This window comes from Schistocerca cancellata, chromosome 1, assembly GCF_023864275.1.
Source record: "Schistocerca cancellata isolate TAMUIC-IGC-003103 chromosome 1, iqSchCanc2.1, whole genome shotgun sequence".
NCBI classification, from domain to species: Eukaryota; Metazoa; Arthropoda; class Insecta; order Orthoptera; family Acrididae; genus Schistocerca; species Schistocerca cancellata.
Genome location: NC_064626.1, coordinates 179,958,665 through 180,102,843, shown reverse-complemented (window position 1 = coordinate 180,102,843; position 144,179 = coordinate 179,958,665). Strand labels below are relative to the sequence as shown.

General features: G+C 43.5%; 1 protein-coding gene across 1 annotated transcript; it reads right to left on the bottom strand.

The window, feature by feature from the left end:
• Positions 1-40,061: 40,061 nt before the first annotated feature.
• On the bottom strand, positions 40,062-113,162 carry LOC126161876 (glycoprotein 3-alpha-L-fucosyltransferase A-like). Its single transcript, XM_049918050.1, has 5 exons — positions 113,065-113,162; positions 90,510-90,660; positions 62,317-62,546; positions 54,778-55,006; positions 40,062-40,535 (listed from the first exon to the last, which is right to left on the bottom strand). The coding sequence occupies exons 1-5, from the start codon at positions 113,160-113,162 to the stop codon at positions 40,062-40,064; spliced, it is 1,182 nt and encodes a 393-aa protein (XP_049774007.1).
• Positions 113,163-144,179: the final 31,017 nt, after the last annotated feature.

The following is a 144,179-nucleotide window of genomic DNA, read 5'->3' as shown; positions in this document are numbered from 1 at the left end:
TCTGTCTATGACCTTTTTCGACCAATGGCATACAGCCTGGCTGACCAACATCGCTCGTTATATGAACGAGTGCAAACTTGGATCTATTCGTGGAACTTATCAAAAGACTTCCAGTTCTTCCGCCACGGAATTCATATGTTGCCCGAAGGATATGAGAAAATAGTGGCCAGCGATGTCCAGTACTTTGAACCCTAAATTTTTTGTAAGTTTTTCACAATAAAATTTCGAACCTGGAGTAAAAATGGCGGAAGAAAAGTTGTAGACTCGACAAGTAAGCGGAAATAAAATGTCGGTTGATTCTTCTAAGAATGTACGCGCTCGGAAATTTACAGTAAACCACACCGTGGTAGCATCTGCCACTGGAGTTGGTTAATCATCTCCATGACTCCTGGTTATTAAGCGAACCAGCAAGAAGACAAGTTGTTCTTCTTTGGATCCTTTATATTTCCTCTGTCGACCCTATCTGATAAGGTATCAGATTGGGAACGATATTCAAGCGCCGGTCGAACGGAGCCTATGTAAGTTAATCTTCTCCATGTGTGGACTATACTTCCTCAGGATTTTTCCAATGAATCTCCGTCTGGTATCTGACATTCCTGCTATTAATTTTATGTTGGCGTTCCATTTTAAATATTTCCATGTGCATACTCCAACAGTGAATGCCGCCAGTAATTATTCAACAGTCGTGTAATCATATAATAACAGCGATGGATTTTCACCTATTTATGTGCAACCCGTAACATTTGCTTATACTGTATTTAGGATCAAGTGCCAATTCCATTGGCGCTTGGTGCAGGAATTGGCAGCTGACTCTCAGTATGAACAAGTGTTTCGTGTGACACATAAATAGGTGCAGATCCATCCCTTTTAAGGTATGATTACACGGTTGTCGAACAATTATTGGAAGCAGCCACACCCGGGACTAGGCACACGAAGTTACTTAAATTGGAACGCCCAGATAAATCTAATCGCAGAAATATACAAGCGTTAAGGGTACAATTGCAGATACTGTGATAGTTGTTACCTTAATATGTACCCAGTTCAGCGTGTTAGTTGTTTTTTCTCTATGTCCAACAGTCTTCCTGCAAACACGTCACATAACTTACTGTCTGACGTTTTCTGCACCACTGCATCACTAAGTGGCCTATTCCCGTTGGTACAGACCAACCGTTTTGCATCCATATCTCCACACTTCAAAACCTGACCTGCTGCCCTGGGGTAAATAAGCATCAATTGCTTGTTTGTACTGGAGGTACATAATTATTAGTCTGCAAATGAAGTAAATAGTGATGAAATGTTGTTCAGTACTTCTTCCTCAGTCACCAATAAAAATATCTGTACTTATACCCCTATTTCCCTCTATAGCATATATAACAAATAACACAAAATCAATCTATTCGCTAGTACCTACTGTATGAAAGCCATCCCCAATCTTCTTGGTAAATACAAATTTAACGCAGCTAGAATTTGGGAAGTTTTGATGAACAGATACATTTACTTCCGCTGTACAGAAGGAAATGACATAACGGATATTGCCCTGTAATACACAGGATAATTCACGACATAACTGAACCAAATTATATTTTTATCATGATTTTTAATCAATGCACAGAGATAAGTAGAGAGATTATTCTTATTTCTTACCGAAGTTTTAACTTCAGATAAACGTGAGTTTAGGTGTTTCCCGCATGAACCCCCGTCTGTTATCCTACGATTTCTAAAGGCCATGGTATGCATGGTATGTTTCACTTCATCAGTTAAAAGGGAAGTACAAAAGTGTTCAGAGAAATTCATGAATACAGAAATACAAGTAACTTAGGAATGAAATAAATAGGAAGTGCAGGGAAGCTAAGGCAAAAAAGAAATGAATGTCGAAAGGACTGACTCAGAGTATACAAATGTCAAAACAGCCTTCAGCGACATTAAAAGCAAGGGAGGTGATATGAAGAGTGCAATGGAAATTCCACTGTTAAATGTAGAGCAGAGAGCGATTAGGTGGAAAGAGTACATTGAAGGGGGAAGACTTGTCTGAATGACGTGATAGAAGAAGAACCAGGAGTCGATATAGAAGAGACAGGGTATCCAGTATTAGAATCTAAAAGAGCTTTGGATGACTTAAGCTAGAATAAGGCAGAAAAGGGAATAGTAAAGTTTCACCGGAAATTTTAAAATCATTGGGAGGAAGTGGCAACAAAACGATTATTCACTTTGGTCTGTAGAATGTATCAGACTGATGAATACTATCTTACTTTCGAGAATACACCACTCACACAATTCCGAGAGACGACAAGTGCGAGAATTATCTCACAATCAGCTAAACAGCTCATGCATCCAAGTTACTCCGAAGAATAAAATACAGAAGAATGGAAAAGAAAAGTGAGGGTGTGTTATATGACGATCAGTTTGCTTTTGGAAAGGTCAAGGCACCAAAGAGGCAGTTCTGACGTTGCGGTTGATAATGGAAGCCAGACCGAAAAAAAATCAAGAGACGTTCATAGCATTTGTCGACCTGGAGAAAGCGTTCGACAATGAAAAATGGTGCAAGATGTTTATAATTCTGAGAAAAATATGGCTAAGCTACAGGGAAAGACGGGTAATATAAAAAATAAACAAGAGCCGAGAGGGAACAACAAGAGTGGAAGACCAAGAACAAAGATCCCGGATTAAAAAGGGTGTAAGACGGATGTAGGTTTTCGCCCCTGTTGTTCAGTATATACGTCGAAAAGGCAATGACGGAAATAAAAGAAAGATTCAAGGTGAAAAGATATCAATGTTAAAATTTGCTGATGACATTACTACCCTCAGTTAGAATGAAGAACAATTATGGGTTCAAAATGGTTCAAATGGCTCTGAGCACTATGGGACTCAACATCTTAGGTCATTAGTCCCCTAGAACTTAGAACTACTTAAACCTAACTAACCTAAGGACATCACACACACCCATGCCCGAGGCAGGATTCGAACCTGCGACCGTAGCAGTCCCGCGGTTACGGACTGCAGCGCCAGAACCGCTAGACCACCGCGGCCGGCAACAATTATGGGACCTGAACAGTCTAATGAGTACAGAATACGGATTGAGAGTAAACCTAAGAAAGACTAAAGCAATAAGAAGTAGCAGAAATAGCACATTATAGAACAGCGAGAAACTTGACATCAGGATTGGTGATCACGAAGTAAATGAAGCTAAGGAATTCTGCTAGCTATGCAGCCATGTAACCCACAACGGACGGAGTAAGAACAAAATAAAAAACAGACTAGCACTGGCAAAAAGGGCGTTCCTTTCCAAGAGACGTCTACTAGCATCAAACATAGATCCTAACATGAAAAAGAAATTTCTGATACTGTACGTTTGGAGCACAGAATTGTATGGTAGCGAACCTTGGACTGTGGAAAGACCGGAACGGAATAGAATCGAAGCATTTAAGCAACAAAAGAATGTTAAAAATTATGTAGACTGGTAAGGAATGAGAAGGATCTGGAGGATAGGCGAGGAAAGGAATTTATGGAAAACACTGCCAAGAAGAAGCTTCAGAATGGTAAGACATCTGTTAACACATCGCAGAATAACTTCTATGGTACTAGAGGGAGCTGTAGAGGATAAACATTGTAAAGGCAATACAATGGAATACATCCAGCAAATAATTGAAGATGTAGGTTGCAAGTTCGAATCTGAGATGAAGAGGTTGGCACAGGGAAGTCATGCGCGGCAGATCGCATCAAACCGGTCAGGAGACTGATAATAATAACAATAAGAAGAAGAAGAAGAAACCCATGATTTAACGCCAATTTCAAGCTCAAACTTAATATCCATGTTGTCAGATAAGGAGTGCTCCATCACCACATGCCGTTGTTTCACGTAACTTCCCAGTAAGATAGATCCAAAAGATATGTCAGTTCTTTCCTTCTTCCATCCCTGAAGATGGGTTCCTTACTCCTATTCAAGATATTTATGTTGCTCTCCAACAGACTTTCAAGTAGGTAAACACCTCTGCTACTGGTGTCGCTGATTCCCCACAAGAGTTGTCGGCGCTGGCATCGCAGCCTACCAGCAGTTGTTCATTCAGCTGCAAACAACTGTATACCAGTCTTCTTACTTCCTGTGAAGGAGGAGCACTGTCTTGGTATGGAAGGTAAGTTGAGGCCAGTACAATTTACCTCGTGCTCCCTTCCCCACGCTGTTTCATACTGATGGTCACTAAGACACTGGGACAGAAGTTCGCCATCAGGATCAATGGATTCCATCCTTACTGTAAAGGCAAGTTCTGAAGGTTTTTTAGATTTCCAGCGTAATTCAGCTTATCAACTATTACACTGAGGTCTGATATGTACCCTTTACATAAGTAGGGAGTCTGGATCAGGGCCTTTGCGGCCAAGGTAGCAGGCTTCCCACATTCCCTTTTCAACAAAAGAGTGACTGGTACGGACCTTCCGATGTCTTCAGATTAAAGCCTCGTTAAACGAATCGTCACAAACGAGCAGCCAATACTGACGTTATAGTGAACATTTGTCATTCCACTGTTGAACAAAACCTAACGTTGATATTAGCGTCCTTCAGTCACCATACTCGGTCCGTAAATAGCACCAATTTTTTTTATAACGAACGTTAACAGTTTGAATTTTTTCGCCAGCTAAAATCGTATTGGAGAACAAATTTCAAATTTGGCTGTATTGCTGTTTGAGTAATAAAATAACTCCGGACTGCTGAAGAAGAGAGGATATTAAATACAGACTGTCTTCAGCAGAAAATCGTTTCTGAAAAAGAGACATTAGTTAATATCGAATAGAAGCTTAAGTGTTAGGAATTCTTTTCTAAATACTTTTGTAAGGAGAGTTGGCTTGAATGAAGTGAGACTTGAACGATAAACAATTCAAACACGTAGAGTGTTGAAGCTTTCGAGATGAATATGGAAGATGAAGGGTAGACTGGATAACTAATGAGCAGGTACTGAATCGAATTGGGGAAGAAGAAAAAAGGTACGACTTAGCTGGAAGAAGGGGTCGGCTGAGTCATAAAAAAATCAGCAATCTGGAATTGGAGTGAAGCATACAGGTTCAAATCGATGTAAGTTGCAGTAGTTTGCAGAGATGACGAAGGATAGTAGCGTGGAGAACTTGAACACAACAGTCTTTGGACCAAAGACCACAACAACAACATGTAGAGGGTGCCCAAAGCATGGAGACACTGGACTTTGGGTTGATGACAGGCGCCGTTGACAGTCACTGTACAAGTAGACAGCTCTGTTGCAGTTAAGCGGGCTATGCTCTAACGCTAGACTACAACAACTGGTGAATATTCTTTTCATCCAGTACTGTGTCCTAGGAATGAAATAAACGTGAACATCTACTTACTGCAGTCAGACATAAACAATGGTGCAGAGCCATCACATTGGACGATCTATACAGGCAGGAAGGTCGCCAGGAGTGGTGAATCTTGGTACACATTGTTATTACTCGGCAAAGGAAACTGAAGACCTAGCCAGGGTGGAGCGCCATCGTGTTTACGTTCGAGCAATGCAACACGGCAGTGGGAGCGGGAACGTGAGGCCGGGGGGGAGGGGGCGATTAGTAAAAGCATGCACTCCAGTATTCTAGCAAGTAGAGCGCTTTCACATGGTACGTTTCTATGCACCAATGTCGTGCATAGCAAAACAAGTAAACGTGTATGAGACCTTTGTTTGATAATTCACATTACAAATATGTATGAATTCTGGCTTCATCTAAATAAACCACTGGCCGTTTTAAGTCTAGTGCTTTACATTTTCGTCATCTTGTTCGCTTTCCGAGGACGTTATCTCGCGAGCGAAGACTTGCCAGGAAGACCAACTTTACAGTGAGACAGCTGACACGTTAAGCTACATCATCGTTCAGTCCGTTTTCTGATCCCCATATGTGGCGCACACCCATCCTCAGTAAGAGTTTCTTTTCCCAGCCTGGAAGTCTAGGCCTGTGCTGATAGCGTGTGAAGTTACCGCAAAGTTGGCATTTCTTTCGATCGTTCATAATGTCCCCGACACTGCTGCCCAAAAACACATTTATCCGTAACGCCAATGGAATATTTATTGTGTACACTTTCCGCCTCAATTCCACTCACCTCAGCGCCGTGTTGCTCCTGGTTTAATTTGCCCTCCATCTACTTTCTCAGCGTGACCACTTTGTTCTGTCTCATGTTCCGTCTGCAGTATCATTTCTTTCTCTTTCTCATCGCCAATAAATACGACGACGTTAACAACCTCATTCCGCTCCTCCGCCTTCTTTGGAAAAGCCGTTTACAGAACGATGGTCCTCATAAAGGAACAGCTATTACCGATGATTTTTATTAAAAATTTAAGCAGTGGCTGGGTTCGAAACCAGGACCAGGACTTTTTGATCATTAGTCAAAGGCTCTCCTTCCTTCACCTTTAGTTGCCTTCTCGGCCTGGCTTCTGCGCCTGTCATTTCATGCTTCTTGTTAAGTAACAGCATTTTTTTCTTTTATCTTGATTGTTAAATCATAATACTCATAATTCTCCTGAAAGATGGGAGAAATTGATGGAAGTATCGACCTTTCTTTTATTCGGCAGCAACCTTTTTTATCAGTTGTAGCTTTCTATTATTTAAATTAACATGCTTCTTAATAGAAAATTAAACCTTCTACTTTCCCATAGTGCTTGCCCCGTCTAGTATTGAGTCTTCTTTTTCAGAACTTTGCAATTTTTAGCACTCCGTACCTCTGTCAATAAGAAAGGAATTCCTACAGAATCACCTTGTTGTTCGTTTGTTTGTCTGTCTGTCCGACTGTTAAAAGCCCCTTTTCTCAGGAGAGGGTAGACGTATCAAATTGACATTTATCTCATATACTAAAGTCGACGGTTCCTTGGTGGTGTAAGAAATTGAAGCTGCTAAGTAAATGCAGTCGAAAGTACGGTCAGTTGCCACGTACTTTGATACTGGCAAACTCACTCGTCAAACCTGTAATGTACTTCCAATTGACCTAGCACCATAAAATTTAGAGTGAAGCAAGGTTTCACAGTCCAGCTAAAGGAAAAAAATCCGAAAATCGTAAATTTGTAATTTCAGCACACGAAATTTGTTTTTTTCATTTGTTGTCCTACCGTCTGTCTGTCCGACTGTTAAGACCCCTTTTTTTTTTTTTAAGGAACGGATATACGTATCAAGTTGACTCATCAGAACCTATAGAGTACTTCCTGTTGGCCTAGAATGATGGCGATATGTTGCTCTGGGGTGCGATTTCGTATGACAGCAGGAGCACTCTCGGGGTTACCCCACGCATCCTGACAGAAGTTTGTTCGTCAGTGTGGTGATTCGAGCTGTTTTGCTGCCATTCATGAACAGCATTCCAGGGAGTAGTTCCCAACAGAATAACGCTCGCTCACGTACCACTGTTGTAACCCAACGTGCTCTACAGAGTGTCCACATGATGCCTTGGCTTGGTGGATCACCAGATCCGTCTTCCATTTAGCACATATGGGGCATCACCAGGCAGCAACTCCTGCGTCATCCACAACCCGTATTCACCGTCATAGTATTGACCGACCAAGTGCAACAGGCATGGAACTCCATCTCATAAACTGACGTCTGGAAGCCGTGCAACACACTGCATGTACGTTTGCGTGCTTGCATTTAACATTCTGGCGGTTACAGCGGTTATTAAGGTTCCAGAATTTCACATTTGCAATGGCTTATCTCCTGCTTACATTAACTTGTGATCTTGCAATGTTAATCACTTCAGTATGTTACCTAGACAAACATATTCCCAAAATTTCATTACTCTACATTATTTTTTTGGTGTTGCGATTTTTTTTTTTTTTTTTTTTTTGTCTTTGTATGGATGAGCAAGGACGCCTCTGTCTACAGGGTGATTATAATTAAAAAATGGTTCAAATGGCTCTAAGCACTATGGGACTTGACATCTGAGGTCATCAGTCCCCTAGGCTTAGAACTATTTAAACCTAACTAACCTAAGGACATCACGCACATCCATGCCCGAGGCAGGATTCGAATCTGCGACCGTAGCAGCAGCGCGGTTCCAGACTGAAGCGCCTGGAACCGCTCGGCCACAACGGCCGGTGATTATAATTAAAGTTAAGCTTTCAAAACGCTGTAGAAATAACACCACAGGTCAGAATTACGTCAAATTGCAACGGAATATTATCGGAGAACGGGGAAAACGTATGGCAGAATAAAAAAAATAGTGTGAAAATTGATCAACAGATGGCGCTATATGTGTCAGAATACGTAAATGAAAACACCTCTCATGCACACGACCCACTGAAGTTGGTATAAACACGCCAGGTACACGGCAATTCCTCCTTTCGCGTCTGCGATGTTCGCCATGATTGTCTCAATATAGGATCGCGCTCTGTATACAAGAATGATGACTGCGCACACGTCGCTCTGCAGAAGTTCCGGACGCTGATGGATTTGGAAAAAAGGCGTTGGTCCGATGGCTGTCGTGGGTCTGGGGAAAATGATTCGTAAATTCGAAAAGATGGGTTCTTTTGGTGTGCAACCTGGTAGAGGAAGGAAACGAATTGATTCGGCATCAGTGGAAGCAGTGGCCACAGCAATGCAGGAGGAGACGAGTGGTGGTGTGCAAACGTGTAGTGCACGGAGAATTGCCCGAACATTGGACATACCCGTGCGCATGGTGCGTAAAATCCTACGAAACGTCCTTCTTTGCTGTCAATTCAAAATTACCCTGTGTACGAGTTACTTCCTCCTGACCTGCCAGCAAGAAACACCTTTGCTTTAGAATTTCTTGCTCGCATGGAAGTGGACTATGTCTGGCCGTAGAAGATTTTGTGGACAGACGAAGCCCACTTCCATCTGACAGAATATGTCAATACACAGAATTGTTGAATATGGGCAACGGAAAATCCACACGCAAATCACCTAGTACCACCTCATCCTGAAATGGTCAAGGTGTGGTGCGGGATTACGGCATCATTTATCAAGGGGCCATATTTTTTCGAAGAGACAGGTGCTTCCGGTCCTGTTACTTGTATCGTAACTGGTAAGCGCTATGAGTGTCTTTTGGGCAACCACGTCATTCCAGATCTCCAACAGCGGGAATATGTGGATGGGATCATTTTTATGCAAGATGGCGTACCTCCGCACATTCCAAATCAATTAAGCAGCTGATGAAGCGCCATTTCCGGAATGTTAGAATTATCTGCCGCCATTTGCCTACAGCCTAGCCGTCCCGATCACCTGATCTTAATCCGTGTCACTTCTGGATGTGGGCTATCTCAAAGATGTTGTGTTCAGTGTTCCGATTGCAAACTTAGCTGCATTGAAGGCATGCATTGCGCAACACATTCTGAACGTGACCCCGGAAGTACTTCGATCAGTTGTGGAACATGCTGTTTCTCAATTTCAGCTTGTTACAGAAAACGGTGGTCAGCATACTGAACATGTTTTGCGCCAGTCACGCGGATATTAATAATCCGATTTGATTTTGATTGGTGCTTTTTATGCAGTTTTTGGCCTCAGGACAATTAAAAAGCGATTTTTCCCATCCGATGTGATATGACCTTGCCGTGGTGGATGGGCTTACGTAACTAACAGTACCACACCTGTACACTCACGCACACTGAGTAGTACAGTTTGTTTAACGTCAAACGTACACCTTAGGCATTGTTGTACTTGTTGTCGACCACTATTAAATCATGATGATTACTGCGCCATCTATTGCTACATTTTGTAGCTATTTATTTTTCTTCTGCCATACGTTTTCCACCGTCTCCGATAATATTCCGTTGCAATTTGACTTCATTCTGACAAGTAGTGTTATTTCTACAGCTGTTTTGAAAGTTTAACTTTATTTATAAACACCCTGTATTTTCAGTGCCGATGCACCATATCTTCTGAAACCCTAAGGGATATAGCGAGTGCTATAAGTAGTACGACTAATGACCGTAGGCGCTAATTGCGTGCGACAGGTTGGAGATCGGGGCCACCATGAAGTGTGTCCGGATGGCCGAGTCGGTTAAGGCAACACTTTTAGCGAAGTGGAACATTCCAATTCCAGTCCTGGTCTGACACAAATTTTCAACTTTCTCCATTGATTTATTTCTGTGCCCATAATCCAATTGAAATCGTGTTCCTCGTAATATTATACCCCCAAATATTGGCCGTTCCTTCTGGGGCACCTCCATCAAAAACAGCACCAATAGCAGAAACTCTGGGGCAATAATGAACATCGTAACAACACGCCCTGCCAGTTATGATGGCACTGAACACCTAAATTTATGCATTGGATCACATACCACATCATTCAGGTTTTATTTCTTTCGATATCTGTGACATAGCTAACTTACATAGTAGTTTCGACTTACTTAGTCCTATCAATAATCAATGCGGAAATCCACCACATCGTGTTCCCATATGTGGGGCTTCTAATCTGTAACATTCTGCGTGGTGTCCGTTGTTCTATATCGTGTCTCCCTACCACTTTCGCGCAACGATGCTCTGAGCGTGTTTTTTAGGGAATTGACTAGTTTGAACCTGGGACCAGTTGCTGGTAAGGAGACGTCAGACCACACATGACATGTAGAGTTCAGAAGAGTTCAGTGAGACTAGTGATGATACAACCAAATACTTAATGATTTCAGCGTTAGCTCCACTGCACTCCCTGTAAAAGAATCTTAATACTAACTAAATTTAGTGGAAGGGGTTCAAGGCTTTCCTATTTTTAGTTAGCTGGTAAAATAACGTCGAAAAAGCAGTTAAGTTTACCATTGGAAATTTTATTCTACTCATAAAACATTGTTTATAAATTGCACTATTGATAAAAGGAAATGTTTTAATATAGGATGGTAAAAACCAACTGCTTTCAACAAAAATGTGAACAAATATTCCCTGAATGGGTTTCCAAGTTCTACAATGGATCTAAGGATGACCTATGCCATATCACATCTATAATCTAGGTTTAAATTAAGTTTCACAAAAGAGAAAACTATTAAAATGGTCTACAGTGATCCCCAATTCTCTTTAATTACTAATCTAACTTGTCGTAAATTACAGTGGCTGATGTGGCTTCTCAATAACTATATAACAGAAAAATCATGGCGTTTCAGATTTTTATTTCAAGTGCAAATGTGAACACCATGAGCTTTAATTGATGATCGACACTAGTATTACGCAAAAAGGGGGTGTAACAGATGAGACTTCTGCAGTTCTGAGTGAAGCTTTATGCGCTGTTATGCGGCATTGCGTGCGTTCATTACCTTGTCGGTGTTCGTCAGGGAGCGGCTGTCAGCACAGCTCCGCTCACCTCGCCGTCTCGGAAGCAACTCTCTCCTAACTTCTCCTTACTACAATTTACTGACGTTGGTTTAAAAAAAACTATCTGGCTGTGTTTTCATCTGACCAATCAGGGTCTCAATGTTAACCTTAAGCTCCGCCTACAAAAATTCTGTCTATCCAATGAGAAACGTTATACTTTTCGTGGTGGGGCAATGTTTCTAAAGTTTGCAACGTAACAGAGACGCAGAAAAGTCTCACGCTAAAACTTGCAGCTGTTGTGATCCTTTTAGTGTTATCGTAAGATCTATACTGTTCTTCTGGAGGGCTCTATCTTTTAACATGGGCTGGGGGGTGGTCCTGACGTAACAGAGACGTGAAAAAGTCTCACACTATAACTTGCGGCTGGGGTGTGGCCCTTTTTGTGTTATCGTAAGATCTATACTGTTCTTCTGGAGGGCTCTAGCTTTTGACATGGGCTGGGGGTTGGTCCTAGCGGTTAGCTGGAGACCTGGGTGTCCGTCCCTTATCGTACAGCCTTCCAGCTTAACACGGTTCTGCTCTCGGCTTCTGTTCTCGTTTCTCCCTCGGAACTGCGTCTGTCTCACGGTGGGAACGTATGACATGCATTATAAACTTTTAAAAAGCTTTAAAAAATATCGTTAAGTAATTAATGTTTTATGTAAAATAATTTCTTTGACAGATGTATTATCTATTTTTTTATCTTGACGAATTAGTGTGGGAAGTTATTGATGTGTGTGATTGGCGGGAAGTTATTGTACTGTGTGTGTCATGCCGTCTTCTGAGTTTTAGACACATTTGAACGTTGATATAGTGATGTCTCGTAATGAAGAGTACTAAACGCTCTATGTGAAGGATGAAGGGCTTGCAAAAAGTTGTTTCAACGTACATATTTTAAACCAAAACCTTTATATCTTCCTGCAAGCACAAATAGCACTAATAGTTCTGAGCCAACAGTCTCGTCCAAACACATCGAATGAAGACAATAGTTAAGTACTGAAACTTACTGACTTAATTTGCATCATAATGTGTGATACCTGCGAATGAATAATTCAGGCTTTGCTCGTATTTGTTTATTGTGACAGAAGACATCACGCAGACAGATGCAAGGAAATAATATGTGAGAGTTGTTATAAAATTAAGTATTGGATACGAGCATAAAGATTAGTGACTGAAATGAGAATAAAGAATAGAAGTTTTTTTCCTTTTTCAAAGGCGAGAAGGGGGAGGAAATTTAAGTATCCTTAACAGTCAACGAGGTCATAGGAAATGAAAATGGAAAATTATGTACTAATAAACGAGGATGGTCCTTCTTGAAGAAATCTTCATGTCATTTATAAATTCTGAGATGCCGCAGTAAACGTAGACCACCAGGGTAAGGGCGTATTGCGAGAGTTGGTGTCCCCCCCTCCCTCCCGCCTCTCCCTTCCCCCAACCCCCTAACCCAAATCCAAATACAAGCCAAGTTTTTCCGCCGTTTCTTCAAGTCCATCCATGAAATAACGCTCATATCGTGGTCAACAAACTTCGTGTTTGGCAGCACAATGTGTGCCAGCATTTACAGAAATGAAGAACTGCTTTGAATTTTCACAGATTTATGTTTTTGAATTGTCGTTAATAACAAATAACTTTTCCAGGTTTCCGGAAGCGAGTGTCTGTTTGACATAATAGTTTTATACCTCTCTTATAAAATACGGATATAACGCGTTGTACGCAGGTCTACTTTACAAACGTGTGTATCGTATTTTGTGTTGTTTGAATATTGTACTAAGGTAGGTCAATTTATGACCACATTTTTCGTATTAATAAAGCTTTTACTGTGACTGTTTTTTACCTCTGTTAAAACAAGCTCTTTAATAGCTCATGAAAGTGTTTACTTATCCATTAATTAGTGTTCTGTTTATCAATGTTCGACATGAGGCAGATACAAGCGAGGAAGCGAAACCGACAAATGCCGTAATAACATCTAAGCGCCCCAACAACGCGCGAAGACAATGTTTATTTGTAGTTTCTGTTCGTTGGCAAATATGCATTCCGTCAAATTGTGCAGCAGATATTTAGTGCAATAGCTACTTATGTTTTCGGCTACAGGATTGTTATATCTCGCTAGTTTGATGATTACTGCGAAGCTGTTCTTGTCGAACTATGCTATGGTGTCAGTCGAATTTGTTACTGGGATTTTTTCCATTGAAAAAGATTAACGTTGAATTTGATCACTGGTATTTTTCGTGTAATTCTTGGAAAATTTGGAAATTTGTGATAAGGTCTTATGGGACCAAACTACTGAGGTCATCGGTCCCTAAGCTTACGCACTACTTAATCTAAATTGAACTATCTTACGCTAAGGACGACGCACACACCCATGCCCGAGGGGAGACTCGAACCACCGACGGGGGAGAATCGCGCGGACCGTGACAAGGTGCCTCAGGTCGCGCGGCTACCCCACGCGGCACCGTGTACGAGGTGCATTGAAGTTCTAAGGCCTCCGATTTTTTTTCTAATTAACTACTCACCCGAAATCGATGAAACTAGCGTTACTTCTCGACGTAATCGCCCTGCAGATGTACACATTTTTCACAACGCTGACGCCACGATTCCATGGCAGCGGCGAAGGCTTCTTTAGGAGTCTGTTTTGACCACTGGAAAATCGCTGAGGCAATAGCAGCATGGCTGGTGAATGTGCGGCCACGGAGAGTGTCTTTCATTGTTGGAAAAAGCCAAAAGTCACTAGGAGCCAGGTCAAGTGAGTAGGGAGCATGAGGAATCACTTCAAAGTTGTTATTACGAAGAAACTGTTGCGTAACGTTAGCTCGGTGTGCGGGTGCGTTCTCTTGGTGAAACAGCACACGCGCAGCCCTTCCCGGACGTTTTTGTTGCAGTGCAGGAAGGAATTTGTTCTTCAAAACATTTTCGTGGGATGCACCTGTTACCGTAGTGCCCTTTGGAACGCAATGGGTAAGGATTACGCCCTCGCTGTCCCAGAACATGGACACCATCATTTTTTCAGCACTGGCGGTTACCCGAAATTTTTTTGGTGACGGTGAATCTGTGTGCTTCCATTGAGCTGACTGCCGCTTTGTTTCTGGATTGAAAAATGGCATCCACGCCTCATCCATTGTCACAACCAACGAAAAGAAAGTCCCATTCATGCTGTCGTTGCATGTCAACATTGCTTGGCAACATGCCACACGGGCAGCCGTGTGGTCGTCCGTCAGCATTCGTGGCACCCCCCTGGATGACACTTTTCGCATTTTCAGGTCGCCATGCAGGATTGTGTGCACAGAACCCACAGAAATGCCAACTCTGGAGGCGATCTGTCCAACAGTCATTCGGCGATCCCCCAAAACAATTCTCTCCACTTCCTCGATCATGTCGTCAGACTGGCTTGTGCGAGCCCGAGGTTTTTTCGGTTTGTTGTCAGACGATGTTCTGCCTTCATTAAACTGTCACACCCACGAACGCACTTTCGACACAACCATAACTCCATCACCACATGTCTCCTTCAACTGTCGATGAATTTCAATTGGTTTCACACCACGCAAATTCAGAAAACGAATGATTGCACGCTGTTCAAGTAAGGAAAACGTCGCCATTTTAAGTATTTAAAACAGTTCTCATTCTCGCCGCTGGCGGTAAAATTCCAGCTACCGTACGGTGCTGCCATCTCTGGGACGTATTGACAATGAACGCGGCCTCATTTTAAAACAATGCGCATCTTTCTATCTCTTTCCAGTCTGGAGAAAAACACTCGGAGGCCTTAGAACTTGAATGCACTTCGTAATTCTGACCAATGTTTTACGACAATCACTATTTGGTTGGTTTAAAAGAGAGGGGAAGGGAGCAAACTACGAGGTCATCAGTCCGTTGTTCCTAATAAAGCAATGCCATAAGTGTGAGAAGAAAACGGACGAGACATATAACACAAAACGGAAAGAAAGGAAAAAACACAAGAACGAAGAAAAGGCAACGAACACTAAAAGGCACAAAAGAAGAGAAGAAACAACAGAGAGACCCTAGAAACAGAATAGAGTAAATCACTGTTTATCATTTACATATACTAATTATACATTGCTATACCCCGCAAAATTGGTTATCATTCATTTTGTGTTTGGTCCATACGTGAGCAATAGGCCGATCATTTTACTGCCCCGAGTGACATCAAAATATGATTAAAACCTCTGGATATCCACGAGTGCGCAATTAGCGTGTCTTTCAGGTTCGTCAGTTGCCTCTAGTGTAGCCTTTCTCGAGATCTATTTTTCCGTTTAACTTATGTTTGCCTGTAGTATCACGAGTTATTTTAGAACTTCTGGCGCAGTTCTCTTTCAACAATCACAGTTCAGCTTTTCAATGTTCTCACATGACTCCAACTTAACTTTATAAAAACTTGACAAGATCAGGAATCGCACAAGTCGTTTTGCCACTGCCCTGGCTTTTGGACAGAGCTGACTATGTCCGTTTCACGTGGTTTTCTAGAGAAACCAAATTTCTGATACGATGCTCAAGCTAAGTTAGCGACCGAGATCACACAAACGACAAGGGACGTTCGTTAATCATTGTCTTCGCTCAGCTCTTGATAAGGTCAAGAAAAACTGAATGTAACCATTGATATCATAACAGATATATACCAAAATCTCTTCATAAACAAAGCCGTGATCAAATAGCCAAAAAGCAGAAGAAACACATTTTAAAAAAAGACAAGAAAGGTTGACATTAGCTGTTGCAGACGATCACCTAAAGCTCATTACGACTAACACAGCTGCAGAAAACTATGTCCTTCCCACAAAACCTAGGATGCTATCCTCAAAAATTCGCATCAAACGGAGAGTAGCCTTCTTCACTCATGATTCTTTTGTTGATGAAACGTCATGCATTTTCAGTAACAGAAAAATTACAGCTGTTATCTATTCAACCAGAAAGTTATTTTTGTCGGTTTTACCAGAAAATTAGTGGTGGTACCGATTTCCGAACAAAACAAAGCCTTGTTTGTGAAATCCTCTTGATGGAAATTACGCTAATAGTAAAAGCTAAAATTTCCCAGACAGCAAGAACGCTGAAATTCTTTTGCTTCTCACGTCACAGGCGAGATTAATACTGTGAAGGATTAGCTGTCAGCCTGTGGAGAAAAAACTTAGGCAGAGAACAGATGCCGAATGAATTACCGTGATGGACAGCGCAATTAACGCCGCGTGAACGGTGCTGCCATCTCGCGGACGGGCTGCCAGGCGAGGTCCTAACATCGATTTACAAGTGTGCCGCTTCCCGCCCGTTCCGCCCCCAAAACTTCAGCGTGGCATGAACACTCCTCGGCGATTCCTGCAATATATTACCAGCCCGTCAAAATGTAACACGAGTTCATTCACATACTGTATACAGTTCTTGCTCGAAAGCAAACTATATTCCTCTTTGGTTTTTGGTTTTTAAAGACATTTCGCAATTAAAGCTAAAATAGCTTGTTAAAACAAAATTTTATTGAAAAACTCAGCTTCGGTCTAGCTATCTTCATTTGTTACAGTACAAATGCCATTAGATTCCAAAAGCGTATTTGAAACATAGTGTCAGCGGACATAATGCGGCAAAACCAAAAATTCAAAACAAAAGCGCGGTACCCGCAAGCAGTACACACGCTTCATGTTCAAGAACATATCTTACATTCGTAGGATATAGACGTCATGACCGGTTGCATATCACCATCCATTCAGATAGAAATCTTAATACAAAAGTAAATCTAACATAACCAGAATGCAATCACAAGCAATCTTGCACAAATACTCTACCGAAAAAAAAAATTAATATACCCTCTCAGAGATTTCCAATTGACACAAGATTTATTGTTGCAGCAATACTTATGGAGTAATGAGATGATTACATTTACAGATCAATAGCACAAGCGGTTCCTGTGTATCAGGTATCGACCAATGCTGAAATATTCATATTAGTACGTGGTGTAGATTCCACGGTATAATTCAACAGAAGCCTCTGATACTGCGTGCTTGGGATGGTGGCCATTATTGGAGGCAAACTCTAAATTTCTCAAGGCCGCTTTTCTTGCCATTGTCAGTCTACATTTTATATCGTCACTTCTTCGGCCATCATCATTTATTTTGCTGTCCAAATAGCAAAACTCATCTACTATTTTAAGTGTCTCGTTTCCTAATCTAATTCTCTTAGCATCACCTGATTTAGTTCGACTACATTCCGTCATCCTCGTTTTGCTGTTGTTGATGTTCATCTTGTGTCCATCGTTCAAGACACTGTCCACTCCGAGCAATTGCTCCACCAAGTGCTTTGCCGTCTCTGACAGAATTACAATGTCATCAACAAACCTCAAAGTTTTTATTTCTTCTCCCTGAATTCTAATTCCTACTGCTTTACTGCTTTTTCAGTGTATAGACTGAAGAACATCGGGGATAGGCTACAATCCTGTTTCACTGCCTTCTCAATCACTGCTTCTCTTTCATGTCCCACAGTTCTTATAACTGCAGTCTTGTTCTGTACAACTTGAACACAGTCTTTCGCTCCCTGTATTTCGTGTCTCCTGCCTTCAAAATTTCAAAGAGTGTAGTCCTGTCAACACTTTCCAAAGCTTATCTAAATCTACAAATGCTATAAACGTATGTTTGCCTGTATTTAACCTATCTTCTGGGCTAAGTCGTAGGGTCAGTAACGTCTCGCACGTTCCCACATTTCTCTGGAACCCAGACTGATGTTCTGCTTATGCAGATTTTACCATTCCTCTATAAATAATTACTGTTTGTACTTTTCAGCCTTTAGTTATTAAACTGATAGTTCGATAATATTCACACCTATCAACACCTTCTTTCTTTGGAATTGGAATTCTTACATTCCTATTGAAGTCTGAAGCTATTTCTGGATTTCCAGCAATCAGTTGTATGTTTGTTTTACCAACTGTCACTTGACTAAGACACAAGTGACACTGGAAGATTTCAGATAAATTATACACACATCAATAAAAGTTTCGCATCACCTCGATTCCGAGAGTTCCGGAACCTGTACAGAAAATTAGAATAGAGATCAACATAAACATCATTTCCGACCTTTTTATTGCTCACGAAAACAACACATTGCATGTTGTACCACCATACAGCGAACCTATTCATCACGTGAATAAATAAAAAGACCTGATATGGAGATAGTAACTGTTCTCGAAAGAACAGATACCATTGATGACCGTGCAGCTTTTCTAGAATAAATGATAATTAATTGAAACCCTCAGCTGCCGACAGGTGTTGTTGACATACCTTGATGGGGACAGCTGAAAATGTGTGCCCCGACCGGGACTCGAACCCGGGATCTCCTGCTTACATGGCTTTCTTAAGTGGGCGCGAGTAACGAGTGGATGGACAAATTATCTATTAGGTACATTACGTATGTACACTGTGGGCAGTTGGAAATGTAGGTCCCACGGGAAGCGTGCAAACGATAAGTCCCTGCAGTCACGCTATTAATGTGTCCTCGGTGGCTCAGATAGATAGAGCGTCTGCCATGTAAGCAGGAGATCCCGGGTTCGAGTCCCAGTCGGGGCACACATTTTCAGCTGTCCCCATGAAGGTTTGTCGACAACACTTGTCGGTAGCTGAGGGTTTCAATTTATTATCATTTAAAAAGAGCTGAATTTCGCATCTTTGGCTGTTTTCTACGTCAAACTGAATGTATTTCGCCTGTCTCATCACACTGACGGAATAACAATCGCAACGCCAAAAAGTAGTTGTGCGACATAATAAACGTTGGTAGGCACGTTTCTACATCTGAAAGACGATGTCTATTCAAATTTCGTGCCATTCGCATAAGAATGGCTCTAGTAGCGCCATCATAAGGATGCAAAGCAGATTTCCTTTAAGTACATTCTGTAACGGTCGTGAGCGTTAGGTACCTTTGGGTATGGTGAGTTAATGTTAGTCAACAATGCCCTTTAGACCACAAAGGCACCATCAGCAACACCTCTCGGAGTTTGAACCAATTCATGTAATAGAATTACGTGAAGCTGGATATTCCTTCTACGATATTGTAGAAAGACTTAGCAGAAATGTAGGCACTGCACATCATAGCTAGCAGCGGTGGTCAAGAGAATGTAAGTTTGCAAGAAGATTGGGTTCCGGACGGCCACGTGGCAGTATCAAGAGGGAAGGCCGTCGTGTTCAGTGTGTGGTTCTGGCTCATGCTGCATGTGGAGCAGCAATTTGAGCACCAGTCGGCACCACAGTGACACAACGAATTGTTACAAATCGATTACTTAAAGGACAGCTCCGAGCCACATGACGAGCGTGCTTTACATTGACCCCAAACCACCGCCATCTGCGACTTCAGTTGTGCCAAGCGAGAGTTAACTGGAGGGCAGGATGGAGGTCTGTTGTGTTTTCTGATGAAATTTGCTTCTGCCTCGATGCCAGTGATGACCGTGTGTTGGTTAGAAGGAAACCAGCTGAGGGCCTGCAACCAATCTGTCTTCGTACTAGACATACTGCCGGCCGCTGTGGCCGAGCGATCCTAGGCGCTTCAGTCCGGAACCACGAGGCTGCTACAGTCGCAGGTTCGAATCCTGCCACGGGCATGGATGTGTGTGATGACCTTAGGTTAGTTAGGTTTAAGTAGTTCTAAGTCTAGGGGACTGATGACCTCAAATGTTAAGTCCCATTTGGACCATTTGAACTGACACCTGGAGTTATGGTCTGGGGTGAGCTCGTGTTTCACAAGAAACACTCTCGTGGTTATCCCACATTTCCTGACTTCAAATATGGACGTCATTCAGATAATTCGACCTGTTGGGCTCCCATTCACAAACGGCATTCCAGAGGGTGCTTTCCAACAGGATAACACTCTCCCACATGCCGCTCTTGTAACTCAACATACTCTACAGAGTGTCGACATGTTTTCTTGGCCTCCTCGATTACCAGACCTGTCTCCAGTCGAGCACGTATAGGACATCATCGGACAACAATTCCAGCGTTGTCCACAAACAGCATTAACTGTGTCTGTACTGCCCAACCAAGTGCAACAGGCATGGAAATCCCATCTCACAAATTGACGCTCTACACGTGTACGTCAGAATACATGCACGTTTGCTAGCATTCATTCAACATTCTGGAGGCTACACCAGTTATTAATGTACCAGCATTTCACATTTTCTATGTCTTATCTCGTGTTTACATTGTCCTGTGATCTTGCAATGTTAATACTTAAATATGTTACATAGGCAAATGTATTCGCAAAATTTCATTTCTCCACATTAATTATTTTTGTAAGTTGCGATTTCTTTCCCGTCAGTGAACCTTGTGCGCCAGGTGGAATAGTTTTGTCTTGGCTGATTCTCCCAACGGTGTCAGTAATGAAAAAATGGTGCCTACCCCAGGGACCTTGTTTGTAACCAGATTGAGGATTTATTGCTAGAATGGACGCAGCATTTTATCTTCGAGGGAAAGCCATCGACAGACATAGAAGTAAATCTATGCGCTCCCCAGATTAATGTATTGGGACCTTTGCAGTTCGTGTTGTACATTAATGACGCGTCAACAGTACTAACCTCAGACTGACTGAAAATGATGCGGTAGTCTATAATGAAGTACTATCTGAAAACACTGAACAAATATTCAGGTAGTCGTTGATAAGATTTCAAAGTGGTTCAAAGATTGGCAGTTTGTTTGAAATGCTCAGAAATATAAAGCTAAGCACTTCAAAAAACACAAAAATATGACGTGTTGTGACTACAGCATCAAAGAGACAACTGAAATCAGCAAACTCATACAAATACTTGGCTGTAACAATTTGTAGTGATGTAAAATGGAATGAACTCAAAGGCTCAGTCGTAACTAAAGTAGATGATACACCTCAGTTCATTCCTAAGATAATGGTGTAATTCAGTCAGTCTAGATAGGAAAATTCTTACAAAACACTCCTGCAATCCAATCCTAGAATATTGTTCAAGTGTATGGGACGTAGACCAACAAATAGGTTTACGAGTGGGAATGGAACGTTTACAAATAAGACCAGCACGATTAACAGGTATGTTGGATCAAGGGAGAGTGCCACGGAAATGCCTAAAATCCTGAATGGACAGAAACTTGAAGCCAGATGCCAACCATCCGGCGAAAATATACTTATAAAGATTCAAGAGGCAACACTAAGTTGAGAGTCAATGGGAATATTACAGCCTCCTACGTATGGTTCCCTCAGGGATGGCGAAGTCCAGGTTACACTGAACTACCCCACACACAGAGGCATTTCAAGTCATTTTTCTCGCGCCCTACAAGCGAAAGGAACGCGATGGCCAATGGTAAGTCCTATGTACCATGCAGTTCACAGTGGTTTGCGAAGTATGATCTAGACTGTGGTATCTGAGTTTCATATTTACAACTTCAGTGTACCAGCTTCATTCCATTACGATACAATGTAAACATGTTGCTCTCTGCGACCTATATCAAGACTATGTAGGAGTTGTGTCCAGACAGTAAGTTCCGGTCGGTCGCGAAATGGAAACGACTATGATAATCCGATAAAGCTTTGCACAGATGTGTTGGGCAGTGTCTCTAGTATGACCCTAGATAGCATCACGTCGCTCTTCTCATTTCTGGGCTCACAGTGAGAGCGTAAAGATGTCTAGAAAATAGTGTCTCCCGCCAAGTACGAAGACCTGGTGAGAAATTTCGCCTGAAGCTATGCAGCCAACATCACATAACTGTCGTGCGGTTTCTTCTTCAAGACAATTCTCAGGCGCATTCTGCAGGGGCAATGAAGATGCTGCTGCATCGTTTTCAATTGGAAATGTTTGATTACCCACAATACAGCCCGTAATTGACTCCCTCTGAGTCTGCTCACATCCGCTGACTATGAAGACATTTTGGCACAGAAAACGAGCTGTAAGCCAGCGTAGAGAATTGACGGAAAGCACTGGCGGCTGTCTTCTTAGATGAGGGTATGGGAAAGTTGGTACAACGCTACATCAAATGTCTAAGTCAGAACGGCGACTACGTAGAGAAGTAGCTGGAAGGTGTAGCTAACTGTTACAAATAAAACATTTCTGATTTTCACTGTGGTTTCCATTTCGCGATCAACCGGAACTTACTTTCTGGATAGCCCTCGCATATATTTTTTTACTCTTTTGGGCGATCAGTCATCTTCGTCTCTACGGAGACGAGGATAATGCTAGAGAGATAAGTTTGGTTTAATCGGTTCACTGAATTATGTGCTTTTCTGTCAAGCTCTGCCAGATGTAATTGATCGCCATTATATAATTATCCGAATAACATCTGACGAGAAAGATTGCATAGTGATACTTATCCAGTATTGTACATGAGTGCACGTCTGAAACTCCGATAATTTACGTTCCCAAAATAAAACAATGCAGTATAGTAATTAGATATGGCGCTACAAGCTTACGCTAAAAATTGCTCTGAAGCCGGCGTCGCCATGTTAGATGTCCCAAACCATTAGCAGGATACAGCTTCTTGTTCTTAATTTCTGTCGTGTGTACGCACCAGTTATTTTGGATATGAAATGTCACAGTGCTTTCGTGAATAACACAGCGTCAGAGCTTTTGTGGTCTTAAGTGCACATTTGATTCAGTAATAAGACACATTTCGAGTCGTTTTTGTTGTAAGTTTCGAATAACCAAGGATAGAAGTATGTGAAGCTTCAACGAGCTCACTTAAGAACAAAACATGGATTTTTTTTTACACTTTCGACTGTGCTCAGATTGATTAGTACGCTCGTAAATGACGCAATATGACATTTTTGATCAAAACTCTTGTAAGAGGCCCATGACTAAGGAATTTATTGCTAGCGCACTCTAGCAGATGCAATTTCGATGGATTGCTCACGCGCTGCCTGCGATAAGTAAGCTGCAATAGAATCGCAGACCAGAGAGCAGTGTCAGCTGCTGTAGGAGCAGTCGGGTGTTTGGAGTTGTTGGAGCCGGTCGTGGGGAGCAATGGCGGTGCCTGAGGGATGTAGTATAAGGTAAAAGCAGCCGCGCGCATATGTAATTTGTAACAACTGATTTTGTATTATTGTTATATCAAGTCGCATGTAAATGTTTTTTTAAAAAAGCTTTTAATAATAATCTTTCTTTTAAAAATAACTTTTGACAATGATTCATCTGAATTTAAAGATTTTACTAATTTCTCCAATCCATGGTCATCCCTATTATTGTAAAGAAAAATCAGTTGTTTCTTTTTATACATAACAAATCTAGTGGCCAGCATTGCACTGGGCTGTTCCAGTAAAAATTTCTTATAGTTATCCGGCGACTTCACTGAGGTAAGAATTTTCAGTTTATTCAGAATGATTTTTCAGGGCCATGACGCAGCATTGCTGACGTCAGATTTACCAGTTTAGGTTCATAGTCAGTTAATTATTGAAAGGTTATATATGAGTCACAGTTTTATTGAGAGATTAGTCACCATTATTATTCCGAGTATTCTGAGGTTACGGAAGTAAACTGTTACGAGCTTACACTGAATGTGAATGTTATAATTATTTTTTCTGTTGGGAGGTTACACTCTCCCACCAGAAGCTAGTGTTTGGGGTACCTAACATGGCGGATGTCTGTGACGTAATGACAACTCCCCTTATTAAACGAAATGCTTGTTTCATCAATTCTCTGTATGAACTAATCGACCCAGTTTTTATGTTCCTGCCCGCATCTCGTGGTCGTGCGGTAGCGTTCTCGCTTCCCACGCCCGGGTTCCCGGGTTCGATTCCCGGCGGGGTCAGGGATTTTCTCTGCCTCGTGATGGCTGGGTGTTGTGTGCTGTCCTTAGGTTAGTTAGGTTTAAGTAGTTCTAAGTTCTAGGGGACTTATGACCACAGCAGTTGAGTCCCATAGTGCTCAGAGCCATTTTTTTTTTTATGTTCCCATCTTATTATGTTACGTATTTCAAATTTCTCTCCACGCAAAGAAGCTACATGATAAACAAATGAAATATCCAGTATAGGCGCTAGGCGTTTCCTTTCATTAATTAATTCTTTTTGTGTGTGAAAAGATGTAGACTGATCTAGTCATCTGCTTTAGGCGCTACGAGCGATAATTTGAGATGTGGCCTCTACTCGAAAATAATTCTTAGCGATTCGTGTCAAATCGGTAATTTTCGAAGGCCAACACTGTGACAACAGGATACACCTTTTGTTTTTCGTGTCGTAATAATCATCGGCCAGTATAGCGCAGTGTTTCCCAAATTACACTGTGCTCCAGTAGCGACAGGAAGCATATCGGTCGCGAAGGAAAGAGACAATGCATACTGATGCGTCCAAATGACGGGACGCCACTGGCAGCGGTGCGTTTATACATGCGATCGGGGCTGATTTGCAACGAACCCCGTCCTTCTCGTACATTATTTATAAGGAAGGGGTAATCGCCGGACGGAGCTTATTATCTGTCAAAACTAACAAACAGGGAAGTTTATTGGGGCGGCTCGGAGACGGGCGGCTATTAGACAATGCTGGCCGCGCCGAGCTCGCCTATCGTTGCTTATTGACTTCCTGTCTTTATTAAAGATGCTATCACGGCGGTCGAGCCATCTGGTGTTGAAACGCCGCCCCCGCAGCTCGTCCTTAATTTTCCGGATCATTTCACCGGGCTCCAATTATGATTAGCGGCGTAGATGTGTATCTGGCCGGGCCTGCCGAGGGGCGACCCGCGCGCACCCTCGATAGCCTCGCCCGCCCCCGCAAACCCACCCCCAGGCCCGGCGCTTAGCCGCCCCCAGGGGACGCCGCGCTACTGCTCACATAAACGTGCGTACAAGGCCTCTCACTTAATCAGTGGTTTAGAAACGACCTGTTTTCATCAACAGCATTACTGTTTTTTATTTTGATTCCCTCCGCTTTCAAGTCCCTTTCGACCGGCTTGCAGCATTTTCACTCTTCCCTTTACTGTTAGTACCAAAGGTATTAGCGGATGTCAATAATCGCGGATATCTGCAGCACTCCTTACTGTGCAGGTAATGATTGAAGAGGTCAGCGGAAGAGAGTGGTGACCCACAAGAGTGCATCTTAAATCGCTGCTTGTTAGATTTTTTTTTTTTTAATTTATAGGCAAGAACATAAATACTAGTACAGCTCAGTGTTTCCCAAACAGTTGTTCCAGTAGCAAAAGCAAGCACATCAGTCTCGAAGGAAAGAGAGAATGCACACTGATGCGCATAAATGACGGGACGCCACCGGCAGCGATGGGTTTATACATGCGATCACGATGACAAAAGTCTTGAGGTACCTACTAATATCGTGTTGGATCTCTTTCTGCGCAGTGGATTGAGCCATGCGGTCTCTATAGCTGTCCATAATTGCGAATATGTCGCCAGTGGCCGGCCGTGGTGGCCGAGCGGTTCTAGGCACTTCAGTCCAGAACCGCGCGACTGCTACGGTCGCAAGTTCGAATCCTGCCTCGGGCATAGACGTGTGTGATGCCCTCAGGTTAGTTAGGTTTAAGTAGTTCTAAGTTCTAGGGGACTGATGACCTCAGATGTTAAGTCCCATGGTGCTCAGAACCATTTGAGCCATTTTTGTCGCCAGTGCAGGATTTTGTGCACCAATTGACTTCTCGGTTATGTCCCGTAAATGTTCGACGGGATTTATACCGAGTGATATAGGTGGACAAATCATGCATTGTCTAGAATGTTCTTCAAACAAGTCGCGAAGAATCGTGGCCCGGCGACATGGCGTGTCACCACCCTTAAAAATTCATCGTCGTCTGGGAACATGAACTTCATGAATGGCGGCTGCAAATGCTCTCCAAACAATCGAATATAACCAGGACACAGTCCATTTCATGTAAACATAGCCCACACCATTATGGACCCACCACCAGCTTGCACAGTGCCTTGTTGACAACGTACATCACTGTGTACAATTGACGGCTCCACAAATGCACTGCCCACTCATACATTGTGTACGCGATACTACCGCTGCAGGTTCAATTGGTTCAATTGGCTCTGAGCACTATGGGACTTAACATCTATGGTCATCAGTCCCCTAGAACTTAGAACTACTTAAACCTAACTAACCTAAGGACATCACACAACACCCAGTCATCACGAGGCAGAGATAATCCCTGACCCCGCCGGGAATCGAACCCGGGAACCCAGGCGCGGGAAGCGAGAACGCTACCGCACGACCACGAGCTGCGGACCCGCCGCAGGTATACATGCATTTCGATATCCCAAGACTTTTGTCACCTCAGTGTATTTTCAGTCGATGTTTGTTGTATTTTTTGTTAAATTTATAAATACAATAATAAAAAAAAAACAAATAATGTAGTAGACAGCTGTTTCTAGCAGTGCATTTAGAAAACATTTGCTATCAGGGCGTAATGTGTTTGTAAGCACTCCGTCTTCAGGCCACAAGTGGCCCATCGGGACCATCCGACCGCCGTGTCATCTTCAGACGAGGATAGAGATAGGAGGGGCGTGTGGTCAGCACAGCGCTCTCCCGGTCGTTATGATGGTTTTCTTTGACCGGAGCCGCTACTATTCGGTCACGTAGCTCTTCAATTGGCATCACGAGGCTGAGTGCACACCGAAAAATGGCAACAGCGCATGGCGGCCACACCTGACGGTGCTTAACTTCGGTGATCTCACGGGAACCGGTGTATCCACTGCGGCCAGGTCGTTGCCAGTGTGTTTGTAAACAAAACAGATAATGGGATCAGATTAATCATTACTAAATTGAGGATTGGCAGTTTCCTCTGCCGACCCATTCAGTTACGTGGTGGCTGAAAGTCAAAGAGCAGTACCTACATTACGATGTTCTTTTATTTACTTTTCAATTTTTCGTAATAATAATACACTGATGTGACAAAAGTCTGCCATACTTCCTAACATCGTGTCGGACCTTCTTTTGCCGGCGCAGTGCAGCAGTTCGACGTGACATGGACTCAACAAAGCGTTGAAAGTCCCCTGCAGAAATACTGAGTCATGCAGCCTCTATAGCCATCCATAATTCCTAAAGTGTTGCTAGTGCAGGATTTTGTGCGTGAGTTGACTTCTGGATCACGTCTTATAAATGTTCAATGGGATTTATATCTGGCGATCTGAGTGACCAAACCATTCGCTCGAAACGTCCAGAACTTTCTTAACTGCGATTGCGAACAACTGCGGCCTGGTGACATGACACGCCGTTGCTTGGGAACATGAAGTCCATGAATAGCTGCAAATGATCTCCAAGCAGCCGAACATATCCTAGACCCATTTCATTCCATGTAAACTCAGCCCACGCCATTACTGAGCCACCACCAGCTTTAACAAATTGCTTGTTGACAACTTGGATCCATGGTTTTGTGGGGTCGACACCACACTTGAACCCTATCAGCAGCTCTTACCATCTGAAATCGGTACTCGTCTGATCAGGCCACAGTTTTCCAGTCTTTTGCCGGCAGGAGTGGCCGAGCGGTTCTAGGCGCTACAGTCTGGTACCGCGCGACCGCTACGGTCGCAGGTTCGAATCCTGCCTCGGGCATGGGTGTGTGTGATGTGCTTAGGTTAGTTAGGTTTAAGTAGATCTAAGTTCTAGGGGACTGATGACCTCAGAAGTTAAGTCCCATAGTGCTAAGAGCCATTTGAACAATTTTCCAGTCTTTTAGGGTGCAACCGATATGGTCACGAGTCCAGAAGAGGCGCCGCAGGCGATGTGCTGTTGGCAAACGAACTCACGTCGGTCGAATGCCGGCATATCCCATTAACGTCAGAATCTGTTGCGCTGTCCTAACGAATACTTTCATCGTACGTCTCATACTGATGTCTGCGGTTGTTTCATGCAGTGTGACTTGTCTGTTAGCACTGACAACTATACGCAAAAGCCGTTGCTCTACGTCGTTACGTGAAGGCTATCAGCCGCTGCATTTTCTGTGATGTGTGGTGAGATGTAATGCCTATTTTCGGCGCACTCTTAACATTATTGATCTCGGAATATTGATATGATATTGCAGTGCCTGTATTATTCTGATTACGATGCAAATTTCCTTTGGACATGCATGCATGTCCAAAGGAACAGGCACTGCGGCGACTACAGCCGTTATTAAATACATTAAACATATTCGCAATTGCGATTGAGGACTACCATCAGCTGTACACCCGAACGGTACAGCAACTGGAACACCATGATTCTCAGCAACGTACTGAATTTGCTCTTCGGTTTCTGGCACAGATCGAAGTTGAGGACATGTGACCGGGCAATATTTTATGGCGTGACAAGGTACAGTTTACTCTATAAGGTACAGTGAATACACAAACCTGGGGTACTGTCAAACCGCGTGTTGTCCACGAAGAGCTATTACGTTCGCCATTTGTATGTGGTGTGGATTCACAAGCACCTTTGTTCTCGGTCTTCTTTGAAGAAAATGCATCCATAGGGCCTATCAGCTAAACCGTGTCGTCTGCACGTAATTGACACCTTCTTGTTCAGCATGTGATGCCTGCTTTCGAAGGGCGCAACTGGATCAACACCTCACTACGCTCGCCCAGTGAAATATCTGCTTAATGCAACCTTCCACAAACGTGGCCTGTAACACCACCTGATCTGAACCCATGTGGCTTTTGCCTCTGGGGATACCGAACAAGACATGTTCAGTCTCTACCTGATTTGAATGCCACTATACACGAAACACGTTGTTCAGATTCAACCTGAACAACTGCGAGCCACTGTTGATCAAGTCGTTTTAGTGATGCACCATCTCGTCGATGTCTCCGGTTCTCACACTGAACAATTTGTGTAAGCGGCGGTTAATGACCAAATCAACATTATGCCTTTCTGACTTGTCTGATAATTACGTAAGGAAACATTTCTATAGGTCTTTCTTCCATTCAAGCGCCAGATTTGCACCCGGTGGTAAAAACTGGAAATTATTTCTTTTCAAGCGTAAATCGGCTCCGCATTAACGGATCAGAATAACTACCAAATTAACCGACGACGCTTCAGGTGAATTTTGAAGATCAGCTATCGTGACCGCGTTTCAAATGATGACATGCAAGGAAGAACTGGTCCATAAGCCTGCATAAAATCGTCGCTGTTAGAAGATTAAAGGTTGCAGAGCATTTTCTACGTATGAAAGATGGAAGAATTCCCAAATCAGCTCTGCTTTGGAAAACAACAGACGGGTACAGAAGCAGAGCAAGACCTCGTAATACCTGGAAACGAAGTTTTTCAAAATGTTGCATGACTTGGGAGGAAGCTGAAAAACTGACCGCTGAGAGTGTGGTGGAGGGAACTTGTCATCGATACGCTACCTAGCCTTGGTGGAACTAGGTCTGACAAGGAAATATCACCAACTTGACCCCGTACTTCAAAGGAAAAAAGGATAGTTGGAGGATACCAGGCTTAGTAATCAATCCAAAGCGAAGAGTTGAGCCATGATTCTGATAGTATGGAGTTAAGACTGTCTGAAGGTACAGCTTTTAAATTTCGCGCGCACCGGTTGTTTGTTAGTGGCTCCGCCCCACTGACGCTCAATGCCAATGCCCGAGGGCGAAGTGCTGCACAGCAGCGTGAGTAAAAGTTTTGTGAAGTACTGTTGTGACATTGACAACATGCTTTGTTCATAATGTCGAAGAGTGCGGTTTCTAACGTATAGCTTGTGATAGAGATCTCTTTGCTTTGGATATTCTTATGCTGCGATTTACAAATGCATTGTCAATGAATGGAAATAATGAATGTCTCATTAAAAAAGTAACAAAGCTCTGTTTCATTATTAACGCCGCTATTGTGTGTTACTTTCTTTGGATTTTAAAGCTGACAGTGATAAAAAAGAAGTAGGCTACATTTACAGGAGATGCGTTGTTCTCCAAAGTGATTGGCATAGTTAAATTGTAAATCCAAAATAATTAACTTTAGTTCGTAATAATTATTCACTTGCTTAGGTCTATTAAATTTGCTTTTGAGGCATGTACACTACTGGCCATTAAAATTGCTACACCACGAAGATGGCGTGCTACAGACGCGAAATTTAACCCACAGGAAGAAGATGCTGTGATATGCAAATGATTAGCTTTTCAGAGCATTCACAAAAGGTTGGCGCCGGAGGCGACACCTACAACGTGCTGACATGAGGAAAGTTTCCAACCGATTTCTCATACACAAACAGCAGTTGACCGGCGTTGCTTGGTGAAACGTTGTTGTATGCCTCGTGTAAGGAGGAGAAGTGCGTACCATCACGTTTCCGACTTTGATAAAGGTCGGATTGTTGCGGTTTATCGTATCGCGACATTGCTGCTCGCGTTGGTCGAGATCCAACGCCTGTCAGCAAAATATGGAATCGGTGGGTTCAGGAGGGTAATACGGAGCGCCGTGCTGGATCCCAACGGCCTCGTATCACTAGCAGTCGAGATGACTGGCATCTTTCCCGCATGGCTGTAAAGGATCGTGCAGCCACGTCTCGATCCCTGAGTCAACACATGGGGACGTTTGCAAGACAACAATCATCTGCACGAACAGTTCGACGACGTTTGCAGCAGCATGGACTATCAGCTCGGAGACCATGGCTGCGGTTACCCTTGACGCTGCATCACAGACAGGAGCGCCTGCGATGGTGTACTCGACGACGAACCTGGGTGCACGAATGGCAAAACGTCATCCTTTCGGATGAATCCAGGTTCTGTTTACAGCATCATGATGGTCGCATCCGTGTTTGGCGACATCGCGGTGAACGCACATTGGAAGCGTGTATTCGACATCGCCATACTGGCGTATCACCCGGCGTCATGGTATGCGGTGCCATTGGCTGCAAGTCTCGGTCAGCTCTTGTTCGCATTGACGGCACTTTGAACAGTGGACGTTACATTTCAGATGTGTTACGACCCGTGGCTCTACCCTTCATTCGATCCCTGCGAAACCCTACATTTCAACAGGATAATGCACGACCGCATGTTGCAGGTCCTGTACGGGCCTTTCTGGATACAGAAAATGTTCGACTGCTGTTCTGGCCAGCACATTCTCCAGCTCTCTCGCCAATTGAAAACGTCTGGCCAATGGTGGCCGAGAAACTGGCTCGTCACAATACGCCAGTCACTACTCTTGATGAACCGTGGTATTTGAAGCTGCATGGGCCGCTGTACCTGTACACGCCATCCAAGCTCTGAATCAATGCCCAGGCGTAACAAGGCCGTTATTACGGCCAGAGGTGGTTGTTCTGGGTGATGACTTCTCAGGATCTGTGCACCCAAATTGCATGAAAATGTAATCACATGTCAGTTCTAGTATAATATATTTCTCCAATGACTCTGTAAAGAATGGTGTACCAGACAGCAATGTAACACGGCGTAAGAACTGTGCTCGTAAAAATATCATAATCGATCGATAGGAACTGGAGACGAATGTCACTTCTTGTCAGTCACAGTCGGTTTCATACCTGACAGAAGTTGCTGCTGTTAGTGAATGCAGATTCACTCAATAAGTTTGTGAGCGGACATTGCGAAGCGAACTGCATGCGATGGACACTTGGATTCGGATACTTCGCCAGAAGACTATTGGTCAGAGCCGCGCACGTCTTCATGGCCCCAAACAAGATATAATCACGGTTGCTGATGAAGCCGTTTAGTAGGGCCCAAGGAGTCGCGGCTTTCTCCATTTTGTAATCATACAAGGTGGGAAATATACTCACGGCTCAATGAGACGTTTCGTCCGCAATATGTTGAGGTTGTCTGTAGTTCCGGCCAAATGTGGTTCTGCGGTGTCTTGGAGAGACGTGTTTATCGTAATATGACAAGGGTCCACTCAGTGTGGTTAAGGTGAACATGAACCAGGTTGTTTACTGAAATGTTTCACAGCGACCAAGTATAAATCTTTCTTCTACGAGTACATCTTCACGACAAGCAGCTATGCTGTTGACACTGCGGTCTTCTAAAATTTCTACAACCGGAGGTTTAGTGCCTGGTTTGACAAAACCGCAGTCACTCTACAGCATCGCGACAAACCCGCTAAATCACCCGATCTTAATACAAAAGAAAACTCTGGCGTTATTTGGTGCAGCGGATGAAACGCAGCAGTTAGTATCTGCGCAATTTGGTGGCTCTACGGAATGGAAAGCGTCTTGAAAAGAAGACGCGAAATGAACATCAGCAAAAGCAAAATAACGATAATCGAATGTAGCTGAATTAAATCAGGTAATACTGAGGGAATTAGATTAGGAAACGAGACACTAAAATTAGTAGACGAGATCTGTTACTTGGGCAATATAATGACAGACGATGGCACCAAGCAGAGAGGATGTAAAATGTAGACTGGCAATGGCAATAAAGGCTTTTCTGAAGAACAGGAATTTGTTGAAATTGAATGTAGGTTTAAGTGTTAGGAAGTCTTTTCTAAAGGTTTTCGTAGCCTTGCATGGAGCTGAAACATGGACGATATACAGTTTAGTCAAGAATAGAAGTTTTGAAATGCTGTGCTACAGAAGAATGCTGAAGATTAGATGGGTAGATCGTGTAACTAATGAGGAGGTACTGAATAGAATTGGGGAAACAATAAATCTCAACTAAACTAAAGAAAAACTTGACTAGAAGAAGGGATCCTTTGATAGGACATATTCTGAGACATTAAGGCATCATCAACTTAGTACTGGAGGGAATTTGGGGGCGGGGGGGTAAAAATCGTAGAGAGAGACCAAGAAATGAATACAGTAAGGAGATTCAGAAGGATGTAGGTTCCAGTAGTTCAAATTCAAATGGCTCTGAGCACTATGGGACTTAACATCTATGGTCATCAGTCCCCTAGAACTTAGAACTACTTAAACCTAACTAACCTAATGACATCACACAACACCCAGCCATCACGAGGCAGAGAAAATCCCTGACCCCGCCGGGAATCGAACCCGGGAACCCGGGCGTGGGAAGCGAGAACGCTACCGCACGACCACGAGATGCGGTCGTTCCAGTAGTTATTCGGAGATGAAGAGACTTGCACAGTACAGAATAGCATGGAGAGCTCAATCTAACCAGTCTTTGGACAGAAGACCACAAGTACAACAAGGGGATGTAATTATCGATGTGTGACTGCAGTCGAATATGACGTTGTGGACTCTCTTCCTCGCCGAAATGGTACCATTAAGCCGTCTGCACACGGAACGTCCATCCAAACACTGAGCGTTGAGCGTGCCGAGTTTCTGATGTCACAGCGTGGAATAGCACGTTCGGGAGTCTTTCCGTACGTGCAGAGCAATGTGTAGCATATCAGATATCCCGAACGTGCGTTTGAACGTTGACTGATGAGATGGCAGAATGCCACCTACGTCACTTGCACGCCATCTCCCTTCTAGTGCATATGCACAATTGTGAGGCGCCATGTTGGCTTCCAGTTGAAGCCCATATGTATATATGCCGTTTCTGAGCACCAGAAAACTGTAGAGCTCTCGAAAACCCGCCATTAATCGTACGATTCGCGGCAATAAAATGGCGAGAAACGTCATATTCGTGGTAAAAGTATTATTGTAACTTATATATTGTGAGAGTATGCCATTTGAAAGAAACGGCATGTTGAGGATCCATTAAAAACACATTGTTCTTGGTTCAAATTGTTAAAATTAAATTTCAGTTAGTAAGGTAGCTACAAGTAAAGCTTTCAGGACGTAACAAGCTAGATGTGGTCACTAAACAGTCGTAGTCACTAGTGCGCATTGATTGGCGTCACATATTTCTGGCTAAGCTTTGAAATCTTGGTAGTTCGTGTCTCAATACATTCAATTTTTTTGTAGCCTTCATGTTTGCAATAGGTTCTGATACTTTCTTATTGGTTTAGTATAAATATATACTAAAATATTCGATGTCATATAAATGTAAGTACGCTTTTTTTGAGGAGGAGTTTGTTCGATTAGCTTAATTTGCAGGACACATTGCACTACGTGCAGTAGGAAAGTTTGCCTTTTTTTTTTTTTTTTCTTTTAACTTTTGTGATCGATTCTGCTACTGTGTAGGAACATTAACCAAGTAAGACTGACCTTACGGGGTTACTAAAATGTGAGAATGATGAAACAATTTTTATCGTATATGGAGAACTATTGTAAATTTGTATCGCACTATTTTTAATGGAAGTTTTATAGACCGATGTCCTTATTAACTGGACACGGTACTTTCCTTTTCGTCTGATAATATTTTCAGGATACTAAAGTTTATATTTATGTGTACTACAGACAGAACAACCTGACTAGTATATGGACAAGGAAGAAAAGTACATTTTAATAGAGATAATATAGGAATTTTGGGCCCGTCCATTTCGTAAAAGTGAGATTTACGAGCCAAATACAGCCGAGAACTGCCGCTGGAGCTCGTTGCGATTGCGCACCACGTTGAGACCCACGCACCGAAGCACAAGTCGCATCGTTCCTGAGCGTTCAGCAGCACGTTCAACTCGGCAGGCTCAACGTTGACGTTCAACAGCACAGTCCGTTTGCCGACGGCTTTAGCAACCAATCACTATTGGAAGATTCACGTCGCTGTAAGTTAGTGAGTAGTTTAGACGTTGCGTCACGCGACAGATGGTCTCAGAGAGTAAGAACGGTGCGATGAGTGGAGGCCTTACCGTGCTGGAACAAATACAGACCTCACCTGTGCGACTTGCGGCGAAGGAGTATAATTTCCATCATTCATATTTATTCTTTAAATATTAATACGCTTCTCCAGCTGTTCTTCCGACGTTATTTACACTGATAGCTTGTTAATAAGTTTTAATCCACACGTAAAAGACTAAAGACAGATTTAAATTAACTAGTATCGACATACTATGTTCATAAAAAGGAAAGTCCATTGTATTACATAATTAATTGAAATTTTTGTAAGCATATTCTTAGTTATTAACTGAACACTGACTTTCAAAACAACAATAGACTTTTCGTTATCAAATGGTTCAAATGGCTCTGAGCACTATGGGACTTAACATCTGAGGTCATCAGCCCCCTAGACCTTAGAACTACTTAAACTAACTAACCTAAGGACATCAAACACATCCACGCCCGAGGCAGGATTCGAACCTGCGACCGTAGCGTCGAGCGGTTCCAGACTGAAGCGCCTAGAGCCGTTCGGCCACAACGGCCTGCTTTTCGTTATCGATGTCCACAGTATTCCTATTACTCTGTCTACACAAAAATTGTATCTCCCTAGCTCGTGGTCTTTCAGTCCGACCCTTTTGTGTTCTTCTTCAAGGTATAGCCTAAAATATAATAAGGGAAGTCGTAGCTATTCAAAATCATGAAGCTGAAAGTTAGGGGCTTACTTCAGTTTTCATCGTAACGGCGGCAATGAGAACAAAGTTAATTCCATTGCACACTTCTAGCTTTCAACTGTTATCATGACTTTAATGAAAAGGGGCTAAGGTGTTAATCAGAACACTGGGAGGAGTTGTGGTCTAAATAACAATATATTTATTCATACTTAACATCACAAGACAAAAGAATGACTAATGAAATGTCACACACACATTTTTATTTGACAAACGCTTTCACCAATATGCGGCCTATGGTGAACAAAGTGATCAGCTGGCGATCATCACTCGACACTAACCAGAACTACTCACATTACCTGACTTCATACACGTGAATCCGTGGTATGGTCAAAAAACTACGCAACTATCAAGCATCTATACTCAACTATTCCATAGAGAAAAATATGGCTCCGAAGAGTAGGGTGCTGCGAAGCATATATTGGAGCCCTACGCCGTAGCAGCGATTACTTTACCCTCCTGCTGGTCAGGGCGCCACACCACGATGCGCTCAGCGACTTACGTCATGGACGGCAGCAATCTGTTATTAATGGAGCACGACCGAAAAATGCGTGTACGCGGTATCGCGTACGGCTAATTCGGACGTAGGTACTTCCCTATGAGCCTCTGAAACCCCGGTGGATTCCAGTGTGCAGGTGGACCCGTTTGCTGGTCTGCCAAACCAATTTGACTCCGTGGCATGACTATGCGTGGTGGAATATGTCAAATGTTTAGATGGCCGACTCAAAACAAATAAGTAAACCCACGCATCACTTGTTGTGTGCATGATGCTAGGAGCAGTACCTCTCATGGTTCAGATGGTGACTGGCACAGGCTCTGTGGCACACTAGTAAAGGACACAAGTCTCACCGTTTAGGTAAAGACCTGCAGTTCTTTACTAGCGAAGTGCCAGTGTAAGAGTGTCATCTTCTCTTTCTCTCCACTTTCCTCGCCAGCTCGGTAGCCTAGCACACTTGCATCTTAGACTACTCCCACTTTAGCCAAGCCAATCACGAGCTGGAGCACGGCACTCGAAGCAGGGAGACTGCCCCTTGCTCTGCACAAACAGATTTGACCAATCAGCGACTTCGGCCGGCCGGAGTGGCTTAGCGGTTCTAGGCGCTACAGTCTGGAACCGCGCGACCGCTACGGTCGCAGGTTCGAATCTTGCCTCGGGCATGGATGTGTGTGATGTCCTTAGGTTAGTTAGGTTTAAGTAGTTCTAAGTTCTAGGGGACTGCCGACCTTTGAAGTCAAGTCCCATAGTGCTCAGAGCCATCTGAACCATTTGAACCAATCAGCGACTTTAAAAATTAATTGAGCAAAAAAAGGAAAAAGATTCAACTTCACGGCCTCTTTCCCACACGTTTATGCTATGTCTTTTGCTAATAGTAGCATGACCTGGATGGAACCACAGCCCTCCATAAAAAAATCCTTATCTGCCCTGTTGCATCCATTTAGAGCTTTACAAACAACGGCCATAAACTCCCTAAAAGCCTCGTGCCTTCTCAAATATGTTTTGTAGCAGAGGTAAGACGTCTGGGCGCCACTGACATGTCCCATGGAAATTCGCCGAAACGCACAGACATCTCATCGGCTTCCTGCTTAACAAGGGCCCATACTCTGCTTTATTGCCATAGCAGCGGCGACTTCTCAGCGCTAGTCAGCCTACCTGGACGCGGCCGCCGACCGACCGGCAACATCCAACGTGTCTGCACAATGAGACCGAGGAACTCCGCAGTCCGCAACGTTTTCACCTAGGTTCTGCAAAAAAACTGTCCCCTCGGCCTTCAGGCGCCGTACACTTTTACTGCAGTCGTTTAAATCGGCACCCTCTTCTTTTGAACACAGCTAAACCTATCGCTATTCCTTCACTAGAGCACACAAGCAAGAGTATTAACTACTGCCGCGCAGGATTAGACGAGCGGTCTAAGGCGCTGCAGTTATGGACTGTGCGGCTGGTCCCGGCGGAGGTCCTAGTCCTCATTCGAGCATGGGTGTGTGTGTTTGTCCTTAGGATAATTTAGGTTAAGTAGTGTGTAAGCTTAGGAACTGATGACCTTAGCAGTTAAGTCCCATAAGATTTCACACACATTTGAACATTTTTTTGTTAATTACTGCCAGCCATTTCATCCTATGAATGAAGTCAGATCGTATCCATGTATAGCAACCAAGTAAGAAAAATCAACTTCCCTAAGAACATTACGAAGTATAATACCATATCAGAAGTGAGAGTGCTCTAGAATCTCTCGCCGTTTACACTTAGACAAAACTAAGCGAAAGAACCACGCCAATAAACAGTGTTTATACAGTCTCTGTTGGCCCCAATAACTTTGCTACTATGACATTTTGTTTTCCACTGCTGACAGCATCACCGACCTAGCAGTTGTAGCACTGAAGTTACTCGGTATGCATAAGTTATTGCAAATAAACGATTTGCAACATTTAAACATGGATGTGCCCAAAATGAGAACCGAGTGAGTTTGCGCAGTGGCTGCCACACTGGACTCGCATTGGGGCGGACGACGATTCAATCCTGCGTCCGGCCATCCTGATTTAGGTTTTCCATGATTTCCCTAAATCGCTCCAGGCAAATGCCGAGGCGGTGCCTTTGAAAGGGCACGGCCACTTCCTTCCGTGTTCTTCCCTAATCCGATGATACCGATGACCTCGCTGTCTGGTCTCCTTCCCCCAAAAAAAACAAGGCAACCCAACCGAAAATGAGAATTCACGGAATGTTGTTACTTTCTTCTGTCATTTCTATGTTATTGAAACATTTGTATATTACAGATATAATTATTTGAATTCTCAGGTCATTTGAAATGCATCCTTGATAAAGTGCATTGAAAAACAAATTTTGTGTTAATGATGACAAATTAACTTTTTCTATGTGGATGCCATGTATCATGTACAAAAACCTCTGATGCAAAATGTTTTACATTACAAAATCTGCAGTATAAATTCATCAAACCGCAATTGTAACTGTCAAAATTATGTGGAATTACCTAAAGAGCACATTTAAATGTATTGTTCTATAAAATAGTTGCGCTATCATTAGGAATCTCTACATTTCCGCTATTTTCTTTACACAAAGATTGCGTTTGTCTAACTCTGCGTCTTTCACTCTGACCCGTTAGCGTTCTCTTCCTAGGTATAGCCTAACACAAATATAATTTCCATACAATGAGGGAATTCGGATGTCGTAGTTGTTCAAATGAAGAAATGAAAAATTAGGAACTTGCTTCAAATTTTCTGGCAACAGTGGCAAATGACAACAAAGTTATTCTTTCAGAAAAGTAAGCGAAATAACGACGCCAGTGTACAACATTATTTACAGACTTCGATACTATGATTTTTGATTTCCACTGTTGTTGACGTCATCGAACTAGTAGTTGTCGCATTGTATCTGCTTGGCATGTGTGTGTTACTGCAAATGAACCATGTGAACATGAAATTCTCTAGAATGCATGTTCACCAAACGTTGTTACTTTCGTGTGTCATTTCTACCATAGCATCTGAGGTTGATCAACGCGTTTTTGATTTGCTCAATTTGTGATGTTCTTTGTCGTGATTGAAACGTTCAACTGTTCTGAATTTTTTTGATAATTTGTTTTTTTGCACGTTCAAACCGCATCTACAGATTTTCGCCCCGTTCAGATAATTCCTTCATAACGCGCCGTTGTTTTTTTTTATTGTCTTAGAGTGTATTACAAGTTTCCTAGGAGTGATTATTTCATGTCCAGTGCTCTTATTTTACAAATGCATATCACTCATGACTTCAGCAGTAACGACGGCAGGTATAAATAAGAAGAAAATACTTTTGTGTAGATTTATCACAACATATATTAAAATGAATAGTGATATTGCAAAATACTGATTTATGGTACATACATTGTTTCTCTTCGAACATGGCGCAGTATAAAAACTTATTGTGAGGATATACGTTGAGTACATCTGTTAGTGAAGAGGAGGTTTTTACATCATCTCAAGAATAGTTATAGAACAGTGAAATGCATTTTTCCTCATTTTTTAACAGTACGTAACAGCAGTTCGGGGGAAAGTTTCACAACAATCATCCACAAACAGTATGAGACATCATTATGAAATCAAAATGCAAGACGTAGTAATCAAGCCTCATTACCCCCTCGAAAAAATAAAGTTACTAAATTAATTTTTATACGTTTGCGAAGGTGCATGTCGGCAGGCGTACTACACATTAAAATCACCGGGCCACAGAAGCAACGCAGTGTGATGTTAGAGCAGGCAAAATAACACGACAAAAATGATAAAAGTGTCATATCGTGAGCTAATTCGTCTTCTGCAACAGCGGAAATGCTGCGGCGGTGTCAGGCGTGCACAGGCACCTAAAGGAAGCGTCTGGATTGGCCTGAGAAATCTGCAACATTTCCGCTGATGCAGGAAACGAATTACCGCACGATACGATATTTTATCGTTGTTTTGCGTCCTCTAGCGTCACACTACGGTACTTCCGTGGTGATGGGATTACATGTACAGATGCTGCAGAGATGTACCTGGAAACAAACAAAAAAAATCAGTTAAGTAATTTTATTTTTTCGGGATGATAATCAGAACTATATTCCTGTCACACTTCAGCCGTCCGTCCAGAGGCGTTCGGCGCAGGTGCCGGGCCCGTCCCACCACTCGTTTATGTCGGGGTACCACTTGGTGGGGTACTCGTCGTGCAGGAGCGCACACAGCCGGCAGAAGAAGTGCGTGTTGATGAACTCGCCGGTGCCCTTCCACGCGAAGTAGGCGTTGTACTGGTCGTCGTGGGCGTCCAGGAAGAGGAGGTAGCGGGCCAGCTCCTCCGGGGATCCGAAGTGCTCGGCCAGCAGGTAGGAGCCGCGCGGCGCGCTCAGCGCGTAGTCTGCCGGGCGCGCGCCCAGCGCCACGGGCAGCACCTGCCGCGACAGCCCGTTCACGAACAGCTTCTCCGTGATGTAGTCGCGGCAGTTGCAGTTCTCGAACGACAGGTAGAACTTGTAGTCCCTGTCCACCATCTCGGGGCACCTGGGGTCCTCCCTCGGACACTCCAGCTTGCCACACATCCCGTATATGTCAACCTGAAAATTTATTTCTCACATTGACGCCTAGTATCTGGGTAGCTTAACCCTGTCGTGGTCGATACTACACTGGTTACCACAAAAGCAATATGCCGTTTTGAGCGTTAGGACGTCTGTATCTCACATCTGTCTAATGCTAAAATGTGGTCTGGTGCTTTCGAAACTTGGAGAAAAATATAACGGACCACAGATGGATATACAGGGTGGTCTATTGATACTTACCGGGCCAAATATCTCACGAAATAAGCATCAAACGAAAAAACTACAAAGAACGAAACTTGTCTAGCTTGAAGGGGGAAACCAGATGGCGCTATGGTTGGCCCGCTAGATGGCGCTGCCGTAGGTCAAACGGATATCATCATCGTTTTTTTATAATAGGAACCCCCATTTTTAGTACATATTCGCGTAGTAAGTAAAGAAATATGAATGTTTTAGTTGGATCACTTTTTTCGCTTTGCGATAGATGGCGCTGTAATAGTCACAAACGTATAAGTACGTGGTATCACGTAACATTCCGTCAGTGCGGACGGTATTTGCTTCGTGATAAATTACTCGTGTTAAAATGGACCGTTTACCAACTGAGGAAAAGGTCGATATCGTGTTAATGTATGTGATCAAAATGCCCAACGGGTGTGTGCTATGTATGCTGCTCAGTTTCCTGGACGACATCATCCGAGTGTCCTGACCGTTCGCCGGATAGTTACGTTATTTAAGGAAACAGGAAGTGTTCAGCCACATGTGAAACGTCAACCACGACCTGCAACAAATGATGCCAAAGTAGGTGTTTTAGCTGCTGTCGCGGCTAACCCGCACATCAGTAGCAGACAAATTGCGAAAGAATCGGGAATCTCAAAAACGTCGGTGTTGAGAATGCTACATCAACATCAATTGCACCCGTACCATATTTCTATGCACAGGGAATTGCATGGCGACGACTTTGAACGTCGTGTACAGTTCTGCCACTGGGCTCAAGAGAAATTACGGTACGATGACAGATTTTTTGCACGCGTTCTATTTAGCGACGGAACGTCATTCACCAACAGCGGTAACGTAAACCGGCATAATATGCACTATGGGGTAACGGAGAATCCACGATGGCTGCGACAAGTCGAACATCAGCGAACTTGGCGGGTTAATGTATGGTGCGGCATTATGGGAGGAAGGATAATTGGCCCCCATTTTATCGATGGCAACCTAAATGGTGCAATGTATGCTGATTTCCTCCGTAATGTTCTACCGATGTTAATACAAGATGTTTCACTGCATGACAGAATGGCGATGTACTTCCAACATCATGGATGTCCGGCACATAGCTCGCGTGCGGTTGAAGCGGTATTGAATAGCAAATTTCATGACAGGTGGATTGGTCGTCGAAGCACCATACCACGGCCCGCACGTTCACCGCATCTGACGTCCCCAGATTTCTTTCTGTGGGGAAAGTTGAAGGATATTTGCTACCGTGATCCACCGACAACGCGTGACAACATGTGTCAGTGCATTGTCAATGCATGTGCGAACATTACGGAAGGCGAACTACTCGCTGTTGAGAGGAATGTCGTTACACGTATTGCCAAATGCATTGAGGTTGACGGACATTTAAAAAGGAAATCAACCAGATAATGACGCAACAATTAAAGAAGGAATTGAAGGTTTAGGTGATACTGTTTTGAAAACTATTGAAGAAAATATAGAAGCTGAAAAACAAATTATTCCTTATAATCAACATAATTTAGAAGAATTTAACAATATTCTAATAATTAAACAGTATGATAGTGATAAAATATACTATAAATTAAATGAATCAGAAATACATGATTTACTGAATAAATATGAAGAATTTAAAAACAGAAAAAATCAAAAGAGAAAGATGTTGAAAATATAAGTGAAAGAATGTTAAAACTCATCAATCATAGTGAACCTAGTATTTTTGTATTAAGACCAGTTGGTAATTTTAAATATATTAGTAAATATCCACTTGAATTCAATGGTGATAAATTAAAAATTGGTGAAAAATAATATGAAGGTACTGATGAATTAATGAATCTTTTAACTAAAATACAAATTGCTTTGGATGATTTAGCTAAGAATTGGATTCTCCTTACTTGCAAAATTCTGCCTGAATTTTATTTGACTCAATTGCTCTGTGTTCTGATAATAATCCAAATTAACATTAAATCAAGTAAAGGAATAAATATTATTATCTGACATAAATAAATGTGAAACTTATATCACTAGTTTTTCAGAAAGAAATCTTAATGATTCATTCAAAATGTTGATGAAAGGATAGTAAAAAAAAATATTCAGAAAAACCAATTGAATATATCCAGAATGAGATTTTCACTCTGCAGCGGAGTGTGCGCTGATATGAAACTTCCTGGCAGATTAAAACTGTGTGCCCGACCGAGACTCGAACTCAGGACCTTTGCCTTTCGCGGGCAAGTGCTCTACCAACTGAGCTACCGAAGCACGACTCACGCGCGGTACTCACAGCTTTACTTCTGCCAGTACCTCGTCTCCTACCTTCCAAACTTTACAGAAGCTCTCCTGCGGTTCGTTTCATATCAGCGCACACTCCGCTGCAGAGTGAAAATCTCATTCTGGAAACATCCCCCAGGCTGTGGCTAAGCCATGTCTCCGCAATATCCTTTCTTTCAGGAGTGCTAGTTCTGCAAGGTTCGCAGGAGAGCTTCTGTAAAGTTTGGAAGGTAGGAGACGAGGTACTGGCAGAAGTAAAGCTGTGAGTACCGCGCGTGAGTCGTGCTTCGGTAGCTCAGTTGGTAGAGCACTTGCCCGCGAAAGGCAAAGGTCCTGAGTTCGAGTTTCGGTCGGGCACACAGTTTTAATCTGCCAGGAAGTTTCAATTGAATATATTTCATGAATGATGTTGATTGGTTAATAGATACATTAACAGTAATCCATAGAGAAGAATTAGCTGAAAATAAAAATTATCATTATGAAAACTTAAAATGATGAAAATGTTTAGTATTAAATTTAATGATTATATAATTAACAATCTAAATGGAATTCCATATTTTATTGTCATTTTGAATAATTATCACCTACATTGTGGGAAAGTGAATATGGAAAAGGTTTAGTTAATGATGCAATTAATAATTTACCATTTGAAATGCGTGTACTTGGGCTACAATTGGTGTGGCTCTCGGACTAAAGTAAATGAAATATTAGCACTTGAAGATAAGGGAAAAAATCCATTAGATCAAAAATGTAAGGAAATGATATTTATAGATATAATAAAGAATTACAAAAAGACATAAAGCTGTTAAGAAAATTCAATTAGTTGCAAAAGGAAGAATGTATGTTTGAGATGCTTCAGTTGGTGAAAAATTAATAGCAACTGCAGTTAGAAGAATAATCTATGGAAAGCGAAAATTAGTACTTGGATGAAATGTTGATGAAAATGGATGGTATTATAAAAAATTCTTTCTTAATTTTTGATCAACATAACTGAATAACTTTAGTATTAATTGCACTAAACATCAAATTGGTAAAAAAAAAAACAAAATGAACTAAAGTTAAATTAAATAATGAACAATTGTACAGTATTGATACATTTTTAACAGTTGTATAAAAAGAAAAAAGATAAAAAACTGGTGGAAATTTGCATATTGTATTTGTTATTACTTTTTGAAAAAAAATTATTGAATATTTAATGAAGATAAAAGGAACAACACATGAAGGTGGATTTTTAACATTACTATTGATTACATTACCATATTGAGCCACTATTGGTTCACTTGCTGGTGGATCTGCAGCAATTGGAATGCAGTTATAATCAAGACAAAAGCCAATAAAGAATTAGAAGAACAAAAACGACATAATTTAGCAATGGGTATAAAGCAATTCGATGTAGAAAAAAATTCAAAGAAATACTTAAAATTTTAATAATACTTTATCTAATTTTGACATATAAGTATTAGTTAACAACTGAAAATTAAATGTTTTTGTGGCATTTTTATGATTGATGATTTTCCTCATAAATCAAAAATTTAGAATGTGAAATAATAAATTTAGATACATCTGATCATGTTGGTACTCCCTGGATTTGTTATTATAAAAATAAAAATACGAAGTTGGTTTTTGATTCATATTGGAGGAAATATTCCAAAAAACTACTAAATTATGAAGGAGAAATGGTTTATATTCTAACACTGAAAGGATACAAAAGTTTAACGAATTTATTTGCAATCATTTGCTTTTTATTTATTTTAAAACTATGATATATGAATCATAAGTTTAATGAAATTTTAAATCTAATAAATGAATATTTTTGGAAATGTGTTACATGCTAAACTCAATACCGATTTAGAAAAAATAAAAGATACTGAGATATTAGAAGCAAAAATTTATAATGAACTTGTTTCATAATTTGAAGATTTTCAATCAAAAACCACAGTTTTCAATCAAAAATTAAAAATACTCAATCAACAATAGATCCAAACTGAGGATGTGTCCAAAGAACACTCTCCTCCTTTTCCTTAAGTTGTCAGAAATTTCTTCTATCTTGGTATACCGTTCCTGGTTGGCTCGGTTTCAAAATTGACCATCTTCTGTTCTTGGAGGTCCTAATAGTCTACTGAGAATCTTGCATTCTATCAGTTCTAGCCTCTTGATCACTCTGGTTCTTGCTAAGTTGAGAGTTTCTGCTGCATATAGAGCTTCGGGGCTGGTTATAGTTTCGTAATGTTTCAATTTAGCATTCATTGAAATATTCTTCTTATTGTAAGTACTGATAGTTTATATGCTAAGTTCATTTTGTTCATTAATGCTCGCATTGCTTCTTTTTTGGTCAGTCTAATGTCTATATATTATCCAAGGTATTTGAATCACTCCACCTTCTGAATTTTACCTCCTTCTATTGACATCCATCTAGGAGCTGTCATGATATTTGTCATATATTGTGTCTGCTCAATAGAGATCTGAGCTTTAGCTACCTGTCTCTGTAGTTCTGTGGTTTGGTTAACTGCCTCTGCTAGTGATTTGGACAAGATCACAGTGTCATCTACGAATGCTACATAATCTACCTGTACTACTTTATTCTTACACCCCAGTTGTATTCCACCCAGTCCTTTCATTCCCTGTCGCCACTCTCTGATCACTATATCAAGGACACAGTTAACAGCAAAGGGGAGAGTCTATCTCCCTGTTTCACCCCAGTTTTAATCTTGAAGGCCTCCAACAGCTTTCCTCTTAACTTGACCTTGGATGTTGTGTTGCTTAGGGTCTGTTTAACCAGTTCACTGGATATTCCATACAAACTCATCTCCCCTAAATTTTGGAACAGTGTGTGTCTGTCTACAGAATCATAGGCTTTCTTGAAGTCTATGAATGTAAGAACAAACTTTTTGCTCCTCTGTTTTTGATAAGCGATTATCAGTTTTAGATTCAGGATCTATTCTAAGCACAATCTCTCCTTCCTGAAGCCTCCTTGGTACTCATCCGTTTGTGGATTTAGTTGTTCTTCCACTCTATATAGCAGCGCTTTCAAGAATACCTTATAGGTCACAGGTATTAAAGAAATTCCCCTGTAGTTCCCAGGTTCCATCTTATCACCTTTCTTGTGTATAAGATGTATTAGCGCCGATGTCCAACCTTCTGGAAGCAGCTCTTCTTCCCAGATTTTTCATATAATTTGTGTTCTATAATCACATTCTTGTTTGCATAGTTCTGCAATGATCCCGTCTTCCCCAGGTGCTTCGTTATTTTTCAAGGTTCTTGTAATGTTCTTTACCTCTTCTATAATTGGTGGTTCCAAGTTGGGGTTTGGTTCTTTCTCATTGTAATTGAATGTCTCCTGATGGTGTTTCACAATTCAGGAGGTCTTCAAAGTATTCCTCCAAAAACTGACTGTTTTCCATGTCTCCATACACTGTCTTTCCTCCTCTATTCTTACAGCTGACGTTTGGAGGATCATATCTACTGAAGTTGGTCTTGACTGTTCTATAGAAATTTCATATGTTGTTCTTCCAGAAGTCTTCTTCTCTTTGATTTACATATTCTTGCAAAATATATCCTCTTGAGATTTCTGAAAGTTGTAGCAGTGGTTTTCCTTACTTCTTGAATTTCTTTAGATTTCCTGGTGTTTTATGAGAGCACCAATCAACCCATCCTTTTTTATACTTTTTTATTGCTTTATTTCCTTCTACCTACCACCATGCATGTATCTTCCTCTTCTCCAGGCGAACTGTTTCCTTTGTACTGTCAATCAGTGCATATTTCAACTGTTCCAAACCTTGATAGTTCTTCTGATTCGAGCTCACCTTAAAATATTTACTAGTTCTAAGTTTCACTGATCATAGTTCGCAATACAGGTAGGGTTTTTAGTCTGATGGGCTATTGGTAGAAATTTTATTTTTATTTTGGATAGATAATAATCTGAGTCTAAATTTTCGCCCCTGAGGACTCTGACATTTTGTATTCCTTCTCTGCATGTCTTGATATCACAACTTGGTCAAGCTGAAACTCTCCTAGTAATGGATTGGGAGAAATCCATAATTTCTGTTGGAAGACGTTTAAATGCCGTTGATTCCATCATCAGGTCAAAGATCTTACAAATTTCGACTTGTCGTTCGCCATTCCAATTAGTCCTGTTGTGAGCTGGATGGTTAACCAATTATGTTTCTGATGTTTCTGAACATTCTCTCTTTCTGTAACGGAGCATTGAAGTCTCCAAGTAGTACGTTAACATTCTTAGTTGGAAAACTGGATATCTATTACAATCTTTTAATACTTTGGGAAATTCTGCTTTGAATTCCTTTCCCATGAAACAAAATCATACGTTAATCACTTAATAAATTTCATTCAATTTTTGTTATGCTGAACAAATAATCCCAAAATAAATATTTGGTATAAGATTTAATACAAGTATCTCTAAAATTTTCAGAAAACTTGCTGAAATTAGTCATTACAGTTATTATATTCATCTAAACTATAAATATCACATTTTTTCCAAACTGTTTTTGCACATTTATAATCTTCATCAAAAATATTTTCTTTATTAAGTCTCAAAATAAAAACATTCGTTTTTAGGTAATTGTGTTTCTTGCAATTCTTCTTCAGATTTTGTATGTTTGTATGGATAAATTACTTTTTTAATTGTTCCATCTACTTGTTCACCTTTAAAATGTTTTTCTGTTTTTCTAAATTGTTCTTATGTAAGGTTAAAAAAAATACACTCCTGGAAATTGAAATAAGAACACCGTGAATTCATTGTCCCACGAAGGTGAAACTTTATTGACACATTCCTGGGGTCAGATACATCACATGATCACATTGACAGAACCACAGGAACATAGACACAGGCAACAGAGCATGCACAATGTCGGCACTAGTACAGTGTATATCCACCTTTCGCAGCAATGCAGGCTGCTATTCTCCCATGGAGACGATCGTAGAGATGCTGGATGTAGTCCTGTGGAACGGCTTGCCATGTCATTTCCACCTGGCGCCTCAGTTGGACCAGCGTTCGTGCTGGACGTGCAGACCGCGTGAGACGACGCTTCATCCAGTCCCAAACATGCTCAATGGGGGACAGATCCAGAGATCTTGCTGGCCAGGGTAGTTGACTTACACCTTCTAGAGCACGTTGGGTGGCACGGGATACATGCGGACGTGCATTGTCCTGTTGGAACAGCAAGTTCCCTTGCCGGTCTAGGAATGGTAGAACGATGGGTTCGATGACGGTTTGGATGTACCGTGCACTATTCAGTGTCCCCTCGACGATCACCAGTGGTGTACGGCCAGTGTAGGAGATCGCTCCCCACACCATGATGCCGGGTGTTGGCCCTGTGTGCCTCGGTCGTATGCAGTCCTGATTGTGGCGCTCACCTGCACGGCGCCAAACACGCATACGACCATCATTGGCACCAAGGCAGAAGCGACTCTCATCGCTGAAGACGACACGTCTCCATTCGTCCCTCCATTCACGCCTGTCGGGACACCACTGGAGGCGGGCTGCACGATGTTGGGGCGTGAGCGGAAGACGGCCTAACGGTGTGCGGGACCGTAGCCCAGCTTCATGGAGACGGTTGCGAATGGTCCTCGCCGATACCCCAGGAGCAACAGTGTCCCTAATTTGCTGGGAAGTGGCGGTGCGGTCCCCTACGGCACTGCGTAGGATCCTACGGTCTTGGCGTGCATCCGTGCGTCGCTGCGGTCCGGTCCCAGGTCGACGGGCACGTGCACCTTCCGCCGACCACTGGCGACAACATCGATGTACTGTGGAGACCTCACGCCCCACGTGTTGAGCAATTCGGCGGTACGTCCACCCGGCCTCCCGCATGCCCACTATACGCCCTCGCTCAAAGTCCGTCAACTGCACATACGGTTCACGTCCACGCTGTCGCGGCCTGCTACCAGTGTTAAAGACTGCGATGGAGCTCCGTATGCCACGGCAAACTGGCTGACACTGACGGCGGCGGTGCACAAATGCTGCGCAGCTAGCGCCATTCGACGGCCAACACCGCGGTTCCTGGTGTGTCCGCTGTGCCGTGCGTGTGATCATTGCTTGTACAGCCCTCTCGCAGTGTCAAGTATGGTGGGTCTGACACACCGGTGTCAATGTGTTCTTTTTTCCATTTCCAGGAGTGTATATGAATTTTTAAAGTTATAAAGTCCTTTTTGAAACATCCGCCATAGTATATGTTATTCACAGCAGGTATAGCGCGGTATTATTTTACTGTGACAACCACATGAATGTATCCATAAATAATCATTTTACGATGATTCCTTGTTATATTTGGATGTTCAATGGCACTAGTGTACCACAGTGATTACCGGTGTTATTATTGTTCCTTTCCAAAGAAACATGGCTCATTTTGGCGACCAAATGTTAGGTGGAACATTAGGGCGAAATTTCCAGGAGTGTATGAATATTTCAAGCCATGAAATTAAATGAAATATTAATACATTTGAACCTCTTGTTCATTATTTCTAATAGAATCAGTATCTTTATAATCTATTGCTGATTCTTCAATAAGCAAATGAACATCGTTATTTGCTAAATTATGAATATAAATTGGAATAAAATAAGGATTTTGATACTTGAAATAACAATCTTCATGCGCCACTCCTCGATATTTTACCCTCCACGCTGCCCTCCAATACTAAATTGGTGATCCCTTGATGCCTCAGAACATGTTCTACCAACCGACCTCATCTTCTGGTCAAGTTGTGCCACAAACTTCTCTTCTCCCCAATCCTATTCAATACTTCCTCATTAGTTATGTGATCTACCCATCTAATCTTCAGCATTCTTCTGTAGCACCACATTTCGAAAGCTTCTATTCTCTTCTTGTCCAAACTATTTACCGTCCATGTTTCACTTCCATACATGGCTACACTCCATACAAATACTTTCAGAAATGACTTCCTCACACTCAAATCTATACTCGATGTTAACAAATTTCTCTTCTTCAGAAACGCTTTCCTTGCCATTGCCAGTCTACATTTTATATCCTCTCTACTTCGACCATCATCAGTTATTTTGCTCCCCAAATAGCAAAACTCCTTTACTACTTTAAGTGTCTCATTTCCTAATCTAATACCCTCAACATCACCCGACTTAATTCGACTACATTCCATTATCCTCGTTTTGCTTTTGTTGATGTTCATCTTATATCCTCCTTTCAAGACACCATCCATTCCGTTCAACTGCTCTTCCAAGTCCTTTGCTGTCTCTGACAGAATTACAATGTCATCGGCGAACCTCAAAGTTTTTTATTTCTTCTCCATGGATTTTAATACCTACTCCGAATTTTTCTTTTGTTTCCTTTACTGCTTGCTCAATATACAGATTGAATAACATCGGGGAGAGGCTACAACCCTGTCTTACTCCCTTCCCAACCACTGCTTCTCTTTCATGTCCCTCGACTCTTATAACTGCCATCTGGTTTCTGTACAAATTGTAAATAGCCTTTCGCTCCCTGTATTTTACCCCTGCCACCGTTAGAATTTGAAAGAGAGTATTCCAGTCAACATTGTCAAAAGCCTTCTCCAAGTCTACAAATGCTAGAAACGTAGGTTTGCCTTTCCTTAATCTTTCTTCTAAGATAAGTCGTAAGGTCAGTATTGCCTCACGTGTTCCCATTTTTCTACGGAATCCAAACTGATCTTCCCCAAGGTCGGCTTCTACTAGTTTTTCCATTCGTCTGTAAAGAATTCGTGTTAGTATTTTGCAGCTGTGGCTTATTAAACTGTTTGTTCGGTAATTTTCACATCTGTCAACACCCGCTTTCTTTGGGATTGGAATTATTATATTCTTCCTGAAGTCTGACGGTACCTCGCCTGTTTCATACATCTTGCCCACCAGATGGTAGAGTTTTGTCAGGACTGGCTCTCCCAAGGCCGTCAGTAGTTCTAATGGAATGTTGTCTACTCCGGGGGCCTTGTTTCGACTCAGGTCTTTCAGTGCTCTGTCAAACTCTTCACGCAGTATCGTATCTCCCATTTCATCTTCATCTACATCCTCTTCCATTTCCATAATATTGTCCTCATTTACATCACCCTTGTATAGACCCTCAATATACTCCTTCCACCTTTCTGCTTTCCCTTCTTTGCTTAGAACTGGGTTTCCATCTGAGCTCTTGATGTTCATGCAAGTGGTTCTCTTATCTCCAAAGGTCTCATTAATTTTCCTGTAGGCAGTATCTATCTTTCCTCTAGTGAGATAAGCCTCTACATCCTTACATTTGTCCTCTAGCCATCCCTGCTTAGCCATTTTGCACTTCCTGTCGATCTCATTTTTGAGACGTTTGTATTCCTTTTTGCCTGCTTCATTTACTGCATTTTTATATTTTCTCCTTTCATCAATTAAATTCAATATTTCTTCTGTTACCCAAGGATTTCTACTAGCCCTCGTCTTTTTACCTACTTGATCCTCTGCTGCCTTCACTACTTCATCCCTCAAAGCTACCCATTCTTCTTCTACTGTATTTCTTTCCCCCATTCCTGTCAATTGTTCCCTTATGCTCTCCCTGAAACTCTGTACAACCTCTGGTTCTTTCAGTTTATCCAGGTCCCATCTCCTTAAATTCCCACCTTTTTGCAGTTTCTTCAGTTTTAATCTACAGGTCATAACCAATAGATTGTGGTCAGAGTCCACATCTGCCCCTGGAAATGTCTTACAATTTAAAACCTGGTTCCTAAATCTCTGTCTTACCATTATATAATCTATCTGATACCTTTTAGTATCTCCAGGGTTCTTCCATGTATACAACCTTCTATCGTGATTCTTAAACCAAGTGTTAGCTATTATTAAGTTGTGCTCTGTGCAAAATTCTACCAGGCGGCTTCCTCTTTCATTTCTTAGCCCCAATCCATATTCACCTACTACGTTTCCTTCTCTCCCTTTTCCTACACTCGAATTCCAGTCACCCATTACTATTAAATTTTCGTCTCCCTTCACTATCTGAATAATTTCTTTTATTTCATCATACATTTCTTCAGTTTCTTCGTCATCTGCAGAGCTAGTTGGCATATAAACTTGTACTACTGTAGTAGGTGTGGGCTTCGTATCTATTTTGGCCACAATAATGCCTTCACTATGCTGTTTGTAGTAGCTTACCCACATTCCTATTTTCCTATTCATTATTAAACCTACTCCTGCATTACCCCTATTTGACTTTGTATTTATAACCCTGTATTCACCTGACCAGAAGTCTTGTTCCTCCTGCCACCGAACTTCACTAATTCCCACTATATCTAACTTTAACCTATCCATTTCCCTTTTTAAATTTTCTAACCTACCTGCCCGATTAAGTGATCTGACATTCCACGCTCCGATCCGTAGAACACCAGTTTTTCTTTCTCCTGACAACAACGTCCTCCTGAGTAGTCCCCGCCTGGAGATCCGAATGGGGGACTATTTTACCTCCGGAATATTTTACCCAAGAGGACGCCATCATCATTTAATCATACAGTAAAGCTGTATCCCCTCAGGAAAAATTACAGCTGTAGTTTCCCCTTGCTTTCAGCCGTTCGCAGTACCAGCACAGCAAGGCCGTTTTGGTTATTGTTACAAGGCCAGATCAGTCAATCATCCAGACTGTTGCCCTTGCAACTACTGAAAAGGCTGCTGCCCCTCTTCAGGAACCACACGTTTGTCTGGCCTCTCAACAGATACCCCTCCGTTGTGGTTGTACCTACAGTACGGCTATCAGTATCGCTGAGGCACGCAAGCCTCCCCACCAACGACAAGGTCCATGGTTCATGGGGGGGCTGAATAAATAATATCAGTTATTTTTATTTAGAACTAAATGAAAATTATTGTCTTTCTTGTTTATTTTTTGTGTGGTAAAGAGGATATATTATCAATTTTCCATCATCATAAGCCTAAATATTAATTGAAATATTTGACTGGTTTTCAAATTTTTAAATATCTGTTAATTTAACAGGAATATTATTTTTCCTTTTTCTAGAAGTTCATCTAATTTTAATACACTAGTTTTATAATTTTTAACTCTTTCAATGTGATCATTTCTTGGATATACAGCTGATTTTACTGAATAAAAGAAACATTTTTGATCTGTGTTTTTTATAGTAATTAGCTTTTCATCTTTAATTTCTTTGGTAAATCGATATAAAAAGAATCCAGAATTGAATTGTGTCCATTAACATTAATTTCCAAACAATTTTTTATAAAACTAAGCACAACCATATTTTTTCTTTGCATTTCTTCCATTTAGTTAATTGTTCATTTGTTGATTTTTGATAATATTCTTCTAAGTCAGTTGTTCTTAATGAAACTTTATTAATTGTTTTAAAATTAAATTGCTATGTTTTGTCTTTTTAAAATAACAATAAAATTTCATATTAACTGTAATCACTCTTTATTGTATTAAAATATTCTTAGGTGATTTCTTCTTTAATTTGATTAAAAAAATTTTGTGGTTCCACAATATTAATGACATTATTAATTTTGTAAGTTATTGTTCTTGATCTACAAGCAGAAGCTTTTCTGTTAATTCGTTCAGGTGATTTTAAAAATCTTCATCAACTATAAAATTGAAACCAGGTAAAGTTTCTGATATTTTTTGTATAATTTCTTGATAGTTAGCTACTAGAGGATTTTGAAAAATTCAGATTATCGATATTATTCCTATTACCCTGAGGTCTATTTATAAGATCGATTAATTGTTTTTACTAAGTCTAGGATATTTTTTTCAATATTTTGTTTTATAGATTTGATGAATTTATTTTAAAGATTTTTTATTGAATTCTTTATCATTAATATTAACATTGTCCTGAGATTTTTTGATAAGATCGATGAATTGATGTTTGTTAAGTTTGGAATACTTTCTTACATTTTTTGTTTTACATGTTTCATGAAAGTCTTTTAAATTTTTTCAGTTAGTTATTATTATTACTAATATTCTCAACAGCTTTTAGAATAAGAGCAATTAATTTTTCTTTGTGTAGTTTAGAATAATTTTTTAATTTTTTTGTTTTACAAATTGTTTGAAGTTCTTTTATATACATCTTAGTTTTTTCTTCTTCATTTGTTTCATATTAAAATAATCCATAAATTCCCTGAGATCTTGTCTAGTTAGATTTGAATAACCTCTTTCTTTACAATAATTTTCTAAATCAGCATAAGCTAATCCAAGTTTTTCTTTAAATTAATCCTCTATGTTTTGAAATAGCTCAGCTTTGGAGTACATTTTGTTTTGCTTTTATTTAATAGAAAAAATTTAACTTTTTTAATAAATTGAAACATATAGCTGAAAAGTACCTTTGAGTTCTTAATAAAAATTCCAGTTGAAGATACAGATAGATGAGGTTTGACAGAGCTTATTTATTAAGAGAAAAATTTATTAGAGTTTTATTTTTTAAATAAATGAAAATATGATTTGTGGATATGGATAAACATGTTCTTGGAAGGCTTATTTATAAAGAAAAAATTTATTACATTTTTATTTTTTAAATAAATGAAAATTTGGTTTGTCGATGTAAGCAAGTTTTTGAATAGGGGAATCAGCATAACTAAAATTTTTGTTTAATATCAAGAAAATTTCAAAAAATGTTCTCTGCGTTCCAGAACTATCATCCTAATACTACTACAGTACATGCCACTTACTTCACTTAGAGTGTCAGAAAAATCCCTAGGACATAGGAAGAGTGAAAGTCTGGACTTACTTATTTGTTTATCAATCGTGTACACACAAAACTAAAATATTAAGATAAGTTGGATTGGCGACATGATTACAGAGAGGAAATAAGATCGGACCTGAATGTGCTTCTGCAGCTCCTTGGCGTATCCCATCCTATCATTGACCGTGGCGCAGTTGGAGACAAACCAGACGACCTTCCGTGTCTTGTTCGCGGCGACGTTAGCCGGCTGTCGGCCTCTGTACGCTGCGCCCTCTGCGTCGTCGTAGTACACCCATTTCTCGTACGGCGTCACCAGGTCGCTGTCGCGACGGTACGTCGCCGTCCAGTTGATGACGTCATGGCGGCTGCAACACAAAGCACTCCTTTAACTCGTCAGCATCCACGTAATTTTCCTGTCTTTTCTCTTACTGTCTTTCTTCTCTTTGGCGCTCACCATAGGTCTACCTGTCGCACCCTCATAATGGAAAAATGGAAATTGTCGTATGGCGGCAGTGGCCGGCAGTTCCCAGGCGGGAAGTTTGGCCGCCAAGTGCAAGTCTTATTGAGTGCGACACCACATTGGGCGATTTGCGCGTCGACAACGGGGATGAAACGATGATGAGGACAGCAAGACACCCAGTCCCTGAGGGGAGAAAATCTCCCACCCCAGCCGGGAATCGAACCCGGGCCCCCGTGTGTGGCATTCCAACGCGCCGACCGTTCAGCTATTGAGGCGGATACCCACATAATAAGTTCACCGAACGAAATATTAGTCACTCCCTTACCCCCTAACATACCAAGCGGCGTCCTCCAAGGATCCCAAAGAGTAATTTTTATGATTCAATTTCTGAATCTCGACAACAGTCGAAAACATTTGTCGTGCAGTTTTTGCAGCTACTGTGGCACGGAACCAGTTTGCGCATATCCTTCAGTTTATTAGGTTTAACGAATAGATAACACGTGCTCTACAGAAAGAAAGGATGGATTTGTAGTTATACATAACTTTTGGAATCAGTTTGTAGGGCACTGAAAGATGATTTTCCGACCGATTGAAGAAATTAAAGTAAATGAGCAACCTGTCGCATTTCGGGGCTCACGCCCAGTGTAACATTATAAGAAATCAAATCCAGCAAACTATGGAATCAAGATCTGGGCAGCTGCAGAGGTGAAGATGTCATATTTGTTGAACACTCAACTCTCCACTGGGAAGTTTCCAGGGAGTTGGCGAGAGAAAAATTTGCGAAACTGCTTAGTATGTGACTTGATGGAAACACTGTTTGTGTCTCGAAGAGGTGTTACTACAATTTTGTTACAGCCGCCTTAACTACAAAAGTTTTGCTGATGAAGGTTACTATGAGAGAAATTTTGAGAATAAAAAAGGCAGAATATTTCTTTCAAGAACATTCGTATTCTCAGACTGGGTAGCAGTGGCCACCTACGTCCCTAGTATACAGTTGGGTCAAACACTGAATAGTTGAAATGAATGTGATACTTGATGTTAATAACGCTTATTTAATTTAAATGTACTTTTAGACATCCCAAAAACTTTATTTTCTAAGTTATTATGTTGAGAAATTTAAAAAAAATGGGTAAGGTCTGCAGAAGACCTAAGCCTGGTAAACCATTGTTGATGACTTAAGACTTGGCATGTTAAGCGTTAAAAGGACATTGTAGTTTGTGTAAAGTTGGAGTCAGTCGGTCACGTTACCCTCCATCGCCGCCGCAAGTCGTGCCAGTGAAGTTTTACGTGTGTGCCAGTCAGTTATCTGGAATTCACGAAGGGAGATGAGTCGATTTGGAGACGTGACAGAATGACAAAGGAGCTATCGTGTTTCGACGTGCCCATGACTAGATCGCGAATGAAGTTGCCGGATCTGTAGGTCTGTCAACACGGACTGTCCAACGTGTCCACAAGAAATGGTGTGCCAATCGGAGCCATGTAACACGGCCTAAGAACTGCGCTCGTAAAAAGATCGTAATTGACAAAAACCAGAAAGTGGCGTCTCACCTCTCACCTCTCAGTTTCAACCCGGCAGAGGATTGCTATTGCCAGTGAACGCAGGTCCATGATAATCAATTTCCGAGAGAATATTGTGAAGTGATTTGCATAAAGTGAACATTTGCTATCGGGTCACTCTCAAAACACCGTTCCTCACAGCAACGAATAATATTGCACGTCTTCAAAAGACTAAACAACTCTAAAATTGGCCAGTAGTATAGCCTTTCTTCTACAGCTTCACGATGAGTTTTATGTGCAAACTTACTTCTTCCAAAACCATAACAGATGTTCCCAAGATCCACTCAAGCGCCCTATTGGACATCGACGTACTACGAGGGTTATTCGGGAAGTAATGTTCGAATCACCATGGTTAATCGAATGTTGCGCGATCAATAAAACGCGCACGCGCGCCAACTCCCGGCATGCCTTGCTAATCAAACGACGAGATTTGCATTGGTGTTATGGCGGTGTGCTGTTTAAAGTTTTACTTCAGAATGTTTAAAACAATTGATCAGCCTACCGACTGTGAAATCCGGTCAGTGATTCGTTTTTTTCGCGAAAGAACGTTGCAAATTAACCGACAAACAGGTCAGGTGTATGGCTCCAAAGAGAAGAGTAACAGTAGTATCAAGACCGACCATCAGTGATTTCAGAAGATTTGGTCAATGGCACGGACAAAAAGGCTGGTAAAGACTGGCGATCCACAATTTCGACTTTAGAGTTGGAATTTCCGAATGTGGGTAGAACAACTTTGGATAAAATTGTCTCTGAAAATTCGCAGTTTAGAAAATTGTGTACACTTTGGGTTCCGAGGCTGCTTACTGAGAAACACAAAATTGATTGTGCTCTTGGTTTTTTTGATTGATATAATAAAGAAGGTGATCAATTTTTAGAAAACATCAGAGGGGACTAGACGTGGGTTTCTCACATGACTCCCACAGTCTAAGGGTACGTTTACGCAGCATCCTCACTGCAGGTACCTCGCTGCTTCCTGCTGGCAAATCACAGCTCGTTGTTAGCATGGGGCCTTGTTCATGTACGCTACAACCTCGTTGCACGTTGTCCGCCAGGAATAATTATCCTGCAACTTTTCAGATATCGAACAGAGTGCTAACAGCACCAAACGCGGCACTGCTGGAGTGACCTTGAACAGCCTGTCATGGGTCAAGTTAGAGGACATAGAGCGATGGTCGCAGCGCGGAGCACAAACTAGTTAGGCATCATCACATGACGAGGATCGTAATGAGCAGCGGAGCGAGCAGCGATGGTTCAAGTTAAATGGGCCGGTAAGACGCAGTGGGCTTAATTCATAAACGCCGTCCGATACCAGCGAGCAGCGAGGTGGCAGCATAAACGCACCCTTAACGTCAGTCACTTGACTGGTGTGAGCAGTCAAAGTCAAGGACAAGCAAACAATCTAAATACGCAAGGTTTTCTCAACCGTGTCTTGTTAGTTGAACTTATCCACCAATAAGTGCAATCGCTTACTGCGCTGCATTGAATAAATTTCGACGTGCAATACGGAATAAGCGATGTGCCCTTTTGACGTCTGGAGTTTTATTGCTGCCTGACAACGCCAGACCCCATTCTGCCATCCACGCCAAAAATTTGATTAGATATTGGCGCCCTATGATTTTCACTTGGTCCCCTATCTAAAGTAGTTTCTTGGTGGCAAGCGCTTCGCAGCAGATGACGACGTGAAGAACTTTGTGACAAATTTTTTAACAAATAAAGAAAATATGTAGAAAAATATAGAAACATGCAAAGAATTAAACAAAAAGAGTTTTTTGAAAAAGTCTTTGATAGTTTATGTATTATGTACTATAAGAAATCTGATCTTACTTTTCGAATAACCCTCGCACATCACCGGTTCTTAATCGAACAGAAAATGTTTGTGATCATTTTTAACAGTGCGTGTAATGTAACCATGAACACCCCCGCGAGCTGGCACCTCTACAGGATCTAATCATCAAGCTTTAGTTGTCTAAGGAGTATCTGAAGAAATCTGCAAACTATCTTCTTCATTGGGCTGACTCCATTCTCCAGACTAGAGACGGTGGTCCATGGTGGTAGCTTCATGTCTCCTGGGGATGACAAAATATTTGCTCCGTGTGTTTATATCAACAGCTGATGCAGTGCATATAATGAACCAGCATGTTTAAATTGTCATGGTAGATATCAAAATGTGCCCGAAATATTCTACAGACAGTGTAGTAACTAAAGCAAAAGTTAACTAATCCTTCCGTCGCTTGTTGGTAGAACAGTTTCATAATTATAAACAAAAAGCAAAATATTCAAACAGATGTCCCACATCGAGAGTGAGGTACGAACCTGGAGTAAATGTCATCTTTGACAGTGCAGTAGTAACACATAAAAAAGTTAAACAATAAAGGGAACAAATCAGAATAACATTAAACTTAAAAAATCAGTACCTGTTTCACAGTTTAAATTAAAACAACAATCTCAATAAAATCAAATTAGTACATGACAAGAGTGCTGAAAAAATAGCTTGAAGGGGTATGTCACGTGTAACAGGCTGAAGACATACTAGATCTTTAATACCTCTTCAAGTAGTCTCCAGTAGTCTTGTCACGTACTAATTTTATTTTAATGCGATTGCTAACCTAATACCTATCAAAATATTTCACGTGTAATAACTCCTCAAGCCATTCTTCAGCAGTCTTATTACGTACTAATTTTATTTTATTGAATTAGTTAATTTAATTTAAATTGTTCTATAGACACTGGTTTTTCGAGTTTAGAGTTAACTACTTCTGGTTTGTTCCCTTTATATGCACACTGATAAACCAAAACACTACGACCACTGCCCTGCCGCCTGGTGTCGTTGTGGGCACGTAATGCGGAAACAAAAGTATGTAATTGGAGCAGACATGGACGGAGATCATCCTAGGGCAGATATGGGCTACAAATAGGGAAATCCATTGGGATAAGCGAGTTTGACAAAGGGCAGGTTATTATTAGCAGAGCCTGCGGAAGAGGATCTCGAAAACTCCAAAGCTGGTCAAATGTCCACGTGCTACTGTCGTCAGCATGTACTGAAAGACGTAGAAGGACAGTGAAACTACCAATAGACCCTAAATGGCTGGACGTCAGCGACTTTCACAGAACGTGGTTGGTTCAAATGGCTCTGAGCACTATGGGACTCAACATTCTTTTGTTTAAAAATCTTATGGGACTTAACTGCTAAGGTCATCAGTCCCTAAGCTTACACACTACTTAACCTAAATTATCCTAAGGACAAACACACACACCCATGCCCGAGGGAGGACTCGAACCTCCGCCGGGACCAGCCGCACAGTCCATGGCTGCAGCGCCTTAGACCGCTCGGCTAATCCCTCGCGGCACAGAACGTGGGATACGGAAGTTTGCCTGCTTTGTAAAGTAGGATAGATGGTGATCTGTGGCTCTCTGCCGAAAGAGCACAATCTTAGTGCAGGCCAAAATGTTTCGGAGCACACCGTTCATGGTACATTGTTAAACATGGAGCTCCACGGCAGATCATCCCTACGACCCGCGGCTCTACCGTTCATTCGATCCCTGCGAAACCCTACGTTTCAGCAGGATAATGCACGACCGCATGTTGCAGGTCCTGTACGGGCCTTTCTGAGTACAGAAAATGTTCGACCGCTGCCCTGGCCAGCTCATTATTCAGATCTCTCACCAATTGAAATCGTCTGGTCGATGGTGGCCGAGCAACTGGCTCGTCACAATACGCCAGTCACTACTCTTGATGAACTGTGGTATCGTGTTGAAGCTGCATGGGCAGCTGTACCTGTACACGCCATCCAAGCTCTGTTTGACTCAATGCCCAGGCGTATCAAGGCCGTTACTACGGCCAGAGGTGGTTGTTCTGGATACTGATTTCGCAGGATCTATGCACCCAAATTGCGTGAAAATGTAATCACATGTCAGTTCTAGTATAATATATTTACCCAACGATATCGTCAATTACGATTGCAGTGGGCGAGGACCATCGGGATTCGACCGTCGATCAATGCAAATGTGTCGGCTCTTCGGATGAATCACATTTTTGCTACACTAGGTCGATGGTCGTCTCCACAAACGCCGTCATCGAGGTGAACGCCGGCTCGAAACGTGCAGCGCGCCACGGACGCAGACTAGTGGGAGCAGTATTATGCTATGAGAGAGATTCTCCTGGGACCTTTGGTAGCCATCGAAGACACGCTGACAGCTGCGAACCACTTGCATCCCTTCATGCTCGATGTCTTCATCCGACGGCCATGTCATCATTCAGCAGTACAATTTCTGTGTCGCGGAGCCAGAACCGTGCTACGGTGCTTCGAGGAGCATTATAATGAACTCACGTTGATGTCTCAGCGACCAAATTCACCTGAAGTAAATCATATGGAATACACTCGGGTCACTATCGGGCGCCATCACAGCGTATGCAAATCAGCAGCCCATTGTGATTATGTAGGCTTTCCCGGCGTAATAAATCTTGAAAGTCTCTTCGGGTTTGCTGCCGGATCCTAAAATCAACTTGACTCGATATTTCGGCGATCCAACTGGTCGCCATCTTCAGGAAATGCTGCTTCTGGTGATGAGTCCCGCTGAGAACTGACGCCAGGCTGCAAACCGACGTCTTATATAAGCCACCGTTCAGTACACGGCGCATGCGCCGCCCATCACTGATCCGTGTCAATGTGGGAAAGCTTACATTGGCCGTTCGATTCGCACAGTGCATGACAGGTGTGTGAAACATCGCCGTCATACGAGGCTACGACAGCCGGAAAAATCGGCAGTAGCAGAACACTGCTTAAATGAGGGACACAGTATGAAATTTGATGAACCTGTGGTAGTTGCCAACATTTCCGGTTTTGGAACAGTGTCTATAAAGAGGCGATTGAAATTTGGTTGGCTGATAATTTAAGCAACAGAGACGATGGGTTTCCTCTTAGCAAGACGTGGAATCCTGTATTATCTCGCATCAAAATTGAATGTTCTTCGGTGTTGCCCTGAGTGCGATATATTGTTGCCAGCAGTGTTCCACTAAGGGCGGCGCCACCTCCCTGTCTTGGAGGTCAGCAACCGTGATGGGCGGCGCATGCGCCGTGTACTGAACGTCGATTTGCAGCCTGGCGTCAGTTCTCAGCGGGACTCATCAGCAGAAGCAGCATTTCCTGAAGATGGCGACCAGCTGGATCGCCGAAATATCGAGTCAAGTTGATTTTAGGATCCGGCAGCAAACCCGAAGAGACTTTCAAGCAGCCCATTATTTACGAGAATTATATGATCTGTATGTAGATATCTATTGCCACTTACCTCTACAAACCAAACTGTCGGATCCCTGATACGCAGAATCAGTGATGTATTTCGTTCCAGAGACGGACAAACGAGCTATTAAGCAGGTGGTCATAATGTTTTGGCTTATCAGTGTATTCACTGTATAACTTTAATGTTTTTAATTGGATTACGACAGCACTGTCAAAGATTACTTTTACTTTGTGTTTGTACTTCTCTCTCGATGTGTCACATCTGTTTCAGTGTTGTCCATGGACGACGACAGACAGTTGATGATGGTTTGGTAATCGTTTGACGAAGCAAATTGATACTGTAGAACATACACAATATTATGTTTTTCATTTACATCGAAAGTACAAGTGCTTAAGGGCATGAAGAAAGTGTGAACATCACCTAAATTTCTTGCCATAGGCGGGAGGCTCCAGCATATAAAGTATCCATATCTGCTCGGGGCGGCGCGGGAATGGCGTGCGCGGGATGAAATCCCTGAAGATGATGGCGTCGGCGTCCCAGGCGTCGAGGCGTCGGTCGCTAAGCGAGCACTCGCTGACGGGGCAGTGGGCGAACGGCTCCTCGCCAGCGGGGACGTCCCCCCAGGACGCCAAGCCATTGTACACCACAACCTGTAGGAAAAGTTGTTGTTGTTGTTGTTAGGTCTGCTTAACTCTAGACATGTAATTTAATCCATTGCACAAATGGTTTCTCGCCGTCGTGGACGTTATCCTAGGACTGCCGACCGAACACAATCTGGGCACACATTTAATGTTTTCGTTATGGTAGGTTAACTCTAGGCCTGAAATTTAATCCAATGCAGGAGTGGTTAACTGTCATCGGCAACGTCCACCAGGACTTCAGATTACTTCGCTACTATCTGTGAGCACAGTTACTGTTGTTGTCGTTATGAGCGGTTAACATCAACGCTATGGTGGCGTAGGGAAACAATTGAAGGAGTTGAAAACAAATAAGTCACCAGGTCCAGATGGAATCCTAAGGCGGTCTGAGGCACCTTGCCACGGTTCGCAAGACTCCGCCCGTCGGAGGTTCGAGTCTTCCCTCGGGCATAGGTGTGTGTGTGTGTGTGTGTGTGTGTGTGTGTGTGTGTGTGTGTGTGTGTGTGTGTGTGTGTGTGTGTGTGTTGTCCTCAGCTCAAGTTAGATTAAGTAGTGTGTAAGTCTAGGGACCGATGACCTCAGCAGTTTGGTCCCATAGGAACTTACCACCACAACCACAATCAGAATCCTAATGTGGTTTCTCAAAGAGGGGTCCCAGCTGAGGTTCGAGTCCTCCCTTGGGCATGGGTGTGTGTGTTTGTCCTTAGGATAATTTACGTTAAGTATTGTGTAAGCTTAGGGACTCATGACCTTAGCAGTTAAGTCCCATAAGATTTCACACACATTTAAACATTATTGCTCAAAGAGGCCGCGCAGGATTAGTCGAGCGGTTCAAGGCGCTGCAGTCATGGACTGTGCGGCTGATCCCGGCGGAGGTTCGAGTCCTCCCTCGGGCATGGGTGTGTTTGTTTGTCTTTAGGATAATTTAGGTTAAGTAGTGTGTAAGCTTCGGGACTGATGACCTTAGCAGTTAAGTCCCATAAGATTTCACACACATTTGAACTTTTTTTTTCTCAAAATGTACTCTACGGCATTGGCCCCTTATCTAGGTGCGTTTATCGCAAATCTCTCGCCCAGCGCAAAGTTCCAAGCGACTGGGAAGAAGAACAGGCGACTCCTGTATATAAAAAGGACAAAAGAATTGACTCACAAAATTACAGACCAATGTCCCTAACTTCGTTTTGCTGCAGAATATTCTCAGTTCGAATTTAATAAATTTTCTTGAGACCGAGAATCTTAGAAAGCATTACTCGTGCGGCACTCGGCTTGCCATTTTCTCACATGATGTACTGCGAACTATGGTTGTAATGCAACAGGCAGATTTCGTATTACTATATTTGCGGAAAGCATTTGACACCGTGTTGCATCGCAGGTAGTTAAAGAAGGTACGAGCGTATGGAAGAGGTTCACAGATATCTGAGCGGCTAGAAGACCTCTTAACTTGTAGAGCTCAGTATGTTGTCCTCGAGGGTGTGTGTTCATCAGAGCCGGCCGTTGTGGCTGAGCGGTTGTAGGCGCTTCAGTCAGGAATCGCGCTGCTGTTACGGTCGCAGGTTCGAATCCTGCCTCGGGCATGGATGTGTGTGATGTCCTTAGGTTAGTTAGGTTTAAGTAGTTGTAAGTCTAGGAGACTAATGACCTCAAATGTTAAGTCCCATAGTGCTCAGAGCCATTTGGACCATTTGTTCATCGGAGACATGGGCATCTTCACGAGTGCCCCAGGGAAATGAGACACAACCGCTATTACAGTCTATCTACATAAATGATTTGTCGGACAGCGTGGGCAGCAATCTACAGCTATTTACTGATACGCCGTGGTGCTCGGTAAGGAGTCGAAGTTGAGTGACTGTAGGAGGATAAAAGATGACCTACACAAAATTTCGAGTTGGTGTGATGAATGACAGAACAAATGGAAAAAAATGTAAGTTAATGCGAGTGAGTAGGAAGAACAGATCCTTAATGTCCGGATACAGTATTAGTAGCGTCCTGCTTGACACAGTCACGTCGTTCAAATATCTGTGAGTGACGTTGCAAAGTGATATGAAATGGAATGAGCATGTGAGGACTGTAGTAGGAAAGGCGAATGGTAGACCTCGGTTCATTGAAAGAATTCTAGAAAAGTGCGATCCATCTGTAATGCAGACTGCATATACGACGCTAGTGCGACCTATTCTTGAGTACTGCCGGAGTATTTTTGATCCATATCAGGTCATAGTAAAGGGAGACATCGGAGCAATGCAGAGACGGGCGGCTAGATTTGTTACTGGTAGCTTCGAACAAGCTGCAAGTTTTATGGAAATGCTTCGGGACTTCAAATGGGAATCCCTGTATGGAAGGCGACGTGACGTTCTTTCCGGGGAACACTACTTAGAAAATTTAGAGAACCAACATTTAAAGCTGACTGCAGAACAAACCCGTAGCCACGAAAATACATTGTGCGTAAGGACCACGGAGGCGTATAGATAGTCATTTTTCCTTCGTTCTATTTACGTGTGGTACAGGGAAGGAAATAACCAATAGTGATAAGGGGTACCCTCCGCCACGCGCCGTAAGGTGGATTGCGGAGTACCGTTGTAAATGTAGGTGTATGAGGAGAGTGTAATGGCCATTTTGTTGAAAAATTTTATTTTTTTGTGCAGAAAAATACTTTGAATTTTATAATTAATTTGGTGTGTACAGTTATTTAAATTTGGCTGACTCCAAGTACATTCAATTTAACTTAAATACGCTCCTGGAAATGGAAAAAAGAACACATTGACACCGGTGTGTCAGACCCACCATACTTGCTCCGGACACTGCGAGAGGGCTGTACAAGCAATGATCACACGCACGGCACAGCGGACACACCAGGAACCGCGGTGTTGGCCGTCGAATGGCGCTAGCTGCGCAGCATTTGTGCACCGCCGCCGTCAGTGTCAGCCAGTTTGCCGTGGCATACGGAGCTCCATCGCAGTCTTCAACACCGGTAGCATGCCGCGACAGCGTGGACGTGAACCGTATGTGCAGTTGACGGACTTTGAGCGAGGGCGTATAGTGGGCATGCGGGAGGCCGGGTGGACGTACCGCCGAATTGCTCAACACGTGGGGCGTGAGGTCTCCACAGTACATCGATGTTGTCGCCAGTGGTCGGCGGAAGGTGCACATGCCCGTCGACCTGGGACCGGACCGCAGCGACGCACGGATGCACGCCAAGACCGTAGGATCCTACGCTGTGCCGTAGGGGACCGCACCGCCACTTCCCAGCAAATTAGGGACACTGTTGCTCCTGGGGTATCGGCGAGGACCATTCGCAACCGTCTCCATGAAGCTGGGCTACGGTCCCGCACACCGTTAGGCCGTCATCCGCTCACGCCCCAACATCGTGCAGCCCGCCTCCAGTGGTGTCGCGACAGGCGTGAATGGAGGGACGAATGGAGACGTGTCGTCTTCAGCGATGAGAGTCGCTTCTCCCATGGTGCCAATGATGGTCGTATGCGTGTTTGGCGCCGTGCAGGTGAGCGCCACAATCAGGACTGCATACGACCGAGGCACACAGGGCCAACACCCGGCATCATGGTGTGGGGAGCGATCTCCTACACTGGCCGTACACCACTGGTGATCGTCGAGGGGACACTGAATAGTGCACGGTACATCCAAACCGTCATCGAACCCATCGTTCTACCATTCCTAGACCGGCAAGGGAACTTGCTGTTCCAACAGGACAATGCACGTCCGCATGTATCCCGTGCCACCCAACGTGCTCTAGAAGGTGTAAGTCAACTACCCTGGCCAGCAAGATCTCCGGATCTGTCCCCCATTGAGCATGTTTGGGACTGGATGAAGCGTCGTCTCACGCGGTCTGCACGTCCAGCACGAACGCTGGTCCAACTGAGGCGCCAGGTGGAAATGGCATGGCAAGCCGTTCCACAGGACTACATCCAGCATCTCTACGATCGTCTCCATGGGAGAATAGCAGCCTGCATTGCTGCGAAAGGTGGATATACACTGTACTAGTGCCGACATTGTGCATGCTCTGTTGCCTGTGTCTATGTGCCTGTGGTTCTGTCAGTGTGATCATGTGATGTATCTGACCCCAGGAATGTGTCAATAAAGTTTCCCCTTCCTGGGACAATGAATTCACGGTGTTCTTATTTCAATTTCCAGGAGTGTAGTTGCGTACGACGTTTTTAGGATTTCATTTCATTTGTTAAAAACTGTATTTAATATCTAACCACATGGTCTAGAACGCTGTGGTTCGACTTAATTTCTAGTGGAGACCTTGCAGCATAAGTTGGTATAACTGAAATAACCCCTGTGATTTTTGTCTCATTTGTGCATGCCATATTCTAGTATAACGTGTCTAAGTACGTCATTCTTTGTGTTGTTTTGTTGGTGTTCTATTGATCTTGTGTATTAATTATGACATTTGATCACAACAAGAGCAAAAGAAAAGTTCAAGAAAGCAAAAAACAACGGAAATCGGTACTACAGAACTTAATTTGGCGCTTCAAGTGATGCGAGTGAGGTCAGGAATGAACTTTCACCCAGTACCTCAGCTCCAGCCACTGCTACACCTTCAAGCTCCTCCTCCAGAAAGAAATGTGATGAACTGCATTGAAATAAGAGAAATGCGAGTAATAAAGACATTAACATCATTATAGATTTTAGTATTCTCAAGTCCGTGTTCAGGAATGGCTCTAAGCTCTGTGGGTCTTAACATCTGAGGTCATCAGTTCCCTGGACTTAGAACTACTTAAACCTAACAAACCTAAGAACATCATAGACATCCATGCCCGAGGCAGGATTCGAACCTGCGACCGTAGCATCAGCGCGGTTCCGGACTGAAGCGCCTAGATCCGCTCTGCCACAGCGGCTGGATGGTCCGTGTTCAGTAAATTTGTGTGTGTAAGGGGGCAGGGAATAATAAATATCACCGCAGATGCCTCTAAAATGTAAAGGATTAGGTGTGTGTGTGTGTGTGTTGGGGTTTATGGGCGCTCAACATCGAGGTCATCAGCGCCCTGACACACATTAAAAGGAACGAATGTGGAGAGACCTAATAAAGGATTAGGTTGTAGTCTGACAGTTTCATGTGAAAATTGTAAAATGCAGAATCAATTTTTATCTCAGATAATTGTAAAGTTAATAAACTATTTGGGTCAAGCTAAGATATTTTATGGACTGAGGTGCATTGGAAAATGGTCTACTACTGGAGAAATATTAATGTAGTAAAATATGTCTCCCACGCCCCACTACAAACGTATGAAAGCATAGAGATATTTTACTAGGCAATGTAAAAACATAGAAGAAGAATCTGAAAACTACAACACGAGAGGCAGCTGAGGAAAATAGAGACGGTGAGACGCTACAACATAACAACTGCATTTGATGGTACTTGGCAGAAGAGGGGCCATCAGTATTTGAACTCCTCTACAGCTGCCACAAGTATTGATACAGGTAAGGTCCTAGATGTAGAAATTATATATTCAAGCGCTGTCAAGGATGCAATAAAATTGGTAAGTCAGATGCAGGAAAAAAGATGCAGCACGAAACAGAGTGCACCGAGAACTATGCGGGTTCCACTGGAAGAATGGGAACTACGTCAGCTGTAAACATTCTCATCGCTGTCTACAAAAACGAGGTGACCGCAATATGCAGTTCGTTGGAGATGGTGACTCTAGTTCATTCAACTCTGTTATTCATAGCAGACCTTGTGGTGATAAGATACTAGAAAAGTTACGGTGTGTCAACCACGTACAGAGAAGAATGGGCACACGACTTCAGCGGAGGAAGCGGGCACTGTTGAAATTGTTGTCTGATGACAAGACTGTTAGGGGTTGTCTGCTAGACAACCAGATATTTGATTTCTTATTCGTTACCCTGCCAAAAGACAAAATTCTAAAAGGTCTCCTATTTATAGTGATCAACATATACCTTTTGGATGGTGACGTTCCACAGTAGTGAGTGTCAGTTTTTAAACTCAAATGAAATTATCTGTCTCGTCTCTTCGAAATACGACTTTGCAGTAAAAATAGTGTCAGTTCTTAAAGTCAAATGCAGTTGTTTGATTCATCTCTCCAAAATACGACTTTTCGGTAGAAATAGCCATTTCTCCTGATGGGAAGGACAATGTGTGACAGCGAAAGGAAACTAAGCAATGTACAATCAAAGGTGCAGCAGCGAGGCTTATTTGATCATTGCTCTGTTGAACTATTAATCTGCCTTTCGCAATATTCTCGTCATTAAAAAAAAATCTACTGTCTTCGAGACGCACAGCATTTCTATTTCTTTAATTTTAACATCACAGTTTGGCGATTGTTCAACAGCACACCCATACTGAAAAGGCAGAGGATTGAGGGGGAGGGGGCACTTGATACCTCAAAACTCCACACACCACGCTGGCAGCCATAATCTTCAATTACCTATAAGAAATTTCGAAGTATTAGAAATGAACACCAACCAGTTGCAAAATACAGGTTTATTAGACCTTGACAGTGGGTTCGACGTTTTTAAAACCTTCTTCTTCAGAAGATGTAGGACCTATTAACAAGATTACGACATTGTGTATGGAACAGAGACAGTATCATTACAACGAGCAAAATTACAGGAAATTTTACAAAATTTTTTAGGGAAGGATATTCACGTGAAGTCACATTATCTATAGTCAAAGTAGGAGTCGTTGACTCCGCCTAGTATACGTCATCCACTTAATCACCATGTAAATATTATATAAAAATACAGTAGCCGTTTACTTTAGGGTTTTGTCTTAAAACTTTCAATTATTTAAAAATACCACTTATCTGACGCAGGATACAACAATATATGGTATGCCACTTGAAAGATTTGTATAAAGCTGAGAAGTATAAAACGTGGCATCAGATCCTATAGAACGTCAGTATGTCACGTTCAGAGCCAGTGACATGCGCCAACTGGTACAAAAGTGAAGGCACTACCTCTGGTAGGTGGCGCTCCTGCGTGTCCTATATGCGCGTAGATGGATGAGCAGCGCGTTTAATTTCACTACCACGTATTATTAACAGAATTAACACATTAACCAAATAGTTGAACAGAGCAAGAGGAGAGGGCAAGAGTATCACTCAAGTCATATGGCTTATAGAAAGCCCACAGACTCTGGTAAACATGACAGACTCTTTACAAAATGTACAAACCGCACGAGAGGCACTTGTGTGTGAATACATAACCATAAAAGTATCATGCTAATGGGAGTAGTCGTGCTGATGGAGCATGTTATAATAACAGTTATACTAGGAGAGGGGTGTTATAAAACAACCAGAAAAAATGGTAAAGCCTCACTAACCTAAAAATCACGATCTCGTAGGTGGAATAAAAACACACTAAAACAATAAAAAGCGGGTACATTACTAAACTGTTGAACAGCAACCAAGTCTGGATGACAAAGCACATTGTAAATAACAAGAGACGTGTTCTTACTGAACATAGAATTTTTGAGGAAAAGAAATGCTACGCCGAGGCCAGTACCGAGCACTCAGCTTGGCTACTAGGCCAGAAGTGGAAGCTTAAAGCCTTCCCGGAAATATCTACTTGCAAGTTGAAACTGATCGTTTAAAATGTAGCTATAGTTTTTCTTGAAGTGTCTGAAAATATCAAGCTCTTCTCCATAAATCTAATCTACGCCCTTTTACTTCTTCGTGTGAGATTACGGTATACTCTAAATCCCTTGAGTATGACGAGCAATAAATAAATGTTCTGCGAAGGTGGAATTCTGCAGATTACTACCTTTGTTTCTCAATAGATATTCTTCATATCACATCTTGATTGCTCTACTAGTTTGTACAATACAGTAACTGGGAAAATCATTGCAGATCATTTTGTAAATACTCGTAACAGAAATTGAGAAAGGATCCACAGCATTTTTGACAATATACACAAGATGTTTCTTTACCCTACTATTAGTAGAAAAATTTTCCTTCCATTTACATTTATTTGCCAAAGGCTTCAATCCCGTACGACACATTGCCTAGAAACTGGATGGAAATGAATTTATTATTGTCCTCTTTGTTGTAAGCGGATATGTTACCTTGTTGAAAATGTTTTGGTAGTTCTGTTACTGAGGATACGATCTGTTACATCTTGCTTATAACCATTATTTGCAGCAATGGATTTTATTACACTGATTTCATTTTGTAGGTTGCTCGGAGACAGGGGCGTTGTTACGTCACGAGTGATACCGGAATGAAAATATTCTAATTTGCGTAATCGTGGATAAGAAGAATCATCTGGGATAAAATTATCCGAATAAGTTGCCTTACGGAAAACATTAAAGTTGAGGTTGTTATTTACTATACACGTTTTAAGATCGGGGAAGTTTAGCTCCTGGTTTTCATTCTAAATTTCTTTTGTGAAGCATATTTTCTCATGGACACTACTAAAAGTGCTGAACAACTGTTCTAATTCTTGGTCAGTCGTCAAAGGCAATAATTATATCGTCTACATAACCAGCATAAAACCATATTTTCCTTTGTAAATCTGAGTTAGAATTGAGAAAGCGCTTTCCAGAGAATTACCGAAAATGTCAGCTAGGAAGGCCATATGATTACACGAAAATTTATCACTGAGTGCGAAATACCTATATTTAAGTACCACCTGTAACAATATATGAGCTCGGTGATTTGCACCACAGTTCATTTTTTATGCTGTAATAAATTCTTCTCAATAATGTTGAGAGTCAAATCAGTAGGTACTTTAGTGTAAAGTCTTATTTTGTCAAATGAGACCAATCTAGCTTCGGGCGCACATTTTATTGTTTCTATTTTGTTGATTAAGTCAGTACAGTTTTTAATTGAAAATTTGCTTTCGAAAAAGAACGAGTCTTTGATTTTGTAATGAGGCCGCCTAGCTAAACGATGGTGTGCACTCCCTATGTCGATGACTAAAGGACGAATGGGGTGGTTTTGTTTATGCAACTTAAACTGATTCCTAAGAACTAGTGGCTTGGGATTCATGTTACAAGCCATTTCTTTTGAAACTTCTCGAACAAGCTATTTGTGTTAGCTAAACACTGCCGTATTTCTTTTTGCAGTTTAACGGTCGGATCGGTGGTATCTCAACGATGTTGTTTTCTTCAAAAAAAATTTTACAATTTTGTCTATATATTCTTTTACTTAAGCAATAACAATAGACTTACTTTTGTCAGACTTAGTTACTCAAGCATCATTTTCTTTCAGTTTACGATTAATACTATTAATCAGTCTTCGTTCTTTTGTATGGAGTTACCTTTTAACGCAATTTCTTCTTCTATAATATTATTACACTCTTGTCCAATCTTGGTCTGTTAGACCTTCTTAGATTTGAGAGGGTATACACTTATTTTGAGGTCGATTACAATTGTTAATAACAGATGAATCATATGCTTGGGCGCAACATTGTACTTGAACCGTTTGGGTAACGTTACATTTTCCTCCTGAGCGAAAATAATTTCAGTCTTATTCAATACTCACTCGAAAAAATGATGTTTAGTACCAGTATCTGCAGTAATCGTAATGTTATTAGTATCCCGTGTACAATTTCTTTCGATGTCTAGCCATAATTTCAGATTTACGATTATAAAGCCAATCATTTATACTATTCCAGATTAAATTGATTTGATAATTAAACTGTTTTTTAAATGTTTTTGTTACAGAAAGATATAAAAAATATGCTTCTATGCTCAAATTGTCTTTTTTCTTTTGCAGCTCTACGGTCCTATCTGATATGATGTGCTGGAGTAATTTCTTCTTGATGGATGGCACTTCGTTGCTCTGTTTTATATTGTTGTAGATTCCATATAATCCGGCGTTATGTCCAGTTTTAAACACCGTTTGTTAATATCAATGACCATAACTGTTTTTACGTTTTTCTGTTTAATGCCCATATACTTAGCTGTAGCTTTGGATTTCCTTGAAAATTAAGAAACTACAAGAAATTAATCTGTTTCTTTTAAAAGTGGAGCGTTGTAAGATGTTATACTAAGAAATATGAAGTTTATAAACGAGGAATACATGTAAGAGTGGGGAGGGAAGGGGCACTGTATAAGGAGGATCCAATTGGGAAACTGACATGAATAGATTAGTGGTTTTCGATGTTGGAGTAAGGGCTATTCTTCATGTTTTTAATGTCTGTAAAGTACATACCAATTAAACGAATATCGAACTCGACTAATTTAGGATTGCTATTTTGAATGATCACATGAAAATTCCGCATTAAAAATCATTTTTGTCGTAGCGTGAAACAGTGCAGTGCTTTCTATTGCACTGAACACATTTTTTGGGGCTGACTACAGCTATACATTGCAAATATATACCGCAACACCTGACAACTACAAGTGTTACAAGTGTCTCCAGTCACTAAGATAGTGGTAGTTGTCCAACTGATCAGATAGTGAGCGCTATCAGAGAAAAAAGAGCTCCAGTATATATTACAGGTGACATAAAAATGATTACTGTAGATGAGAACTTTGCTAGCGGTAGTAATATGTCAAGCCGATTGAATGTTGTGACAGCTCATTACTCGAAATGTCCTTGGCCATAAGAGAGAAATATAACAAAGACATATAAGAGCGTTTAATACAGGCTACATTCTGTGTCCGAGAACTGTAAGTTGTAGCATGTCAGTCTTACAATGTCTGTGATGATACAATGTTGCCAATGTCTCAATCTATCGTCCTTGTGGTCTTATCTCAGATTACCCCAAAATTGTAAATAGCAATAGGAGGTGGTCACACACTGTAGTGCTTACGAATACGTCATTTAATAATGCAGGGACAAATTCCTCATATACCTGAAACATAACAAAGGTTTATTTTTTTAAATATGTGCTGTGTTAATTATTCAGCCTCACACTTACAAGTGTCTTAGGATTACAGGCTGGAGGAGTGCGAGAAAATCGGTCAAAAAATATAACAAAGTGCCCAAAATTGTAAACAGCAATAGAAGTTGATCTTACGTTGGAGTATTTACAGAAAATGCCATGACATCATTAAATTACAGTAATTCAGCAAATAGGACAATGCATCTCTTCAAATTCCCTGCAAGGTTTTAGTCACACACTATAATGTCAAAGCGTCTTGTGTCATAAATTAAGATTGTATTTCCACCACTTTTAATTAGGATAAAAAGGGTAGAGAGAAGGAAAGGGACACCTATTTTTCCACCATTTTTAAAGCATCCTGTTGACCTAGATCAATGGGGAGAGGGTGATTTTGATTTTGGGGCTAGAACTGGTACAGTGGATGGGTGACATTCCTTTTTCTCACCATTTTTTTTAGTCATACAATTGTCTTACAGTCGTGGGTGGCGGAAAAGAGAGCTTGTCTTGACACGCGACAGGTATCAGATTAATCATGACTGGATATACGTGGCGTGTTTTTGAAGTAAGTACCCTTTTGAAATTAAAAAAAGACGTGCTAATATATCTCAATCATTTTATTTTTACATGAAAGCCTGTACCTTAATCTAAGCACTGACGCCATTACAGTCTGATTCTTCCTTGTTTACGTTGTGTACTGAGTGTTTAAGGTGCCTCCGATAATCGTGAGTCCCGCCGACTGTGAAGTACGGGCTGTTATAAGATTTCTTAGTGCTAAAAGCCTAAAAGCGATAGGTATTCATCGTGAGATCTGTTCAGTTTACGGAGAAAACATTACGAGTGATGGAATGGTAAGAAAGTGGGTGAGAGCATTTAAAGATGGCCGCACAAATGTGCATTATGAAAAACGGAGTGGGCGTCCTTCGGTCTTTAATGAAAGTTTGGTGCAGGAAGTGGACAATAAGGTGAGAGAAAACAGACGCTTTACGATTTCCTCCTTGCGGGATGACTTTCCTAATGTTTCTCGTAGTGTTTTGTATGGTATTGTGACCGAGCACTTGAATTACCGAAAATTGTGCGCACGTTGGATACCGAAAATGTTGACGGATTTGCACAAAACCAAACTTTTAGACAGTGCATTGACTTTCCTTGAGCGGTACCACAACGACAGTGATGATTTCTTAAGCCAAATTGTTACGGGCGATGAAACATGGGTGGCCTACGTCACACCAGAATCAAAGCAACAGTCCATGGAAGTTGAGCATGGGCATCGTTTCGCTGCAAGACAGCATGTGGCGAATCAGACCAAAGATCTCATCACATCTTTTCGATGGGAAACTCTAGATCATCCTCCGTACAGCCCCGATCTTGCGCCTAGTGACTACCATCTGTTCCTGCACTTGAAGAAACACTTGGGCGTCAGCGTCTTCAAGACGATGATGAAGTCAAAACAGTGATGATGCAGTGGTTAACAAGTCAGGCGGCAGACTTCTATGAGGAGGGTATTCAAAAACTGGTACAACGTTATGACAAGTGCCTCAACATTGACGTAAATTATGTAGAAAAGTAATTAAGGTACAGGATTTCATGTAAAAATAAAATTATTGAGATATCTTAGCACGTCTTTTTTTAATTACTTAAAAAACACGCCTCGTACCACAATCAGTTTTCTGAGAGAGGTGGACGGTGACCTTGAGGTTAGATCGTTACCTTTGCCCTTACTTGCAGACCTGCACTGCTGTCATGGGCAATGTTTCGAGTACTCGTTGTCGTGTTCTCTTCCACGGAGGAAAGACGTCCTCTTTAACGAATCAATTTCTTGCAGTCGTTGCTGTGACTGGACGAAAATGGTACGTGACGTCATAATTACACAGAGACAAGATGGCAACCTCTTTTCAGTTTGTGGGCGTGAAGTGAAGTGGAAAATTTGAAAGAGTTCCGATCTTCAAACTAATTTTATATCCAAACTGCACATTTCCAGACATGAATTCCCTACTAAAATATATCAGGTATGTCCCTTCTACAAACCCTAAAAACCTGTAACAGGATTTATGAAACACGCTGTGTATAATAACAGGATTTATTTTTAAAAATAATTGTCTTTCAGTTGGACAGTTGATACGTGATGCTTTTTCTTTCATTCGTGCCTTGGAAGGAGAGAGGCAAGATGTTTGAGAATATTTATGTTACACGCTCGATATAGTGAACGACACCTATTTATTCTGTTGGGCCATGGTTTCTTTCTTTTGACTGGAAAGGGGACGCTGTGGGCCACGTTGCTGTATCTGAAATTTACGTGGAAAGCCTTGGGACATTTCTGGCATTCACCTTATAGCCAAAGAAAACCTGTAATCTGGGCAGAGCTCGATTTCCATATTCCGCCAGAGATTTTACGCTCAAGTAGCCTAAACTCTGACCGCATTATGGTGTGGGGGTGCTGTCTCTACTCGAAAGAACATAGATACATTTTATTGCATCAAGCTGTTTCTTATTTGAAATATAATTTTTTTAATTTGGTAATTAGCTAATTTTGCTCGTTTGGGCATTATCAAGCAACATCACACAAAAACTGATGTTATATACTTCCAGGTCAACATGTCATGATCCATATAGCACAGTCGGTAACTTCCAAGATTGATTGCCTATCGAAATCGCGGGGTCAAAGCGATACATATGGTACGTGCGATTGTAAATCGATCATGCGACTCTGGTGGCGGGCGTTTTGATCAATTATTTGTGATCGTCATTTTTCTCTGTTTTTCGTCGTTCCTTTAGTTGCTCTAAATTACATACCTCCGCGAATTATTTTTGAGTTGCTTGAGAAACCCAGACGATTTCTGTCGATAGTGATTGTGATGTCTGGTATTCCTGGCGTTTCTTCGGCGTATTCTCTCACATGGAAAAATCTAATTCCATCCTGTGTAGAAAATTGTTTGACTTTTTGTATCAAATATAGATTAATATCGGACGAGAAAAGGAGGGACTGTGTAGACTGTGGTGGTGCGAAGTGTGTAAAACTTCGTAAGAGGAGCTTCGATGCTGAAATACCGTTACAATTTCATTGCGGACAGTGCGTAAAACGAAAGAGTATCAGGAAGAATACGTGGTAAGACTCTTCCAAATTCTTCTATCTTGCTGGATTCAGACTACACCTTGCAAGCAGCAGCAACGGAAATTGACTTATCTGCTAATACCGTGTGCGACTATTTCGGGTTTTGCAGAGAAGTGTGTTATGTGGTGGACCGAGTAAAGTTTTGGAAGTGGACGAATCTCATACAGCTAGACGGAAGAACCAGAGAGGACGACCTTCAAAGAGTGAAATCGATCATATTTGGGTATTCGCTTTAATAGAAAGAAAGTCCCAGAAGTGAGACTATTGTTCAGAGTCAAGGTCACTTTAATGGGTCTGATAAAGCACTTCATACTGCCTGGCACTAAAGTCATTCCAGACGGGTTTCAGTCCTACAAGACTCTGAAAGCTGAAGGATTCGACCACGAGTTCGTGAACCACTCTGTAGAGTTCGTGTGCACACGCAGAACATCGAGTGGCTATGGAAATCTGTGAAATCTTCCATTAAAAGAGAAGGCGGTCCAGGAGGAAGAGACGAACTGTACTTGTTTCAGTACTTCTATTTTCAGAACTTGCATTTTCAGAGAAAAGTTGTATGTGACACACTGCCGATATTCTTGCGTGATATTGGCAGAGTGTGCCCAGGCTATGGCAAAAAAAGAATTGTCCCTGTAGCGTACACATCACATGGACTTTCACATGACAACACCGACGACGAGAATGATAAGTCGGCTCCTTTGTAATTACAAGTATTTTTGTAACGCTCTTCTTTTGCCGTTGCTGTAGTGACCACTGTAAACATACTCATAACGCCCGCCACCAGAGTCGCATGATCGATTTACAATCGCATGTTCGATATGTATCGTTTGGAACCCGCGACTTCGATAGGCAATCATTCTTGGAAATTACCGCACAGACAAATATTGAGACATACACTGAGGTGGAAAAAGTTGTGGGATATCTCTTAATACTGTGTCTGACTTCCTTTTGCCCGCTGTATGGCATGGACTCAAAAGGTCGTTGGAATTTGGCTGGCTCTGAGCACTATAGGACTTAACATCTGAGGTCATCAGTCTCCTAGAACTTAGAACTACTTAAACCTAACTAACCTAAGGACATCACACACATCCATGCCCGAGGCAGGATTCGAACCTGTGACCGTAACAGTCGCGCGGTTCCGGACTGCGCGCCTAGAACCGCTAGACCACCGCGGCCGGCCCGTTGGAATTTCCCTGCAGAAACACTGAGCCATTCTGCCTCTATAGCCGTCAATAGCTGCGAAAATGTTGCCGGTGCAGAATTTGTGCATGAACTGATCTCTCGATTATGGCCCATACAAGTTCGATGGGATTCATGTAGGGCGCTCTGGGTGCCAAATTACTCGCTCGAATTTTCCCGAATATTCTTCAAAGTAATCGTGTACAACTGTGCTCCGGTGACATGGCGCATTACCATATATAAAAAGTCCACCGTGGTTTGGAAACATGAAGTCCACGAATGGCTTTAAATGTTCTCCAAGTAGCCGAACATAATCATTTCCAGTCAATGATCGACTGAGTTGGACCACATCATCCAGTCCATTCCTTGTAACCAGGACCCACCCCATTGCAGAGCCACCACCAGCTTGCACAGTGCCTTGTTGAGAACTGGGGTCATGGCTTCGTGTAGTCTGCGCCGAACTCGAAACCTACTATCAGCTCTTACCAACTGAAATTGGGGCTCATATGACCAAGCCACGCTTTCCCAGTCGTCTAATGTCCAACAGATATGGTCACGGGCACAGGAGGGGCGCTGCAGGTGATGACGTACTCGTTATCAAAGACACTCGCGTCGGTCGCCTGCTGCCGTAGCCCATTAATGCCAGATTTCCGGCACTCTCTTAAAGGATACGTTCGTCGTAGGTCTCACATTGATTTCAGCGGTTATTTCACGCATAGTTGCTCGTCTGCTAGCACTGACAACTGTATGCAAACCCCACTGCTCTTGGTCGTTAAGTGAAGGCCATCGGACACTGCGATGTCCGTCGTAAGAGACAATGCCTGAAATTTGGTACTCTCGGCACACTCTTGACACTATAGATCGGGGAGTATTGAATTCCCTAACATTTTCGAAATGCATTACTGCCCATTAAAATTGCTACACCAAGAAGAAATGCAGATAATAAACGGGTATTCATTGGACAAATATATTATACTAGAACTGACATGTGATTACATTTTCACGCAATTTGGGTGCATAGATCCTGAGAAATCAGTATCCAGAACAACCACCTCTGGCCGTAGTAACGGCCTTGATACGCCTGGGCATTGAGTCAAACAGAGCTTGGATGGCGTGTACAGGTACAGCTGCCCATGCAGCTTCAACACGATACCACAGTTCATCAAGAGGAGTGACTGGCGTATTGTGACGAGCCAGTTGTTTGGCCACCACTGAGCAGACGTTTTCAATTGGTGAGAGATCTGGAGAATGTGCTGGCCAGAGCAGCAGTCGAACATTTTCTGTACCCAGAAAGGCCCGTACAGGACCTGCAACATGCGGTCGTGTATTATCCTGCTGAAATGTAGGGTTTCGCAGGGCTCGAATGAAGGGTAGAGCCACGGGTCGTAACACATCTGAAATGTAACGTCCACTGTTCAAAGTGCCGTCAATGCGAACAAGAGATGACCGAGACGTGTAACCAATGGCACCCCATACCATCACGCCGATTGATACGCCAGTATGGCGATGACGAATACACGCTTCCAACGTGCGTTCACCGCGATGTCGCCAAACACGGATGCGACCACCATGATGCTGTAAACAGAACCTGGATTCATCCAAAAAAATGACGTTTTGCCATTCGTGCACCCAGGTTCGTCGTTGAGTACACCATCGCAGGCGCTCCTGTCTGTGATGCAGCGTCAAAGGTAACCGCAGCCATGGTCTCCGAGCTGATAGTCCATGCTGCTGCAAACGTCGTCGAACTGTTCGTGCAGATGGTTGTTGTCTTGCAAACGTCTCCATCTGTTGATTCAGGGATCGAGACGTGGCTGCACGATCCGTTACAGCCATGCGGATAAGATGCCCGTCATCTCGACTGCTTGTGATATGAGGCCGTTGGGATCCAGCACGGCGTTCCGTATTACCCTCCTGAACCCACCGATTCCATATTCTGCTAACAGTCATTGGATCTCGACCAACGCGAGCAACAATATAGCGATACGATAAACCGCAATCGCGATACGCTACAATCCGACCTTTATCAAAGTCGGAAACGTGATGGTACGCACTTCTCCTCCTTACACGAGGCATCACAACAACGTTTCCCCAGGCAACGCCGGTCAACTGCTGTTTGTGTATGAGAAATCGGTTGGAAACTTTCCTCACGTCAGCACGTTGTAGGTGTCGCCACCGGCAACATCCTTTTGTGAATGCTCTGAAAAGCTAATGATTTGCATATCACAGCATCTTGTTCCTGTCGGTTAAATTTCGCGTCTGTAGCACGTCATCTTCGTGGTGTAGCAACTTTAATGGCCAGTAGTGTAGAATATTCTATCTGTCTAGCTGTGGCAACCATTCTGCGTTCAAAGCCTGTTAATTCCCGTCATGGGCCATAATCACATCGGAAACCTTTTAAAGTGAATCACCTTGTTAGAAACGACAGTTCTGTCAATACACGACCCTTTTATACCTTGTGTACGCTATGTTACCGCCATCTGTGTATGTGCATATCTCTATTCCATGACTTTTGACGCCTTAGTGAATAATTCCCACCGAATGGTACAATACTGCAGAGTTAGAGATGTGAGTTGCTGTATCTAGAAGAAGAAAGTACGAAACGCACGTGGGTATAGACACTGTAGCATGGCTTTTCCACATCGTGAAATGAAATGAATGGTTGCACTGAACATGAAGTTATAATAAAGGAACGCTAATAAATAAATTTTGGTATCTGCTGGGTGAAATCAAAATCACTTATACAGCAGTACGTTAAAATCAAATTCTTCCACAATTACTACGAGAAATTCTAACAAAGGAAGCATACACCCAATTGTTTAGTGACTCCGTTCATCACTTGCGTGACTGTGCTACATAGTTAAGTGTAGCAAATGTTACCCTAGTGTTTTCGAGAAATCGAAATTTAAAGTTTTGCGACCCTGTTGAATACCATATGAGAACGGAAGCAATCGAGCAGCCTAGCAGCAGGAAATTTATAACTGGCTAAGCCAACGCTGTGTTCAACGGCTGGCTCTCTTGCAGCCTTGGGACATTTTTAACATTCACCGTACAGCTTAACTGGCTCATAATACTTTTAATCTGATTTCTGAACAATGTTGAGGAGCTCATTAGAGCAATATTTGTTAAAGTCAAAATGAAAGTACGAGGACTTGTCATAAAGTTATAATTGTCGCCTCGAGAAAAATCAAGCTGCTACCACGGTGTCATCTGTTCTCTACATACGTACCCTGCAATGCAATACGTTTTCCCCAACGATGAATGACATACAGGAGACCTCGTTTGTAAAAGTCTGTATTTTGTCTGTTCAGGAAACGTTACACCTCGAAAATCAACTCTGCGGCATTCTGGATACACCTGCTATACAATGGTTTCTTGATCCGAGGAATGAGGAAGACGTCGCTGGGTGTCACGTCAGCAAAGTATGGCGTTGGGGAGGAGGGGACGGGGGTGTGAGGCAAAATACGGTAGCCAAAAGCAACAACGTGTATGACTGTGTCCTGCGCAGTATGAGAACTCCCACGTCAGACAGCTTCTCGCTATGGCGCTATATGCTCCGTCTTGACAGATTCCTGTACAATCGTCAGGATATTTCGGTAGTATGCTCCTTTGACGATTCGCCTCTTACGAACATATTTTGTGGCCACTACACCATGGTAGTCTCAAAAGCACACTCAGCATCATCTTGCTCTACGATGGTGGTTACGTCTCCGCCTCTTTCGACCGTCGTGAATCCAGATGCATCCATTGCTTGCTCTAATTCTTTATTTCGGGGTAACGTTAATAACTCATCATTCGTCCATGGTGATTAGGCAGCTAAAGAAGTCATCTGGATTGGCCTGACACAGCTGCAACATTTCCAGTGACACCTCGGCAGTACGGGTATTTTAATAGGTTCGAGCAGTCGTGGACCGCAGAGGACAGCGAACTTTCGAAAGGGCGTGCAAGACTGGCAGCAGTTTATCGTACATTGCTGCAGCAACAAATAGTTCCTAGCGACTGGAAAGAAGCACAAGTCATCACCGTTTTAAAGAAGGGTCGAGGGAAAGTGTACATAATTATAGTCTGTTGTAGAATTATGTAATAAGTTTTGTGCTCGTGTATTATCACGTTTTTGGTGAACGAAAATATCCTCCATGAAAATCAACATGGTTCCGCAAACACAGATCTGTGAAACTCAGCTCGCTCCGTTCCTCCATGAAGTCTATAGCTCTGTAGATAACGGTGCTCAGGTTGATGTCGTGTTGCATGACTTCAGGAAGGCACTACCAAGTATAGGACCAGATTTTCGACTGGATTCAAGATTTCGTTACGGAGAGAAGTCAAAAATGTAAACTTTCACGGCCGGAAATATCATGTCCATTATAATTATCCGGGCTGTTATGCCGTGGTCGGTTGATGAATTCTGTGGTGATTCCCAACGTTCCGTCTCCGACTGCGGGAGACATCTTCAAGGGGGTCCGTAGTTTGATGGAAGGTCCAACACACACACTGGCTCGCTACTGACTGCCGCTAAATTCCGTGTCCGCGCGCACCCGCGCCGCGGCGTGACGTCACGTGTTTTGAAAACGTCAGTGCAATTGGCCGCTGTCCGTCGCCGTCGATCGCCGTTGCCATCACCCAGTAGTGGACGAGTGGTACACATCTTCTTTAACACCGGCATCCATATACCGTTTAATTTGACGCCCTCCTCCTTTCGGTTGAAATTATTTGGGTGTTTAGCGATTTCGATTGCCTCCCTGTAGAGCCTTTCGTAATATCCGCTCGTGGCCGCTAATACTTGCGTCTCCTCGAAACGAATATTGTGGTTCCCTGGCTGGAAAGCATGCTCCGCAACAGCTGATCGTTCCGTTTTTCCTCTTCTACAATTTCCCTTGTGCTCCTCCAAACGTTTAGAAACAGTGCTTTTAGTGGTACCCACATAAACATCACCACAGCTGCATGGGATCCTATACACTCCAGATTTTTCCAATGGTTTGCGAGCGTCCTTGGCAGGCCTAAGGTATTCCTGTATCTTCCTGGTGGGCTTGTAAATTACGGTAATATTCCGCTTCGTCAAGATCCTCCCTATTCTTTCCGTTACATTTTTAACAAACGGCAGGAAAACCTTAGATTTTGCAGTAGCCTGTACGTCAGTATGATTTCTGCGTGGCTGCCTCAACGCACGTTTTATTTCGGCGGACGAATATCCGTTCTTCGTTAGTGCATTGTGGAAATGCTCCATCTCAGCGTCGAGCAACTCAGGTTCACAAATATTTCTAGCTCTGTCCGCTAACGTCTTGATAACACCCCGCTTCTGTTGTGGGTGGTGGTTCGAATCCCGGTGCAAATAACGGTCCGTGTGCGTGGGTTTGCGGTACACTGAGTGGCCCAAACTACCATTTTCGTTTCTAAACACAAGCACATCGAGGAAATGTAGTTTGCCGTCTACCTCCTCCTCCATTGTAAACTGAATTCTTGAGTTTATACTGTTCAGATGTTCGTGGAACCGGCTTAGTTGGACCTTCCATCAAGCTACGGACCCCCTTGAAGATGTCTCCCGCAGTCGGAGACGAAACGTTGGGAATCACCACAGAATTCATCAACCGACCACGGCATAACAGCCCGGATAATTATAATGGGCATGATATTTCAGGCCGTGAAAGTTTACATTTTAGTATCAGACGCCTCTACGGGGAGGAGATGTCAAGAGAAGTGCGACGCCTGGAAGGACTCCAGAAGAAGAGAGTGCAGCTTTTGTGTTCCCTCACATTCCTGTCTCGTTGCAGAGCCGTCGGCGTTATACCGAAGTTTCTGAAGATAAAGCGACTGTTGTATTCGGGAAAGGCACAACGCATTTTCAAACGGACTGAGGAGGCCTTACTACGAGAGCGCATTCAGCAGACCCGACGGGACTTCGCAAGCACAAACTGTAAGTTAATGGCTCTCCATGTTACGATCAGTAATAAACTGTGCAGCGGTGATTGGGAGAAAATTGATAGACTACTGCATGATACCATGGGGAAGCGTATGTTGACGACGTCTAGTAGACAGAAGAAGAAGTTTGATAATTTGCCACCTAATCAGACTGTTCCGCATTTAGACGTTTCCCGGACCATTATCAATTTGTCCAAACGTTCGTTATCTGACGATGAGACATCTGTGCTTGCCAAGGAAGGAAATTTTGCTGTTAGTCCGCGTTTTGTGTCCACGGAAGAAATTATAGCCAATGTAGAAGCAGGAATTCGCAGTGTAGATTCTGTAACAGCTGAAGAAATCCGTATAGAAACAGTGAGAGTATTAGCCAATGCAAAACCGCCGAAAAGTAATATAACTGTGGGTGAGAGAAGAGCTTTAAAACTCCTGAATGACGACGATAGTATTTTGGTTCTGCCAGCTGACAAAGGAAGCGCAACGGTGGTTATGGATGTGGCCGACTATCAGAGAAAAATTACGGATCTACTGGATCCGCAAGCATATAGGAAGCTGAATAAGGACCCCACTAACAACGTTCTCAGAACTGTGTCGCGGTTAATAAAAAAGTCCTCCATTGAAGAGAGTGTACAGAAAGGTCTCTGCAATTCGGTTGCGCTACCACCGAGGCTTTATGGATTGCCCAAAATTCATAAAGAAAATGTTCCGTTAAGACCGATACTAAGTGCCATTGGTTCGCCCACCTACTCGTTAACCAAGTTTTTGAGTACGCTGTTAAAACCACATGTGGGCCGTTCGGACTCTTATATAAAGAATTCGACACATTTCATCAGCAGATTGAACGGCATAGTGGTCCAGCCGGAGGACATATTACTCAGCTTCGATGTGGTACCGCTGTTTACCATGGTTCCACTTAATGATGTATTGGAACAGCTGGATCGAATTTTTCCTGCCGATATTTTAGAGCTGTTTAAGTGTTGTCTGACGACCACATACTTCAAGTGGAATGAACAGTTTTATGAGCAAACGGATGGTGTGGCTATGGGAAGCCCCCTAAGTCCCGTAATTGCCAACTTCTTTATGGAGAAATTCGAAGAACAGGCCTTAGGTACTGCCAGCAAGAAACCAAATGTATGGTTCCGATACGTGGATGACACGTTTGTGTTGTGGAGACATGGTAGGGAGGAACTAAGCCGGTTCCACGAACATCTGAACGGTATAAACTCAAGAATTCAGTTTACAATGGAGGAGGAGGTAGACGGCAAACTACATTTCCTCGATGTGCTTGTGTTTAGAAACGAAAATGGTAGTTTGGGCCACTCAGTGTACCGCAAACCCACGCACACGGACCGTTATTTGCACCGGGATTCGAACCACCACCCACAACAGAAGCGGGGTGTTATCAAGACGTTAGCGGACAGAGCTAGAAATATTTGTGAACCTGAGTTGCTCGACGCTGAGATGGAACATCTCCACAATGCACTAACGAAGAACGGATATTCGTCCGCCGAAATAAAACGTGCGTTGAGGCAGCCACGCAGAAATCATACTGACGTACAGGCTACTGCAAAATCTAAGGTTTTCCTGCCGTTTGTTAAAAATGTAACGGAAAGAATAGGGAGGATCTTGACGAAGCGGAATATTACCGTAATTTACAAGCCCAGGAAGATACAGGAATACCTTAGGCCTGCCAAGGACGCTCGCAAACCATTGGAAAAATCTGGAGTGTATAGAATCCCATGCAGCTGTGGTGATGTTTATGTGGGTACCACTAAAAGAACTGTTTCTAAACGTTTGGAGGAGCACAAGGGAAATTGTAGAAGAGGAAAAACGGAACGATCAGCTGCTGCGGAGCATGCTTTCCAGCCAGGGAACCACAATATTCGTTTCGAGGAGACGCAAGTACTAGCGGCCACGAGCGGATATTAGGAAAGGCTCTACAGGGAGGCAATCGAAATCGCTAAACACCCAAATAATTTCAACCGAAAGGAGGAGGGCGTCAAATTAAACGGTATATGGATGCCGGTGTTAAAGAAGATGTGTACCACTCGTCCACTACTGGGTGATGGCAACGGCGATCGACGGCGACGGACAGCGGCCAATTGCACTGACGTTTTCAAAACACGTGACGTCACGCCGCGGCGCGGGTGCGCGCGGACACGGAATTTAGCGGCAGTCAGTAGCGAGCCAGTGTGTGTGTTGGACCTTCCATCAAGCTACGGACCCCCTTGAAGATGTCTCCCGCAGTCGGAGACGAAACGTTGGGAATCACCACAGAATTCATCAACCGACCACGGCATAACAGCCCGGATAATTATAATGGACAGGAGAGAAGTCAGCACGTCCCTGCTGACAAGGCAAAATCGTCAGATGTAAAAGTTATTTCCCGAGAAATCTAAGGGAGTGTAATAGCAGAGTCACTGTTTTCTGTGTATGATCTAGTAGAAAGTCTCGGAAGCTCTTTAAGACTGTTCGCAGGCTATAGTTTGTAACTAGCAACGCCAGGAGACAGTATCGATTTGCAGAATGACCTGCAGAGGATTGCCGAATGGTGCAGGCTCTAAATGTAAATAAATGTAATATATTGCGATACAAAGGAAAATAAATCCACTACTGTACAACTACGCTGTTGATAACAAACTGCTTGAAACAGTATCTACCGTATAATATCTAGGACTAATTATCCAGAGTCACCTTAAGCGAAATTACCACATTCATATGAAGAATCTTAAGGAAATGTAACTCATCCCTGAGGGAAGTGGCTTGCAAGGTGCTTGTCCGACCGATTCTTGGGTACAACAAGCTAGGACTGGTGGACGAGATAGGGAAGATCCAAAGAAGAGCGGAGCGTTTCGTCACAAGATAGTCTAGTTCGTGCGAGAGCGCTACAGGGATGGTCAACAAACTCTAGTGGCAGGCGCTACAAGAGAGGAGTTGTGCATCACGAAGAGGTTAACTTTTGAAGTTTCTAGAGAGCGCTTCCCAGGAAGAGTCGGGCAAGATATTACTTCCCACCACACACATCTCGCGAAATGACCAAGAAGAGAAAATTCGAGAAAATAGGGGCAATAGAGAGGCCTACCGACTGTCATTCTTCGCACGCGCCATTCACGAGTGGAACGGGGTAGTGTAAGTGGCACCAGAAGTACCCTCCACCACCCACCGTTAGGTGACTTGCAGTACATGATGCAGATTTTGAAAACGGATCCATGACTGATTATCAGTTTTTGCACTATCGCCTCGATTGTGAAACGAAAGCGCCAGGATCTCCAAGTCTCTTATTATTCCCAGTTCTTCAAAGAGAGAAAAGTCTGCCACTCCCTTCTTCCTCTTTCAGACCTGTTTCACCACCCTGGAAGCGTCCATGCCGCCTAAACATTGTGTCATATGTTTATGCATTGTTGACGTACACTGTCACCAACTCACCAAGGATTGTTGTAGCGTTTTTCTCCTTCAAATGCAGAAAATGAACTACATCACGATTACCCACTTTATCAATGGGCTGCGCCATTTTGTTTCAGCTGCGGCATGGTACATTACCGCGCCAACGGCTTTACCGCAGTGATAACACTGGTCCCTGTCAGATCACCAAAGTTAAGCGCTGTCAGGCTTGCCTAGCACTTGGGTGGGTCAGCGTACGGGTTTGCTGAGTGCTGTTGGCAAGCGGGGTGCACTCAGCTCTTAAGAGGCCAATTGAGGAGCTACCTGATTGACAAGTAGCGGCACCGATCACGAAAACTGACAACATGTGAGGGAGCGGTGTGCTGACCACGTGCCTCTCCGTATGTGCATCCGGTGGCACCTAAAGGCTGAGGATGAAACGGCGGCCGGTCGGTACCATTGAGCCTGCAAGCCCCGTCCGGACAGTGTTTGTTTTTGTTTAACTTAGGTATATTACTGTAACGCAGGGGTTTCAACGTGTACCAGAACTGCAGAAGCGTACCCGCAAAAACACAAGAAATTAATCAAGTAACTTCATATTTTTCGAGGTTATAATTAAGACTGTATGACTATTTCTTGTATTTAACTTACTACTAGGGACGTTCAATAAGTAATGTAACAGCCTTTTCTCGGCCAATTTCTGTTAAAAAAATCGGAATTTGTCGTGAGACGTTGTGAAATATTCCCGTTTGAGTCCCTATATCCCCATAGGTGACAGGACTATACATAGCCTTCAAGACGGCGCCTGCAACGGAGGTGCGTTCCAAGCAGAGAGCTATCACTGAGTTTTTTTTGGCGGAAACCCAGAGCATCGCAGATATTCATAGCCACTTGCAGAATGTCTACTGAGACATGGCAATGAACAAAAGCACGGTGAGTCGTTGGGCGAGGCGTCTGTCACGCACAACTGTCCAATGTCCGGTGTGCTGGCCGGCCGACCACAGCTGTGAATCTTGCAATGTTGGAACGTGCGGACGTTCTCATTCGAGGTGATCGTCGAATCACAATCCAGCACTTCACTATTCAACTGGACGTCTTTGTCGGCTGTGCTGACACACTTGTCCACCAGTTGAGGTAATCAAAGGTGTGTGGCAGCTGGGTTCCTTGCCACTAAATAGAAGGCCATAAAAAGTAACGGAGGACCATCTGTGTGGAACTGATTGAGCGTTACGGGGCTGATTTGATAATTTTTTGTCGAACACGGGCCATGAAATATGGGTTCATCACTTGGAACCGGAAACAAAACGGCAATCCATGTAGTGAAGCTACATCATCTCCCCTCCGAAGAAAACATCCAAAGCTGTACTCTCAGCTGGTAAAGAAAGGACGGAGGTCTTCTGGGTGGTTATTTCGTTTTCGTCCTCCCTCATGGTCCAACGATCTACTCTGAAGTGTATTGTGCTAGCCTCGAGAAATTGAAGAAACTATTTCAGGGTGTTCGTCGCCACAAAAATACAGTCGAACTTCTTCTCCATGACAACGCAAGGTCTCACACAAGTCTAAGCATCCGAGACGAGCTCACGAACTTCGCTGGACTGTTCTTCCTCATCCACCCTAGAGCATGGAGCTCGAAGTTTCCAACTCCCATCTGTCTGGCCCAATGATGTATGCACTCCGCGGGAAGCATCACGTCAATGTGGGGGAGGTTACAGATGCAGTGAGGCGTTTACTCCGACATCAACGTGTGGAGTGATACCATGTGGGCATACAGCCCCTCCCAGTAAGGTAACGTAAGGTCGACCCATTGAACAGAGATCGTGTTGAAAAATAGGGTTTTGTAACCAGAAGAGTGGGGAAAAATATGGCGTTTTGCAATCCCGAATTAAACCAACCTGTTTTCAGAAAAAAAGTGTTGCATTACTTATTGAACGCACCACGTACCTGCAAACACACAAGAGGTTAATTATCTAACTTTATACACCACTACTTGGTAATAATTCTTCACTTGCTTAGGTCTATTAAATTTGCTTTTGAGGCATGTACACTACTGGCCATTAAAATTGCTACACCACGAAGATGACGTGCTACAGACGCGAAATTTAACCGACAGGAACAAGATGCTGTGATATGCAAATCATTAGCTTTCCAGAGCATTCACACAAAGTTGGCGCCGGTGGTGATACCTACAACGTGCTGACATGAGGAAAGTTTCCAACCGATTTCTCATTCACAAACAGCAGTTGACCGGCGCTGCCTGGTGAAACGTTGTTGTCATGCCTCGTGTAAGGAGGAGAAGTGCGTACCATCACGTTAGCGACTTTGATAAAGGTCGGATTGTAGCCTGTCACGGTTGCGGTTTATCGTATCGCGTCATTGCTGCTCGCGTTGGTCGAGATCCAATGACTGTTAGCAGAATATGGAATCGGTGGGTACAGGAGGGTAATACGGAACACCATGCTGGATCTCAACGGCCTCGTATCACTAGCAGTCGAGACGACAGGCATCTTACCCGCATTGCTGTAACGGATCGTGCAGCCACGTCTCGATCCCTGAGTGAACAGATGGGGACGTTTGGAAGACAACAACCATCTGCACGACGTTTGCAGCAGCATGGACTATCAGCTCGGAGACCATGGCTACAGTTGCCCTTGACGCTGCATCACAGGAGCGCCTGCGATGGTGTACTCAACGACGAACCTGGGTGCACGAATGACAAAACGTCATTTTTTCGGATGAATCCAGGTTCTGTTTACAGCATCATGATGGTCGCATCCGTGTTTGGCGACATCGCGTTGAACGCACGTTGGAAGCGTGTATTCGTCATCGCCATACTGGCGTATCAATCGGCGTGGTGGTATAGGGTGGCATACGTTACACGTCTCGGTCATCTTTTGTTCGCATTGACGGCACTTTGAACAGTGGACGTTACATTTCAGATGTGTTACGACCCGTGGCTCTACCCTTCATTCGATCCCTGCGAAACCCTACATTTCAGCAGGATAATGCACGACCGCATGTTGCAGGTCCTGTACGGGCCTACTGGATACAGAAAAAGTTCGAATGCTGCCCTGGCCAGCACATTCTCCAGATCTCTCACCAATTGAAAACGTCTGCTCAATGGTATCCGAGCAAAAGGCTCGTCACAGTACGCCAGTCACTACTCTTGATGAACTGTGGTATCGTGTTAAAGCGGCGTGGGCAGCTGTACCTATACACACCATCCAAGCTCTGTTTGACTCAATGTCCAGACGTGTCAAGCCCGTTTTTACGGCCAGAGGTGGTTGTTCTGGGTACTGATTTCTAGTATCTATGCACCCAAATTGCGTGAAAATGTAATCACATGTCAGTTCTAGGATAATATATTTGTACAATGAATACCCTTTTATCATCTGCATTTCTTCTTGGTGTAGCAATTTTAATGGCCAGTAGTGTCTTTTTGGAGGTGATAATTAAGATTGTATGACTAGCTTACTACTATCGTGCGACATAGCAAAATGGGTGAGCCGATAGGTGTATGCTCCCCTGGTAAGCACTGTGCGCATTGCGCCACGTAAGGCAGAGGTTACCGGCTACGAGGGAAGAGACGGATGCACCTTGCGGCGAGGGCGGCGGCGCAGCGGCGAGAACATGAGCTGCTCGACGATGCGGTCGGAGGCGGCAGGCGCCTCCCCAGGCCAGACACGGCGTGGAGCCGTGCCGTCACCGGGCTGCGGCCACTCCCAGCCGCCGGATATGAACCACGGCCTGCAGCACAAGCGGCGCGCTGTCACTAGCCTCAACTGCTGCGGCCTCAGCGAGCCGGACAAAGAACCTCGTCGATGAAATCTTCCTGGTTATCGGCCTAGTCGAGGCGTCGTTTTGCGGCAACATTTCGACAAGTTCTCTAATTACGAGGGTCACTCCAAAAGAAATGCACACTATTTTTTTTTAAATCCATCTTTTATTCTACATGTTTGAAAGTTTTACAGTGTGTAGATACATACTTTAGGAACAATATTTTCATTTCTCCACATAATTTCCAGCCCTTTCAACTGCCTTACGCCATCTTGGAACCAGCGCCTGTACAGCCGCATGGTAAAATTCTGGACCAACCTGTTGGATCCACTGTTTGGCAGCGTGCATCATCTTCAAACCTTGTTCCACGAAGAGAGTCTTTCAGTTTCCCGAAGAGATGATAGTCACATGGAGCCAGGTCAGGACTGTAAGGCGGGTGTTTCAGTGTTGTCCATCCGAGTTTTGTGATCGCTTCCATGGTTTTTTGACTGACATGTGGCCGTGCGTTGTCGTGCAACAGCAAAACATCCTGCTTTTGCCGATGTGGTCGAACACGACTCAGTCGAGCTTGAAGTTTCTTCAGAGTCGTCACATATGCATCAGAATTTATGGTGGTTCCACTTGGCATGATCTCCACAAGAAAGAGTCCTTCGGAATCGAAAAACGCTGTAGCCATAAATTTTTCAGCAGAAGGTGTGGTTTTGATTATTTTTTTTTCCTTGGGTGTATTTGCATGATGTCACTCCATTGATTGCCTCTACGTCTCTGGTGAAATATGATGGAGCCATGTTTTATCACCTGTCACAATTCTTCCAAGAAATTCATCTCCACCATTCTCGTACTGTTCCAAAAGTTCGCTGCATACCGTTTTTCTTGTTTCTTTTTGAGGCACTGTCAACATCCTGGGAACCCACCTGGCACAAACCTTTCTTAACGCCAACACTTTCAGTATTCTGCAAACACTTCCTTCCCCTATCCCGACGTAGCGTGACAATTCGTTCACTGTGATGCGTCTGTCAGTAGTTACCAATTCGTTAAATCTCTGCACATTGTCTGGAGTGCGTACAGTACGAGGCCTACCATTGCGAGAACAATCCTCAATATTGCCGTGCCCGTTTTCATCACGTAACCTGCTTGCCCACCGACTGACTGTACTACGATAGACAGCAGCATCTCCATACACCTTTTTCAACCTCTTGTGGATGTTTCCCACTGTCTCGTTTTCACAGCACAGGAATTCTATGACAGCACGTTGTTTCTGATGAACGTCAAGTGTAGCAGCCATCTTGAAGACATGGTGTGACGCCGCCACTCACGGGAACAGATTGAACTAAGTTTGAAAACAAGCGGGAAGGAGATATCTACACACTGTAAAATTTTCTCACATGCAGAATGAAAACTGTTTTACAAAAATATTGTGCATTTCTTTTGGAGTGACCCTCGTATCATCTTCAGATGAAGCGTCAGGTTCGTGTGCAGTTCGTTTTTTTATGGACTCTGGACCACAGACTCTTCTGCCTCGTGTGCAACGGCTGGGCCAGTCGCGCGCTTCCGAAAGAGTTGTCACGGATAGTGATGAGGGGGAATCGCAGATAGGGGTTCGGGGGGGGGGAGGGCTCTCAGCGTGTTGGAGGGTCCTGGTGCCACGCCCTGATGATTCTGTCTTCGCCGCTTTCACATCAGAAACCTCTTGACGTACTCTTGCTAGCGCTCTCAGTTGACAACACCATCATGGACCCATATCTCCACTGTCTCCTTGACGATCGAGTCCTAAGAGTCCGTCCGTCTGGCACAACGCCTCTGTCTGTTCAAATTCAAACGTAAGACCTTCGTCGAGGTTGCGCTCTGCCACTGCAGATTCGTCCGTTTGGCCGAACGCTTCTCACTTGTTGTGAGAGGCGCTGCTAAATACACCGTTGAGTCTGGCCGTGATTTCCCTCCACCACCGTCTGCGACGCCCCTTCCCTATGCGTGCGACTGGCCCAGCCGTTACAAACGAGTCATAGGAACCTGTGGTCCAACGTCTATAAAGACGCGAACTGGACATGAACCGGACACTTAGCCTAAAGACGACGAGCAGGAAACTTGTCGAAACGTTACCGCAGAATGACGCCTTGACTCGCCTGATAACCCAAAAAGACATTACCATCGAACCTCGCCGAGAAAGCCTGCATTCCCGGAAAGACTGTCGCATTTAGGCTGAATCTTTCGCTCTGCACTGGAATGTGCGCTGTTTTGTTACTTCATGGCAAATTCGAATTGTGTTCTGGACTGGGCCTCGAACCTGGAATCTTGCATGCTTTTACTGGCTGAGCTAACCAGACACGACTCGTCCTCGCAACTTTGCTCCTGCCAGAATTTTTTTCCTACTTCACAGAAGTCCTCCTTTCCAGATAAGTCACGACTGGATAAGGAAGGTTCTGGGTTCGAGTTACAGCCTAGATCGCAGTTTTATTCTGTCAGCAAGTTTCAAATCAGAGCGCACTCCGCTGCAGAGGGAAGAATACATTCTGGAAACAATCCCTTTGGCTGTGGCTACAACTGTCTTCACTCAGGGCGTGAAAGCGCACGTGGACGAGGATCTGTTCGAATTTTGTGACGTCACAATGTGGAATTTCATGTTCCATTGTATTCGTAAGAATGAAAGATTGAATTACACAAGTCAGATTTTTGTTTCGTGTAGAAGAAGCAAGATAGCTTTCTGCGTCATAGCAGAACTTGCACGATGCCATATTGGACTTGGTCATTTTCAGTTGAAGCCTTATTTAGTGGGTTTTGGATTATAACTTAACATCCTACGGATACATGCTCTGTAAGGGAACGGGGAAGTAGGAAAGCGTTCGTTCAGCTTCCAGCGCGGAGCACATGTTTCCGTCCCCGCTGAGTCCGCACCGCCGATTCGTCGCCCGCGCGGGTTAGCTATCCACGCGGAATAACAGTGCGTCTTTCTACCTGCCGGGCGGCCGCTTTTGCTGTCGTCAGCCATGGGCTTCTGCGACGGGCTTACACGTCAGGCTCCCGCTTCGTGTACAAGTCGGTACGCTGCAAGAACGCTGCCTGCTACAGAGTGTGTGTGCAACACGATTCGAATAAAGTTGAGTAAGTCAGTGGACTGTGTTCGAATGCTGATCAGCTGCTCGCCCTAAGAATCTCACACTCACACCGCCACCCATCCTGACCAGTAAAAGGCCTTATAGCTCTTTCAAAGCACTACCACAGTGAAGATCTCTCGAAAACGCGTCATTTTTGCTACAATTTGTTGTAATAAAATGATGGGAAACGTCATACTGGTGATTAAAGAATTTTCATATTAGTATTATTTGAAAACAGTCTTGGTTGCAATTTTAGTTTTTTTTATTTATCAAATGCGCGTTTCACCTTATTTAGGCATCTTCAGGCTGATCTTAATTTGGTATTTCTTAGGACGATCCATTAGACAGTGTAGCTAAAGGGTATCGTCGAGTAAAAATGGTTCAAATGGCTCTAAGCACTATGGAACTTAACATCTCAGGTCATCAGTCCCCTAGAGTTAGAACTACTTAAACCTAACTAACCTAAGGACATCACACACATCCATGCCCGAGGCAGGATTCGAACGTGCGACCGTAGCAGCAGCGCGGTTCTGAACTGAAGTGCCTAGAACCGCTCGGCCACAACGGCCGGCTATCGTCGAGTACATCAGGCCAACATCGCCTTCGTTAACCCCAGTAAATACTTTCTAGATGGACGTGAGTGACCCCAAGACCTGCATAACGCGTTCACGTTCACAGGAGCAAATAATAGAATAAGATGGGGCTTAACTAGTTAGCATAATGATAACTACAGGTCTTGGAGACACTCACGTCCGTCTAGAAAATATTTACTGAGGTTAACGACGGTGATGTTGGCCTCATGTACTCGACGATGCCCTTTAGCTACACCGTGTAATGAATCGTCCTAAGAAAACCAAATTAAGATCAGCCTGAAGATTCCTAAATAAGGTGAAACGCGCAGTTGATATACAAAAAAACTAAAATTGCATCCAAGACTGCTTTCAACTGATACTATTAAACACTGGTTTGCTGATTCATGCCACAGATGGATTGGAAGAATTTCTAATTTTCGTATTAGGTAGTTTTCGTATTGTAAATTACGTGTTATGAAAACCATTTCAGGGCAACAGCGCATCAACAATTTATCAAACTTCATCGTTCTAGGTACGATTTGTTGTAAATAAACGTTAGGAAATGTCATATCATCAACTACTGCAGCCGAGCTCGCTAACACATTTTTGTATGGTGCGCTCTGATCGGAGGTATGTCGGCTCGCATTCTGCTGGTGAAAATTTTTCACTGTCTGTATATAGCTGGCGAGTGGAGAAGAAGTGGTAGCGTAAAATTTCCGATCACAAATCTTTGCTCCGAAGTTCTTGGTTAAATTCCAGATCTCTTCACAGCGTCTCAGGATGTGAAGCCATGTGAAACAGTGACGGTGATCTGTCTGTCGGATGCGGATGTTAAGCTCGGCTGTCCCCTTGGTGCTGTTCGAGAGGAGCAGGCCATAAGGCAACATTGGGTTTCACTCCTCCCTCTCCCTTCCATTATTCCAGTAACACAAACCCAACGCTACACTGCACAAGTAATCATGACAGTCAACCACACGACAGAGATACACACTTGACACTTCATAACAATTTGGAGGAAGGGAATGGCAAACCATCTTCACTAGGACCTCGTCTTGAGCGGCGATACAGGATTTCTACATCTGTTCCCCTGTGCTCAATCCATGGGTGTGGAATTACTTTGGCATGAATGACATATCGTCTTTAAGGTATCGTAAGATATAGCTGTACTTAACACCATTTCACGGTTAAATGTAGTTGGGTACTCTTTTACTCTTTCGCGTCCCGACACAGGTCCAAGAACAAATACAGAGTTCGTGAGGCCTAGCAGCACAATCAGGAGGTTGACAACAATATTGTTCTGCTGTGCGGGACGTTTTCCCTAATCAATCTTTATAAGGGAGTCGAGAGGGAGTAAATCTCAAGTAGCAAAATCACATGAAATCTTACATTGCCTATAACCAAGTTTATTCATCATTAAATACATGTTATGTGAGATGTCGGATCAACAGTGCCCCTAACACATATTAGCCGCAACCCCTTTCATATTATTCTGTTCTTCTACTCATGGGCATCACCTTACCAAGAGACAAGAGACAATTAGACTTTTGTTCTAATCACTGTCAGATACACCAATCTGGGTGCCTAACTCAGTGACAAGTGCAATTATTGCCACTCTTTCTGTCTTCCCCCCCATGAACCATGGACCTTGCCGTTGGTGGGGAGGCTTGCGTGCCTCAACGACACAGATAACCGTACCGTAGGTTCAACCACGACGGAGGGGTATCTGTTGAGAGCCAGACAAACGTGTGGTTCCTGAAGAGGGGCAGCAGCCTTTTCAGTAGTTGCAGGGGCAACAGTCTGGATGATTGACTGATCTGGCCCTGTAACACTAACCAAAACGGCCTTGCTGTGCTGGTACTACGAACGGCTGAAAGCAAGGGGAAACTACGACCGTAATTTTTCCCGAGGGCATGCAGTTTTACTGTATGGTTAAATGATGATGGCGTCCTCTTGGGTGAAATATTCCGGAGGTAAAATAGTCCCCCATTCGGATCTCCGGGCGGGGACTACTCAGGAGCACGTCGTTATCAGGAGAAAGAAAACTGGTGTTCTACGGATCGGAGCATGGAATGTCAGATCCCTTAATCAGGCAGGTAGGTTAGAAAATTTAAAAAGGGAAATGGATAGGTTAAAGTTAGATATAGTGCGTATTAGTGAAGTTCGATGGCAGGAGCAACAAGATTTTTGATCAGGTGAATACAGGGTTATAAATACAAAATCAAATAGGGGTAATGAAGGAGTAGGCTTAATAATGAATAAAAAATAGGAGTTCGGGGAAGCTACTACAAACAGCATAGTGAATGCATTATTGTGTCCAAGATAGACACGAAGCCCAAACCTACTACAGTAGTACAAGTTTATATGCCAACTAGCTCTGCAGATGACGAAGAAATTGATGAAATGTATGATGAGATAAAAGAAATTATTCAGGTAGGAAACGAATATTTAATAGTCATGGGTGACTGGAATTCAACAGTAGGAAAAGGAAGAAAAGGAAACGTAGTAGGTGAATATGGATTGGGGCTAAGAAATGAAAGAGGAAGCTGCCTGGTAGAATTTTGCACAGAGCATAACTTAATCATAGCTAACACTTGGTTCAAGAAACTTAAAATAAGGTTGTATACATAGAAGAACCCTGGAGATACTAAAAGGTTTCACATAGATTATATAATGGTAAGACAGAGATTTAGGAACGAGATTTTAAATTGTAAGACATTTCCAGGGGCAGATGTAGTCTCTGACCACAATCTATTGGTTAGGAACTGTAGATTAAAACTGAAGAAACTGCAAAAAGGTGGGAATTTAAGGAGATGGGACCTGGAAAACTGAAAGAACCAAAGGTTGTACAGAGTTTCTGGGAGAGAATAAGGGAACAATTGACAGGAATGGGGGAAAGAAATACAGTAGATGAAGAATGGATAGCTTTGAGGAATGAAATAGTGAAGGCAGCAGAGGATCAAGTAGGTAAAAAGACGAGGGCTAGTAGAAATCCTTGGGTAACAGAAGAGATACTGAATTTAATTGATGAAAGGAGAAAATACAAAAATGCAGCAAGTGAAGCAGGCAAAAAGGCATACAAACGTCTCAAAAATGAGATTGCCAGGAAGTGCAAAATGACTAAGCAGGGATGGCTAGAGGACAAATGTAAGGATGTAGAGGCTTATCTCATGAGGGGTAAGATAGATACTGCCTACAGGAAAATTAAAGAGACCTATGGAGAAAAGAGAACCACTTGCATGAATATCAAGAGCTCAGATGGAAACCCAGTTCTAAGCAAAGAAGGGAAAGCAGAAAGGTGGAAGGTGGAAGGAGTATATAGAGGGTCTATACAGGGGCAATGTTCTTGAGGACAATATTATGGAAATGGAAGAGGATGTAGATGAAGATGAAATGGGAGATATGATACTGCGTGAAGAGTTTGACAGACCACTGAAAAATCCATTAGAACTACTGACGGCCTTGGGAGAGCCAGTCTTGACAAAACTCTACCATCTGGTGAGCAAGATGTATGAAACAGGCGAAATACCCTCAGACTTCAAGAAGAATATAATAATTCCAATCCCAAAGAAAACAGGTGTTGACAATGTGAAAATTACCGAACTATCATTTTAATAAGACACAGCTGCAAAATTCTAACGCGAATTCTTTACAGGCGAATGGAAAAACTGGTAGAAGCCGACCTCGGGGAAGATCAGTTTGGATTCCGTAGAAATGTTGGAACACGTGAGGCAATACTGACCCTAAGACTTATCTTAGAAGAAAGATTAAGTAAAGGCAAACCTACGTTTCTAGTATTTGTAGACTTAGAGAAAGCTTTTGACAATGTTGACTGGAATACTCTCTTTCAAATTCTGAAGGTGGCGGGGGTAAAATACAGGGAGCGAAAGGCTATTTACGATTTGTATAGAAAGCAGATGGCAGTTATAAGAGTCGAGGGACATGAAAGGGAAGCAGTAGTTGGGAAGGGAGTGAGACAGGATTGTAGCCTCTCCCCGATACTATTCAATCTGTATATTGAGCAAGCAGTAAAGGAAACAAAAGAAAAGTTCGGAGTAGGTATTAACATCCATGGAGAAGAAATAAAAACTTTGAGGTTCGCCGATGACATTGTAATTCTGTCACAGACAGCAAAGGACTAGAAAGAGCAGCTGAACGGAATTGACAGTGTCTTGAAAGGAGGATATAAGATGAACATCAACAAAAGCAAAACGAGGATAATGGAATGTAGTCGAATTAAGTCGGGTGATGCGGAGGGAATTAGATTAGGAAATGAGAAACTTAAAGTAGTAAAGGAGTTCTGCTATTTGGGGAGCAAAATAACTGATGATAGTCGAAGTAGAGAGGATATCAAATGTAGGCTGGCAATGGCAAGGAAAGCGTTTCTGAAGAAGAGAAATTTAATACCATCGAGTATTTATTTAAGTGTCAGGAAGTCGTTTCAGAAAATATTTGTATGGAGTGTAGCCATGTATGGAAGTGAAACATGGATATAAATAGTTTAGACAAGAAGAGAATAGAAACTTTCGAAATGTGGTGCTACAGAAGAATGCTGAAGATTAGATGGGTAGATCACATAACTAATGAGGAGGTATTGAATAGAATTGGGGAGAAGAGGAGTTTGTGGCACAACTTGACTAGAAGAAGGGATCGGTTGGTAGGACATGTTCTGAAGCACCAAGGGATCACCAATTTAGTACTGGAGGGCAGTGTGGAGGGTAAAAATCGTAGAGGGAGACCAAGAGATGAATACACTAAACAGATTCAGAAGGATGTAGGTTGCAGTAAGTACTGGGAGATGAAGAAGCTTGCACAGGATAGAGTAGCACGGAGAGCTGCATCAAACCAGTCTCAGGACTGAAGACCACAACAACAACAACTTTCTGTCTTGTATTAAATCATCCATCTCTCTGACCTAATTCACGAGAGACATATACTGTACAACTACTTGTTCCTACTAACAAATGAATGCTGAGCACTAACTGCTTCAGACAAAGATCAACCGTCCTTGTTCACCATTAAATATGAAACTTTATCCAATGCTTGTAACACACTCGCTACTTCTATTACTAGTGTCTCCTTCGCCGAATTATTACTATCTTCTCATAGATAAGTTCCACCACTCCATCAGTTGTTGTGGCTAGGGCTGTAGCTTCTGCTCTCCAATGGCGTTGGTCGCTGCCTCGGCTGCACTGCCGATGATTACTTGATGCGGACTGCCTGTTACTGTTACCCTTTTAAACGCTTTCGAAGGCCCTTCCAACTCGCGTACAGTGCCTTGTATCCAGGTTTCATTCAGTACCAACTTATTTTTCTGTGTTTCCGGAATATTCTGTCTCTGCGTGCTCGTGTTGACTTCCTGCTAGTAGGCAGAGTTCCAAGTCGGGTAATCGATGGCCCTGACCTTCACTCCCCATGGCCTCATGGTGTTTACCCCAGTGCGACTGTTGGTCTCCGGCATCACACGTCCTTTGAATGTTCTATGCGTCTGTGTGTCTCTAAGTAGTACATGCAGAAGTCTCTGCCCAGAGGTTTTGGTTGAATGTTTTCTCTCTGCAACATGATTGATTTTCTACGGTCACGACAATTCATCTGCACGTTTTTTACAGAATCCTGGAATTTTATTATTAATATTTGTAATACTCGCTGTCCACCCTAGACGACTGTAAAACCGAGGTCTGGTCAGATGAGGTCTGATTTCACTTGGTAAGAACTGACGATAGGGTTCGAGCGTGGAGCAAACCCCTCGAAGTCGTGAATTCAAGTCGTCGACAAGGCACTGTGCAAGCTGGTGGTGTCTCCATAATGCAGTGGACTGTGTTTAAATTGAATGAACTGGGTTCTCTGGTCAAAATAAACTGATCATTGGTTATGTTCGGCGCTACGTGGAGACCATTTGCAGCCATTCATGGACTTTATGTTCTAAAATAACAATGGAATTTTTCTGGATGACAATGCGCCATGTCCCCAGACCACAACTGTTCGCAGTTGGCTGGAGAAACATTCTGGACAGTTCGAGCGAATGATTTGGCCACAGTCGAACGTAATCGAGAGGTCAGTTGGTGCACTAAATCTAGCACCAGCAACACTTCTGCAATTATGGACGGCTTTAGAGGCACTACGGCTCAATATTTCTGCAGGATACTCCCAACGACGTCTAGAGTCAATGACACATGGAGTGGCTGCACTATGCCATGCAAAAGGAGGGCATGCTATTAGGAGGTATCCCATGACTTGAACCCTACCGTCAGCTCTTAGCAACTGGAAATGGTACTCATCTGACCAGAATTTTGCTTTGCAGTCGTCTAGGGACCAAACAATTTGGTCACGAGCGTAGGAGAGGCGCTTCAGGCGATGTCGTGCTGTTAGCAAAGACACTCGCGTCAGTCGGCTGCTACCGTAGCCTGTTAAAGCCAAATTTCGCCACACTGTCCTAATGGATACATTCGTCGTAGGTCTCACATTTGTTTATGCGGTTATTTCACGCAGTGTTGCTTGTCTCTTAGCACCGAAAACGCTACGCAAACGTCGTTGCTCTCGGTTCTTAAGTTAAGACCGTCGTCACACGTCCCTCCCCTCTTCAGAGAAGACCACATAGATACAGCACAATCCCCCCATTTGGAGGCATAGGCCGACGACGTCGACGACGAGCCCGCACCTCACCCACAGATCGCTACAGGATTGAGGAACAATTCCCTAGTGCCCCCCAGCTTTCCGAGTGAATTTTATTGGACCTTCAACGCAAAGATGGTTCCACATTGGACAGAGATGTTCCAAGAGTAGTTGAGTCATTCCTTTCCCACCCCCACCGGACTTTAATCAATGTCATTCACACACCGGTGCCCAAACAACAGGGCGAATGCACACCACCCACTTCCACCCCCTCGCATTACTCATTGTGGATTATAAAATCTACGTGCATCTCTTGGCAGCACGCATGTCTGAAGCGTTACCTGCAGTACATTCTCTGGAACTAACATAGCTAGGCTGTGGGGCCGCCCTTCGGACAGCCAAAGATTAATATCAGTATTTTATTGCGCTTGCCGTGTTCTGCAGCCTCCTTTCGGCACTGGTGTCGATAGATTCCAGCAGTGCCTTCAACTGAATCCTCCATTGTTGTCTCCTCTGTTGCAGAATGCATGGGGTCCCCCCCCCCACCGCCACCACACCATCACCACCACCACCACCATTCTTAGATGCAATTCGCTACTTACTTTGCAATGCCATATCCAAGTTCTGGGTGAATGGACAATTGGCTGGACCAAACCCTGTTCAGCTTACAGTCAGGCAGGTATTCCCTTTGTCCACTATGTTGTATGCGATCACCCTCGAGCCTCTCATCAAAGGCCTGCTACATTGTCTTACCAGACTTACATTATGGGGCCACAGATTCCACTGCTGGGCCTATGCAGACGACCTCCTCATTCTCACACACTCACCTGCAGAAATACGCAAAGCCATAGCACGGATCCAACTGATGGACAGTCGTTGAGCTGTCACCTCAATGTTACCACATCGATGATCATGAATATCTGACATGGACTCCAGGACAAGGAACCACTTCCATTGAAAGGGTACAGTACCGCCCGACATTGAAAATAGGTACAACATACTTCATTATTCTTGTCAGTACAACACATTTTTTCTAATAATAACTCAATTTCAATTAATACAGCGAAGCCGGATACCAGTGGGAGAAAGAATGACAATTTATTTATTTAATTGATCACATGTGCACTCCCACAAAATAAATCCCTACATCCAGTTTGGTGAGATCTGTGAAATGAATGAATGTATGGTCGTCTGCTAACCGCAGATAGTGAATGTGAATATATGATCATCTTTGAGACGTTCTTTTGTTCACCTTTGGTGGAACCAAAGAGATGAAACTTACTGGAGCTTTGAGCGCCTGAAATGTGGCTGACCAATACGGTAGCAAGGTGCTACCCCACTTCGGCAGAGGTGCGAGAGGACCTGAAGAACGGCCATGTTTCAGCACTCTGCCGCTGAATCTAGTGTTGGTAAACCTTTCTTAGGTGTGCTCCGTAAAGACAAAAGAGTGGAGACATGGTACACATGTGAAATACTTAAGAGTAGTTTGGAATAATAATTTCTCTATTTCAGGAACTTTTGTGGGGAGAATTAAATGTCAGGCAGGTAATATTAATGGGATCGTAGTAATCTTCGGAAGTGACCAACGGTCACAATGAAACCACGTGTAGCAATAAGTTGAAATACTTCCGAGTGCTTAAGTTAAGCTGAATTACTAGTGTGTGTACTATAAGTAGGAAATATTTAAGAAATGGCGTGTGCAGGACTTGAAATTAGAGACGAGTACTTCCACGTGGTGAGTACTGTGTGAGTCTCAATCTGTGTAAGAGACAAAGGATAAAGAGAAGTACTCGTCCATGGTATCAGTTGAGGACTCGCGTGTGTGATGAATATGTTCTTAATATTACTTTGCGTGTTATGTTTCCGTGTGACGCTTGATTCAAACTATAATACTCTGAGAGAGAAGCAAGGTGAGTCAGCAACGCCACTTGGCTTGCATTGCACAGGAAGACGTGCATATGTCCTCCAGGGTTCATAGTAGGAAAGAAAAATTACGAAGTGGGGCAGTGTCGTGTGAAACTAGGATGAATACTAATTGAAGTGGGAAAGCTGAAAGTGATAATGTTGTGACTATTCCTTGTGTTGTATTCCATGTTGCAGTGTGGAGTATGTCATGTGATTTAAGTATGTGTGGTTTGCATGGGAGAGTAGCAAGGTAGTTTCAGAGGTAGTGGGTTATGCATGTTCCTTTTGTACCGCTCGGTCTGGAGGAAAGTTTCGTGATGATGGTTGTGAGAGTCGAAGTGTGAGATATAGCAAAACATCCGCCATCCTATCTAGAAAGTGCACTGTTGCATTAAATAATTTCGAGACCATAAGATAGAGAATCACCAATGTAAAGCCATGCCCACTGGGTGGAATTTCTCATGTGTTATTGTTGTAGGTTATAGAATTTGTGTGTTTGGATTATAGAATTTATCGGAATAAATAATATAGTGAAAAGAAAAAGATTGGTGGCCTTTTCCTTCGAATTGTATGTTGTCATGATATCCAGAATTTATAATGTGTGCGCCATTCATATTCAGTGCGATGGCCACATGTTGATAAAAGCCATTAAATAAGAAAGAAAATATGGTATTGCCAGTGTGTAGTGAACAGTCAGTGTTGCGTAAATTACTAATAGTCAGATGTGCGTTTCCGTTGCGTAATATTCAAACAGGAGAATAACTTGTAACTTAATTGTGAGTACTAGAGTTCATGTTACTCGATAAATAAGAATGAGCCCACTCGCATGGCAGACCACTCATCTTGCAGGCCCGACTGCTTGATGCCACAGTATGAGCAAGGCATGTTGGTGCCTCTCACCATTTTCCATAGTGACACTGCTCAATTACCTAGCATCGACTTTACCAGTTCCACTCAGCATACTGTGGCAAAAACGTAACATCAGTTGCTGCAGTCCGTCCCTTACCATGTTTACCACAGCCTCCTGCACAGCCTGAACCCACTACAGAGAGTGAATTACGTCAACAAATAAGTGGCATCTAAATTGGTCCGAGCTGCGCAACTACTCGCTCTACTACTGATACTGGGATGTCCAACAGGCTCTTGGGTAGAGCCCGCACACAATGCCGTGGCTGGTACATGCGCAGAAGACTGGGCATGTATGAGAGCAGTAGTGATGAGGGTTACGGGCAGGTGTTGGAGGGGAAATGCCGAGCACTGGAGGGGGAGTGCCATTCCAAAGTGAAGCCAACGCTCACATTTTTTGTAAATATTAAGTGGGGCCCCTCCATGCCCACACTTGTATAGTGACCATTCAAAAAGCTCTGTCACCTATGCTTTGGTTAGTATCTAAAAAGAATTCCACCGAAAATGAAGAGATTTATTTTCACCTGGCTTGTTAGCCATTTGTAACATTCGGAATAGCGTAATGAGATACGAATTTTGAATAAGACCTACACATTTCTCTAGGTACCATGTTAAAATATGCCTCTTTCGCCAAAACACAGCGAAGTTTACAGTTTCACCTCACTAACATGTTCTGCAGCCCCAATTGTGAGAGAATTCTGAAACAGTGGTTTATTAATTTTGGTAATTGGGGAACTGAGGAAAAGTAAGGCCAGTGGCTTGTGGTAGAACACATCCTAGGTACAAAAATAAACAGGTAATGTCTTCACTGATGTTGTTCCAAAACCCATAGCATTTCTTGTTTAACCAGTTATCAATGGCCCTTAAAAATTACTTTCTTTCGTCGAACAAGTCTGTAGTTAGTGGAATATTACGGTGGATAATGAAGTCTTACATAATAATGATACGGCAAAATACTCTCCTCTTTGCTTGCTATCATTTGTCAAAATCTCAATTCGGTACCTGATACCCTTTATGAAATGTGAGGAATGTTGAGAATATTTCACTCTGGCTTGAAGGCTGGATTGGTGCGATCGCAATTGAATGTGCTACGTCAGATCAATTTTCTCGACATTAGTGACAGATAAACACCTCTACCCGAGTCTAAAGAAAAATTCAATATGTTAGCTAAATATCATATGCAGCATCACATTATTTAACATGCATCAAACGCAAAATCATAGCTACCTCTATTTTTCATTGAAAACTTTTCCGAATTTTGCGCAGTGTCTTACATCCTCGTAAACATCACAATAACTATGACCATTAACGAAATGATGGGCACATCATCATGAACCTGACATATAAAGTTGTAAGTAAAGCAAAAATAAAATCATTTTTACCGAGCAGTTTCTGTAATATCGTCTGAGGCAGACTACAGGGTATGCGCATTGAATCTGTCACCGCCGACGGCCGAAGAGAGGCAGATAAACGAATGAACTCGCCCAGCTCTTCTGGAAGGAAATTTGTCACTGCGCATCGGCCACCACATCCGGTGCGGGCTCTACTTCGTTTTCGCTGGCACCGTCTTCAAAACCCGATATGAGACCCTTACCCTGCGTGTTACGAAAGGTGGCCTTGGTCTTGTCCATGTTTGGGCCAGAGCCACTGCGTTATACACTCCTGGAAATTGAAATAAGAACACCGTGAATTCATTGTCCCAGGAAGGGGAAACTTTATTGACACATTCCTGGGGTCAGATACATCACATGATCACACTGACAGAACCACAGGCACATAGACACAGGCAACAGAGCATGCACAATGTCGGCACTAGTACAGTGTATATCCACCTTTCGCAGCAATGCAGGCTGCTATTCTCCCATGGAGACGATCGTAGAGATGCTGGATGTAGTCCTGTGGAACGGCTTGCCATGCCATTTCCACCTGGCGCCTCAGTTGGACCAGCGTTCGTGCTGGACGTGCAGACCGCGTGAGACGACGCTTCATCCAGTCCCAAACATGCTCAATGGGGGACAGATCCGGAGATCTTGCTGGCCAGGGTAGTTGACTTACACCTTCTAGAGCACGTTGAGTGGCACGGGATACATGCGGACGTGCATTGTCCTGTTGGAACAGCAAGTTCCCTTGCCGGTCTAGGAATGGTAGAACGATGGGTTCGATGACGGTTTGGATGTACCGTGCACTATTCAGTGTCCCCTCGACGATCACCAGTGGTGTACGGCCAGTGTAGGAGATCGCTCCCAACACCATGATGCCGCGTGTTGGCCCTGTGTGCCTCGGTCGTATGCAGTCCTGATTGTGGCGCTCACCTGCACGGCGCCAAACACGCATACGACCATCATTGGCACCAAGGCAGAAGCGACTCTCATCGCTGAAGACGACACGTCTCCATTCGTCCCTCCATTCACGCCTGTCGCGACACCACTGGAGGCGGGCTGCACGATGTTGGGGCGTGAGCGGAAGACGGCCTAACGGTGTGCGGGACCGTAGCCCAGCTTCATGGAGACGGTTGCGAATGGTCCTCGCCGATACCCCAGGAGCAACAGTGTCCCTAATTTGCTGGGAAGTGGCGGTGCGGTCCCCTACGGCACTGCGTAGGATCCTACGGTCTTGGCGTGCATCCGTGCGTCGCTGCGGTCCGGTCCCAGGTCGACGGGCACGTGCACCTTCCGCCGACCACTGGCGACAACATCGATGTACTGTGGAGACCTCACGCTCCACGTGTTGAGCAATTCGGCGGTACGTCCACACGGCCTCCCGCATGCCCACTATACGCCCTCGCTCAGAGTCCGTCAACTGCACATACGGTTCACGTCCACGCTGTCGCGGCATGCTACCAGTGTTAAAGACTGCGATGGAGCTCCGTATGCCACGGCAAACTGGCTGACACTGACGGCGGCGGTGCACAAATGCTGCGCAGCTAGCGCCATTCGACGGCCAACACTGCGGTTCCTGGTGTGTCCACTGTGCCGTGCGTGTGGTGGTGGTTGTTGGGATGTTTAAGGGGGACTAAACAGCGAAGGTCATCAGTCCCCCATTCCAAAATCAGGCGAGCCGAAAATCTACGGAGCAGGTAAAAACCAAAGGGGGAGGAGACGTCCCCCCAGGCGCTAAAAGAACACAAATGGAGCAACAAACATTACAGACAAGAACAGGACAGAGGAACACCAGACAGAAAGAAACAGAAGAAAGGAAGACGGCCGGAGACTGGTTGACTGACCACGAGAACAAAAAAGGGAAAGAGCCAACCATCTCACGGCACACCAGAACAGCAACAGACACAAGGACAAAAGACACAGAAAAGGAAAGGTGCAGGACCTCCCTAAATCGAACCATAAAACGGACTACCACGGATAAAATTTAAAACGGCATCAGCCATGGAGGCATCGTCAGATAAAACCAAAGCCAAAGTGCCCGGGAGATTAAAAGATTGCCGGAGTGTGCGCAGTCGAGGACACTCCAGCAAAATGTGGCCGACCGTCAGCCGGGACCCACACCGACACAAGGGGGGATCCTCCTGACGCAACAGATGGCCGTGCGTCAGGTATGTATGGCCGATGCGCAGCCGACACAGGACTACCGAGTCCCTGCGAGAAGCCCGCAGGGAGGAACGCCACACATCAGTCGTCCCCTTGACAGCTCGCAGTTTATTCGGGGCTGTCATGCCACGCCACTCAGCAGCCCACATCCCAATCAGCTTACGGCGCAACACCATCTGCTGGTCGCGAGCCGTAAGGCCGACCTCCAAAGCCGGGGCGTCGATCGCCCCTTTGGCCAGCCTGTCTACACGTTCGTTCCCTGGGATGCCAACATGACCGGGCGTCCAAACCAGGACCACCGAACGACCAGAACGGGCAATGGCGGAAACAGTCTCCTGAATGGAGGACACCAGAGGAGAGGAGGGATAACAGCGGTTGATGGCCTGAAGGCTGCTCAGGGAGTCACTGCAGATGACGACGGACCTACCTGAGCAGAAACGCATATGCTCAAGAGCGCGCAATATGGCCACCAGCTCTGCAGTAAAAACACTGCAGCCAGCCGGCAAGGAGCGTTGCTCAACATGGGCAGCGTGAGCAAAAGAGTAGGCAGCGCGACCATCAACCAGGGAACCATCAGTGTAGACAGTCTCACAGTCCGAAAATGAGGCGAGGAGAGCAAGAAAACGGCGACGGAGGGCCACAGGCGGAACCGAGTCCTTGGGTCCCTGTGCCAAGTCCAGACGGACGGACGGCCGGGACAAACACCAGGGAGGCGTAGGTGCACGGACCTGGAAGGGAGGCAGAAGAGGGAATGACCCCAGTTCGGACAGCAGGGACTGGACACGGACAGCGACGGAAAGCCCAGACCTAGGTCGCCGTTCGGGCAGATGGAGGACCATGGCAGGGAAAAGCAGGCGACGATTGGGATGACCTGGCGAGCAATGAACGTGGACAGCATAGTCGACGAGCAGACGATGGCGGCGAATCCGCAGCGGGGGAACCCCGGCCTCCACCAGTAGACTATCCACGGGGCTGGTGCGAAAAGCGCCAGTGGCAAGCCTAACCCCACAGTGGTGTATGGGGTCTAACAACTTCAACACTGAGGGGGACGCAGACCCATAGGCCAGGCTCCCATAATCAAGCCGGGACTGCACAAGGGCTCGGTACAACCGCAGCAGCGTGCAGCGATCTGCACCCCAAGACATGTGGCTAAGGCAGCGGAGGGCGTTGAGGTGCCGCCAGCATTTTTGCTTCAGCTGAGTAACATGAGGAACCCATGTGAGCCGGGCATCAAACACGAGTCCCAAGAAGCGGCAAGTGTCCACCACTTCAAGCAGGTGGCCGTCGAGGTAAAGTGCAGGATGAGGGTGGACCGTCCGACGCCTGCAGAAGTGCATTACTCGAGTCTTGGCAGCAGAGAACTGAAAGCCATGAGTCAGAGCCCATGACGCTGCCTTGCGAACGGCGACTTGCAGCCTGCGTTCGGCGACTCCCGTAGTCGTGGAGCTAAATGAGATGCAGAAGTCGTCGGCATACAAAGAAGGAGACACCGACGACCCCACTGCTGCTGCCAGACCATTAATGGCCACTAAAAATAAGGAGACGCTCAACACCGAGCCCTGCGGGACCCCATTTTCCTGTATATAAGAGGAACTAGAGGTGGCACCGACTTGCACCCGGAAAGAGCGGCGCAATAAAAAGTTTTGAAGAAAAGCCGGGAGCCGACCACGAAGACCCCACCCATGCAACGTGGCGAGGATGTGATGCCTCCATGTGGTGTCATACGCCTTCCGCAGATCGAAAAATACAGCAACGAGATGCTGACGTCGGGTAAAAGCCGTACGGACAGCAGATTCCAGCCGCACCAAATTGTCCACTGCAGACCGGCCCCGACGGAAGCCACCCTGGGATGGAGCGAGGAGACCGCGCGACTCAAGGACCCAACACAAACGCCGCCCCACCATACGTTCGAGCAATTTGCACAAAACGTTGGTGAGGGTAATGGGACGATAGCTGTCCACCGCCAGTGGGTCCGCACCAGGCTTCAAGATGGGGACAATAACACCCTCCCGCCATTGCGACGGGAACACGCCCTCGCTCCAAAGGCGGTTAAAGATGGTGAGGATGTGTCTCTGGCAGTCCCTGGAGAGATGCTTCAGCATCTGCGCGTGGATGCAGTCCGGTCCCGGTGCTGTATCAGGGCAATCGGCGAGGGCAGCGAGGAGTTCCCTCTCGCTGAAAGGAGCATTGTATGTTTCATAATGACGCGTGTGGAATGAGAACGGCGTCCGCTCCGCTCGCTCCTTTAGAGAGCGAAAGGCGGGGGGATAGGAAGCAGTCGCAGAGCTCTGAGCAAAGTGCGCGGCTAGCCGTTCAGCAATGGCGGCAGCGTCTGTGCAGACAGCGCCGTCCAAGGAGAGCCCAGGGACACCCATAGGGGTCTGGGAGCCATAAATCCGCCGGATCCGAGACCATACGTGCGAGGACGAGACACGGGAGCCCAGGGAGGAGACATACCTCTCCCAGCACTCCTGCTTACGCCGTGCAATAAGACGACGGGCGAAGGCACGGAGCCTCTTAAAGGCGATGAGGGTCTCCAGAGACGGGTGCCGCCTATGACGCTGGAGAGCCCGCCTATGGTCGCGAATAGCCTCAGCAATCTCCGGCGACCACCAGGGGACAGCCTTCCTCCGAGGGAGGCCAGAAGAACGGGGGATGGAAGCCTCGGCCGCTGAAATGATGGACGTGGTTAAAACACGAACCACCTCGTCAATGTCACCTTGTGGGGGAGACTCAATGGTTGCAGCAGAAGTAAAAGCTGGCCAGTCAGCCCTGTGGAGAGCCCAGCGGGGCAGGCGCCCAGAAGAATGACACTGGGGCAGTGACAAATAGATAGGAAAATGGTCACTACCACACAGGTCAGGATGCACTCTCCAGTGGAGGGATGGGACAAGTCCAGGGCTGCAAATAGAGAGATCGATGGCCGAGAACGAGCCATGGGCCACACTGAAATGCGTGGGAGCACCGGTGTTCAAGAGGCTAAGGTCGAGCTGAGCCAACACATGCTCCACGGCCCGACCGCGGTCATCGGAAACAGTCCCACCCCATAGAGGATTGTGGGCATTGAAATCGCCCAGCAGCAAAAAAGGTGGCGGCAGTTGGGCTATCAGAGCAGCCAGGACATGCTGCGCGACAGTACCATCAGGTGGAAGGTAAATACTGCAGACGGTGATAGCCTGTGGCGTCCACACCCGAACAGCGACAGCCTCTAAAGCTGTTTGTAGAGGTACAAACTCGCTGTGAAGAGTGTTAAGGACATATATGCAGACGCCACCAGACACCCGTGCATAAGCTGCCCGGTTCTTAAAATAACCCCGATAGCCACGGAGGGCGGGGGTTCGCATTGCTGGAAACCAAGTTTCCTGCAGAGCAATGCAAAGGAAAGGATGACGGCTGATAAGTTGGCGGAGCTCAGCTAGATGGTGGAAAAAACCGCTGCAGTTCCACTGGAGGATGGTATTAGCCATGGATGGGAAAGGCGTGAAGGGATTGGGGAGGCAGTTTACGCCTCCGGGGCCCCTGCTGCTATGGAGTCACCACCTGAACAACAGCCATCTACTGCATCCGAGGGACCGGCGAGATCCATGTCCTCAGCAGACGCCAGAATCTCCACCTCATCCTCAGACGCAGAGCTTGTAGGAAGCGGTGGAATGGGTGCCACTGCAATGTCGGTAGCCTTGGGGAGTTTCTTCTTCTTCTGCTTCTCGCGCTGCGCCTTGGGTGGGTCAGGTTGGGAGGGCGTCACCGGGTCAGTCTCAGGGACAGACGATGACCGTGTGTCCCGACGACCAGGGACTGGCGGTTGTTTGAGCCACTTGCGGCCGTCGGCTTTGGAACCGGTCGGAGCATGCGAAGGAAGGTCCCCAAGGGACCCCTTCCGTACGAGAGTAGCCGAAGAAGTCTTACGCTTCTCCAGCTGGGAAGGGGGGACTGATGTCCCCGACGGTTGGGGGGGTGTTGCTCCTGAAGTAGATGGAGCAGGAGCAACAGGAGGTTTAGTGCCCCCCACCATCAAGGGGGCAGGTGTGGGACTTCGACTCTGAGAGCTGACTGGAGCGGATGGAATTGTAGAAGGAGTGACAGTTGCGGCATAAGAAGCTGTCATGCGCACCGGATGAAGCCGATCATATTTCCGCTTCGCCTCAGTGTACGTCAGGCGGTCGAGAGTCTTTATTTCCATGATCTTCCGCTCCTTCTGCAGAATCGGACAGTCTGGCGAGCAAGGCGGATGGTGCGCACCACAGTTCACACAGATTGGAGGCGGCGCACAGGGATGATCAGGATGGGAAGGTCGACCGCAATAGCGACAGACGAGGTCGGACGCACAGCGTGAAGACATGTGGCCGAACTTCCAACACTTGAAGCACCGCATCGGGGGAGGTATATACGGCTTGACATCACAACGGTACACCATCACCTTGACCTTCTCAGGTAACGTGTCACCCTCGAAGGCCAAGATGAAGGCACCGGTGGCAACTTGACGATCCCTCGGACCCCGGTGGACGCGCCGGACGAAATGTACACCTCGGCGCTCCAAGTTGGCACGCAGCTCGTCGTCGGACTGTAAAAGGAGATCCCTATGAAAGATAATGCCCTGGACCATGTTCAGACTCTTATGGGGCGTGATAGTGACAGAGACATTCCCCAGCTTAGTACAAGCGAGCAAGGCCCGCGACTGGGCGGAGGATGCCGTTTTGATCAACACCGATCCGGACCGCATTTTGGACAAGCCCTCCACCTCCCCAAACTTGTCCTCTAAATGCTCTACAAAGAACTGAGGCTTCACGGACATAAAAGATTCCCCGTCAGCTCTGGTACAGACGAGATACCGGGGCGAGTATCTTTCGCTCTCAGTCATAGCCCTTCGTTCCTCCCATGGTGTGGCCAGGGAGGGGAACGATTTGGGGTCATACACATTAGCCTTGAAGTGAGCCTTGGAACGCTTAGAGACTGCTGACGGCTGGCCGCCAGCGAGAGATGATGTACCACGCTTCATTGCGGGTCATCCGCCCTGATGCCACCTACTCCGACCAAGGGCCCTCCCCACGGGCGCCACCCAGCCACAGCAATGGCCACCTGGCAGGGTGGCCATTGCCGGGAGTCCCGATGCCCCAGGGCGATGGGCATCTACTCCTTGGCATACGTGGGGAGTTAACGGCGCAGGCATCAGTAGAGCGATCCCTGTGTTGTCAGGGGGCTACAACCAACAGGGTACATGGCGGCCCCACCACAACGGACTGGCTACCGTGCTGGATCTTAGGTGCAAAAATGGCCAAGGTCGTCGTCGCAGTTAAAAGAAACACTGCAGAGTGCAGCGTGGTAATCGCCCAAGAGATCGAAAACGAGCGGGACACCATTGCAACGACGAGAAAGACGGCTAAAGGTCTAATTGCACGACGGATACTGTGCACCATGTAAGGCGCCCTTCCCCAATTGGCTCGCTCTTCGGAATAATTTAGAAAGATGGAGGTCAAACCCGAGAGGGGACCATCACATAAGGCCGAAACATGTGAGACTCCTTTTAGTCGCCTCTTACGACAGGCAGGAATACCGCGGGCCTATTCTAACCCCCGAACCCGCAGGGGGGGCGTGCGTGTGATCATTGCTTGTACAGCCCTCTCGCAGTGTCCGGAGCAAGTATGGTGGGTCTGACACACCGGTGTCAATGTGTTCTTTTTTCCATTTCCAGGAGTGTATGTTCATACAATATTGAGACGTTGGTGGGAACCTTTAACATCCCTTACTCACTGCACCTTGGAAATCCTTGTGCCGGACTCACCTGAACCGCCAATCGCATTGCACATTGCATCATAGAGCACATTGCTCTGGTGCTGTCTCACATTCATGCCTATATTATCGAACTTAGTTTTGTACCTGATGCTCTTCCGACAACACACCCGCTGAGCGGAATGGCCGCGCGGTTTGAGGAGCCAAGTCACGGACTGCGCGGCCCCTCCCACTGGAGGTTAGAGTCCTCCATCGGGCATGACTGTGTGTTGTTCTTAGCATAAGTTAAAGTTAGTTTAAGTAAGCATAAGTTAATTTAAGGAGTGTGTAAGTCTAGGGACCGATGATCTCAGCAATTTGGTCCTTTTGGAATTCACAGACATTGGAACATTTTTGACAACACGTCCAATGCAGATTTTTGTAAGTTGTCATCGATGCACACCCTTCAGAAACACGTTGGTAACACAATGCCCAGACGTCCAATGGTCGGCATTGTTGAAGACTATCCATGCTCCATTCCTTCCGTGGGACATCAGGGCGTTTTGGTACTAGATTGTCAATGGTTAGTTTCCCAACAACCAGTGACTATACCGTATCAGTCTGGCTGCGTAGCCACTTTGCACAAGTTGCCCGTGCAAGGACACTGACGAGCACCACTTTACGTGCACTACGAAATGTAAGGTCTGGTTCCTAGCACTATGGATATTGTCCTGCTACCTCTGCACCTCGCCAGCAATGGTCCATCCCTTTCTGCAGCTCCTTCCACACACTTCTCACTTTCCCCCGGCTAAGCACCATGCTATCACGTGATTGCAAGTTGGGGTGATCGCCTACCTTTTCCGCGATCCCCCACACTCCACACTTGATTTTTGGTGTTATATACTGGAACCTCACAGTATGCTCGAATGTTCACCCACATATCACGGACCTTTGCCAGCTATTTGCACAACGCGATCACAATCCAGTCCCCTTAGTTGGGGAGTACCTAACCTCCTACATTCTTGACATGGGAACGATCATTTCTGAAATGATGCAGCATACCAACATGTCCAGTCTGGCGACCTGAATGTGTGAAGGGAATTGTCTGGTCGACTGATTATTTTTTTCTCAGTTTAAATTTTAGTTCCCCCCTCACCAAGAATGGCCTGATATGCTGGTCCACTGTCGTCTTGTGTATATATATTTAAAAAGTACAAATAATACAAATAAAAATACAAATACAAATAAAAATACAAATACAAATAAAAATTATAAAAAACCCCTTATTGTCATTTACCTTGATCTAGTCCCTTTCTTGACAAATCCCTTGTAGTGAGGGGCAGGGGGGAATGTCAGGACCTGGCCTCGAGTTTCAACCCCTGCCTGTTTCGCCCTCTTATGCATCCTGCCACGACTCAGACTCCTAAAAAAAAAAAAAAGAAAAAATCTTGTGAGTGCGACAGGCTCTAACGCGGGAGACCTGGGTACTATTCCCTGCACTGCAAGGAGCCTTTCCTTGGCGGGAGGACTGAACTGGTGTTTACTCAGAGTTGTGACGCCCACTGAGGAGCTACCTGATTGAGAGTTAGCGGCTCCAAAGTCGAAACGCCGACTACGGCTAGGAGTGTAGTGAGATGACCCCATGCCCATTCGTACCGCATCCACCGATGAATGCTGAGGATTATGTAGCGGTCGGTCGACTATGGCATGGTCATCAGGGACAGACTGTAGGGTTTCTGATTGAACACGAAACTTACCCCTTTCTCTAGTGTCGTTTTCATGGATACTAAAGTGTTTACTTATGTGCACTGCAGACAGAACAACTAGACTAGCATATCTGAAAGGGGGGAAATTTGCGTTTTCATAGAAGTAACGTAGCAATTTTAAGTATGAACGCTCCATTGCAGACTGAGAATCTATTCTGGAAACAATCTCCCAGGCTGTGTCTAAACCATTTCTTTGCACTATCATTGATTCCAGGAATACTAATCCTGCAAGGTATTCAGGAGAACTTCTGTAAAGTTTAGAAAGTAGTAGAGAAATACAGGCAGAAGTAAAGCTCTGAGGCCGAATCGTGAGTACTACTAGGATAGCTCAGACTTTGTCAGCCTCTGGCAGGGCAACAGAGCGGAGACGCTAGTGTTTCTGTGTGCGGAGAGAAAACTCGCCTTGTTTACGTGCTGATGGCTGTTGCTTACGTGCCGGACTAGCGTCTGCGACACAGGGCGAGCCGTTATCGTAAATCTACCCTCCGTCTTAATTTCTGCAACGACCATTCCCGCCCCAGAGCACTCGAAGTGGAGCATTTTCAGTGAGATGAAGTCAAGATCCCAGCGAGCGACATTATAGCAACACACTTGTCGATCGTGAACAGTACGGTCTATGTTAAAATCGTTAACGACGCAGCGTGCATCCTGCTCGCGCCCAAAGAGGTCACGCTAACGGCAATCCTGAGGCGGTGACCGTCGACCACATTTGTGCAAAGAACAACATTTTCAGAAAGCCATTCGAACTTCCAACAGAGGAAGTCGCCCTGGCACTCTGACCATACAGCACAGTCCACGGCCATACTACGGAGAAATGGACGCAATATCCGATATATCATGTGGCTCCTGACAGTTCTCGGTGTGGTCTTCAAGAATTGCTTCCCCAAGGTGTAACTATCACTGTTAACATTTATTGTCAACGACTGGGACGTCAAAAATGGTTCAAATGTCTCTAAGAACTATGGGACTTAACATCTGAGGTCATCAGTCCCCTAGACTTAGAACTACTTAAACGTAACTAATCTAAGGACATCACACACATCCATGCCCGAGGCAGGATTCGAACCGGCGACCATAGCAGCAGCGTGGTTCCGGGCTGAAGTGCCTAGAACCCCTCGGCTACAGCGGCCGGCCCTCTCCTTTTTGTTGCTTCAAATTGTTAAGGCTAGATGTGTGAGCACTAATTAATATTTTAGTCAAGTACAGTTTACAACCGAAAAGTATTTCTTCTCCCGATCTGGATACAAAAGTGACGTAATCATTTAAGTGCGGCCACTGACTTTCATTAGTTATAGAGCTAGATACAATTCCATGATTTAGTTCCCACTCTCACTGCACTAACAAAAAGTAGTACTTCACGCAAACTCTGCAAACAAACTAGTTATTCTCTCTTGCATTCGATTCACACACCTACATGATCCGAACCTGTCAGAATACGATTCCGTGGGCGGCGCGGCGTCCTTTTTATGATAAATATGAGGTACCTAATTAACGATTAACGGACTCAAAAAAAGTTAGCGGGAGTTAAACAGTCCATTAACTTTAAATTAACTAAAAAGTCAATCCGTTACTCGAAAAGTTAACTTCGTTAATAATTAACGATTAACGATCTTGTGCCCATCTATGGTTGGATCATCCACAGAGTACCATCAGTGTCACCAGTTGTCAAGAACGTGTCCTGTTACCCATCGCACTGCGAATTGCCGTTTTCGAACGCAAAATGTGTGCAAACCAACGATCCCAGAGAAGGGCTGGTTTCTTTGACGACCTTTATGTCACATCCTAAGGCCTTTTCGTGTCGATTCTGAGCGGTGGTGTATCTGAAATATCTTCCTCGCCCGCCCACAACAACAACAATAAAAATCACGTGATTTAAAAGATGGGTGTCGTGGTTCTGACCTCTGTTTCAGAGGCGTTAAAAGAAGGGGTGAAATGCGAGTAAGAGGGGCTGTGACGACGTTCCCATCGTGTGACACGTTCACGGTGGTGTTGGTCAGAATTCTTTTGAAGTTTGCTGCCAATGTGAAATGATTAACCCACGTTATACCTCACATTAACTTTTGAGGTCTGGTGTTTCTTTCGCACGTGTGGACAACTTACTGTTAAAAGCATCGCGGAGCCCGAGGGTGACGTAGCAGGGGGCTACGCTTTTGCACCGTCACAGAGGCAGGCTGTAGGCATCTTTGAGCAAAGTTTCAGACTTCTGCGTCACAGTGGGAGAATTCGAAAAAGTGACCCTTTAATTGTGTTGTGGAATGTATTATAGGTGACGCTTAGGGAAATCACGAGAAATCACTTCTGGACGTGTATGAGAATTCCATAATTAATAAAATCTGTGTACTCCAGATACCAGGGAGAAGGGACAAGTGCCTTTTCTTGCTCCCTCACTGCGGACACCTATGATTACAGGAAGATCCTTTGATAAAGTATTGCAATAATGTGCTTGTATGATATTTACTTGTTTCATATGCAGCTACAGTCACTGACCTGAGGTTTATAACGTGAAATAAGTAAGCTACACTACAATCAAATAAAACCTGTCGGAATGGTTCGCCTGACTGCAATATGGAGGATAATGCAAACGATAGAAATCATATTGAAGTCCAATGGTTCAAGACCAGTTCTATGCTCCTACGTTCTATACTTTAAGAAGCACAGAGATCATTGCGTGGTCAGCAAAGTTTAGTATCGCTGGTATATTGACTGCACTAATTTTACAGCAAGAGTGCGCGACCACAGTGATTTTTCGGAGAACCGTTGTAGAGTCACAAAGCTCAGCGCGAGTGGTTTGGTGCAGTGCGGATACAGACTGCGTAGAGACTGCAGAGACATTTAGGCAATCATTTTTTCCGCCCTGCAAGCACGAGTAGAACGGAAAGACACTCTAATGTGAGGTATAATGGGAATTAGCCCTACTGCTATGCATTTTGCAGTGATTTACATAGTACAGATGTAAACTGATATGTTGAAACAATAAAAGTGTCATATGGTCTTTTTGGTTTGAAGACCTCGAGCGGTATCTCGGAAAGGGTTCCTCCCCAGTGTACAATGGCCTTTAGGATAGCTGTGTCGTTGTATCCGTTGAGCGCAGGCGACTGTAATGGGCATGCGTATTCTGTCGTGTCATGATGATGAGAGAAAGGAGAGGATGATACCTCGTTCTGGAACTTACCCTACTCCTATTGAATAGCACCATGGGGGAGGATTGCTGAACTAAACATCCCCATATGAAAGACAGATCATCAACAGTGTCACACCGCAGTCATGAACTGTGCGGCTGATCCCGGCGGAGGTTCGAGTCCTCCCTCGGGCATGGATGTGTGGGTTTGTCCTGTAACATTATGTGATTGCCTTATCATTTTAAATCACTCACTAATCGAGCAGTCGCTCGGCAACAGCTACAGTTAGCAAATAATGTTGCGAGAATGTAAAAGGTGAACGACCTGTGACGTAACTTGTTTATTGTCGAAGCGCCGTCAGAGATGCAGTGAGTTATTGACTTTGAAAACCGCGGCGCGAAAAACGGACAGAAGAAGAACACTTTTACACATTTCTTTTGATGTACGAGATATTCTCGATGAACAGTTACTCTTCTTCTCTTGTCTCTTGTAACTTGAGTCAGACGCGCATGTCTTGCCACCGTATTATTATCGTTAAAAATAATATTGTTTTAGTGTAAAGTAAATGTGTAATACTAAAAGTGCCTAGCAGTAGATTTATTGTGCGACGTGTATGTGAAAACGTCAAAGGAATTGTTTTCATTACGAGAAGTGCCAGTCAAAACGGCATCCATGTTAAATCCTTAATTGCAGTGTAAGTTCGTCTATTAATTGCCATAAACTCAGAGTTAAATGGAACTGGTATATGGACTATTTATTTAATATAGAATCTATGTCTCACTCCTCCATGAAGTTATTTAATTTTCTTTATGTTTCTGTCAAATAGAGAGTTCACAGTCACGAATTCTTTCGTCGAAATCGGACGGAAGTTGTATCCGGCGAAATATTCTACTGGTAAATGCATGATAAACTACGGTCCCTTAGGAAATTCATGTTGAGCTACCCAAAAATAATTATATTTTGAATAGGCATTTACTCTCCTCTGCAATGCAACTTCCGACTGATCAGACGATCCAACAACAAACAGCCGCACACGGTCGGCGTTCGCAAATATATTTCCACCGCTGATTATAGCTATCTGTTACAGCACAAAAGTAAACATATTGTTATAATTAGCGACTACGAACGGGGACATTTATAAGTGTGTGTTTATGTATACACATTACGTAAACATATCGTTATAGTCCTTAGGATAATTTAGGTTAAGCAGTGTGAAACCTTAGGGACTGATGACCTTAGTAGTTAAGTCACATAAGATTTCACACACATTTGAACATTTTTTGAACAGTGTCACATGCCCTCACTTCATAAGACAATGAAGGTACATAGCCTACTCTATTAGGGGCTTACTGTCCCTATCTGAAGGGAAAGATCACCATCAAAAATAACACATGCTCTCACTTCACAATGTATTGCGAAGAGGTTTCGAATTTAATCCAGGACTTTGGCGCGAAGTTTGGTGATTAGCAACTTCAATCTACCGTCTCTGCTCCCCTTGTCGGCCAAATACTGATGGGGAAAACTTGTACCACCAGCAGAATTCGAACTGGCTACCTCAGAATCACGAACCACCGCACTCTATTGTCGAATGTGTCTTAACAATTTCACACAGATTACTATTCTTCGACCTTAGACACATTTCACAAACATAAACGGGTAAATACGCCATTACCCAACCACCTATACTGATAAGAAAACTAGTAATTAGAAAAGGAATATTATTTAACGAGGTTCAAAATTTCTTTTAAAATAGCACTCTGCAGCAGCTCTCTCTATCTCTCTGTCTGTCTCTCCACTTTTTAAACATAAGTTTTCTGAATGATTTGACACGACCCGCCACGATTTCTGGATGTATCCAATTTCTGTCTTCCTCTACCAGTTTTTTTTTTTCTTCTGTAATCCCTCTTTCACCATGGAAATTATTACCTAATATCTCAGAACATGTCCCTCAACCTGTCCCTTCTCCTTATCAGTGTTTTCCACATGTTCCTTAATTTTCCGATTCCTTACAAAAACTCCTCATTCCCTATCTTTTCAGTCCACCTACTTTTCAACATCATACCGTAACACCGGATCTGAAACCCTTCGATTCCCTTATTCTTCGGTTTTACAATGGCCTATGATTCACTATCATACAATGCAGTGCTCCAGATGTACGTTTTCAGAAATTTCTTTCTGATATTAAGGCCTTTGTTTCAGAGTAGAAGACAATTTTTTAGAAAGGAATGACCTGTTTCCCTGTTCTAGTCTGCTTGTGATGTCCTTGATTTGGACGTCACATGTTACCTTGTTTCCAAAATAGCAGAATTCTTTTACTTCGACTGCTTCGTGGTCACCAGTTTCGAAGTTAAGTTTATCGCTAATCTCTTTTCTACCATTCTTCAGTACTATCGTCCTTCTTTGGTTTACTCTCAGTCCATATTCGATCCTCATTACATTGTTCATTCCATTCAGTACGACATGTAATTCTTTCTCTCTTTCATTGAGGATAATACGTCACCTTATCATTGATACTCATTACTTTGAATTTTAATCCCATTTCTAAAATTATCTTTCATTTCCTTCGTTGCTTCTTCGATGTACAGGTTCAACATCAGGGGAGAAACACTGCATCCCTGTCTTACGCACTTTTTAATTTGAGTACTTCGTCTTCCATTTTTATTGCTCTCTCTCTTTTCCTGTACATATTGTACACTATCAGTCTTTCCCTTTAACTTAACCCTGTTTTTCTTAGAATTTCAAATATCTTGCACCGTCTTAACAGTGCCGAACATTTTTTCTAGGTGACAATCCCTATGAAGATATCTTGGTTTTTCGTAAGTTTTGCTTCCATTATTAATCACCACGTCAGAACAACCTCTCTGTTGTCTTTATGTTTTCCAAAGTCAAACTCATCGTCATCTAATAGATCCTCAAATTTCTTTTCCATTCTTCGGCGCGTTATTCTCGTCGGTGGCTGCTTTGCACGAGCTGTTAAAGAGCGTTATTCGATAATTCTCGCACTTCTCTGCCCTTGCTTTCTTCGAGATTGTGAGAATGATGGTTTTTCAAAAGTCAGAGGATATATTTCAGTCTCAGAGGTTCTACACACCAACTTGTATAATCGTTTGGTTGTCCATTCCTCAAACGAATTTTGAAATTCTGAAGAATGTTATTCATTCCTTCTTCCTCATTTAATAGCGGGTTTGCCAGAGCTCTCTTAAACTATGACTCGAATACTGGATCTCCTGCGCGGCTTACCTCTTCATCTCAGAGTAGCACTTGCAACATATGTCCTCAATTATTTGCTGGATGTATTCCAATCTCTGTCTTCCTCTATAGTTTTTGCCCTCTACAGTTCCCTCCAGTACCGTGCAAGTCATTCCCTGATGTCCTAACAGATGTCCCATTACCCTGTCCCTTTTCCTTGTCAGTGTTTTCCACATAATCCTTTCCTTTTCAACTCTGCGCAGAACCTCCTCATTCCTTACCTTATTAGCCCACCTAATTTTCAACATTCGTCTGTAGCACCACATGACAAGTGCTTCCATTCTCTTCTGTTCCGGTTTTCCCACAGTCCATGTTTCACTACCATGCAAGACTGTGCTCCAAACGTATATTCTCAGAAATTTCTTCCTACAAATTAAGGCCTATGTTTGATACTAATAGACTTCTCTTGGCCAGGAATGCCCTTTTTGCCAGTGCAAGTCTGGTTTCGTTGTCTTCCTTGCTCCGTCCGTCATTGGTTATTTTACTGCCTAGGTAGTAGAATTCCTTAACTCTATCTACTTCGTGACCCTCAATCATGATGTTAAGTTTCTCGCTGTTCTCATTTTTGCTACTCATTACTTCCGTCTTTCTTCAATTTATTCTCAAGCCATACTCTGCACTCATTCGACTGTTCATTCCATTCAGCAGATCGTGTAATTTTTCTTCACTTTCACTCAGGATAGCAATGTCATCATCGAATCTAATCATTGATATCCTTTTGCCTTGATTTTCAATTGTACTCCTGAATCTTTGTTTTATTTCCATCATTGCTTCTTCTATTTACAGACAGAACAGTAGGGGCGAAAGACTACATCCCACTCTTACACCCTTTTTAATCCGAGCACTTCGTTCTTGGTCGTCCACTCTTATTCCCTCTTAGCTCTTGTACATATTGTAGATTACCCGTCTCTCCCTATCGATTACCCATATTTTTCTCAGAATTTCGAATACCTTGCACCAATTTACATTGTCGAATGCCTTTTCCAGATCGACAAATCCTATGAGTGTGTCTTGATTTTTCTTTAGTCACGCTTGCATTATCAACCGCACTGTTAGAATTGCCTCTCTGATGCCTTTACCTTTTCTAAAACCAAACTGATCGTCACCTAACACATTCTCTATTTTTTCCCATTCTTCTGTATATTATTCTTGTCAGCAATTCGGATGCATGAGCTCTTAAGCCGACTGTGCGATAATTCTCACACGTGTCAGCTCTTGCAGTCTTCGGAATTGTGTGGATGATTTTTTTTCGAAAGTCAAATGGTACGTAGCCAGACTGATACATTCTACACACCAACTTTTGTTGCCATTTCCCCCAATGATTTTAGAAATTCTGATGGAATGTTATCTATACCTTCTGCCTTACTTCATCTTAAATCCTCCAAAACTCTCTTAAATTCTGCTTCTAATACTGGATCCCCTATCTCTTCTCAATCGACTACTGTTTCTTCTTCTATCACATCAGACCAGTCTTCACCCTCATAGAGGCTTTCAATGTATTCCACCTATCCGATCTCTCCTCTGCATTTAACAGTGCAATTCCCGTTACACTCTTAGTGTTACCACCCTTGCTTTTAATTTCACTTGAGGTTGTTTTGCCTTTTCTGTATGCTGAGTCAGTCCGTCCGATTACCATTTCTTTTTCGATTTCTTCACATGTTTGTGCAGTCATTTCGTCTTAGCTTACCTATTTTTTCGTCCCTTAGCTTCCCTTCCCTATTTATTTCATTCCTCAGCGACTTGTATTTCTGTATTCCTGAATTCCCCTGAACATTTTTGCACTTCCTTCTTTCGTCGATCTACTGACGTATTTCTCCCGTTACCCATGGTTTCTTCGCAGTTACCTTCTTTGTGTCTATGTTTTTCTTTCCAACTTCTGTGATTGCCCTTTCTGAGTATGTCCATTCCTCTTCAACTCAACTACTAGTTATTATAGTAGTATCTGATGAACACTTAGCTTACGCTAGTAACCATATAGGCCAAATGTTCTCCCAGATGACTTACCTGCTTGGCCGACGAGTGTAGACCACGGAAGGCAGATGTCGCTGTCTCAACATGTCGGCCGGCAAATTGGCCCACAGGACGAGCAATAGAACACAGCCCAAGACGACCAGCGAGACTGACGCAGTCAGAGCCTTTATACGTCTCATCTGGCTCTCCCCACTGAAACATGTATCCAGACATAAACAATCATTGGCTCCGTCGCTGCGTCTCATAACGTCAACATTCTGATATGACATTTTTGTTAGAAACAGCGGATAGTAGAAAGCCTCAACGATAAAAAAGTATAATGTCACTCTATTCTCATATGTGATAAGAGGGATGAGAAAAATAGAGACTGGCCTATCGGCCCAATCTAGGTGCTCAACAACGTCTTCCAATCCATCCTCTTCCTAAGTAGTCATAAACACTTAAACCAACATTTATACGTTTCCACTAAGCATGGTAGCTTTCATCCCACCTACTCCGCCAATGACTAATTCTACAAACCTTATACATCTTGTATTCCACCACATCAGTAACTACGATTCTACCATATTAATGTGCTTTCTCCTTGAGAGAAGCCTATCTTCATTGTAGCGCAGGATTATGGTGGAGTAAAGTTTCGGCCGGAGATTGTGCGAGCGGGGTCTTAATTTTTAAATAAGCTTTTATTTACAATCATGTATTATAACACAGAAGCTCAAATAACATGAGCAGAAATACCTCAAAAGTTACAATAAGAAATTAACGATACTCTTCCCAGGAATAATTCCTACTTAAAATATCCAAGTCAAAATAATAATAAAAAACGTATTCTAAACAGATCCAAATATTTTTAACGAGTAATCTTACTCAGCCCAGGTGACATCACAAGAGGGAACCAATGAAGAAACCCATATCGCAATATTAGCCCATAACAGCTTTACAAGTGGGCACTCAGAATCATGCTGTAGAACTAATAAGGGACCGCGTCCAGTTTTCATCACCGTTTTCGTCCAAATTTTTGGAATAGCCAGGGCTTAGCTAGAAATGAAAGTGACAGAAATGGAAGCTCCAGATGGCCAGGTGTTTAGAAAAAAATACATTTTTGGTAACGATAGAGCGAGCCATGGGTTATTAATGCTAGGCAGCAGTTGGTGCAGCGAAAAGCGTGCGGAACGATATTCCGAAGGTCATGAGTTCGTGTCCCTGCCAGAATTTTTTTTTTAATTTTGAATTTTTACGTCACTTATGCTGGAAATAAATAGAAATAATGCTCGATATACTTAATGTATCCTTAAAATGCATAGGGATGTTATGACTGCTGTGGTGAAGTTCCACCTATAGTGGACCCAATTTCTTCTGATAGCTGACTCGTGAGGAGAGCAAACACATCCACAGTTATACGAAGAGATTTTCCAAGATGAAGAAGGATTGTCATCGTGCACTAATGAAGAAGTGATTCGCCCCCCCCCCCGCCTAACCCCCCTCCCCTCCGCCCAAAAGGCACATCGCTAGAGCAATACTGCGATGTCTATTTTATAGCTGTAGAAAGAATTTGATCAAAAAGCTTCAAAACTGCTTTTATGTCACTGAAAGAGAAAAATAAATCACATCTCGGGAAGACTGCATCAAAATACATTCTGCTGTACATCAGCAGTTATTCTCGCCAATATTTAGCGAAATGATGCGTTACATTCTTCATTTGTGTGGCCATAGTGTCCGTAGCTGCTTTACAATTCTTGAGGGTATTTTGCTCTGTCGTTGCAACTACAAAAATGCGTGATTTTTTTCACCAGACGCATTTCGCTTTACTGAAGTAAAGCATCATCAGTGATCTGTAATTAAGTTATTTACATTTTCATTTGCTCTTAGATCGAAAACCAGTTCTTTAAGAGTAAATTGATTTGTACTTACGGTGATTTTCGGTTGATTTCTCGCTTGCTTTGGGAAATGCCGTCTGCTAGCACAACGTCGTTTATCTGCGTTAGACACTGAGAGTTTTGATCTAATTTTTAGTTGTTCTGCAGCACTATGCATTTCTTATGTTCTTCACAACACACTTTTATGAAAACCACCGCATTTTTTTGTTTCTGTACTTCTAAGTATGTGTTGTGATTTGTGTTTTGTTGTGTTGCCAACATAACCTTTCCACTACTTTGTCTTTTGCCTACAACTTTTTCAAAAGAATTAAATTATTCTCTGCGCGTAAGTCTATTTAATTATGTTTCTGTGTATCTATGTACTCGTAAGAGTAGGGAAGGAATAGCGATGAAGGGACTTTTTATGTAGGGGGGAGGGGGTGAAACCATGATAAGTGGACTGAAGTATAGCAGCGTGATGGAGTGTGTGTTGGAGGAGAAGGTGAGGAAAAGAGAAGTGAAATGAAAGTGTGAGTGGGGGGGGGGGGGGGGGGGGCGGTATTGGGAGAGTGAGAGGGGATGAAGGATGGAAATGGCTTTCATCAGTTATTTTATATAGAGTCTGGTTTCCAATATTTATTTGGTCATTGAGCAACTTTATTTTGTGTTAATGCTTTTTGTATGTGGAAATTTTCTTGGAAAGGGAGGAGGTGTCTGTCTTTACTGATTTTTATGATATTCACATCATTTTTAATATTGCTTGGTCTATGGTGTTCTTGTATTAAATGATCTGCAAATGTTGAATGATTTGTACCGTATGCGTTACACATGGTTTGCTGCCAACCTGTCCGACGAGAGCAAACCTTTTATGAATGTAAATCAAATTTGTACTCCTACAGAAACTTTAAATCGACCATGTAGTTGTAAAATTGCGGCGTTTTTAGCGTGTAGAAGATGAAGAGAACTACTGTTTCCCCTTTCTTTACGATGAAAATCACGTCAACTGTAAAATAATAAAAGCTCCTAATTACATACACAATGTTCTCGTGTACGCCTTACAGTCCACTCCTGTAAATTTATTTGCAAACACCAGTTTTTTCTTTTGCCTTTCCTTTTAATGCTTCTTTATATTATTAAATATGATATATTGAGCATTATTTCTATTAATTTGCGTTGTCAGAAACGTAAAAATCGAATTTTTTTTAAATATTGTTTCCGCATAAGACTCGACCCCACGACCCTCGAATTACCGTTCTGTATCCTTCCCGCTGCTCCCAACAGTGCCCAGAAACTATCCTAAAATAAAGAGCCCAAACATCGCCCGAAGCACATCAAAAACGATATTTTTTTCTAAACGCTTATCCATCTGGAGCTCCCACATCTATCACACTCATTTCTGGCCAAGCCCCCCTGCATGTATCACAAATGTGGACGAAAACGGCGACGACGAGCAGTCGCAGTCAGCTTAGCAACTGCCACAAAAAGAGGTACGTTCCAACCAGAATTAACCTCTGCCAGCTACCGAGTTAATGCTAACAGACGACACAACTACACAACTCTGGCCTAAGGGAAGGAACATAATACAGGAAAAACTTATGTCTATATACAATGATTGAATCAAAATCTCTGAATGAGTACAATAATCACAGTCCGATAAAATATCACTCTATTATCCAGCCTGGCCCCCGCCTTGCAATATAACTGTACACTGAAGCGCGAAAGAAACTGGTATAGGCATGCGTATTCAAAGACAGATATATGTAAACAGGCAGAATACGGCGTTGCGGGCGGCAACGCCTGCATAAGACAACAAGGGTCTCGTGCAGTTGTTAGACCGGCTACTGCTGCCACAGTGAGAGGTTATCAACATTTAAGTGAGTTTGAACTTCGTGTTATAGTCGGCGTTCGTGCAATGGGACACAGCATCTCCGAGGTAGCGATGAAGTGGAGATTTTCCCGTACGGCCATTTCACGAGTGTACCGTGAATATCAGGAATCCGGTAAAATACCAAATCTCCGACATCGCTGGGGCCGAAAAAAGATCCTGCAAGAACGGGACCAACGACGAATGAGTAGAATCGCCTGTCCTGTGCAAAACTTCCGCAAATTGCTGCAGATTTCAATGCTGGGTCATCAACAAGTGTCAGCGAGCGAACCATTCAACGAAACGTAATCGATATGGGCTTTTGGAGCCGAAGGGCCACTCATGTGCCCTTGAAGACCACGATACAAAGCTTTACGCCTCTCGTGGGCCTGTCAACACCGACATTGAACTGTTGATGACTGGAAACAGGTTGCTTACTCGGACGAGTTTCGTTTCAAATTATATCGAGCGGATGGACGTGTACGGGTATGGAGAGAACCTCATGCATCCATGGAATCCATGAACCCTGCATGTCAACAGGGGACTGTTCACGCAGATGGAGGCTCTGTAATGGTGTGGGGCGTCTGCAGTTGGAGTGATAAGGGACTCCTGATACGTCTAGGTACGACACTGACAGGTGTCACGTATGTAAGCATCCTGTCTGATCACTTGCATCCATTCATGTCCATTGTGCATTCCGACGGACTTGGGCGATTCCAGCAAGACAATGCGACACCCCACACTTCCAGAATTGTTACAGACTGGCTTCAGAAATACTCTTCTGAGTTCAAGCGCTGGCATCAGACCCTGCAGACATAAACATTATTGAGCATATCTGGGGTGCTCTCAACGTGCTGTTCAGAAGAGATCTCCACCTCGTCGTACTCTTGCGGATTTATGGACAGCCATGCAGGATTTATCGTGTCAGTTCCCTCCAGCACTACTTCAGACATTAGTCGAGTCCATGCCACGTCGTGTCGCGGCACTTCTGCGTGCTCGCGTGGGCCCTACACGATATTAGGCAGGTGTATCAGTTTCTCTGGCTCTTAAGTGTAGAATTTCACCACACAAAATTCATAACGGCTTCGCCGTATTTGAAAATACCACACTAGGCACCAGCAAAATTTACCACGAGCGTCCGCAGCACGATAGTTTACTCTCCTCTAACTGATGTCGGCCGCAAAAGCATACTTGGTACTCAACGCATTACTGCATTAATTAAATTCCCTACCGTTCCTCGTCTCTGTCTATGGGCTGCCATCTTCTTCTGACCACTGGGAGAAGACGCCGTCCGCTCTTCAAGTAGACCAGGCCTGGCCAACATTTGCGCTCACTCTCCGCGAGACCAGTCGAATGCCTGAGCGGCTTCCCCTACCAGCGCGCTGCGCTGTACCCAGCGGCTGTGTGCGAGACGGCTATATGCTTGAAGGCTGCACACGCGGGAATTTTGGAAGACGTGTTTGCAACACAGTACAATAAGAAACTTTCTGGCAGACTAGAACTGTGTGCCAGGCCGAGACTCGAACTCGGGACCTTTGCCTTTCGCGGGCAAGTGCTCTACCAACTGGGCTACCCAAGCACGACTCACGCCCCGTCCTCACAGCTTTAATTCCGCCAGTACCTCGTCTCCTGCCTTCCAAACTCCGCAGAAGCTCTCCTGCATACCTTGCAGAACTCTCACTCCTGGAAGAAAGGATATTATGGAGACATGGCTTAGCCACAGCCTAGGGGATGTTTCATTCTGATTTGCTGTCGATTCTGATAAGAACACATCTGTCACTGAACTGTTCACAGTAACACATTCTCTGCCCTACCTTGCTATTCATAACGAATCCTACTCCCGTTATACCACTTTCCGCTGCTGTTGATATTACCCTATACTCATCTGACCAGAAATCCTTGTCTTCTCTCCACATCACTTCACTGACCCCTACTATATCGAGATTGGGCCTTTACATTTCCCTTTTCAGATTTTCTAGTTTCCCTACCACGGTCAAGCTTCTGACATTCCACGCCCCGACTCGTAGAATGTTATCGTTTCGTTGATTATTTCATCTTTTCCTCATGGTAACCTCCCCCTTGGCAGTCCCCTCACGGAGATCCGAATGGGGGACTTACTCCGGAATCTTTTGCCAATGGAGAGACCATCATGGCACTTCTTCAATTATAGGCCATATGTCCTGTGGATCCACGTTACGTGTTTTTAATGCAGTGGTTTCCATTGCCTTCTGCACCCTCATGCCGTTGATCTTTGCTGATTCTTCCGCCTTTAGAGGCAGTTTCCCACCCCTAGGACAAGAGAGTGCCCTGAACCTCTGTCCGCTTCTCCGCCCTCTTTGAGAAGGCCGTTGGCAGAATGAGGCTGACTTCTTATGCCGGAAGTCTTCGGCCGGCAAAGCTGATTATTAATGAAAATTTAAGCAGCGGCGGGATTCGAACTCGGGACCGAAGACGTTTTGCTTGTGAACCAAAAGCGCTACCTCCTTTTTAATCTTATTTTGTTCGATATTGTTCTTTACATTTGTTCGGTGCGGACGTCCCTTGATAACCGTCCAAGTTCGGCATTGATCCAGTCACTCAGATTTTATTACAGAGGGCAACTGACCCTCTGATCGAAAACGCTGAGCTACTACGCCGGCTCCCCTAGACCACGGGTGCAATGCTTTTTTTTACATATACGTAGATATGAAAAAAGTGACGGGTACATTGCTTTACATCACACCATGGACAACGTCGCACATATGTCAGGCACTTAGCCAGAGAGAATAGGTGCGCATAGACAGAGAAGGCTTCTATACTTAGATGGAAAATTTCAATCTCTTGAACGTAAAGTTAACGACCTAGAGACATATGTCCAGACCCTTCTGAGACTGATCAACGACGTAGATGCTAGGGTTAAGGCAATAGAGACGTACAGCCAGATCATTCTGAGAAAGAAAGTAGACGACTTAGCTGTAACTGTTGATAGAACTGAAAAAAAGGTGACTTAACTGTAAACGTTGATAGAATTGGACAGAATGTACATACGGTGCACCCTGTGAAAGAGTCCACTTATTATATAACAAGTTGTCGACCAAGCATAAGGTCATCATGGCATAGAAGACTGTTCAAGAGAAGTTACAGCTGCTAAGGTTAGGACATTTGGATATAATAATGTCGTCTGACTAGGGGCTCCCGTCGGGTAGACCGCTCGCCTGGTGCAAGTCTTTCGAGTTGACGCCACTTCGGTGACTTGCGCGTTGATGGGGATAAAATTATGATGATTAGGACAACACAACACCCAGTCCCTGAGCGGAGAAAATCTCCGACCCAACCGGGAATCGAACCCAGGCCCTGAGGATTCACATTCTGTCGCGCTGACCACTTTTTTTTTTTTTTTTTTATTGTGTGCCCGACCGAGACTCGAACACGGGACCTTTGCCTTTCGCGGGCAAGTGCTGTACCATCTTTTTTTTTTTTTTTTTTTAATTGGATAGTTCACAAACACTAAATGAAATGCATCCTCTGCAAAAACAAAAAAAAATCTTTTGAAAACAAATCACAAATGTAAAGGAACAGGGATACAGGGATGTCGGTTTTATTTATTTATTTATTTATTTTCCATAAAGATCACTCTGTTAATAGGAACATGTAGATCATTTCATGGTATAGCATGAGCATTATATATGGAGCGGTGAGAGAAGCGTGAGGTTCATTATCAGCTGTCAAATGTGCACACCGACTGCACCCGGCACATCCCAACTGCGTGGGGGGTCGAGGAAGACTGCCTGAAGATAGCTGGCAAAGGTTTTCCGATAGTGTGACCATCTATGAACCTCATTGTGGGCTTGCTGCAAGAAATACCAAAAGTCGAGTCGCGACTTGGCAGCGTCCCCATAGAGGTACGCGATCGTCCAACCTTTGACCCAGATGATCGAGTGTGATTTAGTCGCCGGAAAGTAGTCACTCTCCGGATGTAAGAAGGAAGCAGGTGTAATATGTTGCGGGGTCACACGGAGGTAGCAAGCCACCATCTGTCTTCATAGGAGCCATACGTCCTCCACCGCGATACAAGTGAAGCGGTGATGGTCGTCATCCACTTGGCGACATTTCGGGCATAGCGGAGTGTCCACTAGTCCAATTGCATAGAGTCGTTGGTTGGTGTTGAACTTGCCACAGGTGACAGAGAACCACAGTGCCCGAACGAAGGTAGGAAGGAATTTTTGTTGCACATGTCTCCAAATCTTCGGCCAATGCAACTTGGGGTGTTTGAGTTCAATGACATTACGACTTATCCGTCGTTGCAGCCAAACATAAAAATCCTTCGCGCATAGTGGTCTCGTGCGCGGAAGCTCGTCTCAACCACTCAGCTACCGGGGGCGGACAGGACATTTGGATCAAGAGCAGACACAGAGAGAAATATTGATACCAGTCACTGAATCCCTGGATGAACTCTCAGCGAAATTACACAATGATGACAGTATTGCTGATTTCATTAACTGTTACAATAATAATAGGATAGAAAAAACATTTGGTGTCTGTGGTGAAAAACCATACTTGTTGGGCAAGCAACCTATAAGTTTAAAAGAAAAAACAATACAGTTAGACGACAGGGAATTTCCGAGAATGACTGGTCTAATGAACCCTCATTTTTCTAAATCCCACAAAAACGGATGCCCAGATTACCTCCAAACCGATCATGGTGGAGAGATTTACAATAGTTGTTTCAAGATTGTAAAGCAGTGGTGTGGAATATACCGCTATTCAACATTCACCCACATGAAGGCGAATAACGTGGGACGTCTGAAAAAAAACAACAAAAGGTCAAATGTGGATGCGTTTTAATCTTTGCACTTCATACAAATGAAAGATAACTTCCCAGAAATAATTGCACAGTATTATCTAACCAAAAATAGCACAATAAAAATGAGACCAATAATAATGATCATGGAATCATGGATTCGATATACTGTCGTACTGAAATACTGGACCCACGCAAACAGAAATCTAATAAGGGTGATTTTGTGCACATCTCAAAACACAAGACTGCATTTGAGAAGTTATACCTCCCAAACTGGTTGGGTGAGATATTTACAGTTTCCACAGTGCAGAAAAAAAATCCCAATACTTACATCTTAAAGGAAAGCGGTGGCACTGAAATTTCAGGATGCTTTTACACAGAGGAAATGCAGAAGAGCTCAGAACCACGTATGTGTCGTATAGAACGGGCCATAAGAAATCGAGGGACTAGCTGACTGGCTTGGTTTTCCTGCAACACAAAACAGCTGGATTGACGCTGACAATTTGCTGTATAACGAGCACAGCCAGCACAGCAGCATAGCATGCACGATGGGAGACATGTTACAGAAGGTGGAACTGCACATTCCGGAGTATAATTACTAAATACGTGGCACAAAGCATCATATACGTTTGGCTCATCGTGAGAAGGGGATTCACCTGCTTGACGAGGCATATTTGGAACAAGACATCTCTTATGCAAAACCTAAAGATCTCCCAGGACATCACACTGCAGATCGAATTTTATCTGATAAAGCCAAAGCAATACATGTGACAAGGGTTATTGGTATAGGGCAGCACCAGTTGATAAAACCAAGCATGGTGAAATTAAGTTCGACTTGGGTGTGAATTTCAAGCAAGTTCTGAACGCTGCACGTCGTGCACTGAAGGAAAAGAAAACGTTGACGAAGATAAAGAAGAAGCCAATGAAAGACTGTTTAAAAAACTGTATCTGGACAACGATGTATGCAGCTAAAAGCGTGCTGAAGTATAAAGGACAGTTTAAAGCCGCCAGGATTCTGCAACTACGCAAGACATCAGGGTGAATCATCCCCTTCTTCATTCCTGCCCACGCAAGTCTGTCAGCATTGGGTTCACTGGCTGGTCGTGCTGCTGCTATTGCCATAAGAATTAAGAATGCACAGAACTCCCAGTAGCAGCTAGAGGAAGCAGGAAGACATAACTGCATGATGGAAGCAGCAGCCTTCGGGAGAGGACTGTGCCTGAATCCATACAAAAAAGGACCAGATCTCTTCATAAATAAAAAAACAGGCCGTTAAACATCCTGCCGGATAGTCCGCTTACAAATGCAGATCTGCTCAATTTGTCAGGAAAAAATTCAACATTATACAGGACACATTACCGAAGACTATGTGGAAATCTGAGGAATGTGGAATTGTGAATTTAGATGATGCTGGAGCAACGGGAACCCACTGGGTGTGTATATTAACAAAAATACAAATAACGTCCACTACACTATTTCGACTCATTTTGAGATCTGCAGCCACCAAAAGAGTTACAACGATACTTCTCTGGCACAAGACAAGTATCCTACAATTTTCGCTTGTGTAGACATCTGTGCATCATGTTCCCCACTCACCAGTTGAGGTTCAGATGCAACGTCATATATTGTGACTTTAAAAGAACGATCGTCAGTATTACAAATGGATTACTTCCCACCGACTGATTTAAGCAATAGGGAGTGGGGTGTTGCGCTGATTAAACTGGAGACATACAAATCCTTTCCAAATATCACAAAGGCTAAAAATATACTTCATCTGGAAAATGATGGTAGAAAAGAAATTGTGGAAATAGAACCTGGTATATACGATATTGGCGTCATAAACGACGTTTTAAAATGGTCTGGAAAAGGACTTGTGGTACGAGCAAACATCAATACACTTAAATCTGAAATAAATACACCGAATGCAGCGATTGACCTAAACCAGAAACGTTCAATTGGGCAACTACTGGGTTTCACAAAAGGACAGGTTTGGAAGAAGGATCCTAGTAAATTTCACAGATCCGACCAGTCAGTGGATATACTTCTTGCCAACAAAATCCGTGTCGAGTGTAACATTGTAACAAACTCCTATCACAACAACATATTGATTCATACAATTTATGGCTTCTTCTCATCAGTTGGAACATGGTATAAAATCTTTGACACCCCTACCAGCTATATTTATCTCCCAGTAACAGTTCAGGCATTGGACTATCTACAGCTGCTTATTGTGAATCAGGATAACTAACTCATCGACTTTCGTGGCGAGAAAATCATTGTACGGCTACATCTAAAGCAGAACCACCAGTGACCGCGAAAGTTCAGAAACCATCAGGACCCGAAGCGGCAGAGACCTTCAGCCTGCCGGGACTCGCAGCAGTCTTCATCATCCTCCTTTTGTAAACGAAGATAGGATGGTCGTAAGGAACAAAATCACCGCGCACAACTCACAGCGTGGCGCTTCACAACAGAACAACAAGGTGATAACAAGTGCGAATTACGTGTTTCTTACATCAGTAGGTCTGAAACCTTGCAATGACATCATTCGAGATATCTAGCCCAGTGGAATATGACGAGTATATTATACACCAGGAATACTTCACGCAAAAACCTTATACATCAACCACGTTTAACAACGACGATGAAATTAGGATTCTCATTCAACACGGGACACTTTAACCTTGCCATGCATGAGTTTTATGTATCTTGATGAATCATTTACAAGAAGGAATGGTACTGTTACAGTGGCATCGAACCTTACACGTAATGCTCTAGCATTTCCGTTTCATGAGATATAATATGAACTTCATGGGTTCTAAATTAACTGTACATGCAAAGTAGGCAAAACACCAACCTTTAAAATGAATAACTCTGCTTCTCCCTCGGATTGGAACGATCTGGAAAATGCTGCATGGTTCATAGACGAGCCGGTGGGTAGAACAGTGTAAGTTTACAAGGTTGTACTGCACGTATACCAATCAAATTGCTTATGGGATACTTTGAAGGCACGCGGAAAATTGTTCTGAATGCTAAATAGGAACTTATCGCTGTAAGGAGTGCAACACATAATAACTCGTACATTCAAGGAGCCAAAGAGGAGAATGAAATCACCATCAGTAATATACGTAAAATGGAAAATGTTATACGTCACTTTACTGGATGAGCAGCTTTCGAATCTTTTAAAAGTTCTGAATACTGGTGCATTTCACTGTTATCTTTCCGTTCATGGGAGTTTTTCGAGTACCAAGTGCTACTGACTGCAAGAAGAGAAACATGGTCTATTGAAACCTCTGCTCACTTGGAGATGCCCACCCATCGGTGTTGTGCAACAAGCTGTGTAAATGAACAGGTATGGCTCAGCACCTATTCATTTACACATCTTGTTGCCCAACACTGATTGGAGGCAATAGTTAATCACACGGTCATGCTGAGCCATACCCAGAGCATTTTACAATGGCATCTGAAGGAGTGAGTGTCATTGCAGACACTCAAAGTTTCCATGACAATGAGCATAGGCAGTTCATATTTAAAGAGGTTGCTTTCGTAGCATGCACAGAGGATCCTGGTATAGTAGAAACATTCTAAGCAAACACTGCATTGCCAAGACCTTTCAAGGATGTGAGGTGTGCTAAAACACGGAAGAGGGCAAAGCGGTTTAATATATTTCTGTCATGGAATTCACTGGTACGATCCTGGCATACCATATAAACGTATGGTGACATCACTTCAGTTATTTGACCTCACAGATACCATATCTACGTCAAAAGAGAGGAGAGATCATACGGATGCTCCGAATCTTCAAGTTTGCTGCTATTCAAGACCTGGAATTGTATGGGTGTCCTGCTCTCCATCAACTCAAGCAGAAGATGTGTGAAAATATTGTTGTGTCTGCTTGTGAAAATGTGAAATTACTTTTAAGTTGGATGAAAAATAAATCACTTTTTACCTCACAATCTGTGCATTATTTCTTTTCACCCTGCTCCCAACTTGATAGTATACAGCTTTGCACAGATACTACATCTGTGGTTTTCTTCAAGTACTGGTAATATAATCTTAGACATGTTTGGTATATGCCTTTGGAAGTGGACATAGACACATGCTACTTGCTCCCATAATTGAACACATGCTGCATGATAGGCTCAGTAAGATGAAACCATTCTAAATATTTTGGTGTATTCCATGTTAAACTTCACATCTGTGTCTTGCGCATCCCTTATACACTCCTGGAAATTGAAATAAGAACACCGTGAATTCATTGACCCAGGAAGGGGAAACTTTATTGACACATTCATGGGGTCAGATACATCACATGATCACACTGACAGAACCACAGGCACATAGACACAGGCAACAGAGCATGCACAATGTCGGCACTAGTACAGTGTATATCCACCTTTCGCAGCAATGCAGGCTGCTATTCTCCCATGGAGACGATCGTAGAGATGCTGCATGTAGTCCTGTGGAACGGCTTGCCATGCCATTTCCACCTGGCGCCTCAGTTGGACCAGCGTTCGTGCTGGACGTGCAGACCGCGTGAGACGACGCTTCATCCAGTCCCAAACATGCTCAATGGGGGACAGATCCGGAGATCTTGCTGGCCAGGGTAGTTGACTTACACCTTCTAGAGCACGTTGGGTGGCACGGGATACATGCGGGCGAGCATTGTCCTGTTGGAACAGCAAGTTCCCTTGCCGGTCTAGGAATGGTAGAACGATGGGTTCGATGACGGTTTGGATGTACCGTGCACTATTGAGTGTCCCCTCGACGATCACCAGTGGTGGACGGCCAGTGTAGGAGATCGCTCCCCACACCATGATGCCGGGTGTTGGCCCTGTGTGCCTCGGTCGTATGCAGTCCTGATTGTGGCGCTCACCTACACGGCGCCAAACACGCATACGACCATCATTGGCACCAAGGCAGAAGCGACTCTCATCGCTGAAGACGACACGTCTCCATTCGTCCCTCCATTCACGCCTGTCGCGACACCACTGGAGGCGGGCTGCACGATGTTGGGGCGTGAGCGGAAGACGGCCTAACGGTGTGCGGGACCATAGCGCAGCTTCATGGAGACGGTTGCGAATGGTCCTCGCCGATACCCCAGGAGCAACAGTGTCCCTAATTTGCTGGGAAGTGGCGGTGCGGTCCCCTACGGCACTGCGTAGGATCCTAAGGTCTTGGCGTGCATCCGTGCGTCGCTGCGGTCCGGTCCCAGGTCGACGGGCACGTGCACCTTCCGCCGACCACTGGCGACAACATCGATGTACTGTGGAGACCTCACGCCCCACGTGTTGAGCAATTCGGCGGTACGTCCACCCGGCCTCCCGCATGCCCACTATACGCCCTCGCTCAAAGTCCGTCAACTGCACATACGGTTCACGTCCACGCTGTCGCGGCATGCTACCAGTGTTAAAGACTGCGATGGAGCTCCGTATGCCACGGCAAACTGGCTGACACTGACGGCGGCGGTGCACAAATGCTGCGCAGCTAGCGCCATTCGACGGCCAACACCGCGGTTCCTGGTGTGTCCGCTGTGCCGTGCGTGTGATCATTGCTTGTACAGCCCTCTCGCAGTGTCCGGAGCAAGTATGGTGGGTCTGACACACCGGTGTCAATGTGTTCTTTTTTCCATTTCCAGGAGTGTATTTACAAATATATATATTTATAAATGACCTAGGAGATAGTGTCGGAAGTTCCATGCAGCTTTTTGTGGATGATGCTGTAGTATACAGAAAAGCTGCAGCATTAGAAAATTGCAGCGAAATGCAGGGAGATCTGCAGCGGATAGGCACTTGGTGCAGGGAGTGGCAACTGACCCTTAACATAGACAAATGTAATGAATTGCGAATACATAGAAAGAAGGATCCTTTATTGTATGATTATATGATAGCAGAACAAACACTGGTAGCAGTTAATTCTGTAAAACATCTGGGAGTATGCGTACGGAACGATTTGAAGTGGAATGATCATATAAAATTAATTGTTGGTAAAGCGGGTGCCAGTTTGAGATTCATTGGGAGAGTCCTTAGAAAATGTAGTCCATCAACAAAGGACGTGGCTTACAAAACACTCGTTCGACCTATACTTGAGTATTGCTCATCAGTGTGGGATCCGTACCAGGTCGGGTTGACAGAGGAGATAGAGAAGATCCAAAAAAGAGCGGCGCGTTTCGTCACAGGGTTATTTGGTAAGCGTGACAGCGTTACGGAGATGTTTAGCAAACTCAAGTGACAGACTCTGCAAGAGAGGCGTTCTGCATCGCGGTGTAGCTTGCTGTCCAGGTTTCGAGAGGGCGCGTCCCTGAATGAGGTATCGAATATATTGCTTCCCCCTACTTATACCTCCCGAGGAGATCACGAATGTAAAATTGGAGAGATTCGAGCGCGCTCGGAGGCTTTCCGGCAGTCGTTCTTCCCGCGAACCATACGCGACTGTAACAGAAAAGGGAGTTAATGACAGTGGCACGTAAAGTGCCCTCCACCACACACCGTTGGGTGCCTTGAAGAGTATAACTGTAGATGTAGATGTAGAACTGGGATAGGTCTTTTTGTAAATAACAACAAAAATATGTGTGGTAACTAATCTTTCGTTTATTCAATTCTAACCGATACAACTTGATTCTTGAGATACAATTGGTTCTTGAGGTATAATGTAGTTGTAATATTCAATGCACAGATACTTCTTTTTACAGAATAAGACAAAAAATTCACTGGCTGAAATATTTACAGTTTTCTATGCTAAAAACTAATGTGGAGATACTTTTATTCTTACACTAAAGCTAAATTACATATTCCCAATAATAGCAGCTACACAACACCAATTCTAAAGAACATTGAACTATGTCTATATAAACGTGCAGTTAAAAACTAATCAACTTGGATGGCTAGCAGCAGGTGAAACTTAAAAAAAACTATTCTGTTTACATGCTGTGCAAGGTAAGTATATATATTACTGATGTACAACTTTTTTTTGTCATTGCACATGGTCACAGTACAATTCCTGTCGAAGAATGGGGTGTGCAGATATTTTTCTTTTTTTGCAAGATACATACTTACAGGTGTACATAGTACACATTCCTACACACATGGTGTGCATAAACAAACAAATAAATATTTACATCACACACACACAATTACTTACACAATGATAAAGTGGTCATACTATTCTGCAACATTTGCAACACGTATCATTCTCTCCCTCCCACTCAATCAGAATCCGCCCATCACCTCTCTGACAACAAGCGAATACAGCGATTATGGGAGTGCTTCAATCCCATCATCACCATTGACACTGGTATCATTATGAGACGACAAGCCAACTTTAGATTGCAGCACAGTGTACACCTCATGCCCTCTCAGTCGAATATTAGTTTGCTGCACCATATGCTGCAACTGCAGTGGAGTACCGCAAACACCGCTATATAGGCACTGCAAATAGTCATCGATAGTGATGGCTCTCAATGCTGCTTGACACACTCCATTAACCCACTTCTGGATGGCACCTTCGAATGCACGATATACCTACATTTTTGCTTGCGGACCTACAAATTCCACAATTGGTGACCCATTCAGCTTGTCTTTCATTAGGCCAATAACAGCTGTCTCGTTCTGTGGAACAATACTGTAAGGATTATCAGCTGTGTATGAAGACATGTCGAATTCTTCACTGTGGCGCCTGATTACTTCATGTGGATCACAGTTCTTCGCCCAATAGATGAAGCTATCTGTATCCATATAAAGTAACTTTGAAAACTCATAATGAAAGTGGTACATGTGGAGTTTGGATAGGTCTAGTATGCACGTCTCCACACAGATAGGTTTTCTAAGCTCTACTGCAACCTTCACCATTTCTAAAGCAGCAAAATTCTCATTGAATATAGTGACTGATTTAAAATTTGGTCTGGCGATGCATTCTCTTATGACCCAATGCCCATCCTATTCGGTTGTAATCAAAATTTCACAATGTTCCCACAAATTCTCCATCGTTTTGTCGAAAATTGAATTGTTCATTAATTTTTAAAAAACCTTTGTCAAAGTCATACATTGCGGAAGCCCTCAGTGCCGTGTTCAAACCAATATAGTCCTCCATTGATTGCTTGAAGGAGATAGCACAGGTGAGTCTAACCAGTATCATCCCCAATCTGATATACTGCTGAAGATTACAACAGCGAATAATGTATCTCTGCTTATTCTCCAGCTTTCTCATCAGTTTTGGGGTGGAGCCTCATCATGGAACTAGTTGCTCCGAACACAGCAGAAATCGGAATGGGATCATGCAGAGTAATAGGTTATGTGTTCTGTCTCTACCACATACCCTATTCAGGGTCAGCTATTGAGGCACCCATAAAATCTCACCAATTGGCAGTAATTGCAAAGGCATGCCCGTACAGGGTATTAACATCCAAATACCTGATGTACCTTGAATCAAGGGGAGGACTGAACCTCTCACCCATATGTGGGTAATTTACCTTAGCTTGCCTATGGACACATTGACAAAGTCCCCCAGAGATTCCTCGTTCAAAGAAAAGAAGCATATCAGTATTGGTCAACAGTTCAATGGTGAGCTTTGTTTTCTTGAGCGTAGCATGACAAGGCAACCCAGGTGCTGTGTAATAAAGGCTAGGATCCAGAGAAAATGTTGTGTCAGCTACTGTGGGAGTCAGCACTGACATGAACAAGGAGGGAGAAAAGTTGTGATGGCCGAAGGCAGGAATCAAAAATGATCTGTACATAACACTTTCAAATTAATAGAATACTTTATTTCTAAATGAAAAGAAACGTAACTTAATTTTGTGCTATGAGGTGGCTTAATGTACTTCCTGTGCCTCCTACATGCAATTATATTGTCCCGCTATTATTACTGCCTATTACTCAGTACTGATGTTCTTGAAGTCTGCGACCGAACTGGGCCTGACCAGCGATGGGCGGCTGGTTAAGTCAACACTGGCAGGGGGCGCTGAACTCTGTCTTCCTAGAGGTGTAGCGCTGCCTGCTCTTTCCACTGGTGCAAAGGTCAGCACCGTCTTGACGCTGTTTCATGGCGCTGCACTGGCCAGTGTGCAGTCTATGGGCTAAGACTGCACAGTATTGGTTAAAACTCGAATCATAGGATGATGCAACTTTGTATTCTGCCAGATATGGTACGTTTTAACCTGTGGAGGTGGTATGTGGTTTTGTGGGGTCGTCTTTACAGTGCATCACAGGAGTGAGGAAGCACTCAAAGTCATTGTACATCACAAACGGGCGTCGATCCTGACGGTGACCATTCTTAAACTTCATGAATTTGTATTCCTCGGTAAGCATAATAACACGTATCAGGTCCTTGGAAGTGCAATCTACTAGGCCACTGGTTCCCAACCTGAGGGTAATTACCTCCTGAGGGGTAAAATATAATTTTCTGAGGGGTGAAAACTAAACAACTCGATTCTGTTTCAGTCACGAAACTAAATAATTTTCAAAAGATCATTACTATTATGAAATTTTGTAAGGGTCTAATACTGATTACATAAGTTACCAATAGTTACTTTTTCTCAATTTGTAGCATTAATGTTGTGGAGGTTACAGGTTCCTCACACAGTCCACCCACTACACACCTATGTTGTGCTTTGTTCCATACATCGCTAATGATAAAAGCGAGACATATGCATAACAAATGCTAAAAATCTCAAGAAAATGTCTTCTTCAAGTTGTAGAGAGTACCTGCAGTAGTCCAGAAATTTCTTCATTACTCGCTTCGAATCAGATAAATGAATTAATTGCCAGTATGACACAGCAGTTACTACATAAAGGCCACTATAGTGCTGTACACATTATTATTATTATTATTATTATTTCTTTCCTTTCTCAGGCGTTACGTCTGGTTAAAAATGGAAAGTGATGTGGACCTTGATCAAGCGTGACTTCCTTTTAACTGCACGGTATGTGTTACATTGCATTTAGGAACTTTCGGGTAATTGAACGTGTATCAATAATTACAGATTACTGCAGTTGTACATATACATTTGGATGTAGCTGTATTGCATTGATGTACTGGTGGATATTGTGTGGTATGACTCCTGTAGTTGATAGCATAATTGGTATAATGTCAACTTTATCCTGATGCCACATGTCCTTGACTTCTTCAGCCAGTTGGATGTATTTTTCAATTTTTTCTCCTGTTTTCTTTTGTATATTTGTTGTATTGGGTATGGATATTTCGATTAGTTGTGTTAATTTCTTCTTTTTATTGGTGAGTATGATGTCAGGTTTGTTATGTGGTGTTGTTTTATCTGTTATAATGGTTCTGTTCCAGTATAATTTGTATTCATCGTTCTCCAGTACATTTTGTGGTGCATACTTGTATGTGGGAACGTGTTGTTTTATAAGTTTATGTTGTAAGGCAAGCTGTTGATGTATTATTTTTGCTACATTGTCATGTCTTCTGGGGTATTCTGTATTTGCTAGTATTGTACATCCGCTTGTGATGTGATCTACTGTTTCTATTCGTTGTTTGCAAAGTCTGCATTTATCTGTTGTGGTATTGGGATCTTTAATAATATGCTTGCTGTAATATCTGGTATTTATTGTTTGATCCTGTATTGCAATCATGAATCCTTCCGTCTCACTGTATATATTGTCTTTTCTTAGCTAAGTGTTGGATGTTTCTTGATCGATGTGTGGCTGTGTTAGATGATACGGGTGCTTGCCATGTAGTGTTTTCTTTTTCCAATTTACTTTCTTCGTATCTGTTGCTGTTATGTAATCTAGAAGGTTGTTGAAGTGGTTATTAAATTGCAGAGGTGTAGCCAATGTATTTATATGAGTGATTGCTTTGTGTATTTTGCTAGTTTCTGCTCATTCTAGAAAGAATTTTCTTAAATTGTCTACCTGTCCATAATGTAGGTTTTTTATGTCGATAAATCCCCTTCCTCCTTCCTTTCTGCTTAATGTGAATCTTTCTGTTGCTGAATGTATGTGATGCATTCTATATTTGTGGCATTGTGATCGTGTAAGTGTATTGAGTGCTTCTAGGTCTGTGTTACTCCATTTCACTACTCCAAATGAGTAGGTCAATATTGGTCTAGCATAAGTATTTATAGCTTTTGTCTTGTTTCTTGCTGTCAGTTCTTTTTTCAGTGTTTTTGTTAGTCTTTGTCTATATTTTTCTTTTAGTTCTTCTTTAATATTTGTATTATCTATTCCTATTTTTTGTCTGTATCCTAGATATTTATAGATATCTGTTTTTTCCATCACTTCTATGCAGTCACTGTGGTTATCCAATATGTAATCTTCTTGTTTAGTGTGTTTTCCCTTGACTATGCTATTTTTCTTACATTTGTCTGTTCCAAAAGCCATATTTATATCATTGCTGAAAACTTCTGTTATCTTTAGTAATTGGTTGAGTTGTTGATTTGTTGCTGCCAGTAGTTTTAGATCATCCATGTATAGCAAATGTGTGATTTTGTGTTGGTATGTTCCTGTAATATTGTATCCATAATTTGTATTATTTAGCATGTTGGATAGTGGGTTCAGAGCAAGACAGAACAAGAAAGGTCTTAATGAGTCTCCTTGGCATATTCCACACTTAATCTGTATTGGCTGTGATGTGATATTATTTGAATTTGTTTGGATATTAAGTGTGGTTTTCCAATTTTACGTTACTATGTTTAGGAACTGTATCAAATTAGGATCTACTTTGTATATTTCCAATATTTGTAGTAACCATAAGTGGGGTACACTATCAAAAGCTTTTTGTTAATCGATGTATGCATAGTGTAGCGACCTTTGTTTGGTTTTAGCTTGATATGTTACCTCTGCATCTATTATCAGTTGCTCTTTACATCCTCATGCTCCTTTGCAACAGCCTTTTTGTTCCTCATTTATAATTTTGTTCTGTGTTGTATGTGTCATTAATTTCTGTGTAATGACTGAAGTTAATATTTTGTATATTGTTGGTAGGCATGTTATGGGGCGATATTTTGCTGGATTAGCTGTGTCTGCTTGATCTTTAGGTTTCAGATAAGTTATTCCATGTGTAAGTGTATCACGGAATGTGTATGGGTCTGCAATGTAACTGTTAAATAATTTAGTTCGATGTGAAAGTGTTGAGGTGAACTTCTTTAGCCAGAAATTTGCTATTTTATCTTTTCCAGGGGCTTTCCAATTGTGCATAGAATTAATTGCTCGGGTGACTTCATGTTGCAAAATTATCACTTCAGGCATTTGTGGTATCATCTTGTATGTGTCTGTTTCTGCTTGTTTCCACCGTGCATGCCTATTATGTTGTACCGGATTTGACCATATGTTGCTCCAGAAGTGTTCCATGTCTGTTATGTTAGGGGGATTGTCTATTTCAATGTGTGTGTTATCTATTGTCTGGTAAAATTTCTTTTTGTTTGTGTTGAATGTTTGGTTTTGTTTCCTTCTATTTTCACTTTTTTTGTATCTTCTAAGTCGTTTGGCCAATGCTTGTAATTTCTGCTTCTTTTCATCTAATTGCTCTGTCGCTTCTTGTTGCGAGATTTTACCTAACCTTTTTCGTTTTTTGTCTGATATTTCATTTCTTATAAATTGTGTTAGC

Bases quoted from the DNA above. Each gene is read 5' to 3' on its own strand.
- LOC126161876 (XM_049918050.1), bottom strand. From the start codon at position 113,162: ATGAATGTGAGACAGCACCAGAGCAATGTGCTCTATGATGCAATGTGC. The intron at 55,007-62,316 runs GTGATGTTCACA...TTTGTGTTGCAG, and splicing joins GCCTATGGCAAGAAATTTAG to CCGCCATGACGTCATCAACT. The intron at 40,536-54,777 runs GTCCGATCTTAT...ATAAATTTTCAG, and splicing joins AGCTGCAGAAGCACATTCAG to GTTGACATATACGGGATGTG.